General features: G+C 49.3%; 2 protein-coding genes and 2 pseudogenes across 2 annotated transcripts; 3 read left to right on the top strand and 1 right to left on the bottom strand.

Annotated features, from left to right (window-relative positions):
- Positions 1-25,610: 25,610 nt before the first annotated feature.
- On the top strand, positions 25,611-25,746 carry LOC146029970 (U2 spliceosomal RNA; annotated as a pseudogene).
- Positions 25,747-28,991: 3,245 nt separating this feature from the next.
- On the top strand, positions 28,992-57,053 carry RPN1 (ribophorin I). The gene is made up of 9 exons (XM_083155623.1): positions 28,992-29,312; positions 33,815-33,879; positions 42,222-42,528; positions 44,094-44,303; positions 45,494-45,686; positions 46,106-46,205; positions 46,651-46,909; positions 54,378-54,623; positions 56,020-57,053. Exons 1-9 carry the CDS (start codon positions 29,088-29,090, stop codon positions 56,200-56,202), a joined length of 1,788 nt encoding a protein of 595 aa, XP_083011749.1. The 5' UTR covers positions 28,992-29,087; the 3' UTR covers positions 56,203-57,053.
- LOC146028125 (5S ribosomal RNA) lies at positions 52,377-52,495 on the top strand (annotated as a pseudogene).
- An 11,484-nt stretch (positions 57,054-68,537) lies between the features above and the next one.
- Positions 68,538-102,630, bottom strand: LOC146026907 (fibroleukin-like). Its single transcript, XM_083157956.1, has 4 exons — positions 102,108-102,630; positions 76,174-76,254; positions 75,884-76,005; positions 68,538-72,196 (listed from the first exon to the last, which is right to left on the bottom strand). Exons 1-4 carry the CDS (start codon positions 102,628-102,630, stop codon positions 71,603-71,605), a joined length of 1,320 nt encoding a protein of 439 aa, XP_083014082.1. The 3' UTR covers positions 68,538-71,602.
- Positions 102,631-144,179: the final 41,549 nt, after the last annotated feature.

Genomic DNA, 144,179 nt, shown 5'->3' on the forward strand with positions numbered 1-144,179 from the left:
GGGCGGTGTTTACCTGCTCGCTGGGCAGTGAATAAACTGCTTACCAATCCAATCTGAATAACCCCTGGTAAGTGAAGCCACAGAACCACCAGGACAGTTTTGATAACATTTTATCAGTGATATCAGCACAATTCTAATCAGGAATTACATTCTTTCCCGAGGAGGAATATTTTGAAGATTTCATATTTCCACCTAAAGCACAATCTTAGAGTCTATTCTACAAGATAGAGAGGTCCCAAAAATATACCTAGGAAAACAAAATGTCAATCAGGTACTGAAGTGCTCTCTGAAGTCTACTCTTCGGTTTTGTATTATATAACAGTGTGCGCGGGGGACCTGTCATCTATATAATGGATCCCTCTTTTGTTATCTACATCTGTGCAAAATGATTGCAGATAAAACTCTCACGCTGCTGGTTCGGGGCGATAAATAAAAAGACAGTGCGCTTACACTCAATGGCGATGTTCACAGAGTTTTTTGTGTAGTCCCCCCTAGCCACGGTATCTCTCACAATTTGCAGGGTCTGCGGGTGGGACGGCGGGACAGTGTCCAACTTTGTTGTTCACTGGTGCGGGACTCCTTCAGCGCACATTCGAAATTTGGGGGCGTGGCCCCACGACCAGGGTACTTGTCTTGCTATCACCGGGCTTTACCGGGAGGTATGCAGCAGGACAATTGGGAATAACCCCCTGTTTTAAGTGCGTACCACTGGCCATACACATGCCACGCACGTTCGCTCAATGGTGGGCGCAGGGGACCGTCTAAAGTTTTATGGGTGTACCCACAAAAACAGTGGGAAATGCTGTGCGTACCCCTGCGAAACCAAATCTAATTCCCTATGCACAAGTTACATCTGCCCCACCTGCAGTGCACATGGTTTTGTTCATTTGAGAAGGCATTTGCCTTTGTAAATTAACCAGAATAACCCCTATACGCAGTTAACATTAAACCGGCCTTGCAAGCAATAGCGAGATTGATTGATAGATGGATGCCTCCTCCCCTCTCTCTATATGGGCGTATCACGGTGGTCAAAAGTGTGTTTCTCCTCCCAGCAGCAGGGGACACTGCAGTCTACACGTGTGGGATAGTGTGGGTGCATTGGAGGAGTCGGCACTTTAAGAAATTTGAATACAGCTGGCTCCTCCCCCCGCTATCCCCCAGCAGACTCCAGTCTTAGAAAAAGTGCCCGGAGGAGTCGGACTCCCGGGCTATGTCTCCTAAGGAGACTAGGATTTTTGTTTCCTTTTTATTTATTTAGAGCAGCCTGAGGTTACTCCCCAGGTGTCCATTTTTGGACGCTCTCAAAGACAGGAGTTGTGTTTTCCGGATTCGGAGGAATTAGACTCTCCTCTCCTCTCTATATGGAAATGTCCGGATAGGAAATTCCAGGTATCAGCTCGCCTAAGGACACTATATCCTTTCTCTCCTGAATCCAGGGCCAAGTGGGAGACTCCTCCCACTCCGGATATCTCGCTATCCAGGCTATCTAAGCGAGCCACTCTGCCTGTCCCCGGGGTGGCCTCTTTGAAAGAGGCGCAGGATAGGCGTTTAGATTGCTCACTAAAGACCATTTATTCCACGGCAGGGGTCCTTTTGCGTCCTGCTTTGGCCTCTGCTTGGGTGGCCAGGGCTATGGAGCAATGGGCTGCTGAGCTTGTGGCTGGTCTGGAGCAAAATATGCCTGTGGCAGATTTGTTGCCTATGGCGGAAGGCATCAGGGATGCTTCAACTTACATAGGTGAGGCAGCGGCAGACATTTCGACTCTAGGAGCCAGAATCTCTGCGTCAGCTGTGGTGGCCAGACGGTCGGTCTGGTTGAGGTCATGGCAGGCTGAGGCTGAAATTAAAAAAGCCGTTGAAGCCTTGCCGTTCACAGGGGATATGCTTTTCGGGCCAGAGCTCGATAAACTTATCTCCCAGGCCACGGGGGGTAAGTCTACATTCTTACCTACAGCCGCTCCTCCACCTAAGAGGCGGTCCCTCACTCAGTCCTTTCAGTCCTTTCGAGGCTCCTCGGCCTTTAGAGGCAGGCCCAGAGGAGGTTTTACGGAATTTAGAGGTCGCAGAGGTAGAGGGGCGGGAACAGCAGCGGCCGCTGCTGCCCCAGCACGTCGCCAGGAGCCCAAGGCTTCCGACAAGACCGTGGCATGACGGTCTTCCAGCTCTAGTGGGAGAGTCCAGGGTGGGCGCTCGTCTGTTGTTGTTCCCTCAGGTTTGGGAGACTCACTGCAGGGACGAGTGGGTCTTGCAAATTATTACACAGGGATACAGACTTCAATTTTCAGCGCCACCTCCAGTAAGATTCTTTTTAATGGGCCTTCCAAAGCTGGATCAGACAAGAAAGGCCTTACAGGATTCAGTTCAAAAGCTTTTGGACGCTTCTGTAATAATACCGGTGCCAGAACATCAGAGGGGACAGGGGTTTTACTCCAATGTGTTCGTAGTCCCCAAACCGGACGGCTCCGTAAGGCCTATCCTAAACCTCAAGGATTTAAATCAATACATCTATTACAACAGGTTCAAGATGGAGTCCATACGGTCCGTGATTGCATCACTGGAACCGGGAGAATATCTTATGTCGCTAGACATAAAGGACGCCTATTTGCACGTCCCTATTTGGGAACCTCACCAGAGGTTTCTAAGGTTCGCAATGCAGGCTTCTCATTTCCAGTTCAGGGCTCTGCCCTTCGGCCTGTCGTCCGCTCCCAGGGTCTTTACCAAGATCATGGCCTGCATGGTGGCGGTACTCAGGTTACAGGGGATAACGATCATCCCGTACCTGGACGATCTCTTGATAAAGGCTTCTTCTCAGGACAAATTGATAGCAGACGCTCTGGCCACATGTTCTTTTCTGGTCCAAAATGGTTGGATCTTGAACTTCGGCAAATCTCAGCTCAATCCAACACAGAGGCTTCAATTTCTGGGCCTTATTCTGGATACGGCGCAGGAGGCGGTATTTCTTCCAATGGACAAGATCGCGGCGCTGCAGTCAAAGGTACGACAGGTCCTAGCTCCCGGCAGAGTTTCGATCCTGTTGTGCACCAAGATGCTGGGGATGATGGTAGCCGCTTTCGAGGCCATCTCGTACGGCAGATTTCATACCAGAACGTTCCAATGGAACCTACTGTCACAGTGGTCAGGGTCGCATCTACAGATACACGGGAAGATTACCCTGTCAAGAGCAGCTCGTCAGTCACTTCAATGGTGGCTTCACACTCCCAATTTACTCCAGGGCCGGAGTTTCAGTCCATGCAGTTGGACGATACTGACCACCGACGCCAGCCTCAGGGGCTGGGGAGCTTTTGTTCTCAACCAGACTTTTCAGGGGCGGTGGTCGGCCCAGGAGGCAAGTCTTCCGATAAATGTCCTGGAATTAAGAGCAATCAGGTTGGCTTTGGGTCAAGCACACAACTTGCTCAGGGGACGTCCGGTAAGAGTCCAGTCGGACAATGCGACTGCGGTCGCATACATAAATCGACAGGGAGGAACCAAAAGTCGTGCGGCCATGCGCGAGGTGCGTCCTATCTTGGAATGGGCCGAGGCGTTTGTCCCCGATTCTCTGCGGTGTTTCTGCCGGGCGTGAAGAATTGGCAGGCGGATTATCTGAGCAGACAGGACTTCCACCCGGGAGAGTGGGCCCTTCATCCGGAGGTTTTTCATCAGTTGACGGTCCGGTGGGGCATGCCTCAGATGGATTTGATGGCCTCCAGGTTGAATCGGAAGGTACCTCGGTATTGTGCCAGGTCTCGGGATCCGGAAGCTCTGGCGGGGGATGCATTCTCCATCCCATGGGATTTCCAGCTGATATATGCGTTTCCGCCGTTTCCACTCATAGCAAGAGTGCTCAAGCGCATAAAAAGAGGGTCCGCTTCAGTAATTCTGATTGCCCCGGACTGGCCGAGACGGGCCTGGTATTCGGACCTCAAGCTTCTTTAAGCGGATGTGCAGTGGCGTCTCCCACTCAGACAGGATCTTCTACAACAAGGACCATTCATCTACCCCGGCTTAGAGTCTCTACGTTTAACGGCGTGGCTGTTGAAGCCGACTTGTTAAGGAGACGTGGAATACCGCAGTCTGTAGTTCCAACTATGCTGAAGGCTAGGAAGGAGGTGACCGCTTCTCATTATCACAGGATTTGGAAATCCTACATAGCCTTGTGCGAAGCTAGATCGGTACCAAGGGCAGTGTTTCATCTTTCCCGTTTGTTGGAGTTCTTACAATCGGGTTTAGAGAAGGGTCTCAGACTGGCGTCCTTGAAGGTCCAGGTGTCTGCCCTATCGGTGTTTTTTCACAGAAGGCTGGCTCTAATTCCGGAGGTACAGACCTTCTTAAAAGGGGTTGTTCGTATACAGTCTCCCTTCGTTCCGCCTTCAGAGCCATGGGATTTGGAGTTGGTTCTGAAATTCCTAAGATCTGATACTTTTGAGCCCTTAGATTCGGTGGATCTAAGGTTCTTGACGTGGAAGACGGTCATGTTGATGGCGCTGGCTTCGGCCCGCAGGGTGTCGGAGCTTGGGGCTCTTTCCTGTCGTTCCCCGTTTCTGGTTTTCCACAAGGACAGGGCGGAACTCAGAACTCGCCAGGGTTTCCTTCCGAAGGTGGTTTCGGCGTTCCACGTGAACCAGCCTATTGTGGTTCCAGCCCTTTCACGAGATATGAAGTCCTTGGACGTGGTGCGCGCTCTGCGTATCTACGTTTCCAGAATGGCATCGTGGAGAAAGAGGGATAGTCTTTTCGTGTTGTATGGAGCAGGAAAGAAGGGTTGGCCGGCGTCCAAGCAGACGCTGGCTAGGTGGTTGTGCCTCACAATCAAGGAGGCCTACGCTAGGGCTAACCAAGTCCTTCCTTTAGGGATTTCCGCCCATTCAACAAGGGCCGTAAGCACTTCGTGGGCTGCGGCCAGAGGTGTTTCGCTCACACAGGTTTGTAGGGCGGCCACTTGGGTGGGTGCTAGCACCTTCGCCAAGTTCTATAAGTTTGACAGCTTTGCCAGTGAGGAGGCATCATTCGGCAGAGCTGTTTTGCAGGATTCTCAGCGCTCTCCCTCCCGGGTTTAGTGCTTTGGTACTATCCCACACGTGTAGACTGCAGTGTCCCCTGCTGCTGGGAGGAGAAATAAGGAATTTGGTACTTACCGGTAATTCCCTTTCTCCGAGGCAGCAGGGGACACTGCACGCCCTCCCAGCGCTTTATTCCTGCCATCTTACAAGTTGTTTTACTTTAACATTGAATGTTTGCCGATTGCAAGTTGTGAGTTCTTGTTATGAGTTATTCTTGCTAATCTTTTCTCTTCTGCGAAGTGTCTCCTCTGTTCCAGGGATCGAGCCCTGGCCCCTATCCTCTCTCGGTCACAGTTTCTAAGACTGGAGTCTGCTGGGGGATAGCGGGGGGAGGAGCCAGCTGTATTCAAATTTCTTAAAGTGCCGACTCCTCCAATGCACCCACACTATCCCACACGTGTAGACTGCAGTGTCCCCTGCTGCCTCGGAGAAAGGGAATTACCGGTAAGTACCAAATTCCTTATTATTCCCAAAACTATCTTATTTGCTACAAATGTTACCTTTCTCCCTTTCCAAAACAGATGTATCTCATTACAATACTATGATTTCCAAATTTATTTGGGCAACTAAAAAATGCAGAATTCCGATGGCTAGAATGTTTCTACCCAAATCGGAGGGTGGCTTTAGCTTACCCCACATCCAAGTGTTTTCCCAGGCAGCCCTCTTTAGATGCTCCACTGACTGGTTTTTCCAATGATCGAACTATACTAACGAAAAAAGATAGAAATTGCCCTTTTCCATCCGTATTCCCCCACTGCGCGCTCTGCGAAGTAAAATCCCCAACCATATTAAAGATAACATCCTTTTCAGCGCATACTGTATATGGAATGGCGACAGAAAGCCATATGAAATATATTTGATCCTGCTGGCACTATTATACTCTTCTCGGACCTTACAGCCAAATATCTTCTCCACAAATCCCAATTATTTTTAATGTATCTGCAAGCTCGTCATTACGCCCAATACCAACCCAAAACATTTCTGGCTTCGGTCTCCTCGGACCCAATTTTTTCTCTACTGGCACCACACAATATTTTAGGATATAGAACTAGGAACCTCTATCAACAACTTGTGAAAAATTACTGAAACTCCTCGAACTTAGATGGAGGTCAGAAATTCCCTCCCTTCCATCATTTCAAGTCCTACTGAAGAAACTCCCATCTTCCTTAAAACATCTCCAGTCCACCTCCCTTCAGGAGACCCACCAACATAGTGCCTATGTTTCCCAACAACAGAGAAGCCATTTCATCCCTGATGACCTAGGCCTCTGTCCCAAATGCAAGATGAGAGGAGCTACCTTCTATCATCATTTTTGGGAGTGTAGATTAATAAGGACTTTCGGTACTTATGAAGTATCTGGCCTGCCGATTTTCTGATTGTATGCCTTACCTTAAGGCATACAATCAGATGCGATTCGACGCGATTTTCGGCAAAATCGCATCGAATCGCATCCGATATCGCATGCAATGCGATTCGATGCGATTTTGCATAGGATTCAATGTTAACAAGGTCCTGTTCATTTCCCCACTATCCAAGTGGGCATAGAGTTGATTTTATAAAGCGTGGCGAGCGCAGCGAGCCACCGAGCACGAAGCGTGGTGAGCGCAGCGTGCCCCGCGAGGGGACGCGGAAACATTTTACGTAATCCGCGCTCGCCACGCTATATAAAATCAACTCTATGCCCACTTGGATAGTGGGGAAATGAACAGGACCCTCTTAACATTGAATCCTATGGAAAATCGCATCAGATCGCATGCGATTCGATGCGATTTTTCCGACCCGATTTTAAAATCGGGCACCCAGATACTACATAAGTACCGGACTTTTTGGAGGAGATTGCTGGCTTTCCCGAACACCTTATTTTTCCCTACAACTAACATATGACCCGCTCCCCTTCTTATTTCTTTATTTCCGTGACTGGGATCTAGGTGTTAATAAAAAAAATGATACCATTACTCACACTGATTTTAGTCCTAGAGAAAAAAATTTATCCTGACTCATTGGATCCTGAAGACGCCCCCCTCACTGACAGAACTGAAAAGCTCCCTCCTTAATATAAGAAGAACAAGTTTGATCGGTGCTCTACTATCTGCGGCTGGTACTGGGGTTGTCAAAATCCCAAGGCAAAAAAACAAAAAGGTGTACCAGCTCAGGCTGTAAAAAAATGTAAAATTGTAACGGTATATTTTACAATAAATGTTATTATTAATTAATTAGCTGTAATTAAATTATGGAATTCCATATAAAAATATATATATAAAAAAAATCATTAAAATTGTGGACATTCAATATTGCAATATTTGTTAACCAACACTGTACATAGAATAGGTTGTATAGGGCATATTACCATCATTGCTCCTTAATATACTATTTTTCGAACGCCAGGCTGCCTTGTGTGACATAGAAAAAGGGGTGACCCGCTTCTATGTTAATTGGGACATTTATATACTAACTCTAGATGCTGCAGTACAGACAACTACTGTACAGTAGATATTCTAAAACACAACTTGGTTCTTACTACGGCAAATTGCTCTTCCTCCTGACCCGTCACCCACCTTAATTGAACCCACACCTCCCATATATCATAAGAGATTTACCAATTTCTTCGTCTATAGACTACAATATGTAACTGAATAATTCATGTTATGTTCGGTTAATTCAATGTGCCAGATTTATTTCGATATTAGCTGTCAACAGTGGCGGATTCAGGGGGGGGGCACCCGGGCACGTGCCCCCTCTGTCATTCATTTTGTAGATGAGGACCAGAGCTTTCCAACGAGCCCAGCCCCATGTCTCTAGCCCCCCGGGAACTGGAGATATCGCCTGGTAAAGCTGTAACATTTTTTCCCCATAGGATAATATGGGACCCGTCAATTCCGACCCCCACCCGGTTCCGACGGCTGCCAGTTCCCCCCCTGGCATCACAGGAGCTTGTGGTTGATGTCATTCAATTCCAAATCGCTGGGCCTTCAATTTGATACCAGGATGGTCCATATCGGTCAATCGGTTTCAGAGATATAGCGTGTAAATCGATTTTTTTATTTTTGAAATGTAATTTCATGGCTGTTCATATTCTTTGAGGGCAGATTACTCTGGAACCAAACGTTCCAGTTTCACTGGACCAAAATCATTCAAAGCCCACTCAAAAGTTTTTCAATATGATACTTGTCTCATGTAAATGGGTCAGTTAGTTCCGAAGATATAGCCGGTTAAATGAGATAACTGGTTAAAGAGGGGGAGGGGTGGTTTTCTCTCCCCCTCACACCAGAAAATGCAGGGACTAGGCTGGTGTAAAAGGGGCCAACCTGGGAATGCATTTTCTGGTGGGAAATGGGTATTATTTCAAATAGCTGGGACCTGCAGTGCTCGGAATACAGCCAGGCTCTGCCACTGTCAGTGGCTATCACTTCTGCCTGGCGGCGGCTGTCCCCCATTTACCACGAGCATGTATTCCCCGTTGGCAATGAGCATGTAATCCCACATGGCAACGAGCATGGAACCTCTGGCAATGAGCATGGAACCCTTGGCAATGAGCATGTAGATAAACAGCACTTACTGTATGTAGCATAATTTTTAATAGGCATTATGGTGTTTGGCATAATACATAATGGACATCATGCCGTGTAACTTAATGTGCAATGGACATTATGGTGTAAATGTTTAATGCGCGCCTTTGGTGGACAATGTCCCTGTTTAAGAAGCGTATTGTGAATTTTGTCTTAATCTGTGTGGCATTAAGGGAATTCTGGCTCAATCCATGTGGCATTATGTGAATTTTGGCACAATCCATGTGGCATTATGTGAATTCTGGCTCAATCTGTGTGGCATTATGTGAATCTTGGCTCAATCCGTGTGGCATTATGAGAATTTTGGCTCAATCCATGTGGCATTATGTGAATTTTGGCTCAATCCATATGGCATTTTATGAATTTGGCACAATCCGTGTGGCATTATGTGAATTTTGACACAATCCATGTGGCATTATGTGAATTTTGGCTCAATCCATTTGGCATTATGTGAATTTTGGCTCAATCCATTTGGCATTATGTGAATTTTGGCTCAATCCGTGTGTCATTATGTGAATTTTGACACAATCCATGTTGCCTTGTTTGAATTTTGGCTCATTCCATTTGGCATCATGTGTAAGGGGCAAGTATAATGGGGTCTAGTATTTTGTTGCATAATGTGTAGAAGTTGTATATGGTGTTGTACACTACACTCAAGGACATGCCCCCTGTTGAGTGGCCACACCCCCTTTTCCAGAGCGCGCCTTCGGCGCGTGCACAACTACATCCTTCACTTTTGTTGCCATGGTGGGCCTGCGTACTTTAAATGCGAGGGCCTATTTTTAATCCCATTGCCACCCTCTCTCTGCCGCTCTCTTAGCATGTACACTGGCACCACTAACACTGGCCCTCCCCCACCTAAACCCCTAAACCCTGTCATTTTATCCTGGATCCGCCCCTGGCTGTCAATGTCTTGTCTCCCCCACTCTCCCTTCCACCCTTCCCCTTCTTCTCTAATCCCCCTTTTGTCGAACATTTAACAAAACTGTTTTCATGCTTTTTTGTAACATTGATATAATATTTTTATAGTTTCATTAATGTGTCATTTACTCTTGTGATTTTTCAACTATACCATGTTCGATAATTTTTTTGATCCTTAATGGAGGTATGCAAATCTGATATGGTACAGGTTTCTAATTTTTCATTCAACATGCCTTCCCTAATTGTTGTGACGATGTCTCAACCTTGTTGAATAACCAATCCAACTCTAATGACTTCATTGCTCCCCCATATTCATACCGCTCGAACCGCATTGTATTCGTTTCCGAATCTCTGTTCTAGAATCAATAACCAAATGCACCATTTTCTCTGCAATACTTTCTTTATTTGTCTTGTACAATGTAAATTTGACAAAAGCTTTCAATAAAAATGTATTTATAAAAAAAAAGAAAGAACGGTGCCAGATGCCTCCCCCAAACTCAGAAGCAAGCCCACCATGACACGCAAGCGTTTTACTTCTACGGGTACTAATATGGGTTTGAGAGCAAGTATGAATTAGGCCCAATGTGCAAAGTCTTTCTTCAAACTGAGACTATTATCTGCATTCTATAAATCTGTACCATAAGGAATCTGAATCCCAGCAATCAGAGAACAAAGATCATGCTCGGTCCATAAATAGCCGCTGAGACAGGATTGTAGCGATCAAAGGCTGCAGACTACAGGGCGGATTCTGAGTGTCAGATAGAGCGGCTTTAGGTGCAGGCAGCGGCTGGAGGCTGATGCGAGTACAGTGTCACTAATGCGGGGGATTGTGCGTGTGTAAGCGGAAACCACCGCCATCGATTATTCATCATTAGGATCTGCAAGTGCAGCAGCCCGCTGCTAGGTGCAAGGGATCCGTCAGAAACGTCCCTTCCCAGTGCACACATATTGCGCTGCGCTTTAGATACAAGCTCAGGACACTCCCACTTGTCAGGTTAGTGGCGTTTCTTCGCTAATACCAACGCCCAGTCCACTCCCCGAAACTCCTTATTTCACTTTTGCGAATAGACAGAACTGACCAAACAGACAAAGGAGCAGATGTATTAAGCCTGGAGAAGAGATAAACTGGAGATAAAGTGAAAGTGGATAAAGCACCAGCCAATGGACTGTGTTTGAAAATGACAGTTGGGAGATGATTGGCTGGTGCGTTATCCATACTTGCCTACTTTTGAAAACTAGTTTCAGGGAGATTATAGTTGGTAATAGAATTTTGCACATCGCCCTATTGAGGGGGAGTGTCATGCTCCTCCCAAAGGGTGTGTCTAGTTCCATATATGGAGAGATTGTGAAATGAGATTGTGAACATGGCACCTAGAAGCGTGGGTGTATACTGCTACATCTGAGAGGAATCTTGTAAAATGACTTATCTCCAAATGTAGATGAGCCCCAAAGCAGTTAGTAAGAGATACTATACTTGGTAAAGTGCTGGGAAATGGTGCTGATGATTCAATGTAAATGTATCTATCTCTCATTTCTTTTTTCCCCAAAAACGTAACAGTGTAATGTGGGCTAGGTGACATGAGGGAGATTGCTAGACTAATCAGGGAGAGAGGGAGATTGCTGCTATGTTAGGGAGTCTCCTGCAGAATGCAGGAGGGGAGGTAACTATGATGTAACCAAGTAATGTGGGCTAGGTGACATGAGAGAGATTGCTAGACTAATGAGGGAGAGAGGGAGATTGCTGCTATGTCAGGGAGTCTCCTGAAGAATGCAGGAGGGGAGGTAACTATGATGTAACAGTGTAATGTGGGCTAGGTGACATGAGGGAGATTGCTAGACTAATCAGGGAGAGAGGGAGATTGCTGCTATGTCAGGGAGTATCCTGCAGAATGCAGGAGGGGAGGTAAATATGATGTAACAGTGTAATGTGGGCTAGGTGACATGAGGGAGATTGCTAGACTAATGAGAGAGAGGGAGATTGCTGCTATGTCAGGGAGTCTCCTGCAGAATGCAGGAGGGGAGGTAACTATGATGTAACAGTGTAATATGGGCTAGGTGACATGAGGGAGATTGCTAGACTAATGAGGGTGAGAGGGAGATTGCTGCTATGTCAGGGAGTCTCCTACAGAATGCAGGAGGGGAGGTAACTATGATGTAACAGTGTAATGTGGGCTAAGTGACATGAGGGAGATTGCTAGACTAATGAGGGAGAGAGGGAGATTGCTGCTATGTAAGGGAGTCTCCTGCAGAATACAGGAAGGGAGGTAACTATGATGTAACAGTGTAATGTGGGCTAGGTGACATGAGGGAGATTGCTAGACTAATGAGGGAGATTGCTGCTATGTCAGGGAGTCTCCTGCAGAATGCAGGAGGGGAGGTAACTATAATGTAACAGTGTAATGTGGGCTAGGTGACATGAGGGAGATTGCTAGACTAATGAGGGAGAGAGGGAGATTGCTGCTATGTCAGGGAGTCTCCTGCAGAATGCAGGGGGGTGGTAACTATGATGTAACAGTGTAATGTGGGCTAGGTGACATAAGGGAGATTGCTAGACTAAGGAGGGGGAGAGGGAGATTGCTGCTATGTCAGGGAGTCTCCTGCAGAATGCAGGAGGGGAGGTAACTATAATGTAACAGTGTAATGTGGGCTAGGTGACATAAGGGAGATTGCTAGACTAATGAGGGAGAGAGGGAGATTGCTGCTATGTCAGGGAGTCTCCTGAAGAATGCAGGAGGGGAGGTAACTATGATGTAACAGTGTAATGTGGGCTAGGTGACATGAGGGAGATTGCTAGACTAATCAGGGAGAGAGGGAGATTGCTGCTATGTCAGGGAGTATCCTGCAGAATGCAGGAGGGGAGGTAAATATGATGTAACAGTGTAATGTGGGCTAGGTGACATGAGGGAGATTGCTAGACTAATGAGAGAGAGGGAGATTGCTGCTATGTCAGGGAGTCTCCTGCAGAATGCAGGAGGGGAGGTAACTATGATGTAACAGTGTAATGTGGGCTAGGTGACATGAGGGAGATTGCTAGACTAATGAGGGAGAGAGGGAGATTGCTGCTATGTCAGGGAGTTTCCTACAGAATGCAGGAGGGGAGGTAACTATGATGTAACAGTGTAATGTGGGCTAAGTGACATGAGGGAGATTGCTAGACTAATGAGGGAGAGAGGGAGATTGCTGCTATGTCAGGGAGTCTCCTGCAGAATACAGGAGGGGAGGTAACTATGATGTAACAGTGTAATGTGGGCTAGGTGACATGAGGGAGATTGCTAGACTAATGAGGGAGATTGCTGCTATGTCAGGGAGTCTCCTGCAGAATGCAGGAGGGGAGGTAACTATAATGTAACAGTGTAATGTGGGCTAGGTGACATGAGGGAGATTGCTAGACTAATGAGGGAGAGAGGGAGATTGCTGCTATGTCAGGGAGTCTCCTGCAGAATGCAGGGGGGTGGTAACTATGATGTAACAGTGTAATGTGGGCTAGGTGACATAAGGGAGATTGCTAGACTAATGAGGGAGAGAGGGAGATTGCTGCTATGTCAGGGAGTCTCCTGCAGAATGCAGGAGGGGAGGTAACTATAATGTAACAGTGTAATGTGGGCTAGGTGACATAAGGGAGATTGCTAGACTAATCAGGGAGAGAGGGAGATTGCTGCTATGTCAGGGAGTATCCTGCAGAATGCAGGAGGGGAGGTAAATATGATGTAACAGTGTAATGTGGGCTAGGTGACATGAGGGAGATTGCTAGACTAATGAGAGAGAGGGAGATTGCTGCTATGTCATGGAGTCTCCTGCAGAATGCAGGAGGGGAGGTAACTATGATGTAACAGTGTAATGTGGGCTAGGTGACATGAGGGAGATTGCTAGACTAATGAGGGAGAGAGGGAGATTGCTGCTATGTCAGGGAGTATCCTGCAGAATGCAGGAGGGGAGGTAACTATGATGTAACAGTGTAATGTGGGCTAAGTGACATGAGGGAGATTGCTAGACTAATGAGGGAGAGAGGGAGATTGCTGCTATGTAAGGGAGTCTCCTGCAGAATACAGGAGGGGAGGTAACTATGATGTAACAGTGTAATGTGGGCTAGGTGACATGAGGGAGATTGCTAGACTAATGAGGGAGATTGCTGCTATGTCAGGGAGTCTCCTGCAGAATGCAGGAGGGGAGGTAACTATAATGTAACAGTGTAATGTGGGCTAGGTGACATGAGGGAGATTGCTAGACTAATGAGGGAGAGAGGGAGATTGCTGCTATGTCAGGGAGTCTCCTGCAGAATGCAGGGGGGTGGTAACTATGATGTAACAGTGTAATGTGGGCTAGGTGACATAAGGGAGATTGCTAGACTAATGAGGGAGAGAGGGAGATTGCTGCTATGTCAGGGAGTCTCCTGCAGAATGCAGGAGGGGAGGTAACTATAATGTAACAGTGTAATGTGGGCTAGGTGACATAAGTGAGATTGCTAGACTAATGAGGGAGAGAGGGAGATTGCTGCTATGTCAGGGAGTATCCTGCAGAATGCAGGAGGGGAGGTAACTATGATGTAACAGTGTAATGTGGGCTAAGTGACATGAGGGAGATTGCTAGACTAATGAGGGAGAGAGGGAGATTGCTGCTATGTAAGGGAGTCTCCTGCAGAATACAGGAGGGGAGGTAACTATGATGTAACAGTGTAATGTGGGCTAGGTGACATGAGGGAGATTGCTAGACTAATGAGGGAGATTGCTGCTATGTCAGGGAGTCTCCTGCAGAATGCAGGAGGGGAGGTAACTATAATGTAACAGTGTAATGTGGGCTAGGTGACATGAGGGAGATTGCTAGACTAATGAGGGAGAGAGGGAGATTGCTGCTATGTCAGGGAGTCTCCTGCAGAATGCAGGGGGGTGGTAACTATGATGTAACAGTGTAATGTGGGCTAGGTGACATAAGGGAGATTGCTAGACTAATGAGGGAGAGAGGGAGATTGCTGCTATGTCAGGGAGTCTCCTGCAGAATGCAGGAGGGGAGGTAACTATAATGTAACAGTGTAATGTGGGCTAGGTGACATAAGTGAGATTGCTAGACTAATGAGGGAGAGAGGGAGATTGCTGCTATGTCAGGGAGTCTCCTGCAGAATGCAGGAGGGTAGGCAGCTATGGCGTTATCTCCTTCCACTTTACCTCCAGTTTATCTCTTCTCCAGGCTTAATACATCTGCCCCAAAGGCCGCTCAAATGAGTCTACAGTGATGGATGAAACTGAAACGCGTCACTGTCAAACCCCACAACCTACCTCTGCACCTGTCGCGGGACGGTCATTCTCCTCTGAATGCTTCACCTTGCGGCACCATTGCTGCCTGATGATCCAGGAACGGCACCTTGCAGCCAGAGACCCTCCAAACTCTGTTACATCCTCATGGCATCATGCATTCGGGGGGGGGGGGGGGGCAATGCCAGCGTTGCTGTGAGAGATTTGCTAAATATCCGCTGAAAATGCCACCCGCGATCACAGCGACTGTTTTATTTTATGTGCAAGTTTTAACTAAGCTTCAATTAATTGACTCCAGATTAACTTTCCGGCAATAACTATTGTGATTCAAGTTCCACGACTACGGCACCGGCATTTTTAGCACATATTTTGTACATCTATCACTGCAACGTTGGCACTAAAAGGGTTAAACAATTCCAGTGACTTTATATTTTCTAACAGGATACTCTGTGAAACAAGACAAACTGAAATAATCACTTCCCATAAGAATAATCTGACCTTTTCCATCAAGATCATCTATAGCGAAGGTCCAGGGGATTTGTGGGTGCAGGAGCAAAGGTTAAGGCGCTGTCTGCGCAATGTGGAGCAATGCAGACATTTTCTCAGGCCCTTGTCAGACTGACGATCTGACCCAGGAGAGAGGCTTAGATCTGATGAGATACATTTATATAACTGTTCTTAGAAATATTTGCCTTTTTTACATCTTGGGGCTGATTCAGATGTGGTTGGAGGTTGCGCTTTGGCTGCAGACTGACCATGATCGGCTGTCTGCTGCTGTTTGGGGGGCGTGGAAGGGGTTGCGACAGCTGACGTTCCCCCCAAAAAAATGGAGAGGTGACGCCTGTTTTGAAGAGTGACTTGTGGGTCAGCACAACTGGTCAGTGGTGTCGCAGGTGATCCGATGCTGTATCCGAGGTTGCAGCATGGTCACTAATACAACTGAATTACCATATTAGTGGTATAATTGCTGTCTTCATGTAGAAACTACGGGTGACATTCTATGGGATGCGATTTGCGTTTTTTGGCGTTAATTAGTTAAAAAAAAATGGCGATATCGCATTTTTCCTTCAAAACGCATATTTAATAGGATGCGCTAAGGGACAGAAATCGAATATTATGTGCGTTAATGCATGCTGACCAAAAGTGCGAGATAAAATCGCATTTTTATCGCATCCAGATGTTTTCGTAAAGAAAAGTATACAAATCGCTTATTTAATGCAATGCGTTTTCGCAAATCGCACTTTTAAGGTGACTAATATTCGCACTTATTTCAGACCAGGTTCTGTTTGGCGAATTAGCCAGAACCCTGCACAGATCGCAATGTTCTGTGCAGGGTTCTGGTGTAAAAAAAAAAAAAAACGGTTAAAAAAAAACGAGCGCCGGGGCCCCCGCCAGAGCATAACCAGCCCCGGGCTCATTGAGCCAGTGCTGGTGACATAAAATCAGGGTCCCCGACAAATAGGGGTCCCCTTGATTTAATGAAACCAGCACCAGGCTCAAGGTCCGGCGCTGGTTCCCAAAATACGGGGGACAAAATGACTAGGGGTCCCCCGTATTTTAAGAACCAGCACCGGACCCAACCAGCCAGCAGGGTAATGCCACAGCCGGGGGACACTTATTATATAAGGTCCCGCGGCCAAAGCATTAACCCCCTGGCTGGTCAGCATGGGCAGGGGTCCTGGGGAAGTGGGGACCCCCCCCAATGAAGGGGTCCCCCCCCCTCCAGGACTTACCAGCCCATGCTGATAGTCCGGGGCTGTCCCCGATGCCCCTGGACGGTGGGCATCGGGCTGATGGATTGTGTAAAATAAAAGAAGAAAAACTATTGTTTTCTACTGGCGAACTATGAGTCCCAGCAAGCCTATCCCGCATGCTGGGACTTGGAGAACCACAAGTCCCAGCATGCGGGGCATTAAAGGGCCCGCTGGCACTTGTAGTTCTACAGTACAAAAAATAGTTAAAGAAAACACACTGACACCCTGAAAAATAAAAGTTTAATACACACATAACACACACACACTGATACTTACCTACCTTGAGCCCGTAGGTCGGTCCCTGGATCCTGGGTCCGGGCTCCGGGGCTCCAGGGCAGAAGAGTCCGGTTCCGGGGCCTTGGTCCTGGTTCCGGGGCTGGTCCGGGGTTCCGGGGCTCCTGGGCTGAAGAATCCGGGGTCCAGGATCCGAGGTAGTCCCCAGGGGTACCTAAGGAAGGAAATCCTACTCACCTGGTCCCCGGCGACGACCTCGGCATCCTCTCCGGTTAATTTCCTTCCAAAGTTGCACAGCCAAAATCTTTTGCCGCACACAGCCTTCGTAAAATTAGAGGGAACATTGATCCTGGACCCCGGATTCTTCAGCCCAGGAGCCCCGGAACCCCGGACCAGCCCCGGAACCAGGACCAAGGCCCCGGAACCGGACTCTTCTGCCCTGGAGCCCCGGAGCCCGGACCCAGGATCCAGGGACCGACCTACGGGCTCAAGGTAGGTAAGTATCAGTGTGTGTGTGTTATGTGTGTATTAAACTTTTATTTTTCAGGGTGTCAGTGTGTTTTCTTTAACTATTTTTTGTACTGTAGAACTACAAGTGCCAGCGGGCCCTTTAATGCCCCGCATGCTGGGACTTGTGGTTCTCCAAGTCCCAGCATGCGGGGTAGGCTTGCTGGGACTCATAGTTCGCCAGTAGAAAACAATAGTTTTTATTCTTTTTTTTACACAATCCATCAGCCCGATGCCCACTGCCCAGGGGCATCGGGGACAGCCCCGGACTATCAGCATGGGCTGGTAAGTCCTGGAGGGGGGGGACCCCTTCATTGGGTGGGTCCCCACTTCCCCAGGACCCCTGCCCATGCTGACCAGCCAGGGGGTTAATGCTTTGGCCGTGGGACCTTATATAATAAGTGTCCCCCGGCTGTGGCATTACCCTGCTGGCTGGTTGGGTCCGGTGCTGGTTCTTAAACTACGGGGGACCCCTAGTCATTTTGTCCCCCGTATTTTGGGAACCAGCGCCGGACCTTGAGCCTGGTGCTGGTTTCATTAAATCAAGGGGACCCCTATTTTTCGGGGACCCTGATTTTATGTCACCAGCACCGGCTCAATGAGCCCGGGGCTGGTTATGCTCTGGCGGGGGACCCCGCGCTCGTTTTTTTTTTTTTAATTTGCGCTTTCCTGAAAACGTGCGATTTTCAGACATGAAAATCGCACATTTTCAGGACTAAAGACATCGCACCACTTCGCCGCAAATCGCACCTCTTCGCACTTTTCAGCCTCCAAAGCGCATCACATTAAATATGCGAATTATTAATGAAAAGTGCGATTTCAAAAAGTGCGATTTGCGGCGATGCGATGCACTAAAAAAACATGCGCATTTATCTCAAAGCATAGAATGTCACCCTACGTCTGAATCAGGCATCGGAAATTAAGCAAATGAAGCCTCCAGTGTTCTTCTCAGTCCTGTCCCAGCCACACTGATGTCACTAAAGAGGGTGTGGCCTCAAGGGGGAAACCTCTGATCACCACACTCTGGGGGCATGCGGACAGTGGTGCTGAGAGGGAGTAGGTAAGGGGGAGTAGGTACTTTTTACCCTGGTCTGGGTCTGAGGGGTCCTCTACCCCCCACCACCACCACCACACCACCACCACCGTTGTAGAGAGCCAGGCACAGAGAGGGAGCTATCTAACCAGACCAGCACATGCTGCACAGTGCTGCCAAACTACATTCACAGCCTGGGAACTAGGGGTGCCGGACGGGGTCCCGACAGTCGGGATCCCGACTGTCGGACCCCTAGACCACACCCGGAACTAGCTGCTACACTTCCTGAAGTTATCTTGTTCTCAGTAACAGAACTGCTGCAAGATAATATCACACTTGCTACTGGAGAGGCCTCTGCATCCTGGGGGGGGGGGGGGAGGGGGGGGTTGTCATTAGCAACCTGCGAGAGTGCACATAATTCACAATATTGCGCATACCCATTCTATATTAAAATCAATATTGCTCAAAAGGGCCAAAATATGCAATATAGTATGAAGCTTTAAGGTAAAATTACTAGTTCATACCTAAGTTTAATTTCACCTCAGATTGTGAAAAAAGCAGCGAAAAGTCGGTCTATGAGTGGAGGGGCTAAAATGTGGCAATTCACTTCATTTTAGCTCCTTCCCCCCTCCCACAGACCAGGATGCTGGAAATCTGCTTTTCTGGGATGGTGCACATTGGAGTAAGTACGGGAGTCTCGGGGAGCAGTAACAGCCCTGAAAATAATTAATATTTAACAGTACAGATGGTCTATAGCAGGCATGTCCAACCTGTGGCCCTCCAGATGTTGTGAAACTACACATCCCAACATGCCTTGCCATAGTTTTTCTATTAGGGAATGCTAAAACTATGGCAAGGCATGCTGGGATGTGCAGTTTCACAACAGCTGGAGGGCCGCAGGTTGGACATGCCTGGTCTATAGTATATAGGCTGTTTCAAACATTTAAATAAGATAAGTGGTCAGGATAAGTTTAAACATATAATAAATAAATACACAAACATAATAGAACCATTGCTGCACTTTCTAAGTTCACAATCTCCCACTTCATGGTGAGGCTCCTGTCTCTTCCTCCTGGCAGCTGCTCTCTGGTCCATTGTGATGTTTGAGGGCTCAGATCCACACATACAGTTATAAAAACTTATGTCGACATTTTGACCGTGGACCTTCCCATTGTCGACCTAATGCTTGTGTCGACCTTCCGACTCTGTCAACCTCTATCTAAGCCCTGTTGACCTTAAGTGGTTGACCTAATGTATGTCGACACGTACCCGTTTATATGACACATGCCCAATGTTTCTGTGCAGCGGGAGATGCAGAGATAACTAGATCTCGTCCTAAGCAGTCACTGACAATGGCATCTCCGCGTCCTGAGTCAGCCGCTTTCATGTCACACGTCTGATCCGTTCCTGCACTCGCTGCACCCGGCATCTCCGCGTCCTGAGTCAGCCGCTTTCATGTCACACGTCTGATCCGTTCCTGCACTCGCTGCACCCGGCATCTCCGCGTCCTGAGTCAGCCGCTTTCATGTCACACGTCTGATCCGTTCCTGCACTCGCTGCACCCGGCATCCCCGCGTCCTGAGTCAGCCGCTTTCATGTCACACGTCTGATCCGTTCCTGCACTCGCTGCACCTGGCACCTTTCTTCTGTGATCTCGTCAAACACAATTGGGGTTATGCAGACCTGATCGCTGGGCTGCGTTTTCCCTGACACGCCCAGAAAACGGTCAGTTACCACCCACAAGTACTGGCTTTCTGCCAATAAACTAGCATCGGCTGTTTTGTTCATATGTTTGTAAATCCAGGTATAAGGACACAGAGACATGCGAGTTCACTGCTGGGCTGTTTTATTCCATCCAACTCCAGACACTGCCTCAGGACCACCCACTTCCCAGCATTCCCCTGGTCCCAGGGACCATCACCTAAGATTCAGGCTTACACATATTAGTAAGGGAGGGTCTACAAATATTAAGCATTCTAATACACTAACATCACATCCTCTTTTCTTTAAAGATAAGCCCTGTACGCTTCAATGCAACAATTAACAACGTCATATTAAGAACATCATCTAACAGGTTTCAATGAGTCTCTCAGGTCTGCGTATTTCCCTTCTGGGTCTTTCATACACAGTCTGTGTTTCATCGACCATGTTGGACCATTCTAGAATCAAGCTTGGTTCACCATTATCAGGATCATCATACATGTCAGATGAAGGGTATTCTTCAGTCATGTTGTCTTCATTATGGTTAGGTTGAGATCTTAAATCCAGGGCCGGTGCTAGGGGGTTCGGCGCCCTCCTGCAAACTAAAAAATTGCGCCCACCCAAACTTTACAAAGGGAGGGGTTTGGCCACACAATAATGCTCCCACTCGAAATTACACCACACAGTAGCACAATCTTATTCACCTAACACAGCACCAGTGCCGTAACTAGCAATTTTGGTGCCATGTGTGAAAAAAGTAAGGACAGTGTGCGCCGAAGGCGCGCGCAAAATTGTAGAAGCGTGGCTTCATGGGGAATTGGCGTGGTCACATAAAAGTACCAATAACACCATAATCCCCATAACACATTATGCTTCAAACCTCAAATCCCATAACACATTATAGTAACCACACACAGTAATGCACATTATTTGTAATGCCACACATCATGATGCCCCTTGCACAATATGCAGAACACCATAATGCCCATTACACATTATGCCACACACTGTAATTCCCCTTACATAATATGCCATGCATTATAATGCCCATATGACATTGACACACATTATGCTACACATAATGCCCCGAGTACTCCTGCATATGCCCACATTTGTAGCGTTGCTTATTCTTAACACCCACACCAGTTGCGAAAAGTAGTTGCTCTGCTTACAAGTAGTGCCCACAGCAGTTGCCGACAGTAGTAGCGCTGCGTAACCATATACCCACTCCAGATGCTGACAGTAGTACCTCTGCTTATACATAACACCCACACCAGTTGCCAAAAGTAGTTGCTCTGCTTATACACATGCCCACACCAGTTGCCTGAAAGTAGTACCTCTGCTTATACGTAGTGCCCACATCAGTTGCCGACAGTAGTAGCACTGTGTAACCATATGCCCACACCAGTTGCTGACATTAGTAGTGCTGCCTGTACACATGCCTACACCAGTTGCTGACATTAGTACCGCTGCCTCTACACGTGCCTACACCAGTTGCCGACATTAGTAGTGCTGCCTCTACATGTGCCTACACCAGTTGCCGACATTAGTACCGCTGCCTCTACACGTGCCTACACCAGTTGCCGACATTAGTAGTGCTGCCTCTACACGTGCCTACACCAGTTGCTGACTTTAGTAGCACTGCCTGTACACATGCCTACACCAGTTGCCGACATTAGTAGCGCTGCCTCTACACGTGCCCACACCAGTTGCTGACATTAGTAGTGCTGCCTCTACACGTGCCCACACCTGTTGCCGACAGTAGTACCGCTGCCTACACACTTGCTCATACGAGTTGCCGACATTAGTAGCGCTGCATATAGACGTGCCCACACGTTGCCGACATTAGTAGTGCTGCCTATACACGTGCCCACATCAGTTGCCGACGTTAGTAGCGCTGCCTATACACATGCCCACATCAGCTGCCGACATTAGTAGCGTTGCCTATATGCGTGCCCACACCAGTTGCCGACATTAGCAGTGCTGCCTATATACATGCCCACACCAGTTGCCGACATTAGTAGCGCTGCCTACATATGTGCCCACAACAGTTGCCGACATTAGTAGTGCTGCCTACAAACGTGCCCACATCAGTTGCCGACATTAGTACACTTACACTTTACATTAATGGTGGCAGCTCATCCTCTCCTGTTTCCTGGTGTCTTCAGTCAGCCAGCCTTGCTCCATTGTAGCTCCGCCCCTTCTGGCCCGTGTAGCCACGCCCCCTCCGTCCGTGTAGCTCCGCCCCCGTTCGGAGCCAGGAGGGATCTCTCTCTGTGCCTCCGGCGCTGCTGCCTGTGATGAAGTGTGACAGGCGCAGCAGCAGCAGCCGGCAGGCACGGAGGACAGCAGAGGATGCAGAGCAGGGACAGTGGCGCCTCTCCTGCACGGCGCCTACCTGCTTTGCATCCTCTGCTGAGTGGGTAGCGCCGGCCCTGCTTAAATCCACCCGATTTCTTCTTACTTCCGTTCCACGCTCTGTGCATATTGTATAAGATCTTGGTGCTACTTGTGCTTGCACAATACCGTTCTGCACCCAAATACCTTTCTCGTGATCTCTGAGACGGACTTGGTCACCCGATTTTAGATCAGATAAGCTTTTGTTCGCCTTTCATGGAACAGTTTCAGTTTTGCCTGTTGACGTTTCTTACTCAGTCTGACCAAGAGAAAGTGTATCAGCGATGTACATGTACTTACCGGGACAGTACAGCAAGTGTACATCATATTTCTGTGGTCTGATAAGCATTCATTGAATTCTCATGGGACAGTCATGTAATGATTTAGTCGAGATAGCATCCAATGGCTTGTGGTCAGTTTCCAATGTAAATGTTTGACCATACACAAATTGATGAAATCGCTCACATGCATATGTGATCGCTAGAAGTTCTTTTTCTATCTGAGCATACCTTATTTCAGCACTTGTCAGTGCTCTTGATGCATAGATTACTGGTTGCCATGTATCCTCATGTACTTGTAACAACACTGATCCTAGGCCAAATTGCGAAGCATCTGCTGAAATTTTTATTATTTTCGCAGGATCAAAGAATTTTAGCACTGGTTGCTCTGAAATGATCTGTTTCAAGTTTTGCCAACTTTCTTCTTGTTCAAGTGACCACATCCACTCATTATCTTTGTCCAACAACCATCTAAGAGAGGCTGTTCGTTCAGAGAGTTGAGAAATAAACTTTCCTAAGTAAGCAATCATTCCTAGGAATCTTCTGATGTCGTCTTTGTTGTTAGGATGTTTCATGTTCACTATGGCTGATATTTTCCTTGGGTCTGGTTTTACACCTTGATCCGAGACCACGTCGCCCATAAAGGTAAGTGTATTCACGCCAAATTCACATTTGTCCTTGTTTCGCTTTCGATTCACTTTCTTGACAAGTTCCATTACTTGTCTCAATATAGAATCATGCTCATCCTTTGTAGATCCCCAGACAATAATGTCATCCATCATTGTTTCAACACCTGGAATATGTTCAAACATCATGTGTACAGCGGCGTAGCTACGTTTTGGGCGCCCTCCGCCGCCCATTCAAACCCCCCCAATCCCCCGCAGCCTTACCTTTCGCGCTGGTCCCGGCGGCTCCGTTCTTCTGCTGAGGACCACCACAAAATGGCCGCCCCCATACATCAGACAGTTTCAGAGAACTGTGTGCTATATGGGGGCGGCCATTTTGTGGTGGTCCTCAGCAGAAGAACGGAGCCGCCGGGACCAGCGAACAAGGTAAGCCTGCGGGGGATTGGGGGGAGGTGTAACTATAGCACCGCAGCCCCCGGCGCCCCCATATGCATAGCGCCCCCGCGCGGTGGCGGGGGCTGCGGTGCTATAGATACGCCAGTGCATGTGTATCTTTTTGTGATATACTTCTGGAGCAGACAAAATTCTATATGTGAAAATAAAAAAGATAAGTGATCTTGTGCGCTGGCACCGTTCCCAAAAAAAAGGAAAACACCGTGAAGGTACAGATTGATAGTAACAGAATGGTACTTTCCTTATCCTTATTTTCTTCGCCTGTTTTAGAGGCTCACCATAGATTGGATTAATGGCGATATGTAAGAAATGAAATATATATCATAGTGTGATACTGTCACAACATTTTATTCATAACACACAGTATAGTCACACAAAAAACACAAATATTCAGCACCCAGTTGCTATAAAAGAATGGAATTTGGGTGGAGGTTTACCAGATTCTGGTGTTTAAAGAGCCTGTAGGAAAGATCTTGTTCTCCTAGATGGACCACGGTTCTCCGAAAAAACCGACAGTCCCAGCTACTTCAAACGATCAGGTCTGGCTACGGTCCACCCTCAGTGACACACTCCCAGCTGCTGCTGCAACGCGTATCGGGATCCAATATCCCTTCCTCAGGCCCTTCCAAGAAAATAAGGATAAGGAAAGTACCATTCTGTTACTATCAATCGGTACCTTCACGGTGTTTTCCTTTTTTTTGGGAACGGTGCCAGCGCACAAGATCACTTATCTTTTATATTTTCACAAAGCCTACTGTTACTAAGGGAGTAATTTTAGTGATCAGTGCTGCAGGCATTAAGTTTCAGCGCATAGTGTCTAGACTCAAAACCAAATAACAAAATTCTATATGTAGTCGAAGAAATCTGTATCGACCTTCTGGTGTATTAAATGTACAAAGCTTTCAGCTCTCCTCATCTAGCTTCATTTGCCAGAATCCTGAAGATGAGTCCAATTTATTGAACCATTTTGCTCCCGCAAATTGCAACATGATTTCATCTCTAGTTGGTAGTTTGAAATGTTCTCGTTTAATAGCTTTGTTTAAATCTCTGGGGTCTAGACATATTCGGAGTTGTCCATTTTTCTTTTCAACAATTATTAAGGAGCTTACCCAGTCAGTAGGCTCATCAACTTTCTGTATCACACCCAAGGCTTCCATGCGATTAACTCTTGCCATTGTAAATGCAATGAGCTCCCTCTAGAGGTGTACTTGATATTGATCTTTCAAGTATCATTATTACATTTTATTTACAGCACCGTACATAGGCCACACATCAGAACAATACAGAGTACACACAACTAATGCCCCTTTCAGACCGCACTAAAAAAAACTGTATTATCTTCCGGTGCTTCTTCTATGAGAAAGACTTATATCAAACCCGCTACTCTTCAGTCTCCTCCAGACCGTGACACCCTACCCTCCGGGCCTCAGGCAGATCCACAAGGTACCCCTAGCGTGACATATGGTAATGGGTGGTCCGAAATCAAACTTTTGCAGCAGGCGTGCCCCTTGCCCGGTAAAGCCGTGCAGCCTAATGGAAAGGAAGCCTGGTATCACAAAAGGGGGCTTGGTATGACACATTATACCACACACCGTAATGCCCATTACACATTATACCACACACCGTAATGCCCATTACACATTATACCACACACCGTAATGCCCATTACACATTTTAGCACACTCTGTAATACCTATTACCTATATCAGAATGGCAATAGCCCAGGGGTGTGAAGCCGGGCTGCCCGATGTTGATACATCGGGCAGCTTCGCATCCCCCATTGAAACCTATGGGGGATGCGGCCGGCGGTGCTGCAGGGGAGATCGCAGCAGGGATCGCTTCTCGGCCTTTTGGCTGAGATCAAGTGTAGTATCTGTTGTTATCAGTGGGTATGGACTGGCCTCTGGCAGATAATAGAGAAAGGCTGGACTGAGTAGCTGCTCTGATTGGCGGAGGGTGTGGGACCCCTCGTGCCTGGGAGTGGTGAAAAGTCTGGCTGAGTACCTTCACCTCTGCCTTTGGTAGGAGGTGTTGTTTCCGTAAACCCACTGGTGAGAGGGGGGAGAAACACTGGGCCTAGTAGTTTGACTCTCTTGATGGGGTACTTAGCCACCGAAGGATGAGACAGCGAAAGGCTCAGTCTAGTATCCATTCCCAAGGAGCGGAGAAAGGCTGGGACTGATTAGATGGCTCTTGTTCCAGAGGTTCGTAGCCTCTGATGGGGAGACCGCGAAGAGCCCAGCTTAGTACCTTAACCTTGGGATCGGAGAAACACTGAGACTGAGTAGATTGCTCTTCCGAGGGGGCCTCAACCCCTAAGGGAGTCATTCGAAAAGCCCAGTGGAGTACCCATTCCGATGCCAGGGGCTGGAAAGTGCCATACGATGGGAGCAGAGAAACACTTGGTCGGACGCTGATTGGTCGGCTGCCTGGAGTCCGAGGCTGCACTGTGCCCCCGGGGAAACTCGGGGGTGCCGAACCTGCACGGGTGATCCCAAAAATCACCTTGCAAAAGTAAGCACTTGCACTGCGCACTTCCCCTCTAGGTTAGGCTACACGTCCTTACCTCGTCCTTTTGGATGGGGTAGGACAATTTTTCACACCCCCACCCCGGCCTTCTGGCTGGGGTCCTCTTTATTATTTATTTCTCTTCTTCTCACGTTCGTCCACTTTTCACGTTTTCTGTAGTGTGTCATTTGTTTTTTTTGGGTTGTGTGGTTGACCCTTATGGGCCTACCATTCCCCAATGTGCCGAAGCTCTCATCCTTTTGGGGAGAGCTTCGGTCCCCTCGAGGGTGACCCCGAGCCGCAAGTCGGAGGGAAGCCTAATGCGGGTCTCTCCAAACCTTCGGGTGCGGAGGACCCACCGTCCTAACCCTTCCGGGGGTTGAGGAAAGAGGGTCCCTCTGAGCCCAGGCAGAGCCCTTCGGCATTATGGCTGAGAGGGGTTAGGGGAAAAACGGGGCCCTTCTCCTTCGGGAGAAAGCCCACTCGATCGCACGACCCCCTATGCACGTGTTTAGGCACAGCACTGGTGGTAGGGAGCACACCTCAGGCTCCTGAGTTTTTTCAAACTCATGATTGCCAGCACCTGTGGGAAGCCAGGTAACTGATAAGAAAGGTGTCACCACAGGTGCTGGCAATCATACATTGCCAGGGAAGCCCAGGAACAAAGCATTGTGTCCTCCTGGAGAGGGGCATGCTGGGAGGTATGGATAATGTATGATTGCCAGCACCTGTGGGGAGCTAGGTAACTGATGAGAAAGGTGTGTCCACAGGTAATGGTAATCATACTTTACCAGGGAAGCCCAGGAACAGAGCATTGTGTCCTCCTGGAGAGGGGCATGCTGGGAGGTATGGATAATGTATTATTGCCAGCACCTGTGGGGAGCTAGGTAATTGATAAGAAAGGTGTCACCACAGGTGATGGTAATCATACATTACCAGGGAAGCCCAGGAACAGAGCGTTTTCTCTCTGAAGGAGAGGGTCAGGCAACCCTGGAATAACCCCCTCTGGGTCTTGCACATGGGCAAAGTACCGATAATCGGTAGTTTTCTGCATGAGATGCAGCAGTGACTGGACCTAAATGAGGTCCAATATTCCTAATATCCATACTATGAAATGGTCAAGTGGAAAATGTTTATTGCTGTGGACCGATTGTTAATGTACTTATGGAAATAGTTTGTGGGAGCAACATGACCGTAATATTAGCATACTTGGGAGGCATTGAAATACACTAAAACACACCCCAACAAGCAGCCGCTGAGTTCACGTTTTACACAAGAGGGTAATCACGAGACGCAAGTGATCGGCCTCCAAACAGATGTATATGTATGTATTCTGTGCTCATCATGTGACACGCTTACTGTACTTGCCCGTAGCAACAGGAGCGATTTAACAAAGGTGTGGCGACACCCGATGTGCAAAACGAAACTCCCCTGTATGCGTCATAGGTGTGGGTGCTCAAAATGGAGTGTGGCGTCTCTCAGGGGTGTGCAAGCATCCCCAGACCTGCAGAGCTGCCCCCTGGAGGCGACTAATCTGCCTGCAATGCCAGCTCCTGTTATAGGAGACGTGTCAGGCGCATAACTTCCAGCAGTGATTTTTAAAAGGGGGCACCCCTGGAATCTAAAAATGTCTAAAAAAGCCCTCCATAGCCACTCCTGGCAGTGGCCAGTACCGCCCGCGCGCCGCCCACCGCTGCGCCTGCCTCCGCAGCCTGACGCTCGCGAGATGATGATCATCATCTTGCGTGTCTTTGTCCTGCAGGCCCGCAGCCCGCCCACCGCTGGTCTGGTGATCGGGTGTGGTTGCCGCCTCCCTGCCAGACGGGGGCACATACCCAGTCACCACGTGTCCGACTCCCAGGCCTGTGTGCTGTGCAGCACTGCCGGCCATGCATGTGTGGCGTGCGCGTGTGTAGAGTCAGGGAGATTGCTGCTATTTTAGGGAATCTCCTGCAGAATGAGGGTAGGCACTAGGCAACTATGCCTCTCCAGGAGAGGGTAGACAGCTCAGTGAGGCAGGGGGCGGGGCCACTGTTGGGAGTGAAAAGGGGCGGTGCCACAGGAGGGACATCTTGTTTGTTGGCGTGGCCAACCCAATCGCGTCCTCGTGGCCATGACCCCACCATGCAATGCAGCTATTTCAGACATTGCACTGTGGTGGGCGGGGCTACAATGACGCGATATGTGTAATTTGTTTCAGCGGACCCCACACCAAGGAGCTGGACAGCTTACTGGGAGGGTTACCCCCCTTTCCGGGGTCCGGGAGGGTAGGCAACCCTGCAAAAGGTAAGTACAGGTAAGGGATGCGCTCAACTGTAGATAGGCTAATGCACAGCAACCAATCAGATTCTACCATTTTATAGAATGTACTAATTAAATGACATCTGGAATCTGATTGGTTGCTATGGGTAACGCCTCCACATCCCATTGGGACAGCTCATCTCTCCTATGGTAACTAGAGACGCTCTATTCCTCAGTACTCCGGGCTGTCCTGTCCTCGCCTGATCGCAACCGGTGACATAAGTCATGAGTGTGTGGCGTCCATTATAATGTGTCCGCTATATTTACTACATGTATGATTGTATATATAACCACGGTCGCCATATAGATAACACGGCGGGAAAACACCCCCGATATCTGACGCGTTGCATCCGGCATCGCCGCGGACACCCTGCAGTTGCCAGGCAGCGGCGGGGGCCTCGGCGGCCATCTTGTTCCCGCTTGGCAGATGAATGAGCTGTAGCTGGACGAGTCACCAGCGGCTCCCACAGGACAATCCGCCTCCATCCTCCGCCGCTCGGCCATGGAGCGTCCCGCCATCGTCGCCGCTCTGTTCCTCTCAGCCCTGCTAGCCGCCTGCCGGGCCCATGGTCTGCTCAACGAGGACGTCAGGCGCACCGTGGACCTTAGCAGCCACCTGGCCAAAGTGACGGCCGAGGTGAAGCTGTCCAACCCGGGGCCGGGAGCCGCTCAGTCCTTCCTGGTAGCGCTGGAGCCTGAACTGGCCGAGCACCTGGCCTTCCTGGGGGTCAGTATGAGGGCTGGAGGGGGCTGTGTGTGTGTGTGTGTCTGTGTGTGTACATATAACACACACACTGTATTAGTGTGTCATTTGCAGCTGGATTGCATTGTTGTGGACTGTGGACTGACGATTATTGTTCTCACAGGATTTGTTTTGCATATACGTGTGTATGTACTATGTATACAAGTTGCACACACTTTATAGATTGGCGCTTTGGGTCACTCCTGGTACTGTGCAGTATAATTGTACTGTGCAGCTCTATGGTCAAGGCCTGCCAGAGCTATGGACATTTTGTGTATGTGTGTGTGTGTAATATATATATATATATATATATATATATATATATATATACACAGTATATGAGGTTTGCAGATTCTTATATGGGTGCTGTGGGTCACACATGGTACATTGTGCTTGTTAATAATACTGTGCTGCTATGTGGTGTAGGCCTTGCAGAGCTGTGGTATTGCATGTTAGTATACGTGTGTGTACACACAGTACTTTACAGACGACATGTTGCGCACACGAGTGCTGTGGGTCACACCAGGCACTCAGTCATACTGTGCAGGGTAATAGTGCTGTGCTAATATGTGGACCAGGCCTGTCAGAGCTATGGGTGTTGTGTGTTCATATACCTGTGTGTGTATATTTACACAGTATAAGCTTTGCAGACTACATGTTGCACACACTTTAGATGGGCGCTGTGGGTCACACCTGGTACACTTGCTGCTATGTGGCCCAGGACTGGCAGAGCTGTGGGTACTGAGATGTACATGACAGGTCTCTTCCGCATCTGTCTCCTTACCCTGCTACAGAGTGACACGTCAGCACACAGCCCAGGGCCCAGCCCACTCCCCTTACACTGTGGACGCTGCACTCTCTGCTTGTCACTCGGAAGTGTCTGTGTTTGTAGCACAGTTTGTGTGTGGTCATACTTATGGGATTACAATGTAGGGTGTAATCGGGCCCAGGTGGGGGTAGAATAACCTGGGATGGGCCTGATTATTGCGTTTTTACATCTGTCTTTATTTTGACGCATTTTACAATTATATTAACAGTTTGAGAACGTTGACTTAACATCATTGTGTCTGTAGTGATCTGTCACAGCACATACAGTACAGTGCACCCCGGCTGTGTGGTGCAATCCACGCGTAGTAATATCACCAAGTCTAATGCTTGGTTTGGGAAGTTACAATGGACTCGCCGTCATTACATAGTGTATGGTGTTGATGAGATCCCGGACTCACTATGCTTTGTATGACCTGATCTATTAAATACGCAATTTACACTTACTTACAAAATAAGTTTTGTGTTTGATTTAATGTTCCCAGTCTCGCGTATTCTTTTGTTTAAAGTCCATATTCTACTTTGCCCCAATTAGTAATTGTCTCCAGCTTAAGGAAACCCCCAATATGATGTATTTGGGGAGACTGGCGTCCACTTCTTGTATATTTGTAGATATCAGCAGGAAGTCGATTGTGTAGGAGAAATACCTTCCCCCATGATGACCCTTCAGGCTGTAGCTGGTGGTGTTCCTTTATTATAAGGCAGTGGTCTCCAACCTTTTTCGGGGTGCGAGCTACTCGCGGCAAACTGAACCACCCGAAGAGCTACTAAAATTAAAAAATCTGCCTAATAACCAAATAATGCCCTTTACACATTATGCCACACACTGTAATGGCCCTGACACACTATGCCGCATACATAACTGTGCGCGCCAAAAATTGGTGTAGCCACATAGGGTGCATCCAATGAAAATGGGGTGATACACATTTGCCCCCAATAGTGCAATGCCATATACACATATGCCCAAATAGTGCCAGATACACATTTGCCCCCAATAGTGCCAGATACACATATGCTCCCGCGGTGCCAGGTATGCCCCCACAGTGCCAGAAAAAAGAATACCCCCACGGTGCCATCTGTGCCCCTATGGTGCCGGATATGCCCCCACAGTGCCAGCAAGTAGTATGCCCCCACAGTGCCAACAAGTAGTATGCCCCCGGTGCCAGCAAGTAGTACAGTATGCCCCCACAGTGCCAACAAGTAGTATGCCCCCAGTGCCAGCAAGTAGTACAGTATGCCCCCACAGTGCCAACAAGTAGTATGCCCCCAGTGCCAACAAGTAGTATGCCCCCAGTGCCAACAAGTAGTATGCCCCCAGTGCCAACAAGTAGTATTCCCCCACAGTGCCAACAAGTAGTATGCCCCCACAGTGCCAACAAGTAGTATGCCCCCACAGTGCCAGCAAGTAATACAGTATGCCCCACAGTGCCAACAAGTAGTATGCCCCCACAGTGCCAACAAGTAGTATGCCCCCACAGTGCCAGCAAGTAGTATGCCCACAGTGCCAGCAAGTAGTATGCCCCCACAGTGCCAGCAAGTAATACAGTATGCCCCCAGTGCCAACAAGTAGTATGCCCCCAGTGCCAACAAGTAGTATGCCCCCAGTGCCAACAAGTAGTATGCCCCCAGTGCCAACAAGTAGTATGCCCCCAGTGCCAACAAGTAGTATGCCCCCAGTGCCAACAAGTAGTATGCCCCCACAGTTCCAGCAAGTGGTATTCACACACAGCACACACACACACAGCACACTCACACACACACAGCACACTCACCATTGTGTCCTGTGTCGTCCTGCAGTGACTGTCAGTGTCTCCGCTGCCGCAGCTTCTCCTCTTCTCGGGGAAGGTGAGCACAGCGCACAACGGTACATCTCTCCTACCCTTCACTTCCTTGTGACTGGGCCGTCCGTCGGCGTCAATCAAAGCTCGCGGGCCGGCTCCTGATTGGCTGCCGGCCCGCGAGCTCTGATTGGCGGATAGGCGGCCAAGTGACAGGGATGCTCAGTGAGGGGAGGGATAGACGCGCAATGCGCTGCGCTCTCCTCCCCTCCGGCTCATACTAAGTATCGTCAGCGCAGGCGGCCGCGGCAGGGAGACAGGCGGGCGGGCAGCAGAGTGGTCGAGCCACCCGATTCGCTGCCGCGAGCTACCGGTAGCTCGCGAGCGACGGGTTGGCGACCACTGTTATAAGGGAATGTGTTTCTTCAGTGTGTAGTCTCTAATATAAATGGCATTAGCCAGTTCCAAAATGTCAGTGTGTGTGTATATATACAGACGGGTACTATTGGTTATAGAACAGGACTAAACATTGTAGGTAGTTCCTCTGTTTGTATTTGCAAGCAATGATTTAGGGGTATATTCAATGCCCTGAAGGCGAGAAGTGCCGATAGCTCGCCGTCGGTGTATTAATCTCCCTCCCATTACTCGCTGGTTCCCTTCGGTGAGGTGGAAATGGTAAGTGTAGCCATTAAAACAGCAGAGCTCGCCACAAGATGCAGCGGACTTGCTGCACTTACGGCAAGGCTCACTGTTTAAGGGGTTCTTCGCCGTCCTCTCATGGCGAAGATTTGTCACTTACACTGAATAGCGCTAGTGGGTTTGACAGCGAGGATGGCTTGTTTTCGCTGTACAAACCCCCTCACTGGCTGCATTGAATACCACCCATAGGCGCAAAGGGAAATGGCTAATTAAAAAATCCTTTTTAAAAGTTCCTAGTTAAGGTGGTGTCTGAAGGTGCCCACAGACGCATCAATCCCGTTGTGGGCTTAACTAGCACACATACCATCACATTGTATGCCTCGTGCAATGCGATGCTAGAAAAAGCTAGTACAAAAAGTATGTGCAGCACATACTTTTTGTACTGTGCGATGAGGTGCCGCGGGAGCGCGCACCCCATCGTACAGCATCGCACCGCCGGGATCGGTGTGTGTGTGTGTGTGTGTGTGTGTGGGCACCTTAACGATCACGATCAGCATCACTGACGATATAGTGGGTACACGCTGAACGATATGCACGGTGATATTGTTATTGTGCTATCTCTGCAACCTGCGTGTTTTCCAGCTATCCTCTCCGGAGCACAGGGTTCACTTGCTACAGTGAGAGGGTATCTGGAAAATGTGCAGCCTGACAACTGGGGTAATGTATCACAGTGGGGTGAGCTAAGGTTGACGCCTGCCTGGCCCATCTTCCCATAATATTACACATCTGTGTCGCTGAAATAAGTGTTCCCTCTAGAAATTAGGGCGGGCAGGGAGCCGCAGCGCAAGGGGGGCAGACCGGGCCCGCCGACGTCACAATTGTGGGCGGTCCCGGGCCGCGACGTCGTGAAAAGGGGCGGGCCCGGCCCACTCCGTCACTAAAGGAGGCGGGGCCGGCACCGCTGAAGTTACCGTGCTGCCGGGGAAGCGCTGGGAATCACAGTCTAAGGCGGTTGCTGCGCTTCCCCTTGCACACAGCCAGGGCAGGCACCACGCTGTTTTAGCGGGGCGCTGCTAGCAGGGCAGGGCGCATTTTGCCCTGTAAAAATCGGGCAGGGTGCAGCGCCCCGCTAAAACAGCCTAGCGGGAACACTATGAAATGATGCAGATGTGATCTGTAGGTTGGTCTGGTGAATAATGCCGAGTTAAGGGTTCCTAATATACCTTCTTTTTGTCTGTGATGCAGGTGAAGGGGGAGGAAGAGGAAGATGGCTACCTGGAAGTACATGAAGCAAAAAGCAAAGGAAGAAGGTGAGACTTCCGTTATCTGTAAAGTAGAACGTTAGATGTTTAAGAGGAATAGTTTGCTTAATGTTGCTAATATGACCAGCGCAGTCCAGTATCGCATCTGTCTCCTGTTCAGCCAGTACAGTTACGTGTATAGAACACATGTAACTGTGACAGGGAAGGTGGCCCCTCTCAGCTCTGGGCCCCATAGCAGCTGCACCCCCTGCACCTATGGTAGCTACACCCCTGTATAGAACACATGTAACTGTGACAGGGAAGGTGGCCCCTCTCAGCTCTGGGCCCCATAGCAGCTGCAGCCCCTGCACCTATGGTAGCTACACCCTGTATATAACACATGTAACTGTGACAGGGAAGGTGGCCCCTCTCAGCTCTGGGCCCCATAGCAGCTGCAGCCCCTGCACCTATGGTAGCTACACCCTGTATATAACACATGTAACTGTGACAGGGAAGGTGGCCCCTCTCAGCTCTGGGCCCCATAGCAGCTGCAGCCCCTGCACCTATGGTAGCTACACCCTGTATATAACACATGTAACTGTGACAGGGAAGGTGGCCCCTCTCAGCTCTGGGCCCCATAGCAGCTGCAGCCCCTGCACCTATGGTAGCTACACCCTGTATATAACACATGTAACTGTGACAGGGAAGGTGGCCCCTCTCAGCTCTGGGCCCCATAGCAGCTGCAGCCCCTGCACCTATGGTAGCTACACCCTGTATATAACACATGTAACTGTGACAGGGAAGGTGGCCCCTCTCAGCTCTGGGCGCCATAGCAGCTGCACCCCCTGCACCTATGGTAGCTATACCCTGTATATAACACATGTAACTGTTAGTGTTCCCGCTAGGCTGTTTTAGCCCAATTTCTAAAGGGCAAAATGCGCCCTGCCCCTCCAGCAGCGCCCCACTAAAAAAGCCTGCTGCCTAACTAATGTTGTGCACGGGGAAGCTCCAGGCACCGCAATCTCGGCGGCGCTAGGCTTCCCCGGCAGCTCATGGACTTCGGCAGGGCCAGGCCTGCCCCCTTGTACGACGGAGGAAGCCTGGGCACGCCCGCTTTGGTGACGCGGCAGCCCGGGCACGCCTCCTTTGGTGACGTGGCGGCCCGGGCACGCCTACAATGATGACGTCGGCGGGCCCGGTCCGCCCCCATCCCATACAGCGGCGCCCTGCCCCCAAAAATTCCTAGGGGGAACACTAAACTGTGACAGGGAAGGTGGCCCCTCTCAGCTCTGGGCCCCATAGCAGCTGCACTCCCTGCACCTATGGTAACTACACCCATGTATAGAACACATGTAACTGTGATAGGGAAGGTGGCCCCTCTCAGCTCTGGGCCCATAGCAGCTGCACCCCCTGCACCTATGGTAACTACACCCATGTATAGAACACATGTAACTGTGATAGGGAAGGTGGCCCCTCTCAGCTCTGGGCCCATAGCAGCTGCACCCCCTGCACCTATGGTAGTTACACCCCTGTATATAACACATGTAACTGTGACAGGGAAGGTGGCCCCTCTCAGCTCTGGGCCCATAGCAGCTGCACTCCCTGCACCTACGTTAGCTACACCCCTGTATATAACACATGTAACTGTGACAGGGAAGGTGGCCCCTCTCAGCTCTGGCCCCATAGCAGCTGCACTCCCTGCACCTATGGTAGTTACACCCCTGTATATAACACATGTAACTGTGACAGGGAAGGTGGCCCCTCTCAGCTCTGGCCCCATAGCAGCTGCACCCCCTGCACCTATGGTAGCTATACCCTGTATATAACACATGTAACTGTGACAGGAAAGGTGGCCCCTCTCAGCTCTGGGCGCCATAGCAGCTGCACCCCCTGCACCTATGGTAACTACACCCATGTATAGAACACATGTAACTGTGACAGGGAAGGTGGCCCCTCTCAGCTCTGGGCCCCATAGCAGCTGCACCCCCTGCACCTATGGTAGTTACACCCCTGTATATAACACATGTAACTGTGACAGGGAAGGTGGCCCCTCTCAGCTCTGGCCCCATAGCAGCTGCACCTATGGTAGCTACACCCCTGTATATAACACATGTAACTGTGACAGGGAAGGTGGCCCCTCTCAGCTCTGGGCCCCATAGCAGCTGCACCTATGGTAGCTACACCCTGTATATAACACATGTAACGGTGACAGGGAAGGTGGCCCCTCTCAGCTCTGGCCCCATAGCAGCTGCACCTATGGTAGCTACACCCTGTATATAACACATGTAACTGTGACAGGGAAGGTGGCCCCTCTCAGCTCTGGCCCCATAGCAGCTGCACCCCCTGCACCTATGGTAGCTACACCCCTGTATATAACACATGTAACTGTGACAGGGAAGGTGGCCCCTCTCAGCTCTGGGCCCCATAGCAGCTGCACTCCCTGCACCTATGTATATAACACATGCAACTGTGACAGGGAAGGTGGCCCCTCTCAGCTCTGGCCCCATAGCAGCTGCACCTATGGTAGTTACACCCTGCATATTATACATGTAACTGTGACAGGGAAGGTGGCCCCTCTCAGCTCTGGCCCCATAGCAGCTGCACCTATGGTAGCTACACCCCTGTATATAACACATGTAACTGTGGCAGGGAAGGTGGCCCCTCTCAGCTCTGGGCCCCATAGCAGCTGCACCTATGGTAGTTACACCCTGTATATTATACATGTAACTGTGACAGGGAAGGTGGCCCCTCTCAGCTCTGGCCCCATAGCAGCTGCACCTATGGTAGCTACACCCCTGTATATAACACATGTAACTGTGACAGGGAAGGTGGCCCCTCTCAGCTCTGGGCCCCATAGCAGCTGCACCCCCTGCACCTCTGGTAGCTACACCCTGTATATAACACATGTAACGGTGACAGGGAAGGTGGCCCCTCTCAGCTCTGGCCCCATAGCAGCTGCACCTATGGTAGCTACACCCTGTATATAACACATGTAACTGTGACAGGGAAGGTGGCCCCTCTCAGCTCTGGGCCCCATAGCAGCTGCACTCCCTGCACCTACGTTAGCTACACCCCTGTATATAACACATGTAACTGTGACAGGGAAGGTGGCCCCTCTCAGCTCTGGGCCCATAGCAGCTGCACCTATGGTAGCTACACCCTGTATATAACACATGTAACGGTGACAGGGAAGGTGGCCCCTCTCTGCTCTGGGCCCCATAGCAGCTGCACCCCCTGCACCTACGTTAGCTACACCCCTGTATATAACACATGTAACTGTGACAGGGAAGGTGGCCCCTCTCAGCTCTGGGCCCCATAGCAGCTGCACCCCCTGCACCTACGTTAGCTACACCCCTGTATATAACACATGTAACTGTGACAGGGAAGGTGGCCCCTCTCAGCTCTGGCCCCATAGCAGCTGCACCCCCTGCACCTACGTTAGCTACACCCCTGTATATAACACATGTAACTGTGACAGGGAAGGTGGCCCCTCTCAGCTCTGGGCCCCATAGCAGCTGCACCCCCTGCACCTACGTTAGCTACACCCCTGTATATAACACATGTAACTGTGACAGGGAAGGTGGCCCCTCTCAGCTCTGGGCCCCATAGCAGCTGCACTCCCTGCACCTATGTTAGCTACACCCCTGTATATAACACATGTAACTGTGACAGGGAAGGTGGCCCCTCTCAGCTCTGGGCCCCATAGCAGCTGCACCCCCTGCACCTACGTTAGCTACACCCCTGTATATAACACATGTAACTGTGACAGGGAAGGTGGCCCCTCTCAGCTCTGGCCCCATAGCAGCTGCACCCCCTGCACCTACGTTAGCTACACCCCTGTATATAACACATGTAACTGTGACAGGGAAGGTGGCCCCTCTCAGCTCTGGCCCCATAGCAGCTGCACCCCCTGCACCTACGTTAGCTACACCCCTGTATATAACACATGTAACTGTGACAGGGAAGGTGGCCCCTCTCAGCTCTGGGCCCCATAGCAGCTGCACTCCCTGCACCTATGTTAGCTACACCCCTGTATATAACACATGTAACTGTGACAGGGAAGGTGGCCCCTCTCAGCTCTGGCCCCATAGCAGCTGCACTCCCTGCACCTACGTTAGCTACACCCCTGTATATAACACATGTAACTGTGACAGGGAAGGTGGCCCCTCTCAGCTCTGGCCCCATAGCAGCTACACTCCCTGCACCCATTGTAGCTACACCCCTGTATATAACACATGTATCTGTGACAGAGAAGGTGGCCCCTCTCAGTTCTGGGCCCTATAGCAGCTGCACTCCCTGCACCTATGGTAGCTACACCCCTGTATATAACATATGTAACTGTGACAGGGAAGGTGGCCCCTCTCGGCTCCGGGCCCCATAGCAGCTGCACCTATGGTAGCTACACCCTGTATATAACACATGTAACTGTGACAGGGAAGGTGGCCCCTCTCAGCTCTGGGCCCCATAGCAGCTGCACTCCCTGCACCTACGTTAGCTACACCCCTGTATATAACATATGTAACTGTGACAGGGAAGGTGGCCCCTCTCAGCTCTGGGCCCCATAGCAGCTGCACTCCCTGCATCTATGGTAGCTACACGCTGTATATAACACATGTAACTGTGACAGGGAAGGTGGCCCCTCTCAGCTCTGGGCCCATAGCAGCTGCACCTATGGTAGCTACACCCCTGTATATAACACATGTAACGGTGACAGGGAAGGTGGCCCCTCTCAGCTCTGGGCCCATAGCAGCAGCACCCCCTGCACCTATGGTAGTTACACCCTGTATCTAACACATGTAACTGTGACAGGGAAGGTGGCCCCTCTCAGGTCTGGGCCCCATAGCAGCTGCACTCCCTGCACCTATGTTAGCTACACCCCTGTATATAACACATGTAACTGTGACAGGGAAGGTGGCCCCTCTCAGCTCTGGGCCCCATAGCAGCTGCACTCCCTGCACCTATGGTAGCTACACCCTGTATATATCACATGTAACTGTGACAGGGAAGGTTGCCCCTCTCAGCTCTGGCCCCATAGCAGCTGCAGCCCCTGCACCTATGGTAGTTACACCCATGTATATAACACATGTAACTGTGACAGGGAAGGTGGCCCCTCTCAGCTCTGGGCCCCATAGCAGCTGCATCCCCTGCACCTATGGTAGCTACACCCCTGTATATAACACATGTAACTGTGACAGGGAAGGTGGCCCCTCTCAGCTCTGGCCCCATAGCAGCTGCACTCCCTGCACCCATTGTAGCTACACCCCTGTATATAACACATGTAACTGTGACAGGGAAGGTGGCCCCTCTCAGCTCTGGGCCCCATAGCAGCTGCAGCCCCTGCACCTATGGTAGCTACACCCTGTATATAACACATGTAACTGTGACAGGGAAGGTGGCCCCTCTCAGCTCTGGGCCCCATAGCAGCTGCACTCCCTGCACCTATGGTAGTTACACACCTGTATATAACACATGTAACTGTGACAGGGAAGGTGGCCCCTCTCAGCTCTGGTCCCATAGCAGCTGCACCCCCTGCACCTATGGTAGCTACACCCTGTATATAACACATGTAACTGTGACAGGGAAGGTGGCCCCTCTCAGCTCTGGGCCCCATAGCAGCTGCACCCCCTGCACCTATGGTAGCTACACCCTGTATATAACACATGTAACTGTGACAGGGAAGGTGGCCCCTCTCAGCTCTGGGCCCATAGCAGCTGCACCCCCTGCACCTATGGTAGCTACACCCTGTATATAACACATGTAACTGACAGGGAAGGTGGCCCCTCTCAGCTCTGGCCCCATAGCAGCTGCAGCCCCTGCACCTATGGTAGCTACACCCTGTATATAACACATGTAACTGTGACAGGGAAGGTGGCCCCTCTCAGCTCTGGCCCCATAGCAGCTGCACTCCCTGCACCCATTGTAGCTACACCCCTGTATATAACACATGTAACTGTGACAGGGAAGGTGGCCCCTCTCAGCTCTGGGCCCCATAGCAGCTGCAGCCCCTGCACCTATGGTAGCTACACCCCTGTATATAACACATGTAACTGTGACAGGGAAGGTGGCCCCTCTCAGCTCTGGGCCCCATAGCAGCTGCACCCCCTGCACCTATGGTAGCTACACCCTGTATATAACACATGTAACTGTGACAGGGAAGGTGGCCCCTCTCAGCTCTGGCCCCATAGCAGCTGCACTCCCTGCACCCATTGTAGCTACACCCCTGTATATAACACATGTAACTGTGACAGGGAAGGTGGCCCCTCTCAGCTCTGGGCCCCATAGCAGCTGCAGCCCCTGCACCTATGGTAGCTACACCCTGTATATAACACATGTAACTGTGACAGGGAAGGTGGCCCCTCTCAGCTCTGGGCCCCATAGCAGCTGCACCCCCTGCACCTATGGTAGCTACACCCTGTATATAACACATGTAACTGTGACAGGGAAGGTGGCCCCTCTCAGCTCTGGGCCCATAGCAGCTGCACCCCCTGCACCTATGGTAGCTACACCCTGTATATAACACATGTAACTGACAGGGAAGGTGGCCCCTCTCAGCTCTGGCCCCATAGCAGCTGCAGCCCCTGCACCTATGGTAGCTACACCCTGTATATAACACATGTAACTGTGACAGGGAAGGTGGCCCCTCTCAGCTCTGGCCCCATAGCAGCTGCACTCCCTGCACCCATTGTAGCTACACCCCTGTATATAACACATGTAACTGTGACAGGGAAGGTGGCCCCTCTCAGCTCTGGGCCCCATAGCAGCTGCAGCCCCTGCACCTATGGTAGCTACACCCTGTATATAACACATGTAACTGACAGGGAAGGTGGCCCCTCTCAGCTCTGGTCCCATAGCAGCTGCACCCCCTGCACCTATGGTAGCTACACCCTGTATATAACACATGTAACTGTGACAGGGAAGGTGGCCCCTCTCAGCTCTGGGCCCCATAGCAGCTGCACCCCCTGCACCTATGGTAGCTACACCCTGTATATAACACATGTAACTGTGACAGGGAAGGTGGCCCCTCTCAGCTCTGGCCCCATAGCAGCTGCACCCCCTGCACCTATGGTAGCTACACCCCTGTATATAACACATGTAACTGTGACAGGGAAGGTGGCCCCTCTCAGCTCTGGCCCCATAGCAGCTGCACCCCCTGCACCTATGGTAGCTACACCCTGTATATAAGACATGTAACTGTGACAGGGAAGGTGGCCCCTCTCAGCTCTGTCCCCATAGCAGCTGCACCCCCTGCACCTATGGTAACTACACCCCTGTATATAACACATGTAACTGACAGGGAAGGTGGCCCCTCTCAGCTCTGGGCCACATAGAAGCTGCACCCCCTGCACCTATGGTAGCTACACCCTGTATATAACACATGTAACTGTGACAGGGAAGGTGGCCCCTCTCAGCTCTGGGCCCCATAGCAGCTGCACTCCCTGCACCTATGGTAGCTACACCCCTGTATATAACACATGTAACTGTGACAGGGAAGGTGGCCTCTCTCAGCTCTGGCCCCATAGCAGCTGCACCCCCTGCACCTATGGTAGCTACACCCTGTATATAACACATGTAACTGTGACAGGGAAGGTGGCCCCTCTCGGCTCCGGGCCCCATAGCAGCTGCACTCCCTGCACCTATATTAGTTACACCCCTGTATAGAACACATGTAACTGTGACAGGGAAGGTGGCCCCCTCTCAGCTCTGGGCTCCATAGCAGCTGCACCTATGGTAGCCACACCCCTGTATATAACACATGTAACTGTGACAGGAAAGGTGGCCCCCTCTCGGCTCCGGGCCCCATAGCAGCTGCACCTATTGTAGTGTCATCAGTTACTATATGCATTGTTGTCTGGGTGTAGCTGGTTCTGTGTTATTCCTGTTCTGCTTTAGTGATCGTATCATCTGCTATACTGACTTAGGCCAGTGTGACATTTGTTGCTTGCACTCTGTGCTCTGTCTTCTCTATCTGATACCCCTTTAACACTGGAGACCTGGCTCTGACCCGGGATACTAAACCCAGGTTAGTGCTGGCTCCTCAGCTGTACTTAACCCCTTTCAGTCTGTAGGATGGTCCTATGGTGTTGCAACTCCCACAGGAAGCTTGGGGATGGCGTCCTCTCCAGTTATCCCTGTGCCAGCCAATCGGCAGTCTTTTAACCGTGACCCCGGTCTGCCTTTCATACTACTGCAGCTGAACGGGGTCGGAGCTGTGAATAGATAGGGACATGCATGACACAGGCCTACCCTTTCACACCGAGCCGGGACCTGTTAGGCCAGCTTAATCCACATCCTCAGCTATGTGTTAAGGGGAATTGGAGTTCATATACTCATGAATATGTCTGGGTAAAGAGAAACAAACTGGTCTATTACAGAATTAATTTACATTTGTTCTTGTTTTCTTTTTATTTCAGCGGCAAACAATTCACCGTCCTCCTTCCATCGTCCTTATCCCCCGGCGCCAAGACCAAAGTGATTATTGAGACGGTGTTCACACACATCCTGAAGCCGTACCCCACCCAGATCACACAGGCAGATAAACAGTTTGTAACCTTCGAAGGGAACCATTACTTCTACTCCCCCTACCCCACTGTCTCCCAAACCACACGTGTCAAGCTGGCCTCGCGGAACGCGGAGAGTTACACCAAGCTGGGCAACCCGTCTCGTTCTGATGACACCATTGAATACGGCCCTTTCAAAGACATTGCTGCATGGAGTCATGTAAGCAATTTGCAACTAATACTAAATTCTGATCATTGTGTTTGCGGAGGGTTTGTCTACCTCAGGGTTGAGCAGAGAACATCTTTAAGTCCTACTCGTAAATCACGGGGGTCACGCACTTCATCCAATAAGGACAATTAACGTTGGCTCAGTGAAGATATGGAAAGTGATATATGTGGTTTTGGTGGTCATTGCCAACAACAGAACTGGGACGGGGGGTTTATGTATTGAGAAGTGAGAGCATGACCACGCCCATAGCAACCAATCATCTTCTAGCATTTATAGAACGTTGTCCTAGAAATGTTAGTCAACCTTTTCATTGGTCCACTTCTCTTTACACTGATAGATATAACCCGTTTTTCAGTGTTTGCCTACTACATGTGTCTCGCTACGGTCCCTACACACGGGGCGATTTCAGGGCATTTTCTAAGCTGTCTGACTAGATCACTTAGAAAATGCCCCTACATTGCTCCGTGTGTAGCGGCTATAGCGATGCGTGCCGGATAAATATAGTTACATCGCCAGTCAGTGCTCTCACAGGAGAACATGGGCCCTGACAGATCGCTCAGCACACATCACTGTGCATAGCTGTGCGCTGAGCGATCTACATTACTCCGTGTGTAGGGGCCATAGCTATAGCGATGCGTGGCGGATAAATATAGTTACATCGCCAGTCAGTGCTCTCACAGGAGAACATGGGCCCTGACAGATCGCTCAGCACACATCACTGAGCATAGCTGTGTGCTGAGCGATCTACATTGCTCCGTGTGTAGCGGCTATAGCGATGCATGCCGGATAAATATAGTTACATCGCCAGTCAGTGCTCTCACAGGAGAACACCGGCCCTGACAGATCGCTCAGCACACAGCACTGTGCATAGCTGTGCGCTGAGCGATCTACATTACTCCGTGTGTAGGGGCCATAGCTATAGCGATGCGTGGCGGATAAATATAGTTACATCGCCAGTCAGTGCTCTCACAGGAGAACATGGGCCCTGACCGATCGCTCAGCACACATCACTGAGCATAGCTGTGTGCTGAGCGATCTACATTGCTCCATGTGTAGCGGCTATAGCGATGCGTGCCGGATAAATATAGTTACATCGCCAGTCAGTGCTCTCACAGGAGAACATGGGCCCTGACCGATCGCTCAGCACACATCACTGTGCGGCGCTGTGTGCTGAGCGATCTACATTGCTCCGTGTGTAGCGGCTATAGCGATGTGTGCCGGATAAATATAGTTACATCGCCGGTCAGTGCTCTCACAGGAGAACATGGGCCCTGACAGATCGCTCAGCACACATCACTGTGCGCTGAGCGATCTACATTACTCCGTGCGTAGCGGCTATAGCGATGCGTGCCGATATAGTTACATCGCCAGTCGGTGCTCTCACAGGAGAACACGGGCCCTGACATCGCTCAGCACACATCACTGTGCATAGCTGTGCGCTGAGCGATCTACATTGCTTAAATTGCTCAGCAAAATCTCCCTGTGTGTAGGCCCCTTAATTTTGATTATTCAGATATAAGGATTCTCTCAGTAATCTCTGTGCAATTTCTCCCCAGGACCCCCTGAGGGTACACTATGAGAACAATAGCCCCTTCCTAACCATTACCAGCATGACCCGCCTTATTGAAGTGTCACATTGGGGAAACATTGCCGTGGAGGAGACGGTTGATTTGAAACACACCGGTGCCTATTTGAAGGGTCCCTTCTCCAGATATGACTACCAGAGGCAGCCGGACAGTGGGATATCGTCTGTCAAGTCCTTTAAGGTAAGGTCCTGAATAAAGGGGAATATGAATATTGAAGCGCCAAGTCCAGTAGAATAGAATGTTCTCACCCTGCTAGCTTGTAAATGAGGCGGAGAAACTTATCTTTGGAGCTGGTTTATAAAGTCAGGTGGTGGCACTATGTCACACCATGTGTCAGGTGGTGGTACTATGTCACACCAGGTGTCAGATGCTCCTGCTTTTATCTAGATCAGGGGTTCCCAAACCTGGTCTTCAAGTACCCCCAACAGTTCACTGATTCCATGTCACCAGACAAGTGCACAGGTGCTCTCATTATTCAAACACATTTTAAAAGATCCACAGGTGGAGCTAATTATTTCACTTGTGATTCTGGGCTATAAGCTGGCCATACATCTACAGATCGATTGTCAGATTGGGCCGGTTGGAACAAAAACCTGGTAATTACTGAGTGGCAGTTTTCCAGCATTTCAAAGCAAATGGTCAACTGTCATTTGCTCTCATCCATTACCAGAATTTTGTTCCAACCAGCCAGATCTGACCATCGATCTGTAGATGTATGGCCAGCATCATTCTGGATCACTCTTAGGGGCAAATTCCTTCTCAAATGGACAAAACCATGTGCACTGCAGGTGGGGCAGATGTAACTTGTGCAGAGAGAATTAGATTTGGGTGAGTTATTTTGTTTTTGTGCAGGGAAAATACTGACTGCTTTATTTTTACACTGCAATATAGATCTCATTTTGAAGAAAAACCCCAATCTAATCTAACTCTCTGCACAAATTACATCTGCTCCCCCCCCCCCCCCCCCCCCTGCAGTGCACATGGTTTTGTCCATTTGAGAAGGAATTTGCCAAAAGAAGTGAACCAGTATAAGGCCCTCTGTGTGGATACCTGAAAAAAATGCACTGTTGGGGGTACTTAAGGGCCAGGGTTGGGAACCACTGATCTAGATTATCCTTGTCCTTTAAAACATTGGCTATTGAGTACAGTGAATTATATTAAGTCAGACATTCATCGTAATTTTTATTTTATAGGTGATTAAACCTGTGAGTTGTATATTCTAATATATAGCTGTAACTGGTGGCATTTATCTCTAACACGTGTGCACACACACACACACACACACACACACACACACACACACACACACACACTCACACTCGTGCGCACCTCTGGGATTACTCGTCCTGATTTCCATCTCTGTATCTTAGACGATCCTCCCAGCAGCCGCCCAGGACGTGTATTACAGAGATGAAATTGGTAACATCTCTACCAGCCACCTGTTGGTGCTTGATGACTCTGTGGAGATGGAGATCCGGCCCAGGTTCCCACTTTTTGGAGGGTGGAAGACCCACTACACTGTTGGTTACAACCTGCCAAGCTATGAATACCTGTACAACCTGGGTAAGTCGCAGGTGGTCTGTTATTTATTACAGTGCGTTCCTGTCGGTGTATCTCTTCCTGTATCGGGTGTGTGAGCAGTTTGTATAAAATACTATTATTGGGCATATATTCTTCTCCTCCTGCCTAATGGAGGACACAAACTTTGCTGACTTTGCCTGTAGTAGATTTTAACTCTAGAACAGTGTGTTGTTTTTTTTTTTTTTTTGCCTGATTTGTAACATTCTGCAAAGTTTGAGATGATTTGTATCCGTCACTTACAGTAAAACCCCTCATGCGCTCCTTGGCTTTAGCATTGCAGGCTGTCTGTATTCCCTCTTCATTTCCCTGTCCTGCAATATAACACATGGCCCCTATCCAGCTTCAGTGCCAGAATTGTTCTGTCCAGCAGTCTGCTAAGTGTTTGTTCTCTTTGCCCACAGGTGATCAGTACGCCCTGAGGATACGGTTTATTGATCATGTATTCGATGAGCAGATTGTGGATTCGCTGACCGTGAAGATTATCCTTCCTGAGGGAGCCAAGTAAGCAGCTAATGTGTTGCTATGTATTCTCCCTCTGCTTTACCACGGGTGCCCTATCTGTGCTAAAGCTGCGAGAGGCATCCGCTGGTATGGTGGCTGGTACATTCTGCAGATACATATATTGGCCTTAGGAACTCTGTATTTGGCAGTCAGTTTACAAGTGAGGTTCCAGTCACACTGCAGTTGTTTCCCTGGGCTCAGTCCCATTACCTGAATCCACCGCTAGTTGGTCTTGTTTCTATCAGATATTAATGATTGATGTTGTCATCCAGATGTGCCTTTAATCCTTAGTTATATAATGCATTGGAGACCTTTTATATAGCTGGGTGGTTGCTATAGGTTACACCATACTTCTGCCTGGTGCAAAGTATCCCTTTTAGGTATTTAAATATTTTTCCTTTTGTACATTGTTCTTCTTAGCCCTAAAATGTAACCTCCCTTCCAGACATATCCACGTGGAGAATCCCTATGAGGTTAACCGCGCCCCAGATGAGCTGCACTACACCTACCTGGACACGTTTGGCCGCCCGGTCATCGTTGCTCACAAGAACAACCTGGTCGAGCAGCACATCCAGGATGTCATTCTCCATTACACGTTCAACAAGATCCTGATGCTCCAGGAGCCTCTGCTGGTCGTGGGAGCCTTCTATATCCTCTTCTTCACAGTCATTCTGTACGTGAGGCTGGACTTCTCCATCACCAAGGTCGGTACATCCTCGTTCTATCGAAGAGGTTGGGTGTGTATTGCGCTCTACTCAGAATGGTGTGGCAAATTCTGGGCTGTCACGGGAGTGAATTGCGCACTTGTGCAAAATGAGCCGTTTCTTGCTGTGGCTAGCACAATGTAATAAAGTAGAGAGTGCGCATACAAATGAACCTGTACCTATTGTAAATAACACAATATAACAATGCTAGCACAATTTGATAGAGTGGAGAGAGATAAAGTTGACTCATACAGACAAAACCTGTGCCTATTGCAAATGTCACTATATATCCCTCCACTATATCAAATTGTGCTAGCCACAGCACGAAACAGCTAATTTTGCACAAGTGCGCTATTCACTTCCGTGACAACATCCTCGTTCAAGACAGTCTTGTAAGGGTATCGCACTGCAGTACGTGGGTGGTAGTGTGTCACTTGGTACAGCAGGCTTTCTCCTATTGTTACAGCATCTTCAGGGCTGAGGACAAGCCGTTGCTTACTGACCATTAATACTTAGTAGTTTGTGTCTGGTGGTCAATCGTAGTGTGTGACTGTAGGAGGATCAGTAAGGGCAGAATCTCCCTTATCCTGACACCTATATCGCTGGTGGTGGTCGACATAATAACACCCTATACAACAGAAGACCTGACGCTGGGCCTTCTAATAAGCAGAGCTATCCCACGTTAGTGCCCTCATGTGATGGAGCAGTTTTCTTGTTGGGCTAATGTTCCGACACATCTTATGCGTTTTAATTTAGACTAATAAAAAATTAAATTGTTTTTAAGTGCAGACACAACCTACACAAATCCGCTGTTTGCTGGCTGGAGAGGTGACACCATGTCCAAGTATAAAGCACAAAGTATTTCTTTGGGATTTTTTAAATAATAAAAATGCAAATATTTTCACTTTACTTCTCTTCGCCCAATATCGGTCGATCACCCAGATAATTGTAACCTGCATCGGTCAGACATGTCAGATCGCTCGGCGTGCCCGTCCAGCGTGATGTTCCATATGTAAAGTCAACCCACGCCCAGCTGACTGACCTTTCCCCTCCCGTGTGGGCGTGTACTCTCCTTTATTTTCGCTTCTGATTGGCTGTGTGTGTGGCAGGCAGTGTAGAAGCACCACAGAGGGGCATTTACAGCAGCAGCGATGTGTGGGGGAGGCATCAGCAGAGACATTGGGGGTTATTCAGATTCAATCGGTACCCCCGCGCGGTCGCACGGGGGACCGATTGTTTGCGACTGCGTATAGGTTTATATGTGCAGCCGCTGTGTCCATGCGGGGGACACAGAAGTCCGGGCGGAGGGCAGGGGACGTCAGTGGATGGCAGCTGTCCTCGCACCGGGCGCCCGCAGGTATTAGACACCATATAGATGTCTCAGATCTCCGTGCACTGAAGAAATCATTCAATGGTCGCTGATGGGTGAATGGATGCTTATGCATATTGCGAGTCAACCAGAATAAGGGCCATTGTGTACATGTAATAGTGAATATAGTGTAAGCGCCAGGGCTGGCACTACTGAGTGTGGCTGAAATGTATATAAGTAACGGTTATAACAAACTGCACATATAATACGCAGTATGGTCAAACCATTTTAATGATGTTGGTACCGATATTTCCCTTGTTTTATGATTGTATTTGCTTAGATCTGTTATATGATTACCTTTTCTTCTGCGGCAGACGTCAGGGGCCAGAGGGATTACATTGGGTAGAGAGTGAGGTCACGACCTTTCCAGCACCAGAAAGGATAAAACTTCTGGACTGCCCAGAGACAGCCCTGGCTCCTCCCTCCTCTACCCCGCCTCCTAGGCTAGCTTACTTTCAGTTTTGATTGTGCTGGCAGGAGCCAACACGCATTTTGAAAGGGCTGCTGTTAAAGCAGCTTAAACTTCGTTTTAAATTTTTTTTTTTATTCTTATTTTTACACTGACTGGAGTCAGTGACAGAGCAGCAGCGCTGGGGGTCTTTTAGACCACTGCACTGCGCTCCATCACCCGGGACCCGGCAGCCCAACACCACCCACGTGGCTCCCACAAGCGGAGGTGTTCGGCTGGCTCTGAAGCACTGGAGAGCACAGCCGCGACGGGGACCGGGACATCAGCGGTGAGCACCGCTTACAGGTAACGCGCTCCCCGCTGGGAGCGCGCGCGTGCGCATTTCTAATGGCGGCTGAGCAGCCCGGTGGGGGGGATCGCCGGGCTGCACTAGCAAGCGGCAGAACCGCCGCCTCTCGTAGTGTTGTGCACTCTGTCCCGCTGGACCACCAGGGAGACTTTGAGTGTGGGCAGTGGCGTCGGTAAGCGGGGCCGCCCGGCAAGCGCCGGATCCCCGCCATTTTACCGGCGCCACATGAGTCATTTAATCCCGGTGGCCATTTGCTAGTAGGGGGAGGGTGCCTCTCCTCACACAGCCCCTCTCCCGGAGACAGGAGCTAGGATGTACCCACGGGGTTTCCAGCCCTGATCTCTTCCTGCCTGCCTGCTGCACGTGTAAGAAGGACACAGAGAGCTCTCTGCCAGTCTGGAGTTCCATCTCTTCACTGCCGGGCCATATGGGCAAATCCCACCTGTACCTCTCCTACTGGAGCACAGGGTACAGTACTTTATGCTCCTGCCGGCCTTTGTGCTTTGCGGAGCTCAGTGCCACTTTATTATTATTCGCATTGTGCTATGTCTCATAACTGTGTTAACACCATCACTGCATGTCAGAAGTATAGGTGTTAGCTGTACCAGTTTAGCTGCCTCTTGTACAATCTTAGAGGACAGCGATAGTGACACAGGAACTCCTATATTGGTGTCCTGCACACATTGCAAGGCTGGCCCAAGTACCACCGGCCAGCCTGGGCATATGAGTATAGCCTGATGGCGCGGCTACCCTTTCAAAAAGGGACGCCATTGTAAGGACGGAGTCCATGGTACTTTCCCAGCTATCACACGGTTCTGGCGGTCATTTTAACATACTTGCCACCATTGCACGCTGCTGGAGGCTCCTGACTGCTAATGCCAGGGCTGTGCTCAAGCTTGTCCTGATTAACTGCATATTGAATGCAGCTGCTCCCCCAGGTTCTGTGTTCAGACAGTGGGGTTTAGAGCATAGTGGGACAGTATTGGGCTGTATGTAAATTAGGTCATAGCACTCCTGTGTTATATACCATGGTGTTGTTGATGGCCCGTGGCAGCTCATCTCCTTATACTGTCTCTCTTATCCAGTGATTCTATCTCTGGTTACCTATACCTACTCTCTCTCCCTGTGTGTGTGTAGTGTATATATTGTCAGGTGGAAAGTGTATAACTCAGTTTACATTGTCATCTGAGGCCTGAGGCCATATACCCTGTTGCCTTCCCTGATGTATTTTTCCTCTGTGACATAGAGATCGTTAGATTTCTGCAATAAGCCTCTAATTGTGCAATGTGTATCTGCTGGCTGACAAAATAAAAACCCCTTCTTGCTTTCTTCCAGAAAGATACTGTGTTCTCAGATTACAGTTTATGGGGGGACAGTTTGCTGCCAGCTAGGTCATACAGAGGACAGCAGGAAGTCTTATACCCTGCTATCAGGGTGACACAGAGGTCACTGCCTTACTCTAATGCACAGATACTGCGGGTAACATTGCACTGTCACATACAGAGGACAGCAGGAAGTCTTATACCCTGCTATCAGAGTGACACAGAGGTCACTGCCTTACTCTAATGCACAGATACTGAGGGTAACATTGCACTGTCACATACAGAGGACAGCAGGAAGTCTTATACCCTGCTATCAGGGTGACACAGAGGTCACTGCCTTACTCTAATGCACAGATACTGAGGGTAACATTGCACTGTCACATACAGAGGACAGCAGGAAGTCTTATACCCTGCTATCAGAGTGACACAGAGGTCACTCCATTCATCAAAGGCAAGGGCAGCATTGTCTAATGCAGATAGCATGACTTGTATGTTACTAACTCATGAGTTAGCAAAGTTTTCCATAGCAAGTCAATTAGAAATCACAGTGTGTGCAGCCATTACAGTTCTGGTCCAGACACTTAGTGTAAGACACCTCTGCTAACTTTTAAACTCTGTCGGAACATAGTCCAGGCCTGTTTTACCCTAATAGAGCAATAGCTCAATCAGCAACGCTCCCGTCTCTTAAGTAGACAAGGCGCACGGCTATAAGGATTCAGTCCCCACAATACCAGGGGTTATTTCATGTTCTGACAGGGCACTATGGCAAACGTCACCAACGGTGGACTCTGAAGTGTAATTTATCCACAGGATAACCTTCGGTATTCCTGGTCATTGGAAGTTGGAACATTGCACTGTCATATACAGAGCTGGTTGTGGTGTGTACGCACAATACAATCCAGTGTGGGATCTGACTATGTAGTCGGATTTACATTCGGATCACATGCATGTAACATGCAGATCGCACATTTGAGATAATTTGACTTAGTATTCCTCCAGGCCTCTAGTAGCCTTGCACCCCAGCGGGGTAGCATTTTTGGGAGATGCAGCTGTGGAGGTGCAGTACGAACTGTGTAATGGTTAACATTACTACCTCACGGCACTGATGTCAATCTATATTCATAACACACTGGATATGCCCAATCTCGTTTGAGATCACATGGGAACACCAGCTGTTGTAAATAACATGGGTTCCATTCAAACAACGCCATTACCCTAACTGTGTGGAGTTTATGTATATTCTCCCCGTAATTGCGTGGGATTACTCCGGGTGCTCCCGTTTTCTCCCACAAACAATTCGGTTTGTCATTTCTTATGGTTCTCCTTTAAGTTATGTTAGCGGAGTAACACTGGCTGTAGCTTTTATAATTAAAAGCTAATATGGCCTTGACTATGCATCCCTTCAGGGACGCAATCTCACTTTGGTAGAAGTTTTACTGGTTGCCAATGTTGACGGCCTTGTTCATTTCAGCGTCACCATATGCTATATACCTATATGTTGCCTCTTAATCTGTACGACCTATTGTATAGGGGTACATGAATGCATATGTTTATGTTTGTAGGCATTTGTGTATGTACATGTGTATATATATACATGTACATACACAATATATATATATATATATATATATATATATATATATGTGTGTGTGTATATATATATAGCGGTGCTAGGTCAGCATTCTCGCTTCTTACATTCAAACAGCAGTTCGATATAGTTTCCTGTTTGTTTGTTTTCTAATGTATCTACATACACATACATTATAACCAAAACTGATCCTTTTGGTAAATCCGTGTTTTATACACGCAACAGTACATCTTAAGGCATAGACTAGATAATGCTATTATGGAAAAGATGCTTCTGTCTTGAAACCTAAGTGAAAAAGACAGTCCTGTGGGATTTCTGCAAGGTAGAACCTTGGTTTCTAGGTCACCCTGTGCAGGTCCAGTCGGGTGATGCAAAAAGGGTGGTTTGTTATCAACCACTAGGGTGACACTCTGAGTGGGCCTGGCTATGAGCCTACGGCCACACCACCCTGAACACGCCTGATCTAGTCTGATCTTGGAAGCCAAGCAGGGTCAGGCCTGGTTAGTACTTGGATGGGAGACCGTCTGGGAATACCAGGTGCTGTAGGCTTAGGCCTCCCGCTTCTTCCAATGGGTGCAGCGCAAGATCCCGGCCTTGTTGGCAAAACTATACCGGCAGATGGACCCTCCCTTCGGAGGTGTTCCTGTGGTTGGTAGGCCATTGGGGTGGACCAATGGTGGATTGATGGCTTTGCTTCACATTTACCAGGTCACCCTGTATGTGTCCAGGTCTCGAGACCCTGCAGGTTACAGAGTCCACGCTCTGTAATGTCAGTCCAGTGGCTATTCGTTCGAAGGTAGGCTTTTCCCCATTTTTGCTCCTCCTCAAAGTAATTTGTACATTAAAAGTGGAGGTGGGGGCACCTTAATCCAGGAGAATCTGGTTCTCGGATCTGTGAACCCTGTTAGGGGTCTCTATTATCTGTCTGCCTCTGGGGCCCGAACTGCTCACAGGGTTGTTAAGACAACCTTGTTAAGAGCCACGGGATTGAATTCAATCCCAGAATTTACCGTTTGTCTAGGGTTTTGTCCTTTCGGTAGAAGTAGTGGGGGCTGGCCTCCGCCTGTTTTCTTTAAAGGAACAGGGCTCGGCTCTCTCCTTTGTATTCCACAGCCTATGAGCTTTGTGGTACGATCTCCGCTCATTCTGGCAGGGGGTCCTGCAGATCCAACCTCTGGTTGTTACAAACATGGTGGTTTGATAAAATCTTTCTCTGATTCTTTGGGCCCTTTAGGGCTCTTTACAGGCTAACTGGGACAACGGTTTTCCTGTTGACCGTTGCTGCTGGGTGTCTGCCCGGTAGGCTCTGTCAGGTCAATCGCCCTTCATGGTCTTTCCTTCTCATAGAACGGATTCTTTGAAACATTACTTTACACCTCACAAGGTGGTTCCTGAATTTCAGGTCATCCAGGAGATAGTGATCCCTGCCCTTTGTAGGCCGGCGGTCTCTCCTAGGCAGCAATCAACTGGAGATGGTCTGTGCTTTGCACATCTATGTACATCACGCTGTAATACTTTGGCCATCTGACTCTCTCTTTATCCACTAGAGAATTCATAAGAGGGGCTGGTCTGCTACCATGCAGACTATTGCCAGCCGATATCTGCGGTCGTTTATCAAGCAGGATTCCTTGTTCACCTCACTCCCTGTTATTGCAGGGGTACGGGCTCATTCCACTACATCTGTGGGTGTGTTTTGGGCTTTTACAGGTGGTGCAACGGCAGAGCAACTTGGCAAGGCGGCAACTTGGTCGTCTGCCAACGATTTCTTACGCTTTTTTGCGTTTGTTATGTTTGCCTCTCAGAACTCGGCATTCGGCCAGAATATATTGGCCGCGGCACAGGCGCGTCCCCACCCTTAGGTGGCTGCTTTAGGACATCCCAATGTAATCCCTCTGGCCCCTGACGTCTGCCGCAGAAGAAAACGAGATTTATGTCTTACCTGTTAAATCTCTTTCTTCGAGGACGTCAGGGGCCACAGGGATCCCTCCCTGCCGCGCCTGCTTCATGGTATTGAAGTTCATAGTTCCTCCGTTGAGTGAACTTAGTTAAAAGTTCCTTTGTTGAGGTACTTATACATGTCACAGTTATGGTTCCTCTGTTGAGCAACCACACACACCTATATTGTTTGAATGTGTTACTGTATGGGTTTCTCTTCCTTCTATCTTGTCTCCTGCCTGGCTTTGGGAAAAACTGAAAGTAAGCTAGCCTAGGAGGCGGGGTAGAGGAGGGAGGAGCCAGGGCTGTCTCTGGGCAGTCCAGAAGTTTTATCCTTTCTGGTGCTGGAAAGGTCGTGACCTCACTCTCTACCCAATGTAATCCCTGTGGCCCCTGACGTCCTCGAAGAAAGAGATTTAACAGGTAAGACATAAATCTCGTTATTGTGAGGTCTACTGCCGATGTTTCTGAATGATGTCCATGATTTACACAACAGGACCCAGCAGCTGAAGCCAAGATGAAAGCCGCCTGCATAACTGAGCAGATCCTCACGCTGGTGAATAAGCGTCTTGGGCTGTACCGCCACTTTGACGAGGCCGTGAACAAATATAAACAGTCCCGGGACATCTCCACGCTAAACGGAGGCAAAAAAGCGTTGGAGACGGAACATAAAAACCTGACCAATGAAATCGCCTCTCTGCAGTCTAAGCTGAAGGCTGAAGGCTCTGACCTGTGTGATAAGGTGAGTCTAATGCCTTTCCTGTACACATCAAATGCTGTGTATATGCCTGAGATTGTGACCGCGAGGATCTAATGAGAAATCAGTCTGTAGTTGGACTCTGTCCTGTGCAGAGCAATAATGGCAGCCGCCAAAATGGTTTCAAAAAAGAAATCTTCAGATATGTTTTGAAACTCCATCCGTAGGTGTTTTGTTAATTTGGCTTCACTTGCTATACCCAGCAGAATTTTGTGGGGTCAATCTAATTAGGTGCGTGTTCTTTCTGAAACGCTCGGATTTTCTCCAATCCAATAAAAAAAAAAAGCTTATTTTCAGCCATATGTAATGTCAGAGAAGTGGGTTCACCTTCCTGAATCCCTAAAAAAAAAATTACATTTGCATAATCTGACAGAAGGCTGTCAGATCGTAAAGAAAGTTCTGGTGGCATTTAAACTGTTAAATGGCTGATTTATGCTTTTTAACAAAAACCTGCGAACTCTTTACTTTCATACAGAAAAATGCAAAAAGAAAAATAAAGTGGTACTTTTGGGGTATTTTGAGTGTCTAAAAAATATAAAAACAATTTTAAAAAAATCTTTCTCGAATTACATTTTTGTTTGCATAAAACTGAATAGATCATTTTTGGATAATTTTGACCATTTTCCTTTTTAAACTCAATGACTAACATAATTATTGCACTAAGTAAGATAATTGAGAACTTTAAATTGCCTTGGTCTGGGGTAGCCAAACCCAGTCCTCGAGAGCTACCAACAGTGCATGTTTTGCAGGTCTCCTCACAGAATCACAAGTGAGCTAATTAGCTCCATCTGTGGATCTTTTAAAATGTGTCAGTGATTAATGAGTGCAGCTGTGCAGCAGCTGGGTTGTCTGGAAAATGTGAACTGTTGGTAGCTCTCGAGGGCTAGGGTTGGCTACCACTGGCCTAGGTAGTCAATGGGGCTGAGGTGGGGTTTGCTTCATTTTGGGAGTCCTTAAATTGTAAAAATGTAATTTGTGTCGACCTCGGCTTTTAGCCTCTGTCTTGTCACGTCTCTCTAGAGATGTTGGGTAGGTGTCCGGCTTTGTCGGTTTTGTAAGAACGTTCTACCATGACCTTATTTTGCAATAAACCATTTGCATTAAGTTGTCTTATTTCACGATCACCATCTTACTGCAGAGTCTGAGTTTAAAGATTGGTGACCACTGACCCTTTTTAGAACCAGTTGCTGCTCTAAGTCAGAGCTTGCTCCTCTGCTCTAAAGAACTTTTTATTTGATCTGTAAACTGTCCGGGCTTGGAGAGCCGCTGTGCCTACAGAAAGAAGGAGACGTGCAGAAGTTTATGGCGACCGTTGGAAGCCAAGAATAAATCTGACCATTAATGTATGCACATAATAGAATCCTCTTCTAACCGCCTGCAGGTTGCAGAGATCCAGAAACTGGACAGCCAAGTGAAGGAGATTGTGGTGAAATCTTCTTCGGAAGCTGAACGCCTTGTCGCTGGGAAGCTGAAGAAGGACAGTTACATAGAGAGCGAGAAGCAACACGCCAATAAGCGTCAGGAGCTGGTTACTAAGATCGACAACATCCTGGATGCATTGTAACTGTTCAGAAGATTCAGTAAAGGACTGGACAAAGCTCAGGAGCTGGGTCGTGACCAGGCCTTGTGGGTGTCATATCTGTAGGTCTCCATAGGGGCACTTCATTTATGGGTTCTCTAAAGGACTTCACGGATCTTTAGATTATTACCAAGTCCTGAATTCTACACTATTTGTCCGCACCTGCACTAAGAATTTAATTCAAAGCTTGTGAGATTAAGGCGCAACCGTGCGTTCTGCGCGGCGAGCCACCATGGTCTTATTCCAAGTCCTGTTCATTGTATGATCTACCCCCAAGAGTATATTTTACTGCCATGTCAGTCTTTAGCCCCTCCCCCCACAACAGCTGATTGGAAGTTCCGCTTGAGCTTCCCAGCACTGGTCCTCCCAGTCTCTTCTATACACCCCTGACATGAGATGAAGTTCTTATACAAATTTAGCTGGCAGTTTGCCCAAACATGCAACCTGGGGATTAGGTCAATTTTGGATATTTTGGGGGCGTGGTAATGGTTTTTTTGGGGGGGGAAGTTGAATCAATACATATACTTTTTTTTTTCTGCCATGCTTCTAAATGTTGGAAGCGTCACGTTGAAGGTTCAGCCAAACTTTTTTCTTTAATGATGCGTTTACCAAACTTCTCCTATGTAGCAGCTGTTCAGCCACTACATTGAAAATAATTGCCCGTTTGATTTTTTTAATAAACGTAAGAAATACAGGTGGCACATATGCGTAGTTTGTCTCATTTGTACATTTGTCTGCCAAGAAAACTGACAAGTATGTTCCAATCTGCTCAGTTTTTTTTTGCTTGTGTGACCAAAAGGTAATAAAGAAGGGATTGTGGATGTGTTGGCCTTAAATCTGTGTGTGTGATTTTATTTCAAGCTTCAGGATAAACACAAAGTGACAACAAAACCAACAAACTGGAATGGGAATATAAATATAAAAAGCCACAAATACACAAAGAATACATTGCGACTATGACCAAGGGGGAGCACTAGAAGGATCATTGGGGCCCGATCAGATGAAATTAGGCAAATTGTTAATGTAGTGCGATCAGAGAATGATCTTACACTAGCCAGCTGCAATCACCCTTTCTTGCCATCTTCAGCCCTGTGCTCCTCATTATGAGAGGATCATTTTCCTTTGGATCATGGCACAATTCGGTACAGGTCTCTGATCCACCCCTCAGTTTTTAGCTTAAGCGCATATCTCCTGTCTTTAGTTTCCCATTTGCTTTTTTACCATAGTTTTCTTGATGGTTCTAAATCTAGTAGAGGTGCCATTGTTTTCCCTCTACCAAAGAGTCAGTATTCTAATATGGGTCATATGTTTTAGTGAGTGTTGGAATTGTAATTTTATCTATAATTTTTTTTTTTTTTACCTTTTTTTTTTTTATTATTTTCTTTCTTATATACGTATGATACGTTCCAGTATAATGAAGTGTGCCTTTTCGATACAATAAATTTATTCCAACATTTGCATTCCATTTGGGGGAAGCCTGACCGTTGTAAGTGTGCTGCGGTTAGGAACTTTCATTTCTTCATGTTATTTCCGGGGGGCACATATGAGCAAAGCACACTTCCTCCTACTATTTAGCACAGCTTAATCTTTCCATATCGGGCCATTGATGTGTCTGGACTAATCGAGGACCCCATCTGACCACAGATAATATCGGCATGTATTTTAATTTTTTTCTAGTTTGTCAGGAATAAACAACGTAGATTAGAGGTGAACGGTTTCCTGATGTCAAAACTAATTGTGCAATGTCAGTGGTTTAACCACTAGATGGTGCTAGATAGACGACAAAGACTATAGTTAGCTCAAATTTCTAGGCGGTAATGTACTATATAGTTAGTGAGTACTAGGCCAGCTTTTGACATGAATGAAAGATCATATGCTTATACAAACTTGATTCCGGAACACCTGCCTTCAGCTGGGGAGCTAGAACAACTTTTTTGTTGTATATTTGTTTTTTAAAGGGTCCTGTATTATGGGATGATCCCTGGTGCACAGAGAAAAGCCAGTTATTGCAATGTACTAAAACCAATAAACGCAATGGCGATGTTCAGCTGCATTTAATGTGACGCTGTTTTCATAAGTCTGGTACAGTTTTACGGTTCATATTAAGCAGCCACTTTAACCATTATTATTATAATTTTATTTATAAGGCGCCACAAGTGTTTTGCAGCGCCGTACAAAGGAACAATACAGGGAGACAAAACTTGGCATAACATTAAATAGACAAAAATAGAGTACAGTACAGAGCGCCACAGTACAATACACATTACAGCTTAAATATAAGTAGTGAGGACTCAATTAACATACAACTAGAGGCTTGAGGCCAATGATGGAGATGAGTATGCGGACGAAGATGAAGTCCTCACGTGTTGTCCTTTAAGTGTCCTTCCCACGGGACTGTAATGGCATTGTCAGCCTGGTTCATATACTGTTACGGCACCCAACATAAAGGGTACACAGGAGCGGTACTTACTTGGCTGTTCTGTTGTTCCTGCTCTACTAGATGAATGCATTCCTTCTATTTACAGGACCATTTAAGCCTCTTGCCCGGCTCTGGCTCTTGTGGCCCCCCTCCTGTGTACACATGTCCTGGCTTCTGTGACAAGTGCCCAGCAAACAGTCTGCCTCCACTAGTGTTTAACCAGCTCCTTCCAAGCAGCTGTTCTCACAATGGCGGCTGATAAATCCTGCAGGTCAGACAGCGGTTTCCCAGCAGACAGCCCACCATGAATACAGTATTTATGGTTTGTATGCCCAGTGCAAGGTGGAAGCTGCAGAGTCCATGGGTTTTACAGCTGTGTAACCTCGGCCCATCCCCTCATTCCTGCCATTGTTTCACCTTCCTAGTTCTGCTACATTGGTTTAGTGACCTGGTGTTTGGGTTCCTTATGTTGACAGTCCTAATTACAACATGATACTGTGGACGTGGTCATGTCATTGTTGAGTGTCAACATTTACCATGTAGACAATGTTGACATGTCACCCCTGGTGGCCAAGCAGGAACTTACCTGCTCCCGTCAGATACAGCGGTGTCGTTGGGGTTCTCACGGTCATGTGACTGACTTCTGGGTCATCCCTGCGAACCAATGCTGTTTTGGCTGAGTTTCTATCCTATCCCTAATCCTCCCTCTAGTGTCCGACCCTCACACCTGACTGACACTAATGTTGACATACTGTTAATATCGACATTCTGGTAATATTGGCACGTAGCCTGTTTTGACAATTTTGGTGTCCTTAACTGTCAACCATATGAATTACTGTGATTGTCAGCTTTTTGACAACATCCCCTTTTGGAGGACTCTGCAACCACTCGAATGCTGTGTTAGATGGCGTTTAGTATGTATATGTGAAGATACAAAGCATGACTTCTGTGCAGGGGATTCTGGATGCAGCAGGTCACCCCCCTCATCCAGGCGGTTCTTCTAGTGCTGCTCCTGCTCTCTGGTTCTTAAGAAGTCTAAAGAGAAGTGGGTACTTATGTAATATCTGGACTCCCGTTTTTCTTATGAGACCGTGTCCCCTCGCGGGGCTCGCAGCGCTCGCCACACTATAAAATCAACTCCATGCGTAGTTGGATAGTAGGGGTATGAAAGAAAGAATGGGGTGCATTTAACATGGGAGCCCAGATAATACATAAGTACCGGGAAGGGCTGATCCATACTGCAGAGAGCAGTTCCCTGAGCCTTCAGGGCAGGGACCTTGGTCCCAGAATCCACAGTTACTGTATGTTTTTTATTTTAATTGCTTTGCGGAAGCCATGGATAATGTCACAAGATTCAGAGTGGAGTGTTTTTGATGTAACCAATTTGGTGTATTTTCTGGAGATGCTTTCGTCTTGCTGACTCTGTTTCCCAAGCTCAAGGCAACTAATCCCACTGTTCCACTCGCTTGAAAATCCTGTGTTATTGCACATGAAAAATCAGAATCCCTTTTATTGGCCATGTATACTCTCATATACTAGGAATTTTTTGTGGATACAGTGCAGCTTCCAGCATGGTACTAGAGGGATAACAGGACATACATTCATTGCATCGGTTGTGCATACAAATGACAATTCACATGTTAGGATTTGCAAGGTCAGACACAGCAGTCAAGTGTTAGATTAGCAGTATCTTACAGTACATTGTTCAATAGCTGTATAGCTGTCGGGAAGAAGCTTTTTGCGGTTCTTGACGACTTGGCAGGGATGGACCTGAAGCATCTACCTGATGGGAGAATATCAAACAAGGTATGGCCAGGGTGGAGTTTGTCCGCCACGATCTTCCCAGCTCGCTCCTTAAGTATTGTTCCCTTACAGGGGGGAGGTTCGTCCCAATAATCCTCTCTGCTGTCCTCACCACTCTTTGTCAGATACATTGGCCCCTCCATACCAGATTGTAATAGAGGAGCATAGAACGGACTCCACGATAGCAGTGTTCAAGAGCCGCAGCAGCTCCCGCGGAATGTTGCATTTTTTCAGTTGCCTCAGGAAGAACAGCCGCTGTTGGGCCTATTTGACAATGGAAGTTATGTTGGGCTCCCATCTGAGGTTGCGAGAGATTTTTGTCCCAAGTAATTTGAAGGTCTCTACCCATGACACCACTCTGTTGGAAATTACCAGAGGGACCTTGACATTTGGTTTTCTCTTGAAGTCTACTATCATCTTGACTGTTTTGATGAATCAATGAATAGGACCCTCACGTAGGTGCCTGGATGATCCAGGTGTTCCAGGATATAATGCAGCCCTAGGTTAACGGCATCCTCAATGCTTCTGTTTGCCCGGTAGGCGAACTGCAGAGGGTCGAGATGGGTGTTTGTCACCTCCCTCAGATGGTTCAGTACCAGTCTTTCGAATGCCTTCATGACCACTGATGTTAGTGCGACTGGCCTGTAGTCATTTAGATCCTTCACAGCCAACTTCTTGGGAACCGGAATAATAACTGAGCGTTTGAAGCAGGCGGGGACCCTACTCGTTTCCAGTGAGGTGTTAAAGATCACAGTGAAGATGGGTGCAAGCTGCGTTACACAGGTCTTAAGGGTAGATGGTGGCACTCCATCAGGACCCGCAGCCTTCCTAGGTCTGACCCTTTTGAACAAAGCTTCTACCTCTCCCTCATTCACCTGCAAGACCTCGGGGTGGCGGTGGAGCCGCCTTACTATGGCCGAGAGGAGGGGCTGGGGGGGGTGTATGAGGCACTGGGCTCCTTTTCCGAACAATAACCCAGGATTTTTTTTGGTCTGTAAGAAATGGCTCCACCCAGTACGGGGTGATGAGTGTTGCAGTGAGGCTGACCTTGTTTGGAACACTTCTAAATCCTGGGTCAGGCCAGAACTTTACTGGAGAAGAGTTAGATCAGTCCAGGCTTTATTAATATCCATGCTTGAGCACAGGTGACTCCATTAGTGCATCAGTCATTTTGTTTTAATGGTATCTGCCTTAATAAAGGATCGCCTTAATATCTGCATTGTGAGGTGCCCTGAGAACAGAGAGTGGGGACCACAGTGCTGATGGTTTGTCTGAATGCAGGACCTGTAACACATCCTGCTTCATGTACTCTGACCTCTTCTCCCCCAGCAGGCTGAGAGATGTTGGCAGGAACATCAGTACAAAGCTCTCTGTGGTGCCCCCAATGTGCGGGTAGTCCCCAGTATTATGCACAGAGTGCCGCCTTCACTGTGCTGCAGTGATGAGTAGGAATACCTCCATTGGTAGTTGGGGTTAGGACATAATGTGACAAAGGGTGAAGAAGATGCCACTTGCGCCTTCACTTGTCACATATGGGCACCCACAGGGCCTGGTACTAAGGTGGCATGACCCTGCCTTGTATTTTTGTGTCCTGTTGAAATGAACGGGGAAGGAAGAGCCTCTTTTACCCCTAATCCATTACTTTTCCGTTGGCTTTCTTATATTGTGGTCTTCCTATATTATGTGTATGATCCGTGAAATCCCCTACTCACCGAATCATAACCCTACTTGTCTGTGTATTATCCCGTGTCCCACATAGAGGGTGTAGGTGTGAGAGCGAGCGCTCTGCCACCCTCCCCGGCTTGGGGATTACAGGCAGCTACAGTGACCGCTCTGGTATCCGCCTGCCAGCCGCTGGCAAGGAAACCGCAGCAGCAGTTAGTAAAACACACAATCACGTCTCTGCACAACCAGCGACAGATTCCTCGGCGCCCCGCTGGGTCCCATTCAGCCTCTAGCACTCGTTAACAGCACGCTTTGTTATGGAGCTCTGCTGCTCATTTCTGACCGCTGTACGATATCTGGCTAATTCCCTGCTCCTTCTCCTCCCATGGCCACCAAGGCTGAGAAGCAGGGGACGTTGCAGCATGCGCTGGAGTCATTGTCGGCCAGACACTAAATGCTGTTACCCAAACTGTGTTCCGGCTAAGATCGTCTTACAGCTTACTTCGATCTCTGCAGCAATGGGACTAGGGCCAACAAAACCTCTTAGTGTCGGAGATCACCATTAGTGATCCTGTCACCAGCCCATAAACTGCGCTGGTGATATAGAACCTCACTAAAAATGCTAAATGTTATTGCAATGATTATTATTAATAAATTGGGTTTGAATTGTGCACCTGCCACCTTGTCCTTGTATGCAGTACTACTGAAAGGTCTCCGCAGGGTCGCACCTCTCATTACCGCTGTGCACCCCAAGACCCCACCCCTGGTATAGAATATCAGCAAGGACTTGTCACTGTAATGCTGAGAATAATGATATTTATATGGCAGCAGGCAGGAGGCAACCTGTGTTATAATGCTGGCGCACGTGCCATAGACTAGTTCTCTTTCTAAAGCAGCCACGGCCAAACTATGGCCCGACAGCTGTTGTGAAACTACAAGTCCCATCATGCCTTGACATAGTTTTGCTATTAGGGAATGCTAAAACTATGGCAAGGCATGCTGGGATGTGTAGTTTCACAACAGCTGGAGGACCACAGTTCAGCCAGGCCTGTTCTAGAGCATGTACTGTATCTGTTTGAAGTGCCGCCATGCAGCATGTGTATCTTATAACCGCGGGGTTTATAAGGTGGTCTTGCCATCCCAGAGAGCGTTTACATAACACGTCCAACTTTGTCTGAAGCTTTGTCCCAATGGTTCTCTGCAGAACAGTTATTCTGAGCACCAAATGCGCAGACATTACTGGTTAATGAGTAAATCTGCTGCAGTTATTGCCCCGGAGTTCTGTCATTTGTAGCTCGGAGGTCTCTACCCAATGTGATAATTATTCTATTCTCCTTCAAAGCGCTGGCAGCCGCGGGGCGGAACTGCCAGAGACCTAGTGCGACGAGCCCGGATCTCACCTCTAGGACCGTTCAGGTGGCTGGTACATGAGCTGACGCGTTATGGGAGGGAAACCGGAGACTTTTTCGGGGAAATCTCTGCCCTCCATTATTTCTATAGTTCGGGAAGCTGCTTTGAAGTTGGTGATTATCTCTGGTCCTATAATTAGAGGCAGCTTGTCTGTTGTAGGTGCCAGGATTAGGCCGCTGCTAGTTTGCTGCAAATCACTTAACCCTTCTAGATGCAGCCGACACGGTTCACACTAAACATCCAAATAAATGGCATGAGGATTGAAATCGCTATCATATATATATATATATATATATATATATATATATATATATATATATAATATCTCTAACGGCAGGAAGTTATTTATTATACCGCTCGTTATCATCTGCGGTGTAAATGGTTATGGAAGAGACAAATATACACCTTGGAAACTGTGTTACTTTACATGAAACCAGCGTTGGGCTACTTGTGGCTGACCAGTTATACAAATCCCAAAATGTCCCTCAACTTTGCTTGAGTGGCATGCTGGGTCTTGTAGTTCCACCACAGCCATACAACCATGGCTAATGTAAGTTTTCAGATTCTGGGCACATCCACTGCCATAATGCTTACTGTGGTTCATGTAGTGTTCGTTCTACACTCTGCATCTTTCAAAACCCTTGCGCTGCTGAAATACAGACCAGACTGTGCTAGAAGCACCACAGCAGAGAGTGACACCCCAGACAGGAAAGGGGGAACCGCATGGTTCTAGAATGAACACTACTAATGCCTCAGTATCTTGATGCTGTATGTACCCTTTTCACATAATCCTGCGTCCGGCGCTTTCACATTAAACCTGGATTGCCCATTATACAGAGAGTGACCCGCTTTAACCCTGGGTCAAGTTGTTGGGTTAATCGACCAGGTAATAAGCTGTGGAACATTTCACACCGCACGTCGACCAAGGCAGGTGTGCTGACTGCTGACACTGACGTGTTAACATTAGCTGCAAACCACTAAAGAATGTCCACACCCCCCCCCCCCACCCCCTCCTCACACGGCGAATGAACGGGGCAGAAATCATTCGAAAGCCGACGGCCACCTCACGCCCCCACCTGCTCTGCTCTGTGTGAATGAGACGGCGACTATGCAAGTCGCCATGTCCGTTCGCCCAGATGGCCTTCACCATCGCTTCCTTAGTGTAAGTAATTAGGAACATGTGCAGAAAATACACTGTTATTGCTTAAGTGTTTGTACCTGTACGTGGAAGCTCCAAGCTTACACAGATTATAGATATTGTCCGAATAATTGTCTTTCAATTGGCCTCCAATGTATGAATCAATTAAAGAGACCAATTTTATGGATAACATAAAACATTAATTTGAGTCTGATGGAAAGTGGTGAAAATGAACAGAGCGGCCAAAGAACATAACAGATCTCCACAATATGCTGAAATTCATATCCACGTGCTGGGAAGTTCGAGTGAGCACTGTTCTAGCGCCCATTTCTAGCGCCCATGCCCATAGGTACACAGATTGGTGCCCTTATGACAGTCTCCCGATTTGACCATGGCATTCAATGTTTGCAGCTGTATATCTGCGATCACATCCACTTGCAATGATATCGCTGAGAAGTCCAGACAATCGTAGTTATGATTTATTTATAAGCATCTCCCTCTACCTTATGATGTTCTGGCATGGGTGCCGGACGGGGTCCCGACAGTCATTTACCCGACGTCGGGATCCCGACTGTTAAAACACAGACAGATGGGTTCTGACGGCCACCAGCTATTCTCTCTCGTGAGGGTCCATGACCCCCATAGAGGGAGAATAGAATAGGTGCGAGCGTAGCTAGCCAACGTGCACGCAGTGAGCCCGCAAGGGGCTTTGTTGCACTCACCATGTTGTCTGGGTCCAGCCAGTTGGGATCCCGACTGTCGGAACCCTATACCACACCCTTCTGGTATAATCCGTGACTAATGTGCTCAAGGAATGGGCATCACACTGCGGACAATACATGGCTGTCATATGCCCAAGGAAGGGGAATAGTAGTGCGGACAATGCATGGCTGTCATGTGACCAGGGAATGGGAATAGTAGTGCGGACAATGCATGGCTGTCATGTGACCAAGGCATGGGAATAGTAGTGCGGACAATGCATGGCTGTCATGTGACAAAGGAATGGGAATAGTAGTGCGGACAATGCATGGCTGTCATGTGACAAAGGAATGGGAATAGTAGTGCGGACAATGCATGGCTGTCATGTGACCAAGGCATGGGAATAGTAGTGCGGACAATGCATGGCTGTCATGTGACAAAGGAATGGGAATAGTAGTGCGGACAATGCATGGCTGTCATGTGACCAAGGAAGGGGAAGAGTAGTGCGGACAATGCATGGCTGTCATGTGACCAAGGAATGGGAAGAGTAGTGCGGACAATGCATGGCTGTCATGTGACCAAGGAAGGGGAAGAGTAGTGCGGACAATGCATGGCTGTCATGTGACCAAGGAATGGGCATCACACTGCGGACAATACATGGCTGTCATGTGACCAAGGAATGGGCATCACTCTGCGGACAATACATGGCTGTCATATGCCCAAGGAATGGGCATCACTCTGCGGACAATACTAGCCTGTCTTGCTTTAAGAAGGGGCATTGCACAATCCATGGCTGGGGCATCGCACTGCTGGCAATCCATGACTGGTACCCATGGAAGGGGCATTGTGCTGTGAAAGGTACACACAAGGCCTCGCCGATGCTGTAGAACACAAATACGTGTAGCATGAAGACACTTTATAAGGGAAGCATTCATCGTGGCCCTTTGGCCCCAGTATCCGCTTTCTCCGTCTTCTTCACAAGTGCTCATTAGCAAACACGGCGGGCGTGCAGCGTCCCCTCTCAGTCTCACCATTGTGTCTGAGCATGCAGCATCTTGCAGGCCCCTCCAGGTATGAAACCCAATATTGTCTTGAATGCTTTAAAGCGTTTTAACTACCATATCTGTAAATTACCTGAACAGATAACAAGGTGGCGTTCTCTGTCTCCTCTGATTTTGGCTTAAGACCAAACAGCCGAACATCACAGATACTCATCACGTTGAAGAGACTAATTTAAGAATCTGCGATTGAAGAAGGATGTTCCATTTTTATCACATTAAAGGGTTGTCTAAGCAGCTGCCTTGATCATATGGTGGCACCCAGCGCTAATACCCTCATAGCCTAAATATAGCTTGTTCTAGGGTGGATCAGGGGAAGGGGGATCCTCTGTGTGATAATGAGGTTTCTTTTTGAAGTTACTAAATACAATTTAACTATCTGTGGTTTGGTTTAATAGGAGGATACTATGCCTACCGTGTCACTTTCAGCCATAGTTGCCCAATGGGGAGGGGGACTTTCCAAAATCCTGGGAGTGCAGGCTACTTGACTGTCTAAATTACTGAACAGAAAGTGAAAGCAAAATGATCTATTTCAAACTTCCTGGAAATGGACAGAGATTGGAGGTAGGGACTCAGCTGTCATGTTGACACACTAGTGTGTGTGTGTGTGTGTGTATACTGTATATATAGAGAGAGGGGGGGAGGGGGAGAGAGGGAGATATAGCACTGTCAGTATTTAAGTTCAGTTACACCTCTTTATCTTCATTAGGACTAGTCAATGAACACAAGATGACTGGCAGGCACATTTCTGGCACTCACATATACTGTATATAGCCTGTTATATATACATATATACATATATACAGGTTGAGTATCCCTTATCCCAGGCATGTCCAAACTATGGCCCTCCAGCTGTTGTGAAACTACAAGTCCCATCATGACTTAACAAAGTTTGGCTATTAGTAAATGCTAAAACTATGGCAAGGCATGCTGGGATGTGTAGTTTCAGAACAGCTGGAGGGCCACAGTTTGGACATGCCTGCCTTATCCGAAATGCTTAGGACCATGAGCATTAAGGGATTTTTGAAGATTTTGAAATATATATATATGTTCCTTGTAGTCGGCGGCACTCAGGGACTGGATAAACCTTATAACTGGGTGAACATTTTATTCAACGTTTCGGGGCTCAAGCCCCCTTCGTCAGGATGAAACCTGAAACGTAGAATAAAATGTTCACCCAGTTATAAGGTTTATCCAGTCCCTGAGTGCCGCCGACTACAAGGAACATATACAGTGGTGGGTATCAGCCCTGCACAGGAAGGCACCAGGGCGAGACACCCCGTGATCGGGGCAATAGAGTGCCGGGGACAAGTTTTGCTATATATATATTTTTTTTTTCATACTTACCTGGTCCCCTGGCGTCCACGGCGGCCTTCTGAATCCTCTTCAGCGATCCCAGGGGTACATTGTGCGAGTGCGCGGGCACGCTGGTGACATCACCAGTGCGCCCATGCATTCACGCAATGCATCCCTGGGAATGGAGGTGAAGAGGATTCCCAAGGCTGCCAGGGGAACGAGGTAAGTATGCGAGGCGAGGAAGGACCAAAACAATACAAAAAGAGAACCAAATATTCAGAAAATAAGGGAGACTCGACCTGTAGTATTATCTGTTTTTAATCTACTTTTAAACTAATCATTCTAACAGCAGCCACTTTATTTCATTCAACTTTAATAACTAAGGGGGTTATTCTAGTCCATTCTTTTTGACAAAATCCTTCTTAGATGGACAAAACCATGTGCACTGCAGGTGGGGCAGATGTAACATGTGCAGAGAGAGTTAGATTTGGGTGGGGTTTTTCTTCAAAGTGAGATCTATATTGCAGTGTAAAAATAAAGCAGTCAGTATTTTCCCTGCACAGAAACAAAATTACTCACCCAAATCTAATTCTCTCTGCACCTGTTACATCTGCCCCCCCTGCAGTGCACATGGTTTTGTCCATCTAAGAAGAATTTTGTCAGAAAGAATGAACTAGAATAAACCCCTAAGTTATGTTATCGTTTGCATGTGTGTGTGTGTATATATGTATATATATATATATATATATATATATATATATATATATATATATATATATATATATATATATATATATATATATATACACACACATATAATGTGTGTGATTATTACTGTGCTGTCCTTTTTACAGAGCAGAATAAGTATAAATAAATTCTAGGTACACTCTTCATGCAGGCCCATTATCTGTATAACAATGTACAGCCTGACATAATTGGCAGATATAAATTAAAACTCGTAATGTTATACATACAGAAATTACTATTTAAAGTGTTAACACTAAAATATGCATATATTTTATTTATAAATTGCAATAAATAACAGTATTGTGTCTACGCACCCATTCTGAGCACAGTGACTTTGTAGTATAATATTGTCCCTATGGCTGCTTCTATAATTCGCACAGGGGCCTGATTCATTTCCCAATGCTCCTACAGCCACAAAGTCCTGCGCTGTCAAGCATGTGGCTGCAGATGTCCATTGATTGACAGTCTGCAGCAATTCAGGGGCGGCAGACATTTTTACAAAACAGAGGCTCAGTAATGACAATTATCTGAAATACAAGATCCTGTTCTGGTCTTCCCTGGTATCACGTGTGAGGGGAGGGGACACAACCTGTATAAGGTGTGCCTGGACTATGCTGATATCACGTGTGTGGGGAGGGGACACAACCTGTATAAGGTGTGCCTGGACTATGCTGGTATCACATGTGTGGGGAGGGGACACAACCTGTATAAGGTGTGCCTGGACTATGCTGATATCACGTGTGTGGGGAGGGGACACAACCTGTATAAGGTGTGCCTGGACTATGCTGGTATCACGTGTGTGGGGAGGGGACACAACCTGTATAAGGTGTGCCTGGACTATGCTGGTATCACGTGTGTGGGGAGGGGACACAACCTGTATAAGGTGTGCCTGGACTATGCTGATATCACGTGTGAGGGGAGGGGACACAACCTGTATAAGGTGTGCCTGGACTAGGCTGGTGTTAGGGGACACTGCTGGTATAATGTGTATTGGGGCTATGCTGGTGTCAAGTGTGAGGGGAGGGGACACTGCTGGTATAATGTGTGTTGGGGCTATGCTTGTATCAAGTGTGAGGGGAGGGGACACTGCTGGTATAATGTGTGTTGGGGATATGCTGGTATCAAGTGTGAGGGGAGGGGACACTGCTGGTATAATGTGTGTTAGGGATATGCTGGTATCACTTATGAGGAGAGGGGATACTTCTGGTATAATCTGTGTCAGGTCTATGCTGGTATCATGTGTGAGGGGAGGGGACACTGCTGGTATAATGTGTGTCATGGCTATGCTGGTATTACATGTGAGCGGAGGGGACATTGCAGGTATAATGTGTGTCGGGGTTATGTTGGTATTATATGTGAGAAAAAACTGCAGGTATAATGTGTCATGGCTATGCTGGTATCATGTGTGAGGGGAGCGGACACTGCTGGTATAATGTGTTTATGGCTATGCTGGTATCATGTGTGAGAGGAAGGGACACTGCTGGTATAATATGTGTTGGGGCTATGCTGGTATAGTGTGAGGGGAGGGGACACTGCTGGTATAATGTGTGCCAGGCCTATGCTGGTATCATGGGAGGGGACACTGCTGGTATAATGTGTGTCAGGGCTATGCTGGTATAATGGGAGGGGACACTGCTGGAATAATGTGTGTCAGGGCTATGCTGGTATCATGTGTGAGGGGAGGGGACACTGCTGGTATAATGTGTGTCAGGGCTATGCTGGTATCATGTGTGAGGGGAGGGGACACTGCTGGTATAATGTGTGTTAGGGATATGCTGGTATCATGTGTGAGGGGAGGGGACACTGCTGGTATAATGTGTGTCAGGGCTATGCTGGTATCATGTGTGAGGGGAGGGGACACTGCAGGTATAATGTGTGTCAGGGCTATGCTGGTATAATGGGAGGGGACACTGCTGGAATAATGTGTGTCAGGGCTAGGCTGGTATCATGTGTGAGGGGAGGGGACACTGCTGGTATAATGTGTGTCAGGGCTATGTTGGTATCATGTGTGAGGGGAGGTGACACTGCTGGTATAATGTGTGTGAGGGCTATGCTGGTATCATGTGTGAGGGGAGGGGACACTGCAGGTATAATGTGTGTCGGGGCTATGCTGGTATGATGTGTGAGGGGAGGGGACACTGCTGGTATAATGTGTGTCAGGGCTATGCTGGTATCATGTGTGAGGGGAGGGGACAATGCAGGTATAATGTGTGAGGGGAGGTGACACTGCTGGTATAATGTGTGTGAGGGCTATGCTGGTATCATGTGTGAGGGGAGGGGACACTGCAGGTATAATGTGTGTCGGGGCTATGCTGGTATGATGTGTGAGGGGAGGGGACACTGCTGGTATAATGTGTGTCAGGGCTATGCTGGTATCATGTGAGGGGGGACACACTGCTGGTATAATGTGTGTTAGGGATATGCTGGTATGATGTGTGAGGGGAGGGGACACTGCAGGTATAATGTGTGTCAGGACTATGCTGGTATAATGTGTGGGGGGGGGAGACACTGCAGGTATAATGTGTGTCAGGGCTATGCTGGTATAATGTGTGAGGGGAGGGGACACTGCTGGTATAATGTGTGAGGGGAGGGGACACTGCTGGTATAATGTGTGAGGGGAGGGGACACTGCTGGTATAATGTGTGAGGGGAGGGGACACTGCAGGTATAATGTGTGTAAGGGCTATGCTGGTATCGTGTGAGGGGAGGGGACACTGCTGGTATAATGTGTCAGGGCTATGCTGGTATCATGTGTGAAGGGAGGGGACACTGATGGTATAATGTGTGAGGGGACAATGCAGGTATAATGTGAACCAAATAATGTGTATCGGGCGTTGCTGGTTTTACATGTGAATGGAAGCGCCACTGCCGGTATAATGTATGTGGGGGCTATATCGGTAATTTATGTGAGCAGAGGGATGGTATCAAGGGAGAAGGGACATTGCTGGTTGTTGTAAGGATTATTGCGTACTGGAAGAAAGGGATGTTAGACTCCTTTCTACACTAATATATACATACACATATATATTAGTTACTTGAACATTGGTCTTTTACTCTCTTGTATGCATTATTGTTTGTCTGCATTATCCAGGGCAAATGTATCACTAAAAGTCCTAGTGAGGTCCTCAGTTGCTGAGAAAAGTCCTTGTCCCTAAGAGTTCATAATCCTTGTTTTCATCTCTACTTTCTTGAATGAGTATTTTTGGTTTGTCCTCTTGTCCGTTAGAATGTACCAAGTGCCCCAGTAAATGCCGCTTGTCACCCCGCTGTATCGTCCTCTGTAGTACTTTCCATTTAAATTGGCTGCCAGACAGGTGTCGAACCACCAGCCGGAACCGTAGTATGCGCCACAGTTCCCAGATGGATAATTGTCATTATCGCTGTCGTGCGTTGTGAAGAATTTGTGATCGTGATTGTAGTTCCGGCTGTAACTGAGGGCATTCCCGGCATTGCCTTGGTACTCCCTAGCCGTCAGTCTGTACTTGTTTTGCTCGCTGGCGACCTTGAACTTCCGGTAGTGGGCATGGCGCTTGACGTTGTACCAGTCTTCTAGCTCGATGCGCAAGGTGTGTTGTCCCAGCCTGGTGAGGCTGTGCAGGTTCTCATTACCCAACCAGTGTTCCCCTTGAAAGCTGCCAAAGCCTTGCTTATATTCTTGCCACGTCCGGTTGAAGTCTACAGCGCCGTCTTGCCGCCTCTGGAACACCGTCCATCCGCCTCCGTCAGTCACCATATCACAGTACGCCTAAAGCCAATCAGAGACATTGTTCACCAGAGTATACAGAGCTGTGCTTTCCAATAATGTATATATGTCCCCGGGTTACGGGATTATATATGGAAATAAAGTACAGTAAACATGTAACTAGACAGGTCAGGTCATTCTGGACTATGGGGCAGATTTATTAAGCTCGGTGAAGTGATAACGTGTCTGATTTTTTATCACCGGCCAATCAGATCATAACTGTGAAGTTACAGGTTTGGTTTGAAAAATATACTGGTGATATTGGTTTCAGTATTGCGCTCTACCTTTGAGGTTGTTTTTGGGTGCAGCAAATCTGGGTCAAAGACCTAGTAACATATGTAGTACAGGGGGGTAGATTTGCGCACTCTCACAAACCAGATCTCACAGAGTGCGCAAATCTACCCCCCTGTACTACATTGGTTTAAAAAATGACAGGTAGGAGCTGATAGACCGGTGATAAAAACCAGACACTTTATCACTTCACCGAGCTTAATAAATCTACCCCTGAGTTATATAAAGGGCACCTCTCATCTACCTAATGGATGCAGCCATCAATGTAGGATGTGACCAAGCTGTGATTCATTGGTTTGCATATTATGACCTCACTGAACCCGCTGCTGATTGGCTGTATTACTATCATTGTTAATTTCATATCATGATCTCAGTGACGCTACTGCTGATTGGCTGTATCAGTCTCATTGCTGTAACCTCAGTGACACTGCTGTCACCCTGTACGCTGATTGGCTGTATTCTTAAGTGCTATTTGCATACTGTGGCCTCAATGGCTCCTTCTACACTGATTGGCTGTGTGCTCATCAATATTTATAACCGGTATGTAGTCAATTTACCCACTGCTAAAATACCGATCACTATTGAGCGACGGTTAAAATGCAGACATGTTCAAAATGTCGACATGTATTATGATGACATGGTCAAATTGTCAACACACTCAAAATTATGACATTTACAATGTCGACATGTCAAAAAGTTATTTTTGTCATGATTTAAAACAATAAATAAACTACTTTTTCATACTTTTCCATCCCGTAGGGCATAGAGGGAGAATATGCCATCGGAGCATGGCGAGCGCAGAGAGGGGGCGCGGTACACTTATTCAGTGTCCTTGTGGATCTATGTGTTGACACAAAAATCAACTAGAAAAAAAGCATGTCGACTTTTTGACATGCCTACGTTGTAAATGTCTTTATTTTGACCATGTTGGTGTAACACATGTCGACATTTTGAACATGTCAGTATTTTGACCGTTGGCCAATAGTGGTCGGTATTTTGAATGTCGGGAAATCATCCTGAACCCTTATAACCACAATAATGTCCCCTGAGCTTTGTAAACTTAAGCCCCATACAGAAGAGGGAGGGGATAGAGGATGAATAAAAGGCGCGTGGGTTTGATGTATAAATATCAATGTCTAGTCCCGAGAACGGTGCATAATAAATGTGGTAATAAATTCACTCTAAACAAACGCTCCCCAAAAAATAAGTTTCTTTAAAAATCAAGATCCATAAACACAGTCCAGACGCTGATATTCATTAAGTTCTACGGGGTGGGAAAGGCTATATAAAGTTTGTTCCTCCAGTCCCGTCTGTGCTCAATGTAGTCAGCGGTGATTGAACTTTCCAGCGAGACCTACTCTGCTGCAGCCGTGGTCCCGGCTTCCAGTCAGACGATGGACAAGTATTTAAACTTGGTAAGAAGGGACCGTAAGGAATCCCCTAAGATTGCCTTTGTCACCTCATTTGGGCCTTTTTCTCTGAGGGCAAGGGAAATAACGGGGCTCTTCTCCGTTTTGGTGAGGGTTCAAGGACCTAATCCTCCAGCATAGTTTTGTATAGCACTAGGTGATGGGAGCACGCACCTCGGGCTTCAAGATAAAAAATAACTATGGGTCCTGATTCACCTTCACTGTCCGTCTCATCCTCACCCAGCTCACTTCCGGAGCCTCCTCCTGAACTGCCCCCCGTGCTGCCTACCACCTATCGTCTGAGTGAGCGGCAGCTGCATTTAGAGGCATGTGGCGACAGGAGCTGCTTCAAAATGTTGGTATAGCTTAATCTACCAGAGATACCCCTGTCGCATAGAACATTGTGTGACTTTGTTGATTCACAAAGCAAATGTATTAAACAACCCATTTACACCCTCTCTTGTTTAATATGGTTCATTCCCCCCCCACTCGTCTAATATGGTCCCTCCCCCCTCTCGTCTAATATGGTCCCTCCCCCCTCTCGTCTAATATGGTCCATTCCCCCCACTCGTCTAATATGGTCCATTCCCCCCACTCGTCTAATATGGTCCATTCCCCCCACTCGTCTAATATGGTCCATTCCTCCCACTCGTCTAATATGGTCCCTCCCCCCCTCTCGTCTAATATGGTCCATTCCCCCCACTCCTCTAATATGGTCCATTCCCCCCACTCCTCTAATATGGTCCTCTCCCCCCACTCGTCTAATATGGTCCATTCCCCCCACTCGTCTAATATGGTCCATTCCCCCCACTCGTCTAATATGGTCCATTCCCCCCCACTCGTCTAATATGGTCCATTCCCCCCCTCTCGTCTAATATGGTCCATTCCCCCCACTCGTCTAATATGGTCCATTCCCCCCACTCGTCTAATATGGTCCATTCCCCCCACTCGTCTAATATGGTCCATTCCCCCCACTCGTCTAATATGGTCCATTCCCCCCACTCGTCTAATATGGTCCATTCCCCCCACTCGTCTAATATGGTCCATTCCCCCCACTCGTCTAATATGGTCCATTCCCCCCACTCGTCTAATATGGTCCATTCCCCCCACTCGTCTAATATGGTCCATTCCCCCCACTCGTCTAATATGGTCCATTCCCCCCACTCGTCTAATATGGTCCCTCCCCCCCTCTCGTCTAATATGGTCCATTCCCCCCACTCGTCTAATATGGTCCATTCCCCCCACTCGTCTAATATGGTCCCTCCCCCCCTCTCGTCTAATATGGTCCATTCCCCCCTCTCGTCTAATATGGTCCATTCCCCCCACTCCTCTAATATGGTCCCTCCCCCCCTCTCGTCTAATATGGTCCATTCCCCCCACTCGTCTAATATGGTCCATTCCCCCCACTCGTCTAATATGGTCCATTCCCCCCACTCGTCTAATATGGTCCATTCCCCCCACTCGTCTAATATGGTCCATTCCCCCCACTCGTCTAATATGGTCCATTCCCCCCACTCGTCTAATATGGTCCATTCCCCCCACTCGTCTAATATGGTCCATTCCCCCCACTCGTCTAATATGGTCCATTCCCCCCACTCGTCTAATATGGTCCATTCCCCCCACTCGTCTAATATGGTCCATTCCCCCCACTCGTCTAATATGGTCCATTCCCCCCACTTGTCTAATATGGTCCATTCCCCCCACTCGTCGAATATGGTCCCTCCCCCCTCTCGTCTAATATGGTCCATTCCCCCCACTCGTCTAATATGGTCCATTCCCCCCACTCGTCTAATATGGTCCATTCCCCCCTCTCATCTAATATGAAAATAATAATAACCCTAACCCACAAAAGGTCTAGTACATGTAGATGACGGACACGTGAATAAGCGATGACGAGGAAGGGTGCTGAAAGCCTGGTCACATTGTATCGTTCTAGTGCCAATGTTAATGCAATATATAATGGCCGATTCATGTGTAAGATGCCGGGTACCTCAAATGGCTGCCTGAGGGGGATCGGCTGTATGGTGTAGATGCCGTTGTCTCGGATCCCCTGCTTGTAGATGTCTGCGCAATCACGGGGAAACAGCCTTTCTGTCTTCTCTGAAGAGTCCGCTAATAACGAAGACACAATAGATAAGTACAATGATTTACCCCACTTTGCGGCACTCCGGAGCCTCCACTAATGGAGTTATCCCTGGCTAACTAGACAGCGATAACCCAGAGACCTGACCCCTGTATGCAGTGCAGACATAATGACCATTTCAGATCTCAGCCTCTCACCTGGAGATCCCATGTTTGCCACGTTCTTCACGGTCAGCGGAAGTTCTTCCTTTGTTTCAAGGGTTTTGAGTCGTCGACTTTCTACAACAAAAACTTGTTGAATGAATGCAAGAGAAGGACAGAGTATAACGGTAATCACGGCACACACATTTATTACAAGTAACTGGCTGCGGGACAGGACACACGGACACACACTCCTCTATGTACATTGCACCCCCACCATATACTGCCCCTATGCACACCCATCCGCTTCCAGATTCTGTGATATCCGACCTCTATATACAGACTGCACCTCCATATAGTGCCCCCTATATACAGTGTACCATACTGCTCCTACTCTGCCCCCTCCGCTCCATATACCTTAGCCCCAGGCTAATTGCCATCAGTACTGAGCAACAAGTAGCAACAGCAACCAGGAAACGGGTGCAGGAATCACCAGGCGGTCCGGCAGCCCTCAGAGCACCGGCACCAGGGACATGTGCGGCCACGTACCAGCAGGAGAAGACCCTGTGTGGGATGAACGTTGCCGTGAATGGGAGGGGGCGGGGTCAGTGCTGGGGCTGCAGATGATGTGGGTGAGTAGAATGTAATGGTGTAAGCAGAGAGTAATCTTGGCTACTACAAAATACAGCAACAAGCTCAATTAATCTGGGACACCTGTACTATTATAATTCGGCCACTGTCCTGTGGTCGTCATAGTTACAGGAGACTTTGCAGTAACCTCTCTGGGATCCACCCATAAGCCTGAAATCGGTTCTGCTGTAACTCTGTGTTGTATGTCGTCACTCCTCTCACTTAGTGGCAAGTCATTTTCCTATACATCTGTCACCTCTTAATGATAGCGAGCTGGCAAAGACTCAGCACCAAGCTACAGACAGAGTGCAGATTGTCTCCTGGGACGAGAGAATGTGGCCTTGTCTGTGTGTAGCAGAGAGGCTGGCAGCAGGACCGGTCACATCAGAAAGGGCAACCGCTTCCAACTATGGAGGACATCAGGGGCTGGCGGAAGCATCAAAGATGAGACAACTTTAACTAAGCCGCACAATGCTCTTTTTTCTATTCGTTTATTTGTTTGGCTTCCACTTCAGTAACTCGCACATAATTAAAACGCTGCGTTCTGTTGTGTTAACTGTGTTGTACTCTAAAGTCAGTTATTTCTTGTACGTTTGACTGCAAATATCCATAAAAATGAACCAAGCAGTACAGAGACACTAACCCTGGTGATCGCAACACCGCGCAATCACTCTGTGTGAAGGTAAGAGATGCAAATGGCGTCATTATTAGACTTTGGCGCATACGCATCTTAAATCACATGTGTGCCCAATTTACCACATAAACATCGGCATAACGTCCGTCATCGCTACTTTTACAGGCATTATAATGAGGTTCCAACCGATTGCACGTTTTAGAAGTTAAATAATCCTGGTTTTCAATCCGACTGTTAGTAAATAAGTGTTTGGTATAGAAATCTAGGTTAAAATACCAATGCTTCGCGCAATGTTCTATTTCAGTCTAAAGTCTGTTTCCTGACGATTTTGTCTTCAGAAAATACCCGATTTTTAACATCGTCAGGAGATCCCTATGGTCTCAGGCAGCTTTCTGTAATTAGATGGCCGGACTGCATTGGAATGTAATAGGTAAATGGGGTGAATGTATTAGTCCACGCACGCTTTGTAGGATTGGCTCAGATTCAGCGCTGAGGGCTGGCAATGTGTTTGGGAAATGGGAATCGGTGTTCGTGTTTCCTGATCATCCGGCTCTGGGCTCCTTTGTGTCAGCGGTTGCAGAATTCTGTATTCTACTTTGAAGAGCCATAAGCATCCTGGTAATTGTAGTCCTGCTCCATTCTTGTGCTGCCGTTCCCAGCGTCTGTCATACAAGCACTATCCAGCTATAGATACAACACAATGGGCTTCAATGCCTGCGGAGAGGAGCTTCCATCAATGAGCCGACGTGTGCGGCCTCTGGGAGATTCTGCTGTGATTAATTATCATGAGAATCATTAGAGGGAAACATGAAAGGCTCCCCCCAAACCCCCCCCCCCCTTCAGACCAGGGTAAGCGTCACGACCTTGGACTCTTTTATTTACACGTCACAGAAATCTCTGCTCTGACATTTCACTTTTACTTTCATCACATTTAATCATAGAGTTAAATAGAGATCCAGTGATTACTGCAGCGCTCCGAACTGGTGGCTAGTGTGTGACAGTATGTACAGTACTAGCAGCATGCTGGATACCTCTAGTTACATTGCCGGTGAGGACCAGAGAACACTGGGCCGGACACATCGCTGTGTGCTGAGCGATCTAGCATCGGTCAGAACGCTAAAGCAAATCGCCCAGTGTGTACGCCCATTAGCACATTGGAGCTGCTGTCCCTTATCTAATACCCTGTAGCACGTCACTTGCGATCTCTCACTAGTGGGCGGCATTGCGGTGGTCTCTCACTAGTGGGCTGCACTGCGGTGGTCTCTCACTAGTGGGCTGCACTGCGGTGGTCTCTCACTGGATCCGATATGATTTCCCGGCGGTCGGGATCCCGGCGGTCGGAATCCCGACACTGGAATCCCGACCGCCGAAATCCCGACAAGGGGGGGACATGGATCGCCCCCCCTTGCGGGCTCGCTGCGCTCGCCACGCAGCGGGCCCGGTGCCTCGCTACGCTCGGCACGCTATTTTATTCTCCCTCTATGGGTGTCGTGGACACCCACGGAGGGAGAAAGTTTCGGGATTTCGGCGGTCGGGATTCCAGTGTCGGGATTCAGACCGCCGGGATCCCGACCGCCGGGAAATTAACCGCATCCCCTCTCACTAGTGGGCGGCATTGTGGTGGTCTCTCACTAGTGGGCGGCATTGGGGTGGTCTCTCACTAGTGGGCGGCATTGCGGTGGTCTCTCACTAGTGGGCTGCACTGCGGTGGTCTCTCACTAGTGGGCTGCACTGCGGTGGTCTCTCACTAGTGGGCGGCATTGTGGTGGTCTCTCACTAGTGGGCGGCATTGGGGTGGTCTCTCACTAGTGGGCGGCATTGCGGTGGTCTCTCACTAGTGGGCTGCACTGCGGTGGTCTCTCACTAGTGGGCTGCACTGCGGTGGTCTCTCACTAGTGGGCGGCATTGTGGTGGTCTCTCACTAGTGGGCGGCATTGGGGTGGTCTCTCACTAGTGGGCGGCATTGCGGTGGTCTCTCACTAGTGGGCTGCATTGTGGTGGTCTCTCACTAGTGGGCGGCATTGTAGTGGTCTCTCACTAGTAGGCTGCATTGGGGTGGTCTCTCACTAGTGGGCGGCATTGCGGTGGTCTCTTACTAGTGGACGGCATTGTGGTGGTCTCTCACTAGTGGGCGGCATTGTGGTGGTCTCTCACTAGTGGGCGGCATTGGGGTGGTCTCTCACTAGTGGGCGGCATTGCGGTGGTCTCTCACTAGTGGGCTGCATTGCGGTGGTCTCTCACTAGTGGACGGCATTGTGGTGGTCTCTCACTAGTAGGCTGCATTGGGGTGGTCTCTCACTAGTGGGCGGCATTGTGGTGGTCTCTCACTAGTGGGCGGCATTGTGGTGGTCTCTCACTAGTGGGCGGCATTGGGGTGGTCTCTCACTAGTGGGCGGCATTGCGGTGGTCTCTCACTAGTGGGCTGCATTGTGGTGGTCTCTCACTAGTGGGCGGCATTGTAGTGGTCTCTCACTAGTGGGCTGCATTGCGGTGGTCTCTCACTAGTGGGCTGCACTGGGGTGGTCTCTCACTAGTGGGCTGCACTGGGGTGGTCTCTCACTAGTGGGTGGCATTGTGGTGGTCTCTCACTTGTGGGCGGCATTGGGGTGGTCTCTCACTAGTGGGCGGCATTGCGGTGGTCTTTCACTAGTGGGCTGCATTGCGGTGGTCTCTCACTAGTGGGCGGCATTGCGGTGGTCTCTCACTAGTGGGCGGCATTGCGGTGGTCTCTCACTAGTGGGTGGCATTGCGGTGATCTCTCACTGGTGGGCGGCATTGCGGTGGTCTCTCACTAGTGGGCAGCATTGGGGTGGTCTCTCACTAGTGGGCTGCATTGTGGTGGTCTCTCACTAGTTGGTGGCATTGTGGTGGTCTCTCACTAGTTGGTGGCATTGGGGTGGTCTCTCACTAGTGGGCGGCATTGGGGTGGTCTCTCACTAGTGGGCGGCATTGTGGTGGTCTCTCACTAGTGGAGTGGCATTGGGGTGGTCTCTCACTAGTGGGGTGGCATTGTGGTGGTCTCTCACTAGTGGGCGGCATTGGGGTGGTCTCTCACTAGTGGGGTGGCATTGGGGTGGTCTCTCACTAGTGGGCTGCACTGGGGTGGTCTCTCACTAGTGGGCTGCATTGTGGTGGTCTCTCACTAGTTGGTGGCATTGTGGTGGTCTCTCACTAGTTGGTGGCATTGGGGTGGTCTCTCACTAGTGGGCGGCATTGGGGTGGTCTCTCACTAGTGGGCGGCATTGTGGTGTTCTCTCACTAGTGGGGTGGCATTGGGGTGGTCTCTCACTAGTGGGGTGGCATTGTGGTGGTCTCTCACTAGTGGGCGGCATTGGGGTGGTCTCTCACTAGTGGGGTGGCATTGGGGTGGTCTCTCACTAGTGGGCGGCACTGGGGTGGTCTCTCACTAGTGGGCTGCATTGTGGTGGTCTCTCACTAGTTGGTGGCATTGTGGTGGTCTCTCACTAGTTGGTGGCATTGGGGTGGTCTCTCACTAGTGGGCGGCATTGGGGTGGTCTCTCACTAGTGGGCGGCATTGTGGTGGTCTCTCACTAGTGGGGTGGCATTGGGGTGGTCTCTCACTAGTGGGGTGGCATTGTGGTGGTCTCTCACTAGTGGGCGGCATTGGGGTGGTCTCTCACTAGTGGGGTGGCATTGGGGTGGTCTCTCACTAGTGGGCGGCACTGGGGTGGTCTCTCACTAGTGGGCTGCATTGTGGTGGTCTCTCACTAGTTGGTGGCATTGTGGTGGTCTCTCACTAGTTGGTGGCATTGGGGTGGTCTCTCACTAGTTGGTGGCATTGGGGTGGTCTCTCACTAGTGGGCGGCATTGGGGTGGTCTCTCACTAGTGGGCGGCATTGTGGTGGTCTCTCACTAGTGGGGTGGCATTGGGGTGGTCTCTCACTAGTGGGGTGGCATTGTGGTGGTCTCTCACTAGTGGGCGGCATTGGGGTGGTCTCTCACTAGTGGGGTGGCATTGGGGTGGTCTCTCACTAGTGGGCGGCACTGGGGTGGTCTCTCACTAGTGGGCGGCATTGCGGTGGTCTCTCACTAGTGGGCGGCATTGGGGTGGTCTCTCACTAGTGGGCGGCATTGGGGTGGTCTCTCACTAGTGGGCGGCATTGGGGTGGTCTCTCACTAGTGGGCGGCATTGTGGTGGTCTCTCACTAGTGGGCTGCATTGGGGTGGTTTCTCACTAGTGGGCGGCATTGTGGTGGTCTCTCACTAGTGGGCGGCATTGTGGTGGTCTCTCACAAGTGGGCGGCATTGTGGTGTTCTCTCACTAGTGGGCTGCACTGGGGTGGTCTCTCACTAGTGGGCTGCACTGGGGTGGTCTCTCACTAGTGGGCGGCATTGCGGTGATCTCTCACTAGTGGGCGGCATTGCGGTGGTCTCTCACTAGTGGGCTGCATTGCGGTGGTCTCTCACTAGTGGGCTGCACTGGGGTGGTCTCTCACTAGTGGGCTGCACTGGGGTGGTCTCTCACTAGTGGGCGGCATTGTAGTGGTCTCTCACTAGTGGGCGGCATTGTAGTGGTCTCTCACTAGTGGGCGGCATTGGGGTGGTCTCTCACTAGTGGGCGGCATTGCGGTGGTCTCTCACTTGTGGGTGGCATTGGGGTGGTCTCTCACTAGTGGGCTGCACTGGGGTGGTCTCTCACTAGTGGGCTGCATTGGGGTGGTATCACTAGTGGGCTGCATTGTGGTGGTCTCTCACTAGTTGGTGGCATTGGGGTGGTCTCTCACTAGTGGGCGGCATTGCGGTGGTCTCTCACTAGTTGGTGGCATTGGGGTGGTCTCTCACTAGTAGGCGGCATTGCGGTGGTTTCTCACTACTGGGCTGCATTGTGGTGGTCTCTCACTAGTGGGCGGCATTGGAGTGGTCTCTCACTAGTTGGTGGCATTGGGGTGGTCTCTCACTAGTGGGCGGCATTGTGGTGGTCTCTCACTAGTGGGCGGCATTGTGATGGTCTCTCACTTGTGGGCGGCATTGGAGTGGTCTCTCACTAGTGGGCGGCATTGGGGTGGTCTCTCACTAGTGGGCGGCATTGGGGTGGTCTCTCACTAGTGGGCGGCATTGGGGTGGTCTCTCACTAGTGGGCGGCATTGGGGTGGTCTCTCACTAGTGGGCTGCACTGCGGTGGTCTCACTAGTGGGTGGCATTGGGGTGGTCTCACTAGTGGGCTCCACTGGGGTGGTCTCTCACTAGTGGGCTGCATTGTGGTGGTCTCTCACTAGTTGGCGGCACTGCGGTGGTCTCTCACTAGTTGGTGGCATTGGGGTGGTCTCTTACTAGTGGGCTGCATTGGGGTGGTCTCTTACTAGTGGGCTGCATTGGGGTGGTCTCTCACTAGTGGGCTGCTTTTGGGTGGTCTCTCACTAGTGGGCGGCATTGGGGTGGTCTCTTACTAGTGGGCTGCATTGGGGTGGTCTCTCACTAGTGGGCTGCTTTTGGGTGGTCTCTCACTAGTGGGCTGTATTGGGGTGGTCTCTTACTAGTGGGTTGCACTGGGGTGGTCTCTCGACTAGTGGGCTGCACTGGGGTGGTCTCACACTAGTGGGCTGCACTGGGGTGGTCTCTCACTAGTGGGCTGCACTGGGGTGGTCTCACTAGTGGGCTGCACTGCGGTGGTCTCTCACTAGTGGGCTGCACTGCGGTGGTCTCTCACTAGTAGGCTGCACTGGGGTGTTCTCTCACTAGTGGGCTGCACTGGGGTGTTCTCTCACTAGTGGGCTGCACTGGGATGTACTCTCACTAGTGGGCTCCACTGGGGTGGTCTCTCACTACTGGGCAGCATTGGGGTGGTCTCTCACTAGTGGGCTGCACTGGGGTGGTCTCTCACTAGTGGGCTGCATTGCGGTGGTCTCTCACTAGTGGGCTGTATTGGGGTGGTCTCTCAGTAGTGGGCTGCACTGGGGTGGTCTCTCACTAGTGGGCTGCATTGGGGTGGTCTCTCGCTAGTGGGTGGCATTGGGGTGGTCTCTCGCTAGTGGGTGGCATTGGGGTGGTCTCTCACTAGTGGGCGGCATTGCGGTGGTCTCTCACTAGTGGGCTGCACTGCGGTGGTCTCTCACTAGTGGGCTGCACTGGGGTGTTCTCTCACTAGTGGGCTGCACTGGGGTGTTCTCTCACTAGTGTGCTGCACTGGGATGTACTCTCACTAGTGGGATCCACTGGGGTGGTCTCTCACTACTGGGCAGCATTGGGGTGGTCTCTCACTAGTTGGCGGCACTGCGGTGGTCTCTCACTATTTGGTGGCATTGGGGTGGTCTCTCACTAGTGGGCTGCATTGTGGTGGTCTCTCACTAGTGGGCTCCACTGGGGTGGTCTCTCACTAGTAAGCTGCATTGTGGTGGTCTCTCACTAGTTGGCGGCACTGCGGTGGTCTCTCACTAATGGGCGGCATTGTGGTGGTCTCTCACTAGTGGGCGGCATTGTGATGGTCTCTCACTTGTGGGCGGCATTGGAGTGGTCTCTCACTAGTGGGCGGCATTGGGGTGGTCTCTCACTAGTGGGCGGCATTGGGGTGGTCTCTCACTAGTGGGCGGCATTGGGGTGGTCTCTCACTAGTGGGCTGCACTGCGGTGGTCTCACTAGTGGGTGGCATTGGGGTGGTCTCACTAGTGGGCTCCACTGGGGTGGTCTCTCACTAGTGGGCTGCATTGTGGTGGTCTCTCACTAGTTGGCGGCACTGCGGTGGTCTCTCACTAGTTGGTGGCATTGGGGTGGTCTCTTACTAGTGGGCTGCATTGGGGTGGTCTCTTACTAGTGGGCTGCATTGGGGTGGTCTCTCACTAGTGGGCTGCTTTTGGGTGGTCTCTCACTAGTGGGCGGCATTGGGGTGGTCTCTTACTAGTGGGCTGCATTGGGGTGGTCTCTCACTAGTGGGCTGCTTTTGGGTGGTCTCTCACTAGTGGGCTGTATTGGGGTGGTCTCTTACTAGTGGGTTGCACTGGGGTGGTCTCTCGACTAGTGGGCTGCACTGGGGTGGTCTCACACTAGTGGGCTGCACTGGGGTGGTCTCTCACTGGTGGGCTGCACTGGGGTGGTCTCACTAGTGGGCTGCACTGCGGTGGTCTCTCACTAGTGGGCTGCACTGCGGTGGTCTCTCACTAGTAGGCTGCACTGGGGTGTTCTCTCACTAGTGGGCTGCACTGGGGTGTTCTCTCACTAGTGGGCTGCACTGGGATGTACTCTCACTAGTGGGCTCCACTGGGGTGGTCTCTCACTACTGGGCAGCATTGGGGTGGTCTCTCACTAGTGGGCTGCACTGGGGTGGTCTCTCACTAGTGGGCTGCATTGCGGTGGTCTCTCACTAGTGGGCTGTATTGGGGTGGTCTCTCAGTAGTGGGCTGCACTGGGGTGGTCTCTCACTAGTGGGCTGCATTGGGGTGGTCTCTCGCTAGTGGGTGGCATTGGGGTGGTCTCTCACTAGTGGGCGGCATTGCGGTGGTCTCTCACTAGTGGGCTGCACTGCGGTGGTCTCTCACTAGTGGGCTGCACTGGGGTGTTCTCTCACTAGTGGGCTGCACTGGGGTGTTCTCTCACTAGTGTGCTGCACTGGGATGTACTCTCACTAGTGGGATCCACTGGGGTGGTCTCTCACTACTGGGCAGCATTGGGGTGGTCTCTCACTAGTTGGCGGCACTGCGGTGGTCTCTCACTATTTGGTGGCATTGGGGTGGTCTCTCACTAGTGGGCTGCATTGTGGTGGTCTCTCACTAGTGGGCTCCACTGGGGTGGTCTCTCACTAGTAAGCTGCATTGTGGTGGTCTCTCACTAGTTGGCGGCACTGCGGTGGTCTCTCACTTGTTGGTGGCATTGGGGTGGTCTCTTACTAGTGGGCTGCATTGGGGTGGTCTCTCACTAGTGGGCTGCTTTTGGGTGGTCTCTCACTAGTGGGCGGCATTGGGGTGGTCTCTTACTAGTGGGCTGCATTGGGGTGGTCTCTCACTAGTGGGCTGTATTGGGGTGGTCTCTTACTAGTGGGTTGCACTGGGGTGGTCTCTCACTAGTGGGCTGCACTGGGGTGGTCTCTCACTAGTGGGCTGCACTGGGGTGGTCTCACTAGTGGGCTGCACTGCAGTGGTCTCTCACTAGTGGGCTGCACTGCGGTGGTCTCTCACTAGTGGGCTGCACTGGGGTGGTCTTTCACTAGTGGGCTGCATTGCGGTGGTCTCTCACTATTGGGCGGCATTGGGGTGGTCTCTCACTAGTGGGCGGCATTGGGGTGGTCTGTCACTAGTGGGCGGCATTGGGGTGGTCTCTAACTAGTAGGCGGCATTTCGGTGGTCTCTAACTACTGGGCGGCATTGCGGTGGTCTCTCACTATGGGGGTGCATTGCGGTGGTCTCTCACTATGCCGGGCCGACGGTCAGTATAACGACATCGGAATCCTGACTGCCGGTACTCCATCAGGGGGGCGTGCACATCAAATCCCCTTGCAGGCTCGCTACAGGTTCTATTCTCCCCTGTGGACCCCCACGAGGGAGAATAGCCCCTGTAAGTCCCGACTGTCAGGCATTTAACAGCAATTCAGATGTCGCTATCGTAACCGCCGGAATCCCAACTGCCAGGAGGTCATCTGACACCCAGAGGTGGCACTCATACTGCCCGTCCCCACATACACTCACGCCTCCAGAGTCACCAGCAGCACTATGTTATAATGGGTTGTAGTAGGTAGGCCAGGCAGATGAGTCACCGAGAGCTGTGTTAGCAGCTCAGTGACACGGTGTAGTGGTGGGAGAAGAACACCTGCCCCAGCCCCACTAGATACAGGCTCTCCACTTTATAATGTAAGCTCTCACGAGCAGGACCCTCTCTCCTCATGTGCTTTTCTTAGAATATATCTCTGCCACCCTAATAATTGCGTCAGTGTCCTGTATTTTGTTTGTTTTGCTCATTTATGTATTGTTAAGCTCTGCGGAACTCTTGTGGCGCAATATAAATAAATGCTAATAATAATAATTATTATTATTATTAAGGTGGCCATACACATACAGATTTATCTTCAGATCTGTCTGGTTGGAACAAATATATGGTTATGGATGAGAGCAAATGACAGTTGACCATTTGCTTGGAAATGCTGGAAACTGACAAACTGTCATTCAGATGTTACCAGGTGTTTGTTCCAACCAGCCAGATCTGAAGATAAATCTGTAGGTGTATGGCCTCCTTTACAGTTGACTCGTATAAGAATTGCTCCTGTGCGTAGGGTTGAGTACAGTGTACACTAGCAGAACGAGAACTGCAACTGTGCAGAGCAGCACGTGGCACAGACCTCAGTTACATGTAACCCATGGGATGGCCTACAGTCGGGCTCACTGTACATAAGAGCACGCGTGGCACAGACCTCAGTTACATGTAACCCATGGGATGGCCTACAGTCGGGCTCGCTGTACATAAGAGCACACATGACATGGACCCCAGTTACATGTAACCCATGGGATGGCCTACAGTCGGGCTCGCTGTACATAAGAGCACACGTGGCACAGACCTCAGTTACATGTAACCCATGGGATGGCCTACAGTCGGGCTCGCTGTACATAAGAGCACACGTGGCACGGACTTCAGTTACATGTAACCCATGGGATGGCCTACAGTCGGGCTCGCTGTACATAAGAGCACACGTGGCACGGACCTCAGTTACATGTAACCCATGGGATGGCCTACAGTCTGTCTCACTGTACATAAGAGCACACGTGGCACAGACCTCAGTTACATGTAACCCATTGGATGGCCTAGAGTCGGGCTCGCTGTACATAAGAGCACACGTGGCACGGACCTCAGTTACATGTAACCCATTGGATGGCCTACAGTCGGGCTCGCTGTACATAAGAGCACACGTGGCACGGACCTCAGTTACATGTAACCCATGGTGTTTGGCCTACAGTCAGGCTCACTGTACATAAGAGCACACGTGGCACGGACTTCAGTTACATGTAACCCATGGGATGGCCTACAGTCGGGCTCGCTGTACATTAGAGCACACGTGACACGGACCCCAGTTACATGTAACCCATTGGATGGCCTACAGTCTGTCTCACTGTACATAAGAGCATACGTGGCACGGACCTCAGTTACATGTTACCCATGGGATGGCCTACAGTCGGGCTCGCTGTACATAAGCACACGTGGCACGGACCTCAGTTACATGTAACCCATGGTGTATGGCCTACAGTCTGTCTCACTGTACATAAGAGCACACGTGGCACGGACCTCAGTTACATGTAACCCATGGGATGGCCTACAGTCTGTCTCACTGTACATAAGAGCACACGTGGCACAGACCTCAGTTACATGTAACCTATTGGATGGCCTACAGTCTGTCTCACTGTACATAAGAGCATACGTGGCACGGACCTCAGTTACATGTAACCCATGGGATGGCCTACAGTCGGGCTCGCTGTACATAAGAGCACACGTGGCACGGACCTCAGTTACATGTAACCCATGGTGTATGGCCTACAGTCGGGCTCACTGTACATAAGAGCACACGTGGCACGGACCTCAGTTACATGTAACCCATGGGATGGCCTACAGTCTGTCTCACTGTACATAAGCGCACACGTGGCACAGACCTCAGTTACATGTAACCCATGGGATGGCCTACAGTTGGGCTCGCTGTACATAAGAGCACATGTGGCACGGACCTCAGTTACATGTAACCCATGGGATAGCCTACAGTCGGGCTCACTGTACATAAGAGCACACGTGGCACGGACCTCAGTTACATGTAACCCATGGGATGGCCTACAGTCTGTCTCGCTGTACATAAGAGCACACGTGGCACAGACCTCAGTTACATGTAACCCATTGGATGGCCTACAGTCGGGCTCGCTGTACATAAGAGCACACGTGGCACGGACCTCAGTTACATGTAACCCATTGGATGGCCTACAGTCGGGCTCGCTGTACATTAGAGCACACGTGACACGGACCCCAGTTACATGTAACCCATGGGATGGCCTACAGTCTGTCTCACTGTACATAAGAGCACACGTGGCACGGACCCTAGTTACATGTAACCCATGGGATGGCCTACAGTCGGGCTCGCTGTACATAAGAGCACACGTGGCACGGACCTCAGTTACATGTAACCCATGGTGTATGGCCTACAGTCTGTCTCTCTGTACATAAGAGCACACGTGGCACGGACCTCAGTTACATGTAACCCATGGGATAGCCTACAGTCTGTCTCACTGTACATAAGAGCACACGTGGCACAGATCTCAGTTACATGTAACCCATTGGATGGCCTACAGTCGGGCTCGCTGTACATAAGAGCACACGTGGCACGGACCTCAGTTACATGTAACCTATTGGATGGCCTACAGTCGGGCTCGCTGTACATAAGAGCACACGTGGCAAGGACCTCAGTTACATGTAACCCATGGTGTATGGCCTACAGTCGGGCTCGCTGTACATAAGAGCACACGTGGCACAGACCTCAGTTACATGTAACCCATGGTGTTTGGCCTACAGTCAGGCTCACTGTACATAAGAGCACAAGTGGCACGGACTTCAGTTACATGTAACCCATGGGATGGCCTACAGTCGGGCTCGCTGTACATTAGAGCACACGTGACACGGACCCCAGTTACATGTAACCCATTGGATGGCCTACAGTCTGTCTCACTGTACATAAGAGCATACGTGGCACGGACCTCAGTTACATGTAACCCATGGGATGGCCTACAGTCGGGCTCGCTGTACATAAGAGCACACGTGGCACGGACCTCAGTTACATGTAACCCATGGGATGGCCTACAGTCGGGCTCACTGTACATAAGAGCACACGTGGCACGGACCCCAGTTACATGTAACCCATGGGATGGCCTACAGTCGGGCTCACTGTACATAAGAGCACACGTGGCACGGACCTCAGTTACATGTAACCCATGGTGTTTGGCCTACAGTCTGTCTCACTGTACATAAGAGCACACGTGGCACAGACCTCAGTTACATGTAACCCATGGGATGGCCTACAGTCTGGCTCACTGTACATAAGAGCACACGTGGCACGGACCTCAGTTTCATGTAGCCCATGGGATGGCCTACAGTCTGTCTCACTGTACATAAGAGCACACGTGGCACGGACCTCAGTTACATGTAACCCATGGGATGGCCTACAGTCAGGCTCACTGTACATTAGAGCACACGTGGCATGGACCTCAGTTACATGTAACCCATGGTGTTTGGCCTACAGTCTGTCTTACTGTACATAAGAGCACACGTGGCACGGACCTCAGTTACATGTAACCCATGAGATGGCCCACAGTCTGTCTCACTGTACATAAGAGCACACGTGGCACGGACCTCAGTTACATGTAGCCCTGGGATGGCCTACAGTCGGGCTCGCTGTACATAAGAGCACACGTGGCACGGACCCCAGTTACATGTAACCCATGGGATGGCCTACAGTCTGTCTCACTGTACATAAGAGCACACGTGGCACGGACCTCAGTTACATGTAACCCATGGGATGGCCTACAGTCGGGCTCGCTGTACATAAGAGCACACGTGGCACGGACCTCAGTTACATGTAACCCATGGGATGGCCTACAGTCGGGCTCGCTGTACATAAGAGCACACGTGGCACGGACCTCAGTTACATGTAGCCCTGGGATGGCCTACAGTCTGTCTCACTGTACATAAGAGCACACGTGGCACGGACCTCAGTTACATGTAACCCATGGGATGGCCTACAGTCAGGCTCACTGTACATTAGAGCACATGTGGCACGGACCTCAGTTACATGTAACCCATGGGATGGCCTACAGTCGGGCTCACTGTACATAAGAGCACACGTGGCACGGACCTCAGTTACATGTAGCCCTGGGATGGCCTACAGTTGGGCTCGCTGTACATAAGAGCACACGTGGCACGGACCTCAGTTACATGTAGCCCTGGGATGGCCTACAGTCTGTCTCACTGTACATAAGAGCACACGTGGCACGGACCTCAGTTACATGTAGCCCTGGGATGGCCTACAGTCTGTCTCACTGTACATAAGAGCACACGTGGCACGGACCTCAGTTACATGTAGCCCTGGGGTGGCCTACAGTCGGGCTCGCTGTACATAAGAGCAGCACGTGGCACGGACCCCAGTTACATGTAACCCATGGGATGGCCTACAGTCTGTCTCACTGTACATAAGAGCACACGTGGCACGGACCTCAGTTACATGTAACCCATGGGATGGCCTACAGTCTGTCTCACTGTACATAAGAGCACACGTGGCACGGACCTCAGTTACATGTAACCCATGGGATGGCCTACAGTCGGGCTCACTGTACATTAGAGCACATGTGGCACGGACCTCAGTTACATGTAACCCATGGGATGGCCTACAGTCGGGCTCGCTGTACAGAAGAGCACACGTGGCACGGACCTCAGTTACATGTAGCCCTGGGATGGCCTACAGTCGGGCTCGCTGTACATAAGAGCACACGTGGCACGGACCTCAGTTACATGTAGCCCTGGGATGGCCTACAGTCTGTCTCACTGTACATAAGAGCACACGTGACACGGACCTCAGTTACATGTAGCCCTGGGATGGCCTACAGTCGGGCTCGCTGTACATAAGAGCACACGTGGCACGGACCTCAGTTACATGTAGCCCTGGGATGGCCTACAGTCTGTCTCACTGTACATAAGAGCACACGTGGCACGGACCTCAGTTACATGTAGCCCTGGGATGGCCTACAGTCGGGCTCGCTGTACATAAGAGCAACACGTGGCACGGACCCCAGTTACATGTAACCCATGGGATGGCCTACAGTCTGTCTCACTGTACATAAGAGCACACGTGGCACGGACCTCAGTTACATGTAACCCATGGGATGGCCTACAGTCAGGCTCACTGTACATTAGAGCACATGTGGCACGGACCTCAGTTACATGTAACCCATGGGATGGCCTACAGTCGGGCTCGCTGTACATAAGAGCACACGTGGCACGGACCTCAGTTACATGTAACCCATGGGATGGCCTACAGTCTGTCTCACTGTACATAAGAGCACACGTGGCACGGACCCCAGTTACATGTAACCCATGGGATGGCCTACAGTCGGGCTCGCTGTACATAAGAGCACACGTGGCACGTACCTCAGTTACATGTAACCCACGGGATGGCCTACAGTCGGGCTCGCTGTACATAAGAGCACGCGTGGCACAGACCTCAGTTACATGTAACCCATGGGATGGCCTACATTCTGTCTCACTGTACATAAGAGCACACGTGGCACGGACCTCAGTTACATGTAACCCATGGGATGGCCTACAGTCGGGCTCACTGTACATTAGAGCACATGTGGCACGGACCTCAGTTACATGTAACCCATGGGATGGCCTACAGTCTCTCTCACTGTACATAAGAGCACACGTGGCACGGACCTCAGTTACATGTAGCCCTGGGATGGCCTACAGTCGGGCTCGCTGTACATAAGAGCACACGTGGCACGGATCTCAGTTACATGTAACCCACGGGATGGCCTACAGTCGGGCTCGCTGTACATAAGAGCACACGTGGCTCGGACCTCAGTTACATGTAACCCATGGGATGGCCTACAGTCTGTCTCACTGTACATAAGAGCACACGTGGCACGGACCTCAGTTACATGTAACCCATGGGATGGCCTACAGTCGGGCTCACTGTACATTAGAGCACATGTGGCACGGACCTCAGTTACATGTAACCCATGGGATGGCCTACAGTCTGTCTCACTGTACATAAGAGCACACGTGGCACGGACCTCAGTTACATGTAGCCCTGGGATGGCCTACAGTCGGGCTCGCTTTACATAAGAGCACACGTGGCACGGACCTCAGTTACATGTAGCCCTGGGATGGCCTACAGTCTGTCTCACTGTACATAAGAGCACACGTGGCACGGACCTCAGTTACATGTAGCCCTGGGATGGCCTACAGTCGGGCTCGCTGTACATAAGAGCAGCACGTGGCACGGACCCCAGTTACATGTAACCCATGGGATGGCCTACAGTCGGGCTCACTGTACATAAGAGCACACGTGGCACGGACCTCAGTTACATGTAGCCCATGGTGTATGGCCTACAGTCGGGCTCACTGTACATAAGAGCACACGTGTACCTTATAATGGCTGATAAATGAGGAATGGCTGCACATAGAGGACATGTAATCTATCTAGAATAATCAGTATGGCAGCTCTCACCGTAACGTCTTCCTCTGATAACCAGGAACACATTTGGCTTTACCGCTCTATTTTGCTTTCACCTCTGTTTCACCCTTTATCTCTCCAAGATGATAAATGAAGAAAGAGGGTATACTGGCAGATGTGTACAGCCGGTGTACTGACCGGGATAGCAATGTATCCAATACGGCCCTGTAACACCAAGGCCCATCCATCTTATACACCCTGAGCCTGCTGCGCTCATTCCTCATTTATATGGGGCTGCTTTTAAAAGGAGTTTAAGCAACAGGTCTCCCTGGTGGGATAATACATAGTTACGTTGTGGGGGAAACTGATACATATTTGTGCAATAACGAGACGTTCAGGGGATATTTGGTAAGAACTGGGTTTGAACTGAGAACTAAAAAGACTGGAATCTATAAATCCTATATAAAGGAAGTCCGCTGTCTGTAACGGCGTGTACACACGGTTAGATTTTGAATTTGTTTTCCACTAAACGTGAATGCGCGTCGGGATCGAATGCTGCTAAAAGCATTCAATTTTGATTTGATTTCCATTCGATTTTGAATATACAGAATGTTCTAAGTAACCGGGTGTACGCAGCATGAGGCTGTAGCCATGCTGCGGTCATGCAGGCGGCGTTTGGTTGACTCGCAAAGCAGTGAATCAACCTGAATGACCTCCAAAGTGTGTTTTCATACTTCTTGTACCTGACATAATGCATATCAGTCAGCCATATGACGCTGGCCTTCACGCATGCACCTTTGCTAACGATGGCTCCTCTACGTGACCATCTGCGTTGTGTGCGTCTCTGGGTCAAGCGCCATATATGCAGCAGCATAATTCTGAATTATTGTCAGGCGATTGCAGGTAAAAGTCCTTTTTCAGAACATTTATTTTAGCAGCCAGCATATTTTTCTACATGTGTTTAAGATTTTCATTTAGGGTGGACCTGTTTAACGCACCAGGTGTCCTCGGCCCTAGTGACACCCCAATCGGGTGATGTTGGTGGGCCGGCGGTGGCTGGTGGGGTGTAAGGTGTCCTTTTGCCGTGATAATGGGGGGGGGGGGATAACTGTTATTGCAATAACTTGCATTACATGATTAAAGCTACTTACACACTACCTGCTGCTGTCAGCGGCCGAAATAACAATATCCGCAGATACTAAGTGTACACACTGAACGATATCTGTAAACAATATCGTTCAGTGACATCACTGGGACCCGCTGAGCATGTACGTCATTGGCTATATAGCCAAATTGACCTGCATGTTCAGCAAATGGGAGAGGTTGTTATGGGTGCGCAGGAGTGTACACAATAGTACATATGGTAAAAGATAACACTCATAAATCCCTTTCTGAGCGATATCTTGTACTATATCCTCAAGTGTGTGGGGGGCTTTATAACCATTCTAAAAGTTTTGGTACTGCTTTCCTAGCACGGCGCCCACGATCTAGATTGTATGTGGGGGGCTGATATCTCAAGCATCTCATGCATCTTATGTGTTTGTGCGGCATAAGATGATGCAATCGACGCAATCAACGAGATTTTTACATTGGAATCAATGTAATCAATGTAAAAAGGCCCCAAAACCCCAATTTTAATTGCTAACCCCCCCATATGGGTGAAATGGTCCCCCCATTGTTAACGCCACCCCACTATTGACGCCAACCTGAAGCGTGGCGAGCGGCGGCGGTACGCGTCCGACCTTTTCATACCCCCACTATCCACGTCGGCGTGGAGTTGAGAATAGAAAGTGTGGCGAGCCCGAAGCGTGGCGAGCGCAGAAGAGCCCCGCGAGGGGACGCGGAATACATGTAAAGTAGTCTGCATCCCCTCGCGGGGCTCGCTGCGCTTGCCGCGATGCATAAGAGATTAAAAAATCGGGTCCATCGCGTTGATTGTATGCCTTAAGTACCTTAAACTTAAGGCATACAATCAATGAGACGCCGTGCTAGGAAAGCTCTACCAAAGTTTTAACCCACCACTGACTTTCTTAATGGACCTCAAACCATATGTTCAGAGTTTAATTATATCGATGAAATGATGGGGTATAACATGTCTGATACTCACCCCTCAACCATAGTTATGGTAATAAGAATTGGGAGTCGGGAATTGTCATGAGATAATAATCCTACTCTGCTATATTTTAGAGGGGTACGGCCTCTAAATGCTACTGATCTATGCATTGAGGCCCCCTGGGAGCCACTAGTTGGGCAGCAGAATAATTGCCAGTTTAACCAGACACCTTGATAGACAACCTAGACTTTGTATCTGTCCCTTTGACTTTGCTGGGACACATTAGTGAGTATGGAGTTGGGCGTATTTTCCCAACCTGGCCCGTAGTCAGCCGGTGTCTTCCTCTGGGTCTTTGACCTCACACTTTGGGGGCCACACACTCTGTGCTATTGCAACAAGACTACCTGTATTTAACTTGCCAGAGAAGACAATCTATATAATATTGGAAGACTCTGCTTCTGAAATACCACTATATATAAGGTGCAGGACTTTCCTCTACCCTAAGCCTTGGTTTCTCTGTCTGCCACCTACTCGCCGCACCACACAAGAGATGAAGTCTGTTTAGCTGCCGCTTCATTCATTTATTTGAACTCTTGGCTGAACGGCGGCCTGATGACGCCTCATTTTCCAGACTTTACTTCCTCCTTTCGCCCCGTCCTGTTCCCAAACCCGTAATGCTAAATCCTGCCATTCAAAGTGGTGCGGAATTCAAAGTTCACAGCAGCTGATGTCATAGAAAACTCCTAAGAAACTCTGAGGGGAATCGAGGTAACTGTCCCGACTGCTGGCCCAACAATAAAATGATTCAGTTCTGCAGATCGCCTTACTGACGAGTCAGACAGTCACACAAGAATGGGTTAAGTCACTGCAACAGCCCACTATTAGTGTACGTGTGCCTGGATGCACAGCCTTGCACATCAATCCTGTGAATGTTATAGTACATAAAATAGTTACATCTGCCCCATATCGCAGAATGGGGACCTGTGAGGCCGCCTTTTTTGAATGCTTGGAACCAGAAGAATTTTGGATGATGGATTATTCCGTATTTCGGAATGTTTTTATATTTCAATGAGATATCTTGAGGTATTTTGCATTTATGTTGTATATACACATCAAACACATGAAATACACACATATATTTATTTGTGCATAAAACATGGTTTCAAAACATGAAACAAAGTTTTTGATCTATCTCAGGCACTGACTTCGAATGCCAAGCAATCATTGTCTTGCACATAATTAGTGCCAGTTACATATCATGTCCCCAGTAGTGCCAGTTACAGATCATATCCCCAGTAGTGCCAGTTACAGATCATGTCCCCAGTGGTGCCAGTTACATATCATGTCCTCAGTAGTGCCAGTTACATATCATGTCCCCAGTAGTGCCAGTTACAGATCATATCCCCAGTAGTGCCAGTTACAGATCATGTCCCCAGTGGTGCCAGGTACATATCATGTCCTCAGTAGTGCCAGTTACAGATGTCCCCAGTAGTGTCAGTTACATATCATGTCCCCAGTAGTGCCAGTTACATATCATGTCCCCAGTAGTGCCAGTTACATATGTCCCCAGTAGTGCCAGTTACAGATCATATCCCCAGTAGTGCCAGTTACAGATCATGTCCCCAGTGGTGCCAGTTACATATCATGTCCTCAGTAGTGCCAGATACAGATGTCCCCAGTAGTGCCAGTTACATATATCTTCAGTAGTGCCAGTTACATATCACGTCCCCGGTAGTGCCTGTTACAGATCATGTCCACAGTAGTGCCAGTTACATATCATGTCCCCAGTAGTGCCAGTTACCGATGTCACCAGTAGTGCCAGTTACAGATCATGTCCCCAGTAGTGCCAGTTACATATCATGACCCCAGTAGTGCCAGTTACAGATGTACCCAGTAGTGCCAGTTACATATCATGTCCCCAGTAGTGCCAGTTACATATCATGTCCCCAGTAGTGCCAGTTACATATCATGTCCCCAGTAGTGCCAGTTACATATGTCCCCAGTAGTGCCAGTTACATATCATGTCCCCAGTAGTGCCAGTTACAGATGTCCCCAGTAGTGCCAGTTACAGATGTACCCAGTAGTGTCAGTTACATATCATGTCCCCAGTAGTGCCAGTTACAGATGTCCCCAGTAGTGCCAGTTACAGATGTACCCAGTAGTGTCTGTTACATATAATGTCCCCAGTAGTGCCAGTTACATATCATGTCCCCAGTAGTGCCAGTTACATATCATGTCCCCAGTAGTGCCAGTTACATATCATGTCCCCAGTAGTGCCAGTTACAGATGTCCCCAGTAGTGCCAGTTACATATCATGTCCCCAGTAGTGCCAGTTACATATCATGTCCCCAGTAGTGCCAGTTACATATCATGTCCCCAGTAGTGCCAGTTACATATCATGTCCCCAGTAGTGCCAGTTACAGATGTCCCCAGTAGTGCCAGTTACAGATGTACCCAGGAGTGTCAGTTACATATCATGTCCCAAGTAGTGCCAGTTACAGATGTCCCCAGTAGTGCCAGTTACAGATGTACCCAGTAGTGTCTGTTACATATAATGTCCCCAGTAGTGCCAGTTACATATCATGTCCCCAGTAGTGCCAGTTACAGATGTCCCCAGTAGTGCCAGTTACAGATGTCCCCAGTAGTGCCAGTTACAGATGTCCCCAGTAGTGCCAGTTACAGATGTACCCAGTAGTGTCAGTTACATATCATGTCCCCAGTAGTGCCGGTTACAGATGTCCCCAGTAGTGCCAATTACAGATGTCCCCAGTAGTGCCAGTTACATATCATGTCCCCAGTAGTGCAAGTTACATATCATGTCCCCAGTAGTGCCAGTTACAGATGTCCCCAGTAGTGCCAGTTACATATCATGTCCCCATTAGTACAAGTTACAGATGTACCCAGTAGTGTAAGTTACATATCATGTCCCCAGTAGTGCCAGTTACAGATGTCCCCAGCAGTGCCAGTTACATATCATGTCCCCAGTAGTGCCAGTTACAGATCTACCCAGCAGTGCCAGTTACAGATGTACCCAGTAGTGTCAGTTACATATCATGTCCCCAGTAGTGCCAGTTACAGATGTCCCCAGTAGTGCCAGTTACAGAGGTACCCAGTAGTGTCAGTTACATATCATGTCCCCAGTAGTGCCAGTTACAGATGTCTCCAGTAGTGCCAGTTACAGATGTACCCATTAGTGTCAGTTACATATCATGTCCCCAGTAGTGCCAGTTACAGATGCCCCCAGTAGTGCCAGTTACAGATGTCCCCAGTAGTGCCAGTTACATATCATGTCCCCAGTAGTGCCAGTTACATATCATGTCCCCAGTAGTGCCAGTTACAGATGTCCCCAGTAGTGCCAGTTACAGATGTCCCCAGTAGTGCCAGTTACAGATGTACCCAGTAGTGCCAGTTACATATCGGGGGAAATTTACTAAAGGAAATTTGTAAAAAATAGGTGTATTTGTATCCAGAAATACACTTATTTTTGACATTTACTATCCCGAAAATACGGCAATTCGTATTCGTATTGATAGCACATCAATACGAATATGAATTGCCGTATTTTCGGGATAGTAAATGTCAAAAATAAGTGTATTTCTAAATACAAATACACCTATTTTTTACAAATTTCCTTTAGTAAATTTCCCCCATCATGTCCCCAGTAGTGCCAGTTACATATCATGTCCCCAGTAGTGCCAGTTACATATCATGTCCCCAGTAGTGCCAGTTACAGATGTCCCCAGTAGTGCCAGTTACAGATGTACCCAGGAGTGTCAGTTACATATCATGTCCCAAGTAGTGCCAGTTACAGATGTCCCCAGTAGTGCCAGTTACAGATGTACCCAGTAGTGTCTGTTACATATAATGTCCCCAGTAGTGCCAGTTACATATCATCTCCCCAGTAGTGCCAGTTACATATCATGTCCCCAGTAGTGCCAGTTACAGATGTCCCCAGTAGTGCCAGTTACAGATGTCCCCAGTAGTGCCAGTTACAGATGTACCCAGTAGTGTCAGTTACATATCATGTCCCCAGTAGTGCCGGTTACAGATGTCCCCAGTAGTGCCAGTTACAGATGTCCCCAGTAGTGCCAGTTACATATCATGTCCCCAGTAGTGCCAGTTACATATCATGTCCCCAGTAGTGCCAGTTACAGATGTCCCCAGTAGTGCCAGTTACATATCATGTCCCCATTAGTACAAGTTACAGATGTACCCAGTAGTGTAAGTTACATATCATGTCCCCAGTAGTGCCAGTTACAGATGTCCCCAGCAGTGCCAGTTACATATCATGTCCCCAGTAGTGCCAGTTACAGATCTACCCAGCAGTGTCAGTTACAGATGTCCCCAGTAGTGCCAGTTACATATCATGTCCCCAGTAGTGCCAGTTACATATCATGTCCCCAGTAGTGCCAGTTACAGATGTCCCCAGTAGTGCCAGTTACAGAGGTACCCAGTAGTGTCAGTTACATATCATGTCCCCAGTAGTGCCAGTTACAGATGTCCCCAGTAGTGCCAGTTACAGATGTACCCAGTAGTGTCAGTTACATATCATGTCCCCAGTAGTGCCAGTTACAGATGCCCCCAGTAGTGCCAGTTACAGATGTCCCCAGTAGTGCCAGTTACATATCATGTCCCCAGTAGTGCCAGTTACATATCATGTCCCCAGTAGTGCCAGTTACAGATGTCCCCAGTAGTGCCAGTTACAGATGTCCCCAGTAGTGTCAGTTACATATCATGTCCCCAGTAGTGCCAGTTACAGATGTACCCAGTAGTGTCTGTTACATATCATGTCCCCAGTAGTACCAGTTACATATCATGTCCCCAGTAGTGCCAGTTACAGATGTCCCCAGTAGTGCCAGTTACAGATGTCCCCAGTAGTGCCAGTTACAGATGTCCCCAGTAGTGCCAGTTAAAGATGTCCCCAGTAGTGCCAGTTACATATCATGTCCCCAGTAGTGCCAGTTACAGATGTCCCCAGTAGTGCCAGTTACAGATGTACCCAGTAGTGTCAGTTACATATCATGTCCCCAGTAGTGCCAGTTACAGATGTCCCCAGTAGTGCCAGTTACATATCATGTCCCCAGTAGTGCCAGTTACAGATGCCCCCAGTAGAGCCAGTTACAAATGTCCCCAGTAGTGCCAGTTACATATGTCCCCAGTAGTGCCAGTTAAAGATGTCCCCAGTAGTGCCAGTTACATATCATGTCCCCAGTAGTGCCAGTTACAGATGTCCCCAGTAGTGCCAGTTACAGATGTACCCAGTAGTGTCAGTTACATATCATGTCCCCAGTAGTGCCAGTTACAGATGTACCCAGTAGTGTCTGTTACATATCATGTCCCCAGTAGTACCAGTTACATATCATGTCCCCAGTAGTGCCAGTTACAGATGTCCCCAGTAGTGCCAGTTACAGATGTCCCCAGTAGTGCCAGTTACAGATGTCCCCAGTAGTGCCAGTTAAAGATGTCCCCAGTAGTGCCAGTTACATATCATGTCCCCAGTAGTGCCAGTTACAGATGTCCCCAGTATTGCCAGTTACAGATGTACCCAGTAGTGTCAGTTACATATCATGTCCCCAGTAGTGCCAGTTACAGATGTCCCCAGTAGTGCCAGTTACATATCATGTCCCCAGTAGTGCCAGTTACAGATGCCCCCAGTAGAGCCAGTTACAGATGTCCCCAGTAGTGCCAGTTACATATCATGTCTCCAGTAGTGCCAGTTACAGATGTCCCTAGTAGTGCCAGTTACATATCATGTCCCCAGTAGTGCCAGTTACAGATGTACCTAGCAGTGCCAGTTACAGATGTACCCAGTAGTGTCAGTTACATATCATGTCCCCAGTAGTGCCAGTTACAGATGTCCCCAGTAGTGCCAGTTACAGAGGTACCCAGTAGTGTCAGTTACATATCATGTCCCCAGTAGTGCTAGTTGCAGATGTACCCAGTAGTGTCAGTTACATATCATGTCCCCAGTAGTGCCAGTTACAGATGCCCCCAGTAGTGCCAGTTACAGATGTCCCCAGTAGTGCCAGTTACATATCATGTCCCCAGTAGTGCCAGTTACAGATGTCCCTAGTAGTGCCAGTTACATATCATGTCCCCAGTAGTGCCAGTTACAGAAGTCCCCAGTAGTGCCAGTTACAGATGTCCCCAGTAGTGCCAGATACATATCATGTCCCCAGTAGTGCCAGTTACAGATGTCCCCAGTAGTGCCAGTTACATATCATGTCCCCAGTAGTGCCAGTTACAGATGTCCCTAGTAGTGCCAGTTACATATCATGTCCCCAGTAGTGCCAGTTACAGAAGTCCCCAGTAGTGCCAGTTACAGATGTCCCCAGTAGTGCCAGTTACAGATGTCCCCAGTAGTACTTATAAAAAAAAAATATCACATTTTGTATACTATGGTTTTCAGAATAATTTGGATAACAGATATTTGGTTAAGGGATGCTCAACATGTGTGTGTGTGTGTGTGTGTGTGTGTGTGTGTGTGTGTGTATATATATATATATATATATATATATATATATATATATATATATATATATATATATATATATATATATATATATAGTATGGGAATAATGGGCGTCTTAGTGCACTTGTTATATTTCTGGTCCTGGCGAAGGGTTTGTCCCGAAACGGCGTAGACCGCACAGAGAAATAAATTTTCACCTTTTCTTCACTAAGACCCGGAGTGACGCCCATTATTCCCATACTATATTGGTGGTGAGTACACCACAAAGGGAAGGCACCCGGGCATAGGATTCCAACAAGAGGCGGGGAGTGCCGGACATTGTATTGCTATATATATATATATATATATTTATAATTTTTTTCCCACAGAGATTTCTTTATATATGGCATAGGCTCTTCCACCCACGCACGTACTGTGTTGTACATATGTGTGTACAGATATAATTTGTTTGGGAAACTTGGCTTCCTACATTCCGGATCTGGTTGGTGAGATCTCGGAGCACAATCACTCTATGAAGTGCATTGTGTACATCATTACAGCATTCTTTTTGATGGGCATAATTACAGTCTTACGCTTTGTCACCGACTCGCTTTACTAAAGCCAACAGCTCCTTTAATGTAGGATTATGAAAGACGTTACAAGCGACATTACCACAAAGGAAGCTGCAATCACAAAAGGGGATTGCGGTATAGTAATTGCATTTTAAGAGCCAACAAGCTGACTTGAACGGGCTCTGCCGCTGGGAAGTATGGTTCGCACATGACTTTTTGAAACAAAAAAGTTTGTGGCAAAACAAAAAAAAATATGTATGTGTATTTATACATCATCGATAATTACAAAACATATTTAAACCTTCAATATATGATCTGAAACTACAACTGATGCTGGCGATACATGCTGTATATAAACAACTGACCTATACTACAGAAAGAAGTGGCCTTGGTTTTAGTTTGGAATAATTGGCATTACCAGAATAGTTGAGCTCCATGCAATGCCTGCTAACAATACAAATGCCACAGGTCAGGGGCACCCTCAGTGGGTCACCTGTTCTCCCAGTACTCACCTAAGGCAGAGAGTTTCTGAACAGACTCGTTGCAGGGCAGCTCACAGCCGGACAAGATCCCCAAGAGCAGAACCACCAGAGAGTTGAGTCTGTCTTCTATCCTGCTCAGGTTCACCTTGCTCTCGTCCTGTAAGGTATGGAGAACTGAAGTCACGGATTGGAGGTTTGACTCCAGCAAGTTCAATCTCTCCCCCACGCTCTTGGACTTTGGGTTCTGGGGCTTGGTGTTCCCTTCTCCCCCAGATTGCTTCAGGGTCTGCTTAAACTCTTGATTTGGTTCCTGGGGAAGTTCCTTCAGCTCCTCAGGAGGAGGTTGTTCCTCTGGATGGAGGAAATGCAGCTTGCATCCCTGAGGTCCATCACAGTTGGACTCTGGAGGCGGTATGGCCACAAGATGCTCCAAGCATGTCTGGTCCTCTCTCCTGTCACTGCAGTCAGGGTTGTCAGACACAGCTGACTCCAGATCTGGTAGGAGTAAGAGCAGCGTAATGCACAGCATCTTTCTGTAAGACCAGAACCCCATTGTCACACTTCTCCTCACAGGAGACATTCCATGCAGGCAACCTGTGCAAGCTCTCCTCATTCGTACAGGTTGGTCACTGTCCCCTCCGTGCAAAATCCTCCAGAGTCTGGGAAGCTTCAAAGCAAAGGAAGATAGTGTGTGTGTGAGTAGGCATGCACCAGGGAGGAGGGGGGGCTGGGGAAGGGGGGTCTGTATGAGGGGAGAGGAGGGACTGGAAAAGTCTCCTATAAAGAACACTTGAAACTCAGATTAGCATCTTGCAGCCCATTGAAGAGCTGCCTTGGTTATGTCTAGGTACATGGCCTCTGTCTCATCCTTATTGTGTGTGTGCTGCTTGTCAGCTTGCAAAGACTTGACTGGAAGGGTGGGTTCCGGAGTAACTATTTAACAAGGGAATATCCAGCGCTGATGCATCATTATGGTTTAAAGCACCAACAAGCCCCCGCTTCCCTGTGCAGAGAGCATATAGGAATTGGAGCAGTTGCATTGTGCACAAAGACCTGCAGCTGGTCCATCCAGATACAGATTACGCAGGTCTGAGAGTCAGATTTGGGTCCCGTTTACGTTTAATACATTTTATTTTTTGTGTGTTAAACTAAATCTTTCATATACGGAGCAGGACGCTGAATTCTGCTGTTTTACTATGATCGCTGCGTTAGAAGAGTACAGGTATACAGGGTAATTCCTGGTCTCTGTCTATCCAATGCAGCAAAATCTAATTCATAGATGTGGCAGGAACTAGAAGGAAAATATGAGTCTGTAGAACATGTTAGTTATTCTGGCTATGGCCGGTTATGGACCTGGGTGTGAGCTCACCAATCTCAGCAGAGCGGTGGCTGCTGGTTGGATTCCATAACTGTTCTCATCTCCAGGCCGCATGATTGTGGCACCTTGTGCCTGAGATACCATCTCTCGTGAGGACCCTTTGGTCAGCCACCAGTCTGTCCCTGGTACCTGTGATCATCCTGCTTCCTCCCACACCTGAAGACGGAGCACCGGCCAGTATCTGGGACATCCCCTTCTAGGTTTATTCTTTCATCTTCATGGGAATGTCTTTGTGTTGAGATATTGAGGGCTATATAACCCTGCTGTGTATGTAACTCATCACGTGCCCACCCACTTAGATAAATGATTCAGAGTTATTCAATAGAGACTAACAAATAAGGGGGAACCTCACCATGTGTAACCTTGCCGTTTCTTGCTGTACAACCACTGTTGCCCAATTAGATTGTAACCTTATTTTTTTCCCTCTTTATTGCAGTTTTTAGCAACATTTTCTGTTGTGCTTAGTATGTGTACTGTGTGTCTTTTTACTGTGTTTTTAGATACCGTTATTGTAGCACAGGACTAGGTGATGTCATTCCTGGAAAGCAATCAGGTTCCACTTGTCTTCTAGTTCTGCTGATGTTACCTACGTCCTGTACTTAGCGATAATCAGGCAGCTACTGTTATTACTGCAGGGAAAAGTGACCTTTATGGGCTTTTCGCGTGTCCTGATCATCTCACCACGTCATGTGATCAGTGGTTCTGGGACCAATAGGAAGTGTTTATGGCCATTATACTGAACAAGGATGTGGGTGGTCACATACTGGGGGGGGGGGGGGGAGGTGAATCAGTCCAGCTGGAAGTGGTTGTGAGTCCCCTACAGCAGCATCCTTAAATCCTAGTACAGTGGTTCCCAACTTGGGGTTCAAGTACCCTGGGGGTACTTGAAATTAATATTAGTAATGGCGGAAGAAGAGGAAGAAGTCTCCTGATGGCGGAAGAATTCTTTCACTGACGTGGAGATGAACCACGTTGCGTCAATTCCGGTTCTGTCCGCAGCGTCATCAGCGTCTTCTCGTGCTTTTGCCCGAACAGCAATCCACTGGGAGTTACCCACGCTGGGCTCAGACATCAGCATTTATCTATAGGAAGCAGCGGATTAATCCTACAGGCGTTAGCGGAAACCCCAGAGACAGTGCACAGCCAGCGGCCAGACACAGAGGGGCCCGATTCCTGGCCGCACACTACTCCTCCGCTACCGGACACAGCACACAGCTAGCGGCCAGACACAGATGGACCCGATTCCTGACCGCACACTACTCCTACGCTACCAGAGACAGTACACAGCCAGCGGCCAGACACAGACGGACCCGATTCCTGACCGCACACTACTCCTCTACTACCGGAGACAGTACACAGCCAGCGGCCAGACACAGAGGGACCGGATTCCTGACCGCACACTACTCCTCCGCTACCGGAGACAGTACACAGCCAGCAGCCAGACACAGACGGACCTGATTCCTGACCGCACACTACTCCTCCGCTACCGGAGACAGTACACAGCCAACGACCAGACACAGAGGGACCTGATTCCTGACCGCACACTACTCCTCCGCTACCGGAGACAGTACACAGCCAGCGGCCAGACACAGAGGGACCTGATTCCTGACCGCACACTACTCCTCCGCTACCGGAGACAGCACACAGCCAGCGGCCAGACACAGAGGGACCCGATTCCTGACCGCACACTACTCCTCCTCTACCGGAGACAGTACACAGCCAGCGGCCAGACACAGAGGGACCCGATTCCTGACCGCACACTATTCCTCCGCTACCGGAGACAGTACACAGCCCAGCGGCCAGACACAGAAGGACCCGATTCCTGACCGCACACTACTCCTCAGCTACCGGAGACAGTACACAGCCAGCGGCCAGACACAGAAGGACCCGATTCCTGGTCGCACACTACTCCTCCGCTACCGGAGACAGTACACAGCCAGCGGCCAGATACAGAGGGGCCGGATTCCTGGCCACACACTACTCCTTCATATAAGGAGACACATACCGCTCACTTCCACTCCACTCATAAATACTGTGGATATTACAAATTGAGAGGAGGGGTACTCATAAATGAAAAGCCCAATCAAGGGGTACAGGAGAGAAAAAAGTTTGAGAACCTCTGTCATAGTATATCCAAAAGCTGTAAGAACCCTTTCCGGGCAGCGAGTGTCCCATAAATGTTCCCGTTCTTCCCTGAGTAAGAAGGACCTAGAAGATAATACAGCCGTTAAAGCCTTTTCTCACGGTCACCTCTGAAATGAAATCTTTGTACCAGATGATGGGCCTTATTCAGAGGTAAATGTTGATGTTTGCGCAGTCGGCTGATGTGTGCACATGCAGAGGAAAGGGCTTGTATTGGCGTAAAGTCGCACGTGTACCACAGTAGAAGACGCATATAACGATCTTGCCTGGAACATGCTAACACAAGGCACGTGATATCTCAGAATAAGACTGACACTGCTGTATTATACTGAGCGGTACATAAATGACATTTGTTAACACAGAGCCACCACAAGTTCCTGCCTCCCAGAATGCTCTCTTGAGCTGTCAGCGCACTCGTTCGCCTTTTAAACATGGAACAAATAGACAATAACCGGAGCCCGCGCTGATAGCGGATGCTAGGGGGGGGGGGGGGGGGGCAGCTCGACAGATTTGCCAGTTCTGAGGAAGTTTCAGCAAGATGAAAGCCGACGTTCACAAGGTGACTGATGGGGAAGAAAAGAGGCACGTGCGCTTCAAAGGCCACCAGCAGCTCCATCCCAAAAACCTGGACCGAAGGACAAAGCTATCAGTTGGACTTTGAACTATTGAAGAGAGGAGCGATTCATGTCTTCCGACATCTCTGTAACCCTTCAGCTGACAGAGGACAGGACAGCTAGAGACAGAATCATAGAATGAATTGGTTCCATTAATAGTGAGTGCACATTGTTGTAGTAACGTTATTACAAGGTTAGTTGTCCTTATAACAGGTTCCAAAACCACACAGGCCATTTGGCTCTTTGGCTGTAAATCGCTGGGTGTATGACCTCTGATTACAGTCAACATCTGTATTTCATGTCCATCAGGACTTACAATGACCTAGCTCTGACAGTGTGTGCTCATTAATTGTTCCCATAGGACCCAGCTTGTCCATCTAGTCCTAATTTGAGCACACATGTGTGGCCCGGTTGAGCACAGATCTCTCGTCTCCGGTGTAGTGTCTGGATCCATCGTCACTTCAACAACAGAGTAACAGGCACGGGAACAGAAGCTGCTCGCTAAAGCGATGATTCGGGGTCACAAGTAATTCACTAGAGTCTACAAAGAATCAAAGGATACAAAGTATTTAATTGCAAAATGAATACACTTCAGCAATGATGCAATATTTGAAATAAGAATATTTGAAAGATGTGCATTAGGCCCAAGGTATAGTCACGCGTATAGTCCATACTGATGATGTATTCTTGTGTCTGTTCCTGTAATACCATACTTCCTCCTGCGGCTTGTGGAGACATGGCGTTCCTTTTCAGTAGCGCTACAGGAAAAAAGCTGTTGGAACAGCGAAACGCGTTGGTGTCCAGGAAGGTGTTGACCTAAGACCCCTGAACACCCTGACCATCAGTTTAACAAACTTCAGTGGTCGAACCAGCCCACGGCTCCGGAATCCGCTTGAATAGTACCAGCCAAAAATAAGCTTAAAGCACCAGAGGTCCCATTCACTCCGGCTCGGCTGTGCACTGCTGGGACGGAACGCCACCTCCCCACAAGCCGCAGGGGGAAGTAAAGGGACATCCTTTTGAGCAGCTGACCTTTGTCGCAATTATCCGGCAGGGCATTATAGGAACGAACACAGGAATACATCATCTGTATGGAATATATGGGTGAATATACCTTGGGCCTAATGCACACCCTTTAATGTGGTCTTATTTCAAATATTGCATAATTGCTTAATGTTATTAATTTTACAATTAAATGCTTGGTACTTGTGAGTTATCCGGGCTGCCGATTTTTTCATCGCGCCCGAAATCGTGGGCATCTCGTCGGTCGTGGCCGTTATAAGGAGCCGCGACGCGATGCCCACGATTTCCCATAGACAGTAATGTTAAAAGACACGATGGACCCGATTTCCGACACGATTTCCCATAGACAGTAATGTTAAAAGACGCGATGGACCCGATTTCCCATAGACAGCAATGTTAAAATAAAATTACAATGTGAAATTGGCCAATATGTTTTTAAAAAAAATGTTTCATGGCCCCCCACCACCGTTAACGCCACCCCGCTATTGACGCCAACCCGAAGCGTGGCGAGCGCAGCGAGCCCACGAGGGGCGGCGATACGCGTCCTCCGACCTTTTCATGCCCTACTATCCACTAGGGCGTGGAGTGAGAATAGAATAGTGTGGCGAGCGCAGCGAGCCACCGAGCCCGAAGCGTGGCGAGGGGACGCGGACACCTTCACAGGTATCCGCGTGCCCTTGCGGGCTTCACAGGTGTCCGCGTCCCCTCGCGGGGCTCGCTGCGCTCACCACGCTTCGGGCTCGGTGGCTCGCTGCGCTCGCCACACTATTCTATTCTCACTCCACGCCCTAGTGGATAGTAGGGCATGAAAAGGTCGGAGGACGCGTACCGCCGCCCCTCGCGGGCTTGCTGCGCTCGCCACGCTTCGGGTTGGCGTCAATAGCGGGGTGGCGTTAACAGTGGTGGGGGGCCATGAAACATTTTTTTTAAAAACATATTGCCCAATTTCACATTGTAATTTTATTTTAACATTGCTGTCTATGGGAAATCGGGTCCATCGCGTCTTTTAACATTACTGTCTATGGGAAATCGGGTCCATCGTGTCTTTTAACATTACTGTCTATGGGAAATCGGGTCCATCGCGTCTTTTAACATTACTGTCTATGGGAAATCGGGTCCATCGTGTCTTTTAACATTACTGTCTATGGGAAATCGTGGGCATCGCGTCGCGGCCCCTTATAACGGCCACGACCGACGCGATGCCTCCGATATCGTGTCTTTTAACATTACTGTCTATGGGAAATCGGGGGCATCGCGTCGCGGCCCCTTATAACGGCCACGACCGACGCGATGCCCCCGATTTGGAGCTAAATCGTGGGCATCGCGTCGGTCGGGTGTCCTTAAGTTAACCAAACTTAAGGACAAAATCGGCAGCCCGGATAACTCACATGTACCAAATGCTTATATCCTTTTAACCTTTGTTACAAGGAATCACATACACTGGATAAGATGAAGTCTTGGTCTTTATTTTGTAGCAGGTAAACAGCATAGGTGAGCATGGTTACAGCATTACAGATGTCACAGCATAGTACAAACTACGCACAAAGTTCCAGTGTTCCCTACCATAGTCCCCCCTCCCCCCTATCACCTGGGTAACCATTCCACCATCAGGAGCCATGAATACACATATATTAGGAGAGCACAGGTGCTGCTAATCAGCCTAACCCTGATCACATCCGTTTTCCTGCTGCTGCTGTAAAACCTGGACTGGATCCTCCACATTACCTTCATGTGGAAGTATGCTGTCCCTGCAACACTTACTCTCTGATAATTAGCACAGTTTTGTCTTTATTGTTTGCAAAGATGCGTGTGTTCACCAATGCATGGATGCGCGTGTTCACCAATGCATGGATGCGCGTGTTCACCAATGCATGGATGCGCAGTGCGGAAATTTGCATATGCTTTGAATCCGGCCCTAAGGCTCTTGATATAATGGCGCTTATATAAACATACAGAACGCAGGAGCTGCATGTGTAGGGCCAAAACATCCCTGAGAGCCGGACAAAAATGCCACCTGTGTATTCAGCCATCAGGCCATTCAGCTGATGGGCCCTGGTGGTTCTGGGTGTTTGGTTTAAACATCCAGAGCTTTCAGATTTGGACACATGTATGTACATGTACAGTATGTCCAGATCAGACTGCACGGCCCAAGCGCTGTGTACCGCCAGGTGTTGGGTATTGATTATTATGTTATTTTGGGCCCTTAGAACACTGACTCCCGGGGTTCCTCACCCGGGTGGAGGTAACTGGGTGGGAGTTAGAAAGAAGGAAGCTAACAATATATTTGTTACTATGAGCAATGTTTTGGTGGCAGGATCGGCCAATGCAGATTCCTGTCCAAATGGGAGTTTGTATATAACTAGATACCACTTTCACATCGCCGACACGTTTTAAAAACCGGTATTTTAAAACGGTAATTAAAATGGGTCAGAGCCTTACATTGCCGCAGATTACCGTTTTAAATACCGGTTTATACCCCTTTCACATCGCACTTTTAAAACGGTGGTACTTCTTTACTTTCACGGCGCCAGCATGGCGCCGCGCGTACTTCCGGGTTACGCTCGCCACTAATTAAGTTAAATAAACGGAGTTAACGCCATGCCAACATGGATAGTTCATACCTTCACTATCCATGTTGGCATGGAGTTAATTTTAATTAGCGTGGCGAGCGTAGCGAGCCACCGAGCCCGCAGCGTGGGCGAGCGAAGCGAGCCCCGCAAGGGGACTCTGACGCGCGGCGCCATGCTGGCGCCGTGAAAGTAAAGAAGTACCAAAACGGTAAATTGCCGTTTTTTTTCCCTTTTTAAAATGTTTAAGCCTGCACTGTGAATGCATAGCATTGTACACATTCACATTGCACAAAAAACGGCAAGGAACCGTGTAGGACTCTGCTTTTTACACGGTTCGAAATGCCAGTTAACTTTAAACGGTAAATCGGCTGTGGTGCATTCACAGTGCAGGCTTAAACGTTTTAAAAAGGGAAAAAAACGGCAATTTACCGTTTTAAAAGTGCGATGTGAAAGGGGTATCGGGCTCATTTCAGAGATGTATACAAACAGATGCTCTACGTACAGGGGAGGCTCCAGAGATGGGGCGGCTGGACAGTTTCCGACAGTCGGGATCCCGACAGTCATTACCCCAACACTCGGGGTCCCGACGGCCACCGGCTATAACCCCCATAGAGGGAGAATAGAATAGGTGGGGGCTAGAGCAAAGTTCAAAATTCAAATAGGCGAGATACAGCAACTACCATTGCAAACTGAATCACTGGCAGTGGGTGTGGCTCCCCTATTTATATTATGGACTGTGCTGCAGCTCCTCTAGAGCCACCACGTACATCTCCTGTGCAGATTGGGTCCTGCCTCGTCCATGGGAAATGGGTGGTGTCAGCCAGTGTTCCTGAAGTCGTGGTATGCCAGCCTCATTTTCTGGGAGTGGTGAAGCCAGTGTCTTCCAACACAGACATATGGAGCTGAGACGGCTATCCCAGGGAACATGCTACTCACTGCGGTGGCCCAATGCTGCGTCTCTGGGCTCAGCACTCGGATCTGCAATGCTGCATTTCTGGGCTCAGCACTCGGATCTGCAACGCTGCGTCTCTGGGCTCAGCACTCGGATCTGTAATGCTGCGTCTCTGGGCTCAGCACTCGCATCTGCAATGCTGCATCTCTGGGCTCAGCACTCGGATCTGCAATGCTGCGTCTCTGGGCTCAGCACTCGGATCTGTAATGCTGCGTCTCTGGGCTCAGCACTCGCATCTGCAATGCTGCATCTCTGGGCTCAGCACTCGGATCTGCAATGCTGCGTCTCTGGGCTCAGCACTCGGATCTGCAATGCTGCGTCTCTGGGCTCAGCACTCGGATCTGCAATGCTGCGTCTCTGGGCTCAGCATTAGGATCTGCAATGCTGCGTCTCTGGGCTCAGCACTCGGATCTGCAATGCTGCGTCTCTGGGCTCAGCACTCGGATCTGTAATGCTGCGTCTCTGGGCTCAGCACTCGGATCTGTAATGCTGCGTCTATTAGTATGGGGTGTGTACGGGGTACTAGTATGGGGTGTGTACGGGGTATTAGTATGGGGTGTGTAATGGGTATTAGTATGGGGTGTGTACGGTGGTATTAGTATGGGGTGTGTACGGTGGTATTAGTATGGGGTGTGTACGGGGTACTAGTATGGGGTGTGTACTGGGTACTAGTATGGGGTGTGAACGGGGGTACTAGTATGGGGTGTGTACGGGGGTACTAGTATGGGGTGTGAACGGGGGTACTAGTATGGGGTGTGTACGGGGGTATTAGTATGGGGTGTGTACGGGGGTATTAGTATGGGGTGTGTACGGGGGTATTAGTATGGGGTGTGTACGGGGGTATTAGTATGGGGTGTGTACGGGGGTATTAGTATGGGGTGTGTACGGGGTACTAGTATGGGGTGTGTACTGGGTATTAGTATGGGGTGTGTACGGGGGTATTAGTATGGGGTGTGTACGGGGTACTAGTATGGGGTGTGTACGGGGTATTAGTATGGGGTGTGTACGGGGTATTAGTATGGTGTGTGTACGGGGTACTAGTATGGGGTGTGAACGGGGGTATTAGTATGGGGTGTGTACGGGGGTATTAGTATGGGGTGTGTACGGGGGTATTAGTATGGGGTGTGTATGGGTGTATTAGTATGGGGTGTGTACGCGGTATTAGTATGGGGTGTGTACGGGGTATTAGTATGGGGTGTGTACGGGGTATTAGTATGGGGTGTGTACAGGGTATTAGTATGGGGTGTGTACGGGGGTATTAGTATGGGGTGTGTACGGGGTACTAGTATGGGGTGTGTACGGGGTATTAGTATGCGGTGTGTACGGGGTATTAGTATGGGGTGTTACGGGGTATTAGTATGGGGTGTGTACGGGGTATTAGTATGGGGTGTGTACGGAGTATTAGTATGCGGTGTGTACGGGGTATTAGTATGGGGTGTGTACAGGTATTAGTATGGGGTGTGTACGGGGTATTAGTATGGGGTGTGTACAGGTATTAGTATGGGGTGTGTACGGGGTATTAGTATGGGGTGTGTACGGGGTATTAGTATGGGGTGTGTATAGAGTATTAGTATGCGGTGTGTATGGGGTATTAGAATGGGGAATTAGTATGGGGTGTGTACGGGGTATTAGTATGGGGTGTGTACAGGTATTAGTATGGGGTGTGTATGGAGTATTAGTATGGGGTGTGTATGAAGTATTAGTATGCTGTGTGTACTGGGTATTAGTATGGGTAATTAGTATGGGGTGTGTACGGGGTATTAGTATGGGGTGTGTACGGGGTATTAGTATGCGGTGTGTACGGGGTATTAGTATGGTGTACGGGGTATTAATATGCGGTGTGTACGGGGTATTATTTTGGGGTGTGTACGCAGTATTAGTATGGGGTGTGTACAGGTATTAGTATGGGGTGTGTACGGGGTATTAGTATGGGGTATTAGTAATGGGGTGTGTACGGGGTATTAGTATGGGGTGTGTACGGGGGTATTAGTATCGGGTGTGTACGGGGTACTAGTATGGGGTGTGTACTGGGTACTAGTATGGGGTGTGTACGGGGGTACTAGTATGGGGTGTGTACGGGGGTATTAGTATGGGGTGTGTACGGGGGTATTAGTATGGGGTGTGTACGGGGGTATTAGTATGGGGTGTGTACTGGGTACCAGTATGGGGTGTGTACGGGGTACCAGTATGGGGTGTGTACGGGGTATTAGTATGGGGTGTGTAAGGGGTATTAGTATGGGGTGTGTACGGGGTATTAGTATGGGGTGTGTACGGGTGTATTAGTATGGGGTGTGTACGGGGTATTAGTATGGGGTGTGTACGGGGTATTAGTATGGGGTGTGTACAGGGTATTAGTATTGGGTGTGTACGGGGTACTAGTATGGGGTGTGTACGGGGTACTAGTATGGGGTGTGTACGGGGGTATTAGTATGGGGTGTGTACGGGGGTATTAGTATGGGGTGTGTACAGGGGTATTAGTATGGGGTGTGTACTGGGTATTAGTATGGGGTGTGTACGGGATATTAGTATGCGGTGTGTACGGGGTATTAGTATGGGGTGTGTACGGGGTATTAGTATGGGGTATTAGTATGGGGTGTGTACGGAGTATTAGTATGCGGTGTGTACGGGGTATTAGTATGGGGTGTGTACAGGTATAAGTATGGGGTGTGTACGGGGTATTAGTATTGGGTGTGTACGGGGTATTAGTATGGGGTGTGTACAGGTATTAGTATGGGGTGTGTACGGGGTATTAGTATGGGGTGTGTACGGGGTATTAGTATGGGGTGTGTACGGGGTATTAGTATGGGGTGTGTATGGAGTATTAGTATGCGGGGTGTATGGGGTATTCGTCTGGGGAATTAGTATGGGGTGTGTACAGGGTATTAGTATGGGGTGTGTACAGGTATTAGTATGGGGTGTGTATGGAGTATTAGTATGGGGTGTGTATGAAGTATTAGTATGCTGTGTGTACGGGGTATTAGTATGGGGAATTAGTATGGGATGTGTACGGGGTATTAGTATGGGGTGTGTATGGAGTATTAGTATGCGGTGTGTACGGGGTATTAGTATGGGGAATTAGTATGGGGTGTGTACGGGGTATTAGTATGCGGTGTGTACGGGGTATTAGTATGCGGTGTGTACGGGGTATTAGTTTGGGGTGTGTACGCGGTATTAGTATGGGGTGTGTACAGGTATTAGTATGGGGTGTGTACGGGGTATTAGTATGGGGTATTAGTAATGGGGTGTGTACGGCGTATTAGTATGGGGTGTACGGGGTATTAGTATGCGGTGTGTACGGGGTATTAGCATGGTGTACGGGGTATTAGCATGCGGTGTGTACAGGGTATTTAGTGTTCCCTCTAGAAATTGTGCCGGGCAGGGCGCCGGGGGGCGGGCCAGGGCAGCCGACGTCACTAAAGTGGGCGGACCGGGCCGCCGACGTCACTAAAGTGGGCGGGCCCGCCCGGCGGCATCACTAAAGTGGGCGGGCCCGCCCGGCGGCATCACTAAAGTGGGCGGGCCGGGCCACCGGCGTCACTAAAGTGGGCGGGCCGGGCCGCTGGCGTCACTAAAGTGGGCGGGCTGGGCCGCCGGCGTCACTAAAGTGGGCGGGCCCGGCCGCGCTGAAGATGCTGGGGGAAGGTGCCTTGATGCCGGGAAAGCGCCGGGCATCACCGTCTAAGGCGGTGCTGGGCTTCCCAGTGCAAGGAGTCGGGCAGGCACCAGGCTGTTTTAGCGGGGCGCTGCTAGAGGGGCAGGGTGCATTTTGCCCTTTAAAAAACGGGCAGGGCGCAGCACCCCGCTAAAACAGCCTAGCGGGAACACTAGTATGGGGTGTGTACGGGGTATTAGTATGGGGTGTATACGGGTATTAGTATGGGGTGTGTACGGGGTATTAGTATGGGGTGTGTACGGGGTATTAATATGGGGGGTGCATGGGGTATTAGTATAGGGGTGTACGGGTATTAGTAGGGGGTGTGGACAGCATATTAGTATGGGGTGTGTACGGGGTATTAGTATGGGGTGTGTACGGGGTATTAGTAATGGGGTGTGTGCAGGGTATTAGTAATGGGGTGTGTACGGGGTATTAGTATGGGGTGTGTACGGGGGTATTAGTATGGGGTGTGCACGGGGGTATTAGTATGGGGTGTGTACTGGGTACTAGTATGGGGTGTATACGGGGTACTAGTATGGGGTGTGTACGGGGTATTAGTATGCGGTGTGTACGGGGTATTAGTATGGGGTGTGTACGGGGTATTAGTATGGGGTGTGTACAGGTATTAGTATGGGATGTGTACGGGGTATTAGTATGGGGTGTGTATGGAGTATTAGTATGCGGTGTGTACGGGGTATTAGTATGCGGTGTGTACGGGGTATTAGTATGGGGTGTGTACGGGGTATTAGTATGGGGTGTGTACAGGTATTAGTATGGGGTGTGTACGGGGTATTAGTATGGGGTGTGTATGGAGTATTAGTATGCGGTGTGTACGGGGTATTAGTATGGGGAATTAGTATGGGGTGTGTACGGGGTATTAGTATGGGGTGTGTACGGGGGAATTTGTATGGGGTGTGTACGGGGTATTAGTATGGGGTGTGTACGGGGTATTAGTATGGGGTGTGTACGGGGTATTAGCATGCATTGTGTATGGAGTATTAGTATGCGGTGTGTACGGGGTATTAGTATGGGGAATTAGTATGGGGTGTGTACGGCGTATTAGTATGGGGTGTGTACGGTTTATTAGTATGGTGTACGGGGTATTAGTATGGGGTGTGTACGGGGTATTAGTAATGGGGTGTGTGCAGGGTATTAGAAATGGGGAGTGTACGGGGTATTAGTATGGGGTGTGTACGGGGTATTAGTATGGGGTGTGTACGGGGTATTAGTATGGGGTGTGTACAGGGGTATTAGTGTGGGGTGTGTATGGGGTATAAGTGTGGGGTGTGTACGGGGTATTAGTATGGGGTGTGCACGGGGTATAAGCTTTCCCAGCTGTACGAGTTTTGTTGCTGCTACATCTTTATTTTGCTTTTTTACAATCTTGCCTTCGGTTATCTGCTGGACGTTATTTGTTCCTTTTGTGCAGAGTTAATCATTTCCTTCGCCCCATTGTTCAGTTCCTTGGTGGGTAAGTAATGATGGCTACCTGCTGGATGTAGCCCCTCTGATGGCTTATGTGGTGTTTGCATGGTGTCCTGCAGCGTTATCAGCCATGGTGTGTATCCTGTTTATGGCTCATAGCTACAGCTGCATACAGCGTGGGTTCTGGGGAAAGTACAATGTAATTAAGATGATTAGCAAAGCACTGTTATAAGTGCCTGATTCAGACCCGATTGCTGCTATTTCAAATTGCAGAGCCCTGCCATTAGATAGCCATTGCCCAGACAGAGTGAAATCCCGCCCCGCGTGAGGCTGTGATTGGCTTGTGAATCGCTGGTCAGCTGCAAATCCATATGTAACTCACTCACCACCGAATGATTTCCCAGCCTGAGCGGAACCCGGCCCTACCACAGCTGTGCAACTGAGACTGATGGAGGCCAGAGCGGACGTCACAGACGCTCCCTGACCACGAAAACGTCCGGTTACCACCCACAAACATCGGCTTCCCGCCAGTCGAGTTGCGGGGGGATGCGAATAGATTCATGGATGATTTATGTTGCTATTTGGCACGTACCGTACGCTGCGATTCATACGCATGCAGAATCTTTCGGTAATTGATAAGACTGCGAATCTACAGAACAGAACCGAGATCCGGTCCGACGCTGCAGCATTTACTTCGTATACGTGAGTTCCAGACATTAAGATCAGCTGATAATTCGATGAATTTTGCGTCTTCGGAGTCACGAGACAAAATAGTGAATGCGCAAACAGGTGACCAGCGGAGATGTGACAATGGGCCTGATTCAGAGGAGATTGCAGTGTCGATGGAAAGGCCCCAATACACTAGTCAGAGTTTGGACAATTTGACCAGATCCCAACGGATCGGGCCGAGAAAGCGGCCTAAATCGGATGTTTCACATCCACTCTGGTGCTCGGTCCTTTGTGCATCGGAGGAGGTCGGACCCCCTACCGGCGACGGGGAACGGAGTCACATGCAATACCTCAGGAAGGTTCCAGGTGATTCAAGGGGGGGTCAGATGGCCGTATAGTGTGGCGATACACCAGCTTTAGATGCAGTGGAGCAATTTTTCACCATTGCGCATGCAACAAAAAGCTGAAAGGACTGAATTGCGGAGGCACAGGGGATTCATTTCCAAAATTGTGATCAGTGTTTTGGAGCGGTTTGTCCGTGGGGGGGGGGGGGGGGGGTGTGACATCCGGTGGTTGCAGTGGAGCGGGTAGATGTTGCGGGCAAGTGCGTGACTGTGCAGTGTGACCTCTAACAGCACGATGCACAGCCGCAAAACCCGGTTGCCATGCAGCACCTGAGCCAAGCGCTGCTGGGGCACATCGCTGCCTGGCAGAAAGGGATCCAATGCGCATTCTAATCTCAAATCCCAGAATATGCACTAAATTCCGTGATCCCGGATGCTGGAATTGGCATCCACAGATGAAGGGGCTAGAAAACTGCAGGCGGTTTCTGGGCGAGGCCCCAGAGCATCAAGAGATGTGTATACCTGAGACAGCATAGGAGTGCCCAGAAGCACAAGATGGCGGCATAAACTTTCCTGTTAAGGAGTCTGCCTCAGCTCCCTCCTCCACCACAATAACAACCCCCCAGTTATTATCATAGGGATGAGCCTCACGCTCCTGAGCGGTCGCAGTGAGAGTCTCCTGGTTCCCAATAGGTTTTCAGACATTTGTGCAGATGGTCGGCTGGCGCTACATGAAGTGCTGTAATAATGATGCACCCAGCACCCAGTGTAATAGGAATCGGGACATCTGTCAGAATGAACTTAGGTCTACAGTCATTAGGTCGACCCCACTAGGTCGACTGGCAGGAAGGTCGACCTGACTTAAGGTCGACGACATGGGCCAAGGTCGACATGACTTAAGGTCGAATTTGCATAAAGGTCGACATGAGGAAGGTCGACTGGTCATAAGGTCGACATGGGTTTTTCACTGTTTTTTTGATCCGAATGTCGACACAGCCGACATGGACACAGTTGGCAATGAGAATCGGACGCTCGCAATGCTTCGGGCACGATGCCTCGCTGCGCTCGGCACACTATTTTATTCTCCCACCACGCCCTAGTGGATGGTAGGGCATAAAATACCGCCTGTCGGCACATGGCTCAAAAAACAGTGAAAAACCCATGTCGACCTTATGACCAGTCGACCTTCCTCATGTCGACCTTTATGCAAATTCGACCTTAAGTCATGTCGACCTTGGCCCATGTCGACCTTAAGTCAGGTCGACCTTCCTGCCAGTCGACCTAGTGGGGTCGACCTAATGACTGTAGACCTAAGTTCATTCTAATAGATGACCGCATCCCGAGTAATATGACTGTTCCCTCCTCCTGAAGTTGGTCTAGAAAAGGTGCCATAGTGCCATCTACTGGTCATCATGAGGCCTACAGTACAGTCGTGTTTGCTTACACCACCGCATTTGCCTGTACAGCATACAGACTACATATTAGGTTTAACCCTTTGATTGCCAACATCTCCACTAAAAATGCCGGCATCGTTCACATTTGTTATATAAAATCAAATACAAATGCTGTGTAAATAAAGAGTATAGGTGACATTTACTAGGAGCAGAGATTCAGAAAGTGAGAGATTTGGTGAGAAATCTCCAGGTTTTTTAAAGCGGCAATCATTTACACTGCAAAATAAAACTGGTTGTGCAGTGTAAATGATTGCCGCTTTAAAAAACCTGGAGATTTCTTACCGAATCTCTCCCTTTCTGATCCTCTCATCCTATTACATTTCCTATAGAAGGTAACATTACCGGTCATTATAATAAATAAAAATATTTGCTTGGTAATTTTTACACCTATTTTGACAAAATCACTTGACACTCAAAGGGTTAATATTTCCAGTATAATCCAGAATGTGGAATTACAAGGAATGCTGGATATATAAATGATATATGATCACGCTCTGATTAACCTGTTCATTTATAGTTTGCTATCAAACTTTTTTATATACATTATTTCTAGGTGTAAAAAACTAGATGGTCTCATTGAGGAACAGTATTGGTGGTACAATGAATAATGTCTACATTTCTACACTTACTAGATTCATTTAAAGCTCTTGTAACATCCGGTATTGCTGTGCGGTGACCATACAATTATGTAAGTGTACAGAAAAGTATGCCAGCTTTGCCCGCGTTCGGGCGGTCTCCGTGTCAGCCAGGGAAAGCTGCTCTCCAGTAACGTTTCAATCCATGTTCAGAATTTTCATATCATTCTGATGAAAATTGTGAAAATGAAATGAAACATTAAGCGCATCTTGCAGTATTGTGTTTATTGTCCGTGAGTGCCGCCCGCCAATATCTTTATTGATGACCCGAATAATTGGGAGGGCACCCAGAGTCTGAAAATTTAATGAGGAGTGAGTGCCGATACCCCTGACCTTTATATGTCTATATGGATATATATATATAGCTACCCAGCATCTTTTTTGTGCAGCGATAAATGCTACCCAGTAGAACCTCTAGCAGCTGTCTCCTCCAAGGTGGCAGCCATTTTTGGAGGGACATTTTCAGCAGATTCCATACAGACGGCCAAACCCATAGGAATCTGCAGAGACCATGCGCCCCCACAGCGCCGACTTGCCTAAGCCACCGCTTGGCCTGCAGTGCCATTGTTATGCCACTGATTGGATCCTTTATTTTTGCACCCTGCTAATATTTCCTACAGTAAGAATAAGCAAAGCTGGCTTGGAATGGCATTTCACGTTGTCATGTAGTACCACAAGCCCTTCAGTAGAGGGCGACATGGTGCAAGCTGATGTGAAGTTGGTTTGTATCTGTCACCATAAATATGGACCCATTGCCAGGCTACAGAATAAGTCAGAATTAATGTGAATATCCCAGAACATCTATATGTGCAACGCGATAACTTCTCCACTTCTACAAGAAATAAATAATAAAAGAAATGACATAGTTGTTTTTTTTCAGTCCCATTTGTCTTCAAAGTTGACACAGAAGAAAACCCCAAATTGTCGTCCACACGTGTACAGTTTTACCACAGTATCCTGGCAAAGCATCTGCTATCATGCTGATAGTGAAATGTGAACCAAGACCTGAGGCTCCGGAAACGTGCGGCTGACAGCGATGGAAGATCTGACATGCACAGTCTGTTCTGGGGACAGCGTTGCACAGGAAACTTCAGGAGGCCTGTAGAAGTTATAGCTGCTTTCATCACTTGCAAAGTAGAAAAATAACATATTACTAATTAGCGGAAGGAAAAATATCCATTTCAAGAAGGCGAATCGGGCAAAATACTGAAGAGGCCTCCGTGACCCCATAGAGCAGGTCTTAAATAGCACTGACCGTGTTTGTTGAGTTGCCGTTGAAGGGTAATACAAGGTGTTGCTAGACGAAAAGGTCCATGACCACTGCAAGTCCCCGACTATTACACACAATAAATAAAAAGAAGACAGAACCATTACGAGGTCCAAAAGTTGCCTTGTTGATTCATCCAATCAGGAAAGATTTGGAAATATCCAGCTTCTCCGCAGTGGTCAAGGGGACCTGTTCCTGCAGGACACTGTGGCTCTTACACCAAACCACCATCTTCTCTCCAGTTAGTATTCCACTAAATTGTCCAAGCCTGGGACTGCCAGGTATTTATAAACCCACCTCCAGTAACAATACTCTGTACGAATGACTTGACATGACTCATGGACAGCAACCTGTTCTAAGGAGACATGCTGAGTGTCACCCAAGACAACTCTCTCTAAAGGTTCTCCAGTGGATGCTGTCAGTCAGAATGGCATGTCCTTCAGGATCAGCACCATTGGGGCTGGCATAGACCTATAGGGCATACTGGAGCCCAGAGCATCTTGGGCCTGGTAGATGTTGTCTGGCCTCCACACCCTAATCTCTGCTTCCTCTTCCGCCATGTCCCAGGTAACCTGCAGTCTCCAGTTTTGATATGGCCCCTGGCTCCACTACAGCATTCTCAGCTCTGGTCTACGCTGTATCCTCCTGTGCACACTAATGCCTGGTATGAAGTAACCTCAAAGAGCCTCATTGAGTGATGAGATGTATTCTCCTTAGGCCAGCCTGACGGTAGGGGCACTCTCACTGGTTCTTTTTGCCCTCTTACCCGCCCTGTTCATTGGGCAGCTGTATACAGTCTTGTATAGCTACCACTTCCAACTGGTAGACTTCTGGTACTGAGCTCCAGCCGTAGGCATTCCTCTTGGTTCCCATTAATCCCACAGCACAGTTGTATTGAGTGTGCCTCACAGCACTTCTATCCATCATACAAGTCGGCTGTTTTCAGTCATAACTGAAGCTGTTCTCACTACAGAGGCAATTCTCTTCTTATTTACATTGGATGGGACTAACCCCTCTTGGCCATGCTGACTCCACACCTCCCTCCTCTTAAAAATGTTGCCACTGAAAGCATAGATTCTAAGCAGATGGACCCAACACGCTCATTTTTCCTCCCTCAGCCTCCCACACAAAACTACCCTCCCCAACCCAAACAAATGTAACACTGACTTATCCTTATTCATAACCAATAATAAGATTGTTACGCATGACAGGATACAATGGTGGGCAATCTAGGCCTTTTCCAAGATCCCAGTAGGCTGTCAGAGGCCCATCCCTGCCAAGATCACACTAACCCTTCAGAAAATAACTGCTGCATAGGCTTTCCCACAGACTGTGGGCCCAGATTCTGAGATTTACCATGAGGTGGGATAGTGTAGACCCATAGTATATGTAACAGGCCGACCCCAGACATGCTGCGTTATTTCACACCTCCCATTTCTTGCCATTCATTTGAAGTGGTGTTTGAATGTGAGAGTTGGCCGAGGGTATTACAATTAATTTGTGTCTCTTTAATAAATATAGGAGCTATTAATGTTGTTAAGTTGATGGGGATATTCATATTTTACTACTAATGTGGTCTTTTTTACCCACAAGCCCCAACATGACCACACGGACCGTTCACCTGGAACCACGCAAACCTCATTGATGTCACCTCTTCCTAGTGAATAAACTGACCTCAGTCTTGTGAATGCTACTTCGGATCACAGTATAGCTGCCTGCACTGTATACTGGCAACAGGTGCATACTAACTATACTAGTGCAGCATAATAACAACATTAAGGTCAGTATGGTATTCAGCCACTAGGTGTCCCTTCAACCCTGGCGAAACGTGAAATCATCATTGTATCGTTCCTTTCTGCTAATAGGAAAAACAATAGGTGCTAAATCTAGATCTCAGAAACATACGACATGCTGTTTTGTACATCTCTAACCATTATCCAGTGTAATATGACAATTATGCTTGTCTTTCTAGATTTCAGTCATCTCTGTATAGCTGCAATTACATGACTGTGATTAGGTGTTCTAGGTGTATTCTAGGAATATTACTTATCAGACGAGTTATGCGTTTGAGGAAGTTGATTTTTAAATGAACAAGCTGCAATGATTTCTAGTGAAAGGTGCAGATAACAGGCCAGAGTGCCCAGTATTCCCCTACATGCTGTTCTCAGAGAGCTGGGATCTGTCCGTACTAAGGAACTGAAGAGTGCAACTAAATTTAAAGTGGCCAGTTGTAATAAGCTCTGGGATCATCATTATCCCTGCTGCCAGTGCCTAATAACAGGCATGAATACCTGGCGAATATAGAAATCTAGGCAAACGTCTTGAATTTTGTGCACAATAAGACCTGGCCACTGTCTCATAGCTATTAATCATAACTCTTGGTTCACTGCTTAAATGTGACAAAGTCCATGTGTCAGGGTGTCTGGCGTGATGTGCTCGCTGTTACTCATAATGCTGTTCCAGGCCTTCTTCCTGGCAGTTGAACATTAAACCTTGCCTTGTGCATGTGGAAGGCCTGATCAGCTTTATCACAGTTCCGTTAGACACATGCCATACCTTCCGGTGGCTAAGAATCAGTAGAAAAGTCTCCTTCCTCCTGTGCTTGGCAAGGCCCTACAAGCCATTTGTCTCATCATCAACAGACAAGCCTTACCCATTGCCCTCCCTGCACATGAGATGGATGTCTTACCACATCAGGATACAGAATCTGCATGAATTCCGGTCTACAAGCGTATGTTTCAGAACTTTGGTCAACCGCAAGTCTGCAAGCCATACATCACTATAAAAATTTAGGAGCGAGGGGACATGGTGCTTAACGTATTTAAAAGTGCAATAACCCTTTAAATGCCAAACACGCTCATGAAATGATCCATATTTATACAGGAAGCATCTAATACAGATGGTGGCTGTAAGGTTGAAGGTTATTTCCAATCGACATGTCACCTGCTAATAAGGCCACAAATTTTTGTATTTATTTTGTTATTATTTCTGCATAAAAACAAAAATCGCTATGTTTCAAAGTGGAATAACATCGAGACGTCTTTCTACAAATGTTCTGTATCTTTTTTTAAAAAAAGACAAAATGTTGCAGGTTATTGGCGAATATCCCGTCAGTTGCGCAATTTAGAATTATAGGTATTATATTGCGTGATATTAGCGCAGGAATATAAAAACTAGTGACAGGAGCGGATAAGAAAAACTGATTCTCTAATTCTTTAGAGAGTTTATATAGTACAGATTTTTTAATTCTATTTTGTAACAATGTTAGTATTCCATTTTTGCAAAGTACAATACCAGAGAGATAATTCTAGATACAAGGTTGCAACTTAGCTTAAGAGGGGAGCAAACACTTTTTGGGTTGGTGTGCAGTAGCATCTAAAAGACACCTGGTGGCGCTATGTGCTTTGGCCTCTATGGACTACATATTGCAATTGCAACAGGGATACCAGCAGGACATAGAGAGGCATTACAAAACACACTATTTTATTATTAAATAAATTGTATACTTTTTGCCATAATTAGATTGCAAAGCATAAATGATATCCTTGATACATTTCAGAGTTGTTAATATGATTTTATGCAATGAATGGCGCCTGTAGTCTAAGCAGACACCTTCCTATAGACATACAGTTCTGGGGACTATGTGCACCCCTACTTCTTGTCCATCTGAACAAAAACAAAATCAAAGCTTTTGTAAAAATTCCATGGGCTTGCTGCCCGTCACCACTAGAGGTCGCCATTATCCCACACATGACAGAATGTAAAATGCTTTTTGAATAAACAAATTTCTTCATCCAAAGGAAAATTAACACCTTTTTTTTAACCAGCCAAAAATATCTACTTGCGCTTGTAAAAAATTCCTACAAATTTCACAAACAGAAAAAAATACTTTTATAGCTATTTACAAGCATTTGAAGACTATAAGTAATTAGTTTCCTGAATATAAAGCACAAGTGGCGAGAATAACTAAATGTTCTGCTGTTACACTGACAAAACACACTTATGGTTATACATTATTACAGCCTCAGGGGGTGCAGCTGCTATGGGGCCCAGAGCTGAGAGGGGCCACCTTCCCTGTCACAGTACATGTGTTATATACAGGGTATAGCTACCATAGGTGCAGGGTGTGCAGCTGCTATGGGGCCCAGAGCTGAGAGGGGCCACCTTCCCTGTCACAGTTACATGTGTTATATACAGGTGTAGCTACCATAGGTGCAGGGGGTGCAGCTGCTATGGGGCCCAGAGCTGAGAGGGGCCACCTTCCCTGTCACAGTACATGTGTTATATACAGGGTATAGCTACCATAGGTGCAGGGTGTGCAGCTGCTATGGGGCCCAGAGCTGAGAGGGGCCACCTTCCTGTCACAGTTACATGTGTTATATACAGGGGTGTAGCTACCATAGGTGCAGGGAGTGCAGGTGCTATGGGGCCAGAGCTGAGAGGGGCCACCTTCCCTGTCACAGTTACATGTGTTATATACAGGGGTGTAGCTACCATAGGTGCAGGGTGTGCAGCTGCTATGGGGCCCAGAGCTGAGAGGGGCCACCTTCCTGTCACAGTTACATGTGTTATATACAGGGGTGTAGCTACCATAGGTGCAGGGAGTGCAGCTGCTATGGGCCCAGAGTTGAGAGGGGCCACCTTCCCTGTCACAGTTACATGTGTTATATACAGGGGTGTAGCTGCCATAGGTGCAGGGGGTGCAGCTGCTATGGGGCTCAGAGCTGAGAGGGGCCACCCGCTATTTTCCCTCGTGGGGGTCCATAGCAGGGAGGGAGAATAGAGGGAGAATAGAATAGGTGGCTCACTCGTACCCGCAGCGTGGCGAGCGCAGCAAGCCCGCAAGGGGCTTTTTTGCGCTTGCCATGCTGTCTGAGTCCAGGCTGTCGGGATCCCTACTGTCTGAACCCCATACCACATCGGTTCTTGTGTAGGTATAGCGCACTGAGGGTGAGTTAATGTAAATGTGTCCCAGCAGAGCTGGAACTAAGGGCCTTATTCTAGTTCACTCTTTCTGACAAAAACCTTCTTAGATGGACAAAACCAGGTGCACTGCAGGTGGGGTAGATGTTACTTGTGCAGAGAGAATTAGATTTGGGTGGGGTTTTACTTCAAAGTGAGATCTGTATTGCAGTGGAAAAATAAAGCAGCCAGTATTTACCCTGCACAGAAACAAAATAACTCACCCAAATCTAATTCTCTCTGCACATTTTACATCTGCCCCCCTGCAGTACACATGGTTTTGTCCATCTAAGAAGGATTTTGTCAGAAAGAGTGAACTAGAATAAGGCCCCAAGTGCATATATGTGTGCATCTGTGCAGGGCTGCCGAGAGGGGGGGGGGGGGGACAGGTACTAATTACTGGGGCCCAGCATACCTCTCAGCTGCCCTGCCTCTGTGTGTGCTGCTATTAACCAGGATTGTTACTGGTTTGTGCCAGTACATTGCAGTATGCTGGCACCATATAAGTAACTTAATAAATGTATATGTGTTATGGAATACACAAGGGTGCGTCAATGATGAGGACAGTAGCCAATCGTTCTGCATATGGACGTATATACATTTTTTATTGAGTTGCGCAGGATTTACTTCCAACTGTGCAGTGGCCCCAATATATACAGCAGAAATCACCCTGCAGTTCTGCACCTTGTCTCCTCTCCCAGGAAAGTCCATAAACCTGGGGCAGCTGAGTGTCTGCCGCCCGCTTTATAAATAGCCGTAGAATCCGACACAGTGCTGGACGCGGGAGTTACGTACTCATCAGAGCTCTCCCTCGGGCTTTCCTTTCAATTCTCTCCGCAGACACCTTCTCTGGGCTCTTTCCATCTCTCCGTGCAGCTTTTTAGGAAATCTTTCAAGTCCTCAGCGGGGACCGACTCATTCCAGAAGCAGCAGGAAGCATTACTGAACAGTAGGGTTACTGTAGGATATTAATAACAGGAGCCGCAAATGGCTCGGTCCACAAATATAATCCATCAATGGGGCATTATCCCGACTAATGTGCTTTACATTGCACTGTTCCCTTTATGGAGTCCTATGTGGCTCCCTTAATGCGATAATGTATACAGAATCCATAGACAGCCGTGCCCTAACGTTTGAGGGGCACTCTCGGAGTCCCCCGGCTGTCCCGCTGGGCTGTTTGCTTGGGCTGTTGGCCAGTGACTGATGACAGGGAGGGTTATAAATCAGGCCGTCGCGTCTGACACAAGCAGGAGTCCCCAGCACAAAAGGTAAGTGTTCAGCGTGGGCCCATTACAGCACGGATACTGATCTTATTTACTAAATAAAAGGCCGGAGAGTAATGAATCATAAACACTACAGTAACTCGTCTCAGCGCGGGCTAAACAAACCACCCGCAAATATTAGTCCTGGGGCATTTCTGTTTGCAGATTGTCTGAATTATCCGATACGCCGCTATTAGGACTGAAAAGGGAACGGTTCCTTACACGGGGAAACCGATAAATCAGTTTGTTTTGCTTGGTTTCTTTGGCAAATAGAATTGAGTAACATTGGACAGATTTTATTTTTAAATTGGTTATTCTTTATTAACCATTATTTATATAGCTCTCACATATTGTACGTAGGTTTACATATAATATTTATCTGGATGGTAATTTGGCATTTTAAATTTAAATTTTAAATCCTAGGCCCATGGGTGGTGTATGTAAGAGACATAAGGCCCCCATACACTAGCCGATTTTGGTCAGATTTCAGCCAGATCAGTCGGATCTGGCCGTAATCGGACCAAAATCAGCTAGTTTTGATGTCCCCTCAGATCCGATGCGCGGTCCCGTGCGCATCGGATCTGCGTCGGGTGGTCAGACCTGCTGCACGTCCGACCACCCGACTTGGGACCTAGTGGGGCGGCAAGAGGTGGTAGAGGGAGCAGGGGGGGCTGGGGACGCTGCGGGGGACACAGGCGGCATAGAGCCGGGCAGGGGGAGCCGGCGGGAGCTGTCAGTATTGAATAAAAAAAAAGCCCATACAATGCATGGGCGGCCTGTGATTGGCTGAGCGCTCTCTCAGCCAGTCAGCAATTGGCTGAGAGAGCGCTCAGCCAATCACAGGCTGCCCATTCATTGTATTGACTTTTTTTTTCTAGCACTGACAGCTCCCGCCGGCTCCCCCTGCCCGGCTCTATGCCGCCTGTGTCCCCCGCAGCGTCCCCAGCCCCCCCTGCTACCTGTACCGCCTCGCCGCACAGACGCTGTCACAGACGTGACGTGTCCCCCGCGTGACGCTGCGGGGGACACAGACGTGTCCCCCGCAGCGTCCCCAGCCCCCCTGCTCCCACCTCTGTAGCCCCCCCCCCCCTGCTCCCCGGGTTTTTTACATGTGATAAATCGAGACGATTTATCACATGTAAAAAATGGCACATCTAGTGCCAATCTAATCAAGCTCCCCCGGGGAAGCTCAGGGGGAAGTCGGGGGCGACTTGTCCTAAGGACAAGTCGCCCTAGTGTATGGGGGCCTTTACTGTGTATGAAGCAGTGATAAGGGAGAAGAAGTGATAAAGTGCCTGGTGCTTTATCACCGGCCAATCAGCTCCTGACTTAAGTTATAGACTTGGTTTTAAAAGGGAAAGTTAGGAGCTGATTGACCGTTGATAAAGTAACAGGCACTTAATCACTTCTCCTCCCTATAACTGCTTCATACATCTACCCCATAATTATCAATGTTCACTTTGTAGGCTGCAACCAATTCTCCTCTCTCACAGGTACAATTAAAGGCAGCTCATCATTAATTTACCCTGCGGGGTGGGGAGGATAGAGAGGCTGTGAGGGAGGTTAGGGTTAGGCTGTGAGGGAAGTTAGGGTTAGGCTGTGAGGGAAGTTAGGGTTAGGATGTAAAGGAAGGATAGGGTTAGGCTGTGAGGGAAGTTAGGGTTAGGCTGTGAGGGAGGATAGGGTTAGGCTGTGAGGGAGGATAGAGAGGCTGTGAGGGAGGATAGGGGTAGGCTGTGAGGGAGGTTAGGGATAGGCTTTGAGGGAGGTTATGGTTAGGCTATGAGGGTGGATAGAGAAGCTGTGAGGAAGGTTAAGGTTAGTATTTGTGAGGAAGGATAGAGAGGCTGTGAGGGAGGTTAGGCTGTAAGGGAGGTTAGGGATAGGCTGTGAGGAAGGTTAGGGATAGGCTGTGAGGAAGGTTAGGGATAGGCTGTGAGGGAGGATAGAGAGGCTGTGAGGGAGGATAGGGTTAGGCTGTGAGGGAGGATAGATAGGCTGTGAGGAGGGTTAGGCTGTGAGGGAGGTTAGGGATAGGCTGTGAGGAAGGTTAGGGTTAGCATGTGGGGTGGGGAGGATATTAGTTTAAACATTGGAGCTTCCTGATATAAGTACTGGTGCAGGAATCCTTGTGAATTCCCTCCCAACTCATTCAACTTGGATGGCTTTTGCAGCACATTTTTCGATGGTGGGGGAACTACGCATGATGGGTGATTACATAGCAAAACTGCAATCACCTCTCCCTGATTGACAGGCAGAAGCATTTGTAGGGAGAGATGAAGCAGGGCCGGCTGGTGTTTCCGGAAACAGGGATAGTCACCCCCATTTTATGGTAGTGGCCAGGCCAAGAAATTTGCCACATTTTTCTTGGCCTCGCAAACCGGGCTACAACAGGCAGCCTAAGTAAGGTTAGACCTACTCAGGCTGAAGTCACATAGGGGCATCGCGACCGATTGGTCACCCTGTTCCTCTTAAACTACAATCACAGTTTGATGTGATCGCAAATGCAGACAGGGGGTGATATGCAGACAGGAGGTACAGTGCAGGCAGGGGTGTGCGTGCAGGCAGGGGGTGGTGTGCAGGCAGGGGGTGGTATGCATACAGGAGGTACAGTGCAGGCAGGGGGTGGTGTGTAGGCAGGAGGTGATATGCAGGCAGTGGATGGTGTGCAGGCAGGGGGTGGTATGCAGAAAGGAGGTGGTATGCAGGCAGGAGGTACAGTGCAGGCAGGAGGTACAGTGCAATCAGGAGGTGGTGTGCAGGCAGGAGGTACAGTGCAGGCAGGGGGGGGTATGCAGGCAGGGGGTGGTATGCAGACAGTGGATGGTGTGCAGGCAGGGGGTGGTATGCAGACAGGAGGTACAGTGCAGTCAGGAGGTGGTGTGCAGGCAGGAGGTACAGTGCAGGCAGGGGGTGGTATGGAGACAGGAGGTACAGTGCAGGCAGGGGGGGGGGGGTGTGCAGGCAGGGGGGTGGTGTGTGCAGGCAGGGGGTGGTATGCAGACAGGAGGTACAGTGCAGGCAGGGGGTGGTGTGCAGGCAGGAGGTACAGTGCAGGCAGGGGGTGGTATGCAGACAGTGGATGGTGTGCAGGCAGGGGGTGGTATGCAGACAGGAGGTACAGTGCAGTCAGGAGGTGGTGTGCAGGCAGGAGGTACAGTGCAGGCAGGGGGTGGTATGCAGACAGGAGGTACAGTGCAGGCAGGGGGGGGGTGCAGGCAGGGGGGTGGTGTGTGCAGGCAGGGGGTGGTATGCAGACAGGAGGTACAGTGCAGGCAGGGGGTGGTGTGCAGGCAGGAGGTACAGTGCAGGCAGGGGGTGGTGTGCAGACAGTGGATGGTATGCAGGCAGGGGGTGGTATGCAGACAGGAGGTACAGTGCAGTCAGGAGGTGGTGTGCAGGCAGGAGGTACAGTGCAGGCAGGGGGTGGTATGCAGACAGGAGGTACAGTGCAGGCAGGGGGTGGTGTGCAGGCAGGAGGTACGGTGCAGGCAGGGGGTGGTATACAGACCAGAGGAAGGTAGCAGGCATGGGGTGGTATGCAGACCAGAGGCAGAACTTTGGGAGGCAATGGAGTCATCTGCCGCCGGGCTCCTGCTCCCAAGGGGGCACCTCTCCTCCCTGCAAGTTTAAATCAGTTAATTGAAGCCATCGATATCGCTTTTGTGGCTGACTCCCCCTCCATAGACGTCACACTCTCATTATTTTAAACATAATATACATAAGTACATGCATACATATATTTATATAAGGTGCTGTGTGTGTGTTGGTGGGGGGGGGGTAGGGGGCACCAATATTTTGCCTCTGGGCAACTGGGAAGAACTTACGCCACTGATGCAGACAGGAGGTACAGTGCAGACGGGGTGGTATGCAGACAGGAGGTACAGTGTAGGCAGGGGGTGATGTGCAGGCAGGGAGCGGTATGCAGGCAGGAGGTGGTATGCAGGCAGGGGGCGGTGTGCAGGCAGGAGGTACAATGCAGGCAGGGGGTGGTGTGCAGGCAGGGAGCGGTGTGCAGGCAGGAGGTGGTATGCAGACAGGAGGTGGTATGCAGACTGGGGGTGGTGTGCAGACAGGAGGTAAAGTACAGGCACGGGGTGGTGTGCAGGCAGGGGGTGGTGTGTGCAGACGGGGTGGTATGCAGGCAGGGGGGGGGCGTGCAGACAGGGGGTGGTATGCAGGCGGGGGGGGGTGGTGTGCAGACAGGAGGTAGAGTGCAGGCAAGGGGTGGTATGCAGGCATGGGGTGGTGTGCAGACAGGAGGTACAGTGCAGGCAGGGGGGTGGTGTGCTGGCGGGGTGGTATGCAGGCAGGGGGGTGGTGTGCAGGGAGCGGTATGCAGACAGGAGGTACAGTGCAGGCAGGGGGGTGGTATGCCGGCAGCGCGGGGGGGGGGGGTGCAGACAGGAGGTACAGTGCAGGCAGGAGGTACATTGCAGGCAGGGGGTGGTATGCAGACAGGAGGTACAGTGCAAGCAGGGGGGTGGTGTGCAGGAAGGGGGGGGGGGTGGTGTGCAGGAAGGGGGGAGGTGGTGGGCAGATACCATTGCATGAAAGGTTCCAGTAGTGGGAGCCCAGCCATTATTAGTAGGTGGCTTCTGATGTGCATCCTTACTGTATAGTGACTAAGGCGGTTATTCTGGTCCATTCATAAGAAGTGTACGTTCACACGGGGACCGATGTTTTGCGTCCACGCAGCTGCATTTCTGCGCATGTGCATATGCCAGGTGCGTGAGACCACGACGAACAGACTGTTTGCTGGTTGCGTGCACCCAAGGCTGTGTCTCGGTGGCGTGGGGCGGTGGCGGATAGTCGCGCCCAAATTTTAATGGGCATTCCCATCAAAACGCAGCCCGTGTGTACAAATGTGGCGTGCGAGGGGGTGCGTTCGTATCGGCATGCGCAGGGCGGTGTCTGGTGGACTCACAAGGCTGCGAGTCCAAAATAAGGTCCGAAGATTACTCCAGAGGAACGCGCCGGGAAGCCTCCGCAGTACAGTACAAACAAAATGGTCAGTGCTTCCTGCTGCTTCCACTGGCAGATTTCCACAGCACTGAGCACATGGCTTCCAGTCAGCCGCAGTTCCACCACAAGCCGGAAGCCATTCGCCTGGCGTGCAGTGATTTTCATGAAGACGTGTAGACCACTGTATCCTCCCATTGTGACACAACCACCACCACGTAACAGAGATTACACCAGTAGTGCTCGCCCACTCCGGCGCCATACAAGTATTACTCCGGCTGACACAGGAGTAGCATGGATAGAGACTGCTAGGGTGCGGGGTGACATGGATCATCAGCAGGCAGTAAATTTAGTGAAGAACCGGTGTGCAGACCCTAGAAACATAAGATTTATAAAAGTAATAAAGCAGCAGCCAATCAGCTGCTAATTGTCAGTTTTCAAACACACCCTATAACTTGATAGTTAAAAGCTGATTGGCTGGTGCGTTGTCATTATCAACTTCCACTTTATCACGTCATCAGGCTTCTAAATCTGTCCCTGAGTCAGCTAGGGGCCCGTGCTGTCTAATATGCATAATACACTCTCAATGTCTGAGGATGTAATGTAAATGAATAATATATATAAGAAGTTGGTGGGTTACTCCACCCACAAGGAAGTCCCTGATGGTAGCTATCATCATACCATTGTCAAACCAGATCCTGTACACATACACGGCCAGGCCAGCCATACAGACATCTGCAATGTGGTCTATCAGACGTAAGACTGACCACAATACCTCCTTTAGGCATCAGTGTCTAATAATATCAATTCCTATTTAATTGATAGAGAATCACATAGGGAAAGTGCTGTGATCCCGAGGCTGTGGGAACCTAGGCCGTACACTACCTGCTGAAGGCCAGTTGGGGTTGGCCGCTGTGTAATATTAGGGGAGATGACAGTCTACCGGTGTCAGCCTCTCAGACACGTGTCAGGATGACTATCAATTAACCTATTGTAGAGATAAAACGAGAAGGAATGCTTAGAAGGGCCGGCGATTTCATAATACAGAGACCATGATCAAGGAGCTTCAGGCATGCCTTTCCTGACACATTCAGGGTGAGGATGGATTGCAAATATAAAAGATGTATTCTGCCCCCAAGATCTGCAGCAACACATCTGTCAGCAAAGCCGCTTCTTCGTTTGCAGTCGCTGGTTTAGTAGATCAAGGGACAGGCTAATCCGCACAGGCATCCTTTCTTATATGGGAAGCAAAAAATAACAACACATGCCCCCAATCAACTAATCCCCTGCTATCACAGAGGATCTTCTCTTATACACTCACTGGCTGATGGGCTATAGCGCAGGGTCATGGCAGGAACCTTGCCAATCACTGCCCATCTCCGGCCACTGCCACACCACCGGCCGCAGCCCTCTGTACAGCATAGAGTCTAACAGACTGCCCATCTCCAGCCACTGCCACACCACTGGCCGCAGCCCTCTGTACAGCATAGAGTCTATCCGACTGCCCATCTCCAGCCACTGCCACACCACCGGCCGCAGCCCTCTGTACAGCATAGAGTCTGCCCGACTGCCCTTCTCCGGCCACTGCCGCACCACTGGCCGCAGCCCTCTGTACAGCATAGAGTCTATCCTACTGCCCATCTCCAGCCACTGCCACACCACCGGCCGCAGCCCTCTGTACAGCATAGAGTCTGCCCGACTGCCCTTCTCCGGCCACTGCCGCACCACTGGCCGCAGCCCTCTGTACAGCATAGTGTCTAACAGACTGCCCATCTCCAGCTACTGCCGCACCACAGGCCACAGCACTCTGTACAGCATAGAGTCTATCTGACTGTCACACCACCGGCTGCAGCCCTCTGTACAGCATAGAGTCTATCCGACTGCCCTACTCCAGCCACTGCCACACCACCGGCCACAGCCCTCTGTACAGCATAGAGTCTATCTGACTGCCACACCACCGGCTGCAGCCCTCTGTACAGCATAGAGTCTATCCGATTGCCCGTCTCCGGCCACTGCCACACCACCAGCCGCAGCCCTCTGTACAGCATAGAGTCTATCCGATTGCCCTTCTCCAGCCACTGCCGCACCGCAGGCCACAGCACTCTGTACAGCATAGAGTCTATCCGACTGCCCTTCTCCAGCCACTGCCGCACCACCGGCCACAGCCCTCTGTACAGCATAGAGTCTATCCAACTGCCCATCTCTAGCCACTGCCGCACCACCGGCCGCAGCCCTCTGTACAACATAGAGTCTATCCAACTGCCCTTCTCCAGCCACTGCCGCACCACCGGCCACAGCCCTCTGTACAGCATAGAGTCTATCTGACTGCCACACCACCGGCTGCAGCCCTCTGTACAGCATAGAGTCTATCCGACTGCCCTTCTCCAGCCACTGCCGCACCACCGGCCACAGCCCTCTGTACAGCATAGAGTCTATCTGACTGCCACACCACCGGCTGCAGCCCTCTGTACAGCATAGAGTCTATCCGACTGCCCTTCTCCAGCCACTGCCGCACCACAGGCCACAGCACTCTGTTCAGCATAGAGTCTATCCGACTGCCCTTCTCCCGCCACTGCCGTACCACTGGCCACAGCCCTCTGTACAGCATAGAGTCTATCCAACTGCCCATCTCCAGCCACTGCCGCACCACCGGCCGCAGCCCTCTGTACAGCATAGAGTATCCGACTGCCCTACTCCAGCCACTGCCACACCACCGGCCACAGCCCTCTGTACAGCATAGAGTCTTTCTGACTGCCACACCACCGGCTGCAGCCCTCTGTACAGCATAGAGTCTATCCGATTGCCCATCTCCGGCCACTGCCACACCACCAGCCACAGCACTCTGTACAGCATAGAGTCTATCCGACTGCCCATCTCCAGCCACTGCCGCACCACCGGCCGCAGCCCTCTGTACAGCATAGAGTCTATCCGACTGCCCATCTCCAGCCACTGCCGCACCACCGGCCACAGCCCTCTACAGCATAGAGTCTATCCGACTGCCCTTCTCCAGCCACTGCCGCACAACCGGCCGCAGCCCTCTGTACAGCATAGAGTCTATCCGACTGCCCTACTCCAGCCACTGCCGAACCACTGGCTGCAGCCCTCTGTACAGCATAGAGTCTATCCGACTGCCCTACTCCAGCCACTGCCACACTACCGGCCGAAGCCCTCTGTACAGCATAGAGTCTAACAGACTGCCCTTCTTCCGGCCACTGCCGCACCACCGGCCGCAGCCCTCTGTACAGCATAGAGTCTATCCGACTGCCCTTCTTCCGGCCACTGCCGCACCACTGGCCACAGCCCTCTGTACAGCATAGAGTCTATCTGACTGCCCTTCTCCAGCTACTGCCGCACCACTGGCCGCAGCCCTCTGTACAGCATAGAGTCTATACGACTGCCCATCTCCAGCCACTGCCGCACCACCGGCCGCAGCCCTCTGTACAGCATAGAGTCTATCCGACTGCCCTTCTCCAGCCACTGCCGCACCACTGGCCGCAGCCCTCTGTACAGCATAGAGTCTATACGACTGCCCATCTCCAGCCACTGCCGCACCACCGGCCGCAGCCCTCTGTACAGCATAGAGTCTATCCGACTGCCCTTCTCCAGCCACTGCCGCACCACCGACCGCAGCCCTCTGTACAGCATAGAGTCTATCTGACTGCCCATCTCCGGCCACTGCCACACCACCGGCCGCAGCTCTATATACAGCATATAGATTATCCTTCTACTGCCATCTCCAGCTACTGCCACACCAGCAGCCGCATCCCTGTATACAGCATTAAGATTATACTACTGCCCATCTCCAGTCACTGCCATACCACCGGCCACAGCCCTGTATACAGCATATAGATTATACTACTGCCCATCTCCAGCCACTGCCATACCACCGGCCACAGCCCTGTATACAGCATATAGATTATAGTTCTTCTGCCTATCTCCAGCCACTGCAACTGCAATTTCCTATTTTAAGCCGACATTCGGCAAGGACACGCCTAGCCAATTCTACCACAAAGGTGAAATAGTGCAAATCTGCAGTCACTGCTATGTTATGCACTGAGCCATCCGCACACCCATACAGACAAGTGCAATAGGCTCATAATATCACATAATGCCACTTACACCATAAATTATCTTTCAAATCTGTCTCTTGTTTACACTGTTATTGCTGGGTTGTGGTTCAGTGTGAAAGCCCCCCCCCCCCAAAGACATGAAAAATAAAACGTTATTTCATACAGAGCCCATTCATACATACTGTACTTACCAGCTGATTGAAGATCGGTCCCCTTGTCCAGTAGAAATCCATTAAGGGTACCTGTGGAGGCAAACTATACTTACATACTCCTTGGCATGGATATGGTCCTCTTTGTTCCATGTAGGCATCCAGGGGGACTTGGCAAAAAACAACGAACCGAGAACGTGAACCAGGATGAACTGAGCAGGAGCCGCACACTGTCTTTGTTTACATTGTGCGGCACCGCCCCCGAATAGCGCTATTGCAAGCCAGCCTATACCGCTATTCGGGGGGGCCGGAGCCGCACAATGTAAACAAAGGCAGTTGCCATTGTTTATTTATATGGCGCCTTAAGGGTTCCGCAGAGCCTTTCAATACATCAATAAGCAAAACGACTTACAGTACAAGGCAATTCAGGACAATTACATGGTAAATAAAGACAGTGGAGTCAGAGGACAGGACACTGAAGTAATTATTAGAGTGGCAGAGAGCTGGGGTTAGTGGCGTTCAATGGAGGAAGGAGTAAAAAATTAATATACAGTATACTAAGAGCATACTTGCCTACCCTCCCGGAATGGCTGGGAGGATACCGCAAATCGGTTCCCCCTCCCGGCCCCCTAGGAAGGTGGGCAAGTCTCCCGCAGCCCCCACTTCCCCGCGGTATAAAATCCTGAATTTCGCAGGTCCACTGAGAGAGGGCGAATTGAGAAGGCAAATTGCATAAATTTTGCATATTTTAGCCCCTCCCCCGATCCACGGACCCGCAAATGAACGCGGCTGGCTGTCATGGGGCAGGGCTTGGTGACGTCCGCCTCGTCCCACCCCCAAAACGTAGCCTCGTCCCGCCCCCTTTCACTCCTCTCCGGCCTTCTCCCAGAGAGAAGTTATAAAAGGTAGGCAAGTATGACTACTGGTGTGTACACACGGTGAGATTCCCTCGCTATTCGAAAGATTTCAGTGATATGCAATCTTTGCTGTCTCTGTACTATTTACATACAATCTGCATTAGATTTGCACTATATAGTCACTGCTGCCCTGTCTATCTGGATTTCGATTTGTGCTGTCACGGGAGTGCGCATCGGGATTGTAAAAAAACCTGTGCCCTCTGCATGTGATCTGCTTACGATCAGCATACGATCTGTGTGTGTACACAGCATAAGAGAGGAAAAAACAAATGAAGAGAGAGGACCCTGCTATATATTTTTTTATTAACAGTTTCTTATATAGCGCACACATATTCCGCAGCGCTGTACAGAGGATAGTTGAACATTCACATCAGTCCCTGCCCCAGTGGAGCTTACCATCTATATTCCCTACCACATCTACATACACACACAGACATTCTAGGGTTACATTTTTTGGGGAGCCAATTAGCCTACCAGTATATTTTTGGAATGTGGGAGGAAACCGGAGTACCCGGAAGAAACCCATGCAAGTAAGGGGAGAATATACAAACTCCGCACAGTTAGGGCCATGGGGGGATATATCCTGCCCTATGAGCTTACAGTAAGAGGGGTAGGGAATAATTGTTACATAAGGTGAATATCAGATGGGGAAGTTTCTGGCGATACGTTAATGCATCAGTATTATCGTCTTCCGTATTAACGCAGCCATTAGCAGAAATGTTCCGACACTCAGCTGCTGGCATCCGCGACCGTCCTTCACCATTTACAAGAACCAGGCACTGGTTCTGGCTTTCATGCTGCATGGGCACGCTGGCGGTCATCTGCCAGCTTGTAGCAACTGTGTGCCCAGTATACTTGTTTGGCATCATGCTCGCTGCTGGACACAAAGCCAGGACACTTGTTCCCCTTGTTGGCAGCTGTCGCAACTGCTGCCACCAAACACAGAAGGCAGCAGTCAACGGAGGAGGAACAGGGACGGTATCAGCGATGCCAGCTGGCCTGATGGGGTGCAGCAGGTGGGATACTGGTACCACAATGCCCATTCAGCTACTGGTTTCACGATGCCCATTCAGCTACTGGTACCACGATGCCCATTCAGCTACTGGTACCACGATGCCCATTCAGCTACTGGTTTCACGATGCCCATTCATCTACTGGTACCACGATGCCCATTCAGCTACTGGTACCACGATGCCCATTCAGCTACTGGTACCACGATGCCCATTCAGCTACTGGTACCACGATGCCCATTCAGCTACTGGTACCACGATACCCATTCAGCTACTGGTACCACGATGCCCATTCAGCTACTGTTACCACGATGCCCATTCAGCTACTGTTACCACAATGCCCATTCAGCTACTGGTACCACGATGCCCATTCAGCTACTGGTACCACGATGCCCATTCAGCTACTGTTACCACGATGCCCATTCAGCTACTGGTACCACGATGCCCATTCAGCTACTGGTACCACGATGCCCATTCAGCTACTGGTACTACGATGCCCATTCAGCTACTGCTACCACGATGCCCATTCAGCTACTGCTACCACAATGCCCATTCAGCTACTGCTACCACGATGCCCATTCAGCTACTGCTACCACAATGCCCATTCAGCTACTGGTACCACAATGCCCATTCAGCTACTGGTACCACGATGCCCATTCAGCTACTGTTACCACGATGCCCATTCAGCTACTGGTACCACGATGCCCATTCAGCTACTGGTACCACGATGCCCATTCAGCTACTGGTACCACAATGCCCATTCACCTACTGCTACCACAATGCCTTATTGCAGTAGCTGCCCGGGAAGCAGAGCAGTGGGTACTGAGCATACACTGACTGCATGAGAAGAGACACTGGTACCACGATGCCTTATTACAGTAGCTGCCCGGGTAGCAGAGCAGTGGGTACTGAGCATACACTGGCTACATGAGAAGAGACACTGCTACCACAATGCCTTATTGCAGTAGCTGCCCGGGTAGCAGAGCAGTGGGTACTGAGCATACACTGGCTACATGAGAAGAGACACTGGTACCACAATGCTGCCCGGGTAGCAGAGCAGTGGGTACTGAGCATACACTGGCTACATGAGAAGAGACACTGGTACCACAATGCCTTATTGCAGTAGCTGCCCGGGTAGCAGAGCAGTGGGTACTGAGCATACACTGGCTGCATGAGACGAGACACCGGTAACACAATGCTGCCCGGGTAGCAGAGCAGTGGGTACTGAGCATACACTGGCTACATGAGAAGAGACACTGGTACCACAATGCTGCCCGGGTAGCAGAGCAGTGGGTACTGAGCATACACTGGCTGCATGAGAAGAGACACTGGTACCACAATGCTGCCCGGGTGGCAGAGCAGTGGGTACTGAGCATACACTGGCTGCATGAGAAGAGACACTGGTACCACAATGCCTTATTGCAGTAGCTGCCCGGGTGGCAGAGCAGTGGGTACTGAGCATACACTGGCTACATGAGAAGAGACACTGGTACCACAACCAATGTTCCCTCTAATTTTACGAAGGCTGTGTGCGGCAAAAGATTTTGGCTGTGCAACTTTGGAAGGAAATTTTAAATTTTGTGCGTCACTTATATATAACTGGAAAATGACGTTCAGCATTTGTGTTAACTTTACTTCAAAATGATATTAAACATTTAAACATTCAAAACACAGCACACAATGTAGTTAACGGGTGAAACACACATTAATTGAGTCCACAACTGCAAAAAAGGACCACTGCTGCTTTGTGCGCTCTGTTGTAATGTCTGTGCGCATGCTCGTCGAGTTGTGTGCGCGCGCACGTGCGCACAGCTTAGAGGGAACACTGACCACAACGCTGCCCGGGTAGCAGAGCAGTGGGTACTGAGCATACACTGGCTACATGAGAAGAGACACTGGATAAGCTACAAAGCTGCTTTACCTACTAAGGCTCCACAATGGGCTTCTGTTGAAGATTACTGATTCATTAGTGTATCCCCCAAACAGGGAATTTATTGGGCAATTAGGCTGCTTATGATCTATCTGATTATCAGATGTGGAATGGGACAATGATGACCCTTCTCATGTTATACGTCTGACCAGATTGCTCCCAGAGACCCTGAATGGCTAGACCTTACAGATTAATGTACACAAATGCACAGTCTAATGTCTATGGTTGGGATGTAAGAGGATCATCCCTAACAAGCTAAAGGGTAAAAAGCCGTCTTAAGACAGGACCTGCACAGTTTTATAGTCAGTAATAATGAAGGTTCTCCATAGGAACAGCAGCCGACTGCTGGGCCCCTGCACTAACATTGGAACCTTAGAAGTTTTCCTAGATGTCATTTAGTGAGTACCAACAGTTTAACCTTGTTTCTATTAAAACAGCCCCAAATGAAGTTCTGACTCACCTTGTACCCCATTCCCCATACATCCTGTATCCCAAAGTATCCCCCATCCCCTACATTAACCCCAAGGTACTCCCTAAACGCCATTGAATCCCACAATAAACCACATTATACCTAAAGTCCACAGGAGTCTCCTAAAATGAACCACACATGACCACACACCTGTTCCAGAAGGCAGCATCCTGGGAAGACGGCACCGAGCTCAGGATGTGACCATACTGACCCCTGTGTAACAAGTTCAGTCCTTTTTCACAAGTAGTTAAGCATTAATACTGGCCTGGAGGTGGTTTAGCTGCCGGGACAACCTTAAACTACGAAGACCAATTCTTGCGTATCCTAGTATGTGTGTGTCCCTTTTTAGATTCTACACACAAGAGACAGTTGGGTACTCTTTACCTAGAACGGCGCCCGTCGCGGGCATCGCGGGTACATTTATGCCTGCCCGCGACGCGACCGACGCGATGCCCGCGATTTTCCCATTGAAAACCATGTTAAACCTGAAAAATCGCGTCGGTCGCGTCGCGGCCGGCCATAAATGTACCCGCGATGCCCGCGACGCGATGCTCCCGATTTCCCATAGGAAGCAATGTTAAAAGCCGCGATGGACCCGATTTTAGTGTTAAATGCCTCAATCCACCCGATTTGGCCAGAGAAATCAATGTTAAATGGGCCACAGAGCCCATTAACCCTTAAATGTCCCCCAAAATTTTTTACGCCACCACACCATCCACGCCAACCCGAAGCGTGGCGAGCGCAGCGAGCCCGCGAGGGGCGGCGGTACGCGTCCTACGACCTTTTCATGCCCTACTATCCACGTCGGCGTGGAGTTGAGAATAGAATAGTGTGGCGAGCGCAGCGAGCCACCGAGCCCGAAGCGTGGCGAGCGCAGCGAGCCCCGCGAGGGGACGCGGATACCTTCACAGGTAAACGCGTCCCCTCGCGGGCTTCACAGGTGTCCGTGGCCACGCGGACACCTGTGAAGCCCGCGAGGGGACGCGTATAACTGTGAAGGTATCCGCGGCCCCTCGCCACGCTTCGGGCTCGGTGGCTCGCTGCGCTCGCCACACTATTCTATTCTCAACTCCACGCCGACGTGGATAGTAGGGCATGAAAAGGTCGTAGGACGCGTACCGCCGCCCCTCGCGGGCTCGCTGCGCTCGCCACGCTTCGGGTTCGCGTTGATCGTAGGGTGGCGTTAAAAATTTTGGGGGCCATTTAAGACTTCAGGGGGACTATTAGGGCTCTGTGGCCCATTTAACATTGTTTCCTATGTAAAAATCGCGGGCATTGAGGCATTTAACGCTAAAATCGCGGTCAATCTTCCTTTTTAACATTGTTCCCTATGGGAAAATCGCGGTAATCGCGGGTACCCGATTTTGATGTACCCGCGATTTACCCGCGATGCCCGCGATTACCGCGATTTTACCCGCGATGCCCGCGATTTCAATCGTGGGCGCCGTTCTAGGTAAAGAGTACCGACAGTTGTTTATGGGGCGGTTGCTGTGTGTGGCCTGTACCCCTATGAGGCCCAGGTGCCAGATGCAGTACAGTCTCCAGGGGTTTTTTTTTTTTTTTAAAGCGGCAATCATTTACACTGCAAAATCAAACTGGTTTTGCAGTGTGAATGATTGCCCCTTTAAATAAACTGGAGAATTCTTACCAAATCTCTCACTTTCTGAATCTCTCATCCTATTACATTTCACCCATTGTAGTCTTAAATTGCACCCCTGAGAAGTCAAAGATTTTTGCAGATAATTGGCGCTGTTTTCTCAGTTGCTATTGACAGTTACTACCACTAGAGGTCTCTGCTGGTTAATTTCTCCAACAAACTTATAGTTAGCACAGGGGAAGGTCTATGAGATTGTGGGATGTGAGGCTGTGCGGGAGGGTGGGAAGATGATCATCTCAGAATTGGACATGTTACGTTTGAGAAAGCGCGGAGACATCCAGGAAGAGATAGCAGAGAGACAGTTGGAGATACGAGTGAGGAGAGTGGGGGAAAGGACAGGGGAGGAAAGGTAGATTATCATCAACATAGAGGTGACATATGCATACACGCATATGTAAGGATGCAACCTTCCACATGCGTGCACCTTACACATCTTTCGATGGTCGCCGACTATCGAAAGATGTGGGTGGGACCCAGCGGCTTGTGAATGGGGGGCGGCGTACCACCATGCGCAAGGCAGGATCTGGGTCACTCGCAAGGATGTCAATTCACATCCGAGCACATGAACTAGAATACCCCCCAAGGTACCTTAACAGTCCAGGGTTTAGGCATCCATGCTTGTGCATACGTGGTTAAATCAAATTGACAGGTACTAATAAAGCCGTCTGTGCCCGAGCATTGATATCCTTACAACCTGGACTGTTCGGGTGCCATGGGGACTGAGTTTGGGAAGCGGTGATCATATAGAAAATCTGATTCTTCCCAGCTGTTGTGGAACCGGATCAGGACGTGAACTTGCCAGAAATGGCGAGTGAGACACCTTTGGGATCGGTCCATGTTTGAGCTGGACGAGACGTGTTACTACGGGTCCTACGCGTTCTCTACATGTTCTGTGCGCAAGTTTTTGAGTAGACTAAAATGACTGGCACATCTTTACCCCATACGCATCTGTATGCCAAGGTGTGCACCACCCAAAGCATAGGAACACAGGACGTTCCCATATGCCAGCTGCACAGATTTACATCCTCTTCTTAATCAGGTCCTTTGTAGCCTCACATACAATATGCACCAACAAACAGATGACTTTGGGAAAGTTGCCATTGGTTACTCTGGCTGTATATACAATATATAGCACATTTATCCCTCATTATCCCCAACTTTTCTAGCACTTCATTGTCAGAAACCACATAGAGGCGGTGGGAACAGAGCAACAATCGAATAAAAACGCTTAACGACAGAGGACGGTATCGGCCAATCAAACGGCAGCGCATTATGAAAAGGGTGATTGTTAATTAGCTCTGAGCAGTTTCGTTCCCCAATTATATGAATGCGCTCGCGTGACTCTTGCACCTCCACCACAAACCTGCAGCTAGTGACAATGATAACACGACTGAACACATCTCATCCCAAAGAGCTTACACTTTAACAGATAACGCAGCACTGCGGCAGGAAGGTGCAAGCCCGGAGTATGAATATTATCTGTCTTTTATTTCTCCTACCTGGAACCTCCTCCCTAAATCAAAGCTCTTCACGCCCCTGGCATCTTTGGCAGTGCTGATGCAGCTACATGTTCCCGATACTGAATGCAGACTGTCACCACCACCGTCTCCCTCTATTTGAAGTGTCGTGCCCAGCTATCTCCCCGTGACATGTTTCTTTCAGTGAGAATTATTTCCCCCGGGCTTCTGTCATTGCTCCTCTTCTCCCACCCCTCTGCGCTCCTTTCTCTCTGCCCTAACATGCACGCTCTGCTACGTCCGAGCAGGTGCGAGGACAGGCTGCTCCTTTGTGCTGCCTTTGGTCCTCGTCCAGCGCTGTCACTTTTTCCTCTGTCTTGTTTCTAACAGAGCAGGAGGCTCGATGCGCTGTCACCTGTGTAGTAACCGTGCGTCCACTGAAATCTCCCTCTAAAAGGCCATGCCTGTCAGTCAGGGGGGGTGGGGGGTGAGCTGGCTCACAGCTGAAAGCAAAGGCCTGTGCAGCCGTCAGCAGGCCCAGCTCTGACAGGCGGACGTACAATTAAAAGGTCTCCCTGTGTCATCCTTTCTTTCCAACCTCTGCTTCCAACTTGAGTTTTCCGGAGGAACTTTTCTCCGGTTTGGAAAGTGGAAACTTTCATGAAGAACTGGCAGATAGAGCAACACGGGTCTCTCTCACTATACCTATGGTAGTTACACACCTGTGCACACACATGTAACTGTGACAGGGAAGGTGGCCCCTCTCAGCTCTGGCCCCATAGCAGCTGCACCTATGGTAGCTACACCCCTGTATATAACACATGTAACTGTGACAGGGAAGGTGGCCCCTCTCAGCTCTGGGCCCCATAGCAGCTGCACTCCCTGCACCTATGGTAGCTACACCCCTGTATATAGCACATGTAACTGTGACAGGGAAGGTGGCCCCTCTCAGCTCTGGGCCCCATAGCAGCTGCACCTATGGTAGCTACACCCGGTATATAACACATGTAACTGTGACAGGGAAGGTGGCCCCTCTCAGCTCTGGGCCCCATAGCAGCTGCACCCCCTGCACCTATGGTAGTTACACACCTGTACACACACATGTAACTGTGACAGGGAAGGTGGCCCC

The sequence above is a fragment of the Crinia signifera genome, chromosome 8 (assembly GCF_055691185.1).
Source record: "Crinia signifera chromosome 8, ASM5569118v1, whole genome shotgun sequence".
Classification (NCBI taxonomy): Eukaryota; Metazoa; Chordata; class Amphibia; order Anura; family Myobatrachidae; genus Crinia; species Crinia signifera.

Bases quoted from the DNA above. Each gene is read 5' to 3' on its own strand.
- RPN1 (XM_083155623.1), top strand. From the start codon at position 29,088: ATGGAGCGTCCCGCCATCGTCGCCGCTCTGTTCCTCTCAGCCCTGCTA. The intron at 44,304-45,493 runs GTAAGGTCCTGA...TCTGTATCTTAG, and splicing joins CGTCTGTCAAGTCCTTTAAG to ACGATCCTCCCAGCAGCCGC. The intron at 54,624-56,019 runs GTGAGTCTAATG...AACCGCCTGCAG, and splicing joins GCTCTGACCTGTGTGATAAG to GTTGCAGAGATCCAGAAACT.
- LOC146026907 (XM_083157956.1), bottom strand. From the start codon at position 102,630: ATGGGGTTCTGGTCTTACAGAAAGATGCTGTGCATTACGCTGCTCTTA. The intron at 76,006-76,173 runs GTGAGAGGCTGA...CTTCGTTATTAG, and splicing joins GGCAAACATGGGATCTCCAG to CGGACTCTTCAGAGAAGACA. The intron at 72,197-75,883 runs GTACCCGGCATC...GATTGGCTTTAG, and splicing joins CCCTCAGGCAGCCATTTGAG to GCGTACTGTGATATGGTGAC.